Source organism: Amblyomma americanum, chromosome 1 (genome assembly GCF_052857255.1).
Source record: "Amblyomma americanum isolate KBUSLIRL-KWMA chromosome 1, ASM5285725v1, whole genome shotgun sequence".
In the NCBI taxonomy this organism is placed as follows: Eukaryota; Metazoa; Arthropoda; class Arachnida; order Ixodida; family Ixodidae; genus Amblyomma; species Amblyomma americanum.
This window is the reverse complement of record NC_135497.1, coordinates 220777331-220921509: the sequence shown is the minus strand read 5'-3', so window position 1 is coordinate 220921509 and position 144179 is coordinate 220777331. Positions and strand designations below refer to the sequence as shown.

At 47.9% G+C, this 144179-nt stretch overlaps 2 protein-coding genes across 11 annotated transcripts; one reads left to right on the top strand and one right to left on the bottom strand.

The window, feature by feature from the left end:
- Positions 1–31794: 31794 nt before the first annotated feature.
- LOC144114651 (group XIIA secretory phospholipase A2-like) lies at positions 31795–58021 on the bottom strand. 3 transcript variants are annotated; one of them, XM_077648529.1, is made up of 5 exons: positions 57905–58021; positions 57631–57689; positions 51832–51899; positions 50521–50695; positions 31795–33631 (listed from the first exon to the last, which is right to left on the bottom strand). In XM_077648529.1, exons 2-5 carry the CDS (start codon positions 57641–57643, stop codon positions 33519–33521), a joined length of 369 nt encoding a protein of 122 aa, XP_077504655.1. In that variant the 5' UTR covers positions 57644–57689; positions 57905–58021; the 3' UTR covers positions 31795–33518. The 3 variants fall into 3 exon arrangements, with proteins under 3 accessions (XP_077504655.1, XP_077504653.1, XP_077504654.1); XM_077648527.1 differs by lacking the exons at positions 57631–57689; positions 57905–58021 and adding an exon at positions 55366–55781; XM_077648528.1 differs by lacking the exons at positions 31795–33631; positions 57631–57689; positions 57905–58021 and adding exons at positions 44173–44914; positions 55366–55787.
- LOC144114650 (core histone macro-H2A.1-like) lies at positions 57670–124367 on the top strand. Of its 8 annotated transcripts, none has more exons than XM_077648526.1 (10): positions 57670–57965; positions 58733–58839; positions 63828–64109; positions 70288–70362; positions 72129–72219; positions 87205–87294; positions 93279–93453; positions 102538–102755; positions 121211–121380; positions 121667–124367. In XM_077648526.1, the coding sequence occupies exons 1-8, from the start codon at positions 57794–57796 to the stop codon at positions 102701–102703; spliced, it is 1158 nt and encodes a 385-aa protein (XP_077504652.1). In that variant the 5' UTR covers positions 57670–57793; the 3' UTR covers positions 102704–102755; positions 121211–121380; positions 121667–124367. The 8 variants fall into 8 exon arrangements, with proteins under 8 accessions (XP_077504652.1, XP_077504650.1, XP_077504649.1 ...); XM_077648524.1 differs by adding an exon at positions 116980–117101 and having other exon boundaries at positions 121211–124367; XM_077648523.1 differs by adding an exon at positions 116060–117101 and having other exon boundaries at positions 121211–124367.
- Positions 124368–144179: the final 19812 nt, after the last annotated feature.

Genomic DNA, 144179 nt, shown 5'->3' with positions numbered 1-144179 from the left:
TATTTCTAAGGGAGAGTCGATAGGAATAAGAGATGTATTAAAGTCTTTGTTAATCGCAATTAGCACTCCTCCTCCTCGTCGAGAATCAACCCTATCTTTCCTAAATAACACAAACGATGATGGAAGCGCGATGTCGTGACATGCAACGTCTTCGGTCAGCCACGTTTCCGTGCCCACGATGATATCAGCTGAGCAGGAATGTGCAATGGCTTTAAGTGCGTCTACTTTGTTATGTATGCTGCGGAAGTTTGCCAAGACCAAGGAGATTGGTTTGATTTTGTTACGGTTGGCTTTCTTTGCGGAACACTGTCAATTGTCGGGGGGCGTATGCCTGGAAGGAAGTTTTTTCACGCTGTCTGTTGCCGAATCATACCGGTAAACACCATTTTTCATGTGAAGCTTGTCAAATCTCACAGAATAGCGCTCGTTTTCTCTGATATTCGCTTTAGCGAAGTCGCGCAGCTTTTTCCGAGCATGTAGAACCTTCGGGGAGAAGTCTTCGTCTAGCCAAACTTTTGGTTCCGTAAGATCTTTTAGTTTATGTGCATTCTGAAATGCTTCGAGTTTAGATTTAAAGTTCAGAAATTTAACTATAATTGGTCGAGCTTGATCAGAACGTGGCTGGCCAAGGCGATGGGCACGTTCGATGTCACCGCACTGTATATTAAGACGATCGCTAAAGAAGTCCTTAACTATTTTTTCTGTTTCTGCATACCCTTCATGTTCTTCTTCAGCGAGCCCTTTAATAATCAAGTTGTTCCTTCTCATTCTGTTGTTCATGTCTTCGACTACACCTGTAAGTTCATCGTTTGTTTTGCGTATATTTGTCTTGACGTCTTCTACAGAAGAAGACACGGTGTCGAAGTTTTTCTTCATTGACATTGGCGCACGACGACGGCATGACCAGGCAAAAAAATACATTTTTTTGCCTGGTCATGTGGCTCGGCTCTGCCGTTGTTGTGCGCCAATGTCCTAAGCTGGCCTCGTCCAGGTGAATACTCACCGCCAGCCGAGCCGCTGCAGTCGCCCTCTTTCATCTTATCGCACTACCTTCTCCACCCGGCGCTCACCTTCTCCTCTTTGCCGCTCCCTTTATCCCATGCGTCAGCGCCCGGATCTTTCGCAAGAGGAAAACTAGATGCCGCAGTTTCTGAGGCGAGAACTGCGCCACGAGCGAAATGCCCAAGGCCTCATTTATCTCCCGCAAACCTGATCGCAGTTTCCGTACAGGGTGTATCTGCTCTGGCGCTCGTCGACAAGGGTGCTGCTGTTTCAGCCATGGCCGCCACCTTTTGCCGCTCCTTGCGAAAAGTGACGACCCCACTTTCTGGATTCTTGCGGCACACCGCAAGTGAGCAGGCTTCTGCGCCGTTAGCGACGTGGACGGCTCGCGTCGTTATTCAGGAGAATCTCTGCATCATTGAATTCGTAATTTTGCCAACTTGTTCTCATGAAATCATCTCGGCTTGGGAATTCCTAAAGCGCCATAACGCAGCCATCGATTGTGCTCGGGCTGAACTCGAGTTCTTTGCGCTCAGCGGTTCCTCGTCGATCGATTCCCCATCTGCTGCTGCTGCCAAAGCTGTCGTAGCCGAAGCCACTGACCAGCTGCCTGCGTGTTCTTCTGTTCTCGTGCCCATCAGTTGAGACCTTGTTCGCGACGCAACGTATTTTTTTAGGTCATCACCCTCTTTCTGCACCGCAATTACCTGCCCATACCTTACGCCGTACTCACTCTGTCAGCTAGCCTTACCGAGTTGTTCGTTATTAGTCCGTTTACACATGCTTCCGCTGTGCTTCGCGGTGTGTGCCTTGGTACCGTCCAGCTCACTGATTTCATTCTTTATCGCGATGAGAATGACGATTCGCCGCCCCTCGACGTAGATGCCCTCAGCCCGTCGGTTCCTGCATGCACTCCACACTTCACCTCCATACGTTTTCCTTACCTTCATCGACGCCTTGCCGCCATTGCTGCGCCTTTAATTCAGCTTCTCGGCAGCAACGCGGATTTCTCGAGTTGGTCGCCTGCATGCGACGATGTCTACAACACCTTGCGCAGTCTCCGCACGACACCACCCATCTTGCGCCACTTCTACCCGCAAGCCCCAACTGAAGTACACACGGACGACAGTGGCATTGGTCTCGCTCTGGATTCGATGAATATGTAGTTGCTTACGCCTGCCGCGCCCTCACGAAAGCCGAATCCAACTACTCCGTGACAGAAAGAGTGTTTTGCCATTGTCTTCAAAGCGCATTCAAAGCGAAAAAAGCCAGAAAAGCCACAAAGAAAGAATCAGGAGTGCGTGTTGTTGCGAGGTGACAGTTTTGTCCGCGCTCGGCCGTTTCTCTCCAAATTCGACTGGAGCTGAGGTAGCGCAGACACTGTGCGGTCTAAACTCTAACACTGATCCGGAGTTCCCGGGTTCGAACCCGACCGCGGCGGCTGCGTTTTTATGGAGGCAAAACGGTAAGGCGCCCGTGTGCTCTGCGATCTCAGTGCACGTTAAAGATCCCCTGATGGTAGAAATTATTCCGAAGCCCTCCACTACGACACCTCTTTCTTCCTTTCTTCTTTCACTCCCTCCTTTATCCCTTCCCTTACGGCGCGGTTCAGGTGTCAGCCGAGATGTGAGGCAGATACTGCGCCATTTCCTTTCCCTAATAACCAACTATAGAAGAAAGGGAGGGAATTAACAAGGAGAACAGGAGCTGCATTAGGATCCCCCTTTCCAAAAAAATTGGCAGTGGCTTAGCTCAGCTATGCCAGGATATACGTAACGAGAGCTGTAGTTCTCAGCTGGTTACGCATGTTGTCGAGTTTGTTGTGACTAAAATTTTAAGCAGAGAAGTATTAGGTGAGATACATTGTTTATTTATTTAATTGTCTTGACAGAGATAAACACTGCCCGATGATCGGTAAAGTAACACGCAGTTGTCTCAATGCTGCCTACACAGTATATATTTAAACTGGTTTCTCTCTCTCAGATAAACAAGGTGAATCCTTCCGGTCCAGGATCCGGAGTACCCAGGTTCGAACCCGACCGCGACGGCTGCGTTTTTGTGGAGGGAAAACGCTAAGGCACCCGTGTGCTGTGCGATGTCAGTGCACGTTAAAGATCCCCAGGTGGTCGAAATTATTCCGGAGCCCTCCACTACGGCTCCTCTTTCTTCTTTCACTCCCTCCTTTATCCCTTCCCTTACGGTGTGGTTCAGGTGTCCAACGATTTATGAGACAGATACTACGCAATTTCTTTTCCCCCAAAACCAATTATTATTATTATTATTATTATTATTATTATTATTATTATTATTATTATTATTATTATTATTATTATTATTATTGTCTGAGCCCTAGGCAAGTTTCGCCCTTATCTCTACCGCCGCCCTTTTGACATGGTCACCGACCACCATGCCCTATGTTGGCTTTCTTCGTTGAAAGATCCCTCCGGTCGCCTGACTCGATGGGCGCTCCGTCTACAAGAATATCACATGCGTGTCGTCTACCGGTCGGGCCGCAAGCATCAGGACGCTGATGCCCTACCCCGCTGCCGGCCGAGACTGCCAGCCTCTCCGCCCTCAAATTCGCTGCGCCTTCGCTCACCACCTGCGGCATGCCTTCCGAGCATCCGACCCATCTACGGCTACAGCGTCCCGCGCCCTCCGTCGCCAAGCTTCGCATTTTGCAATTCGTGATAATCTGCTTTATCGGCGTAATTATAACTCTGATGGACGGAAATGGCTTATCGTCATTCTTCGACATCTCCGGTCTCAAATCTGCACCTGTTTCCACGCTGACCCGCAATGCGCCCACGCGGGAGAATTCAAGACGTACACTCGCATCCGACTCCGGTACTACTGTCGCGGCATGTGTATCTTCGTTCTCAAGTACGTCCGCTCCTGCCCGTCCTGCCAGCGCCGTAAGCAACTGTCTCATCACGCTACTGGAGAGTTGCAGCCACTCCCATGTCCGCCTCGCCCCTTCGACCGTGTTGGCATATATTTTTATACGGTCCTCTGCCGTACTCCGCTGCTGGCAACCGTTGGGTCATTGTTCCCATTGACCACCTGACCCGGTATGCAGAAGCCGCCACGCTCCCGGCTGCTAAATCTCGTGAAGTGGCGCCTACTCCATTACCAACTGGAGTGCGTTCAGGCGGGCGGTCGACGAGGCGGCGGACACTGGCGCAGATTTCTTTTCAAGTCTAGTCCGAAGCGCTCTCGCAGCCACCCAACGAGCAGAGGTAAGGGCAGGGCAGCCCACACCTGATATGAAGCTGCTCAATCTGCGCAAGAAGAGAGATTGCGCAGAGCGACGGGCGCGACGGACTGACAGAGTCGCCGACGACTGTCTACAACCGCTTGGACGCGGCAGAGCGCCGCCACGCCAACAAGCTATACCGCCGGGAGTGGGCTTCACTATGCCAAAGGATGGAGGAAGATGTCAGCACGCGGAGGCTGTTTGACACCCTGCGGCGCATCACCGAACCACAGGCAAACCGTCAACCGCAGGCCGCCCTCGCAATCTCCAGCGGGCTCAGCTTTGAAGAGTTGGCACAGCGGTTTGCCGATCGGTTCGAGCCGCCCAGCAACGCAAACGCAGCTAACATAGCTGCTCCTGAGAGCCCCAGAACCGACGCCAGTCCCTCGCCCGTCGCCTCGGAAGGTCCATGTTGTGCTCGCGCTCCCTTCCTGCTGTTGAGTTCGGCGAATTTGGACATGGGGAGGATTCCCTGAAAACCACCGCGAAGGTGAATTAGCTCTGTGGAAGAAACGTGACTGCAGGAATGTCGGTAGCAGCGGCGATAATAGCGTCTCCACGTGTTCGAACATGCCATCGGTTCGACGAAGTACAAGATCAGTGTTGTCCTCTTCAGTCACGCTGGGGTTGAACAATTGCCCGAGAGCTGCGCCTTCAACAGAGGTTCCACGTTCCGGTCATCAGTACAAGATGTTTCAACCCCTGCTGGGAGACAGCCCGCATTCCTGTGTCACGCAGGCGCCTTCCTGTTCCACATGGGCGCAGTCCGGACCCACGTGAGCGCCCACCTGGAACCCGCGTGGACGACAACGTGACCGGGTCCTGTTCCCTTTCCATCGACCGAGCTGCGAGAGAACATCAGGACCGCCCTGCCGTGGGTGGTACCATCAGTGCCATCGTGTGATTGGACATCATTCTTCGAACTGTATTCCCCAGCTAGGGATCTGGGGAACACGAAGAGTATTTAACAAGCTGCTGGTTTGGGACCAGAGGAGAGCCCCCCTCTTGAGAGATACCCTTTGCTGGGAGAGACTCCCGACCGCTAAGAAGATCCTTTTACTGAGAGGCACTCTCAGTTGCCCTTACTTGTACATTATGTAAATAGTCTTTGTATAAACTTTTCCAAGTTTTCTTCCTCCGATCGTCCTCGTCTCTTCACCGGCCCAGTCACGCTACCTGAATCCCAACAACTGGATGGCAGCTGTGGGACGTCCACGTGAAGTTACCGGCTCCAACAGACCTCGGCAGCTACGGGACTGACAGGCGTCAGCTATACCTTGGCAGGGTGAGTGCCCAATGTTTTCCGTTCATTTCGGCAGACCGTACTAGCACAGGCAGATGCTAGGTGCGGATTCCTGTTGTCTGGGAAATTGATTTAGGGAAACTTTTGTCCACTTCAAGCTAGGGCTTTTGTTTTAGTGGGCTTGCTGACGCATGGTGGGACTCACAATGGAGAAGTTAACAGTGCAGGAGCTGCTCGAAATTTGCAAGGAGCTGGGGATTTCGCTACGTTCTGCGAAAAGAAAAAAAAATTCTCAAGGTTATGCGGCAGGAGGAGGTGACTACTGAGGAGGTCGACGAGGCTTGGGAAACGATTGTTGGACGCAAAGAAGAGCAGAAAAGACGGGAGTTGTGCGAGCAGAAAGAAAAAGAGCTTCGGTTGGCTCACTTATGATCACCTATTGTGGAATTGTAAAGAGAAGCCGCCCCCGAAATCTCTAATACAGGTTTCTACTCTCGAGCAGTGGGAGGCCGTGTTGGTCAGCTCGGACTTGGGAGTTCAAACCCGGGTCATTGAATGGGCTACCCAGGTCGCTGTCAGCCGTGTACTGATAGCCACCTAGCACGGATCGTCTGCATTCTGCCTTTTCTGACGAATTAAATGTTTTCCAATCCAATTCGGTTGGCTCAAGAAAGACGGGAGTTGTGCGAGCAGAAAGAAAAAGTAGAGCTTCGGTTGGCTCAAGAGAGACGGGTGTCGTTCGAGCAGAAAGAACAAGAAGAGCTTCGGTTGGCTCAAGAAAGATGGGTGTCGTTCGAGCAGAAAGAAAAAGAAGAGCTTCGGTTGGCTCAAGAAAGACGGGTGTCGTTCGAGCAGAAAGAAAAAGAAGAGCTTCGGTTGGCTCAAGAAAGACGGGAGTTGTGCGAGCAGAAAGAAAAAGAAGAGCTTCGGTTGGCTCAAGAGAGACGGGAGTTGTGCGAGCAGAAAGAAAATGAAGAGCTTCGGTTGGCTCAAGGAAGACGGGTGTCGTTCGAGCAGAAAGAAAAAGAAGAGCTTCGGGTGGCTCAAGAGAGACGGGAGTTGTGCGAGCAGAAAGAACAAGAAGAGCTTCGGTTGGCTCATGAAAGACGGGTGTCGTTCGAGCAGAAAGAAAAAGAAGAGCTTCGGTTGGCTCAAGAAAGACGGGAGTTGTGCGAGCAGAAAGAAAAAGAAGAGCTTCGGTTGGCTCAAAAGAGACGGGAGTTGTGCGAGCAGAAAGAAAAAGAAGAGCTTCGGTTGGCTCAAGAAAGAGGGGTGTCGTTCGAGCAGAAAGAAAAAGAAGAGCTTCGGGTGGCTCAAGAGAGACGGGAGTTGTGCGAGCAGAAAGAAAAAGAAGAGCATCGGTTGGCTCAAGAAAGACGGGGGTCGTTCGAGCAGAAAGAAAAAGAAGAGCTTCGGTTGGCTCAAGAAAGACGGGAGTTGTGCGAGCAGAAAGAACAAGAAGAGCTTCGGTTGGCTCAAGGAAGACGGGTGTCATTCGAGCAAAAAGAAAAAGAAGAGCTTCGGTTGGCTCAAGAAAGACGGAAGCTGTGCGAGCAGAAAGAAAAAGAAGAGCTTCGGTTGGCTCAAGAGAGACGGGAGTTGTGCGAGCAGAAAGAAAATGAAGAGCTTCGGTTGGCTCAAGGAAGACGGGTGTTGTTCGAGCAGAAAGAAAAAGAAGAGCTTCGGGTGGCTCAAGAGAGACGGGAGTTGTGCGAGCAGAAAGAACAAGAAGAGCTTCGGTTGGCTCAAGAAAGACGGGTGTCGTTCGAGCAGAAAGAAAAAGAAGAGCTTCGGTTGGCTCAAGAAAGACGGGAGTTGTGCGAGCAGAAAGAAAAAGAAGAGCTTCGGTTGGCTCAAGAGAGACGGGAGTTGTGCGAGCAGAAAGAAAAAGAAGAGCTTCGGTTGGTTCAAGAAAGAGGGGTGTCGTTCGAGCAGAAAGAAAAAGAAGAGCTTCGGGTGGCTCAAGAGAGACGGGAGTTGTGCGAGCAGAAAGAAAAAGAAGAGCATCGGTTGGCTCAAGAGAGACGGGAGTTGTGCGAGCAGAAAGAAAATGAAGAGCTTCGGTTGGCTCAAGGAAGACGGGTGTTGTTCGAGCAGAAAGAAAAAGAAGAGCTTCGGGTGGCTCAAGAGAGACGGGAGTTGTGCGAGCAGAAAGAACAAGAAGAGCTTCGGTTGGCTCATGAAAGACGGGTGTCGTTCGAGCAGAAAGAAAAAGAAGAGCTTCGGTTGGCTCAAGAAAGACGGGAGTTGTGCGAGCAGAAAGAAAAAGAAGAGCTTCGGTTGGCTCAAAAGAGACGGGAGTTGTGCGAGCAGAAAGAAAAAGAAGAGCTTCGGTTGGCTCAAGAAAGAGGGGTGTCGTTCGAGCAGAAAGAAAAAGAAGAGCTTCGGGTGGCTCAAGAGAGACGGGAGTTGTGCGAGCAGAAAGAAAAAGAAGAGCATCGGTTGGCTCATGAAAGACGGGGGTCGTTCGAGCAGAAAGAAAAAGAAGAGCTTCGGTTGGCTCAAGAAAGACGGGAGTTGTGCGAGCAGAAAGAACAAGAAGAGCTTCGGTTGGCTCAAGGAAGACGGGTGTCATTCGAGCAAAAAGAAAAAGAAGAGCTTCGGTTGGCTCAAGAAAGACGGAAGCTGTGCGAGCAGAAAGAAAAAGAAGAGCTTCGGTTGGCTCAAGAGAGACGGGAGTTGTGCGAGCAGAAAGAAAATGAAGAGCTTCGGTTGGCTCAAGGAAGACGGGTGTTGTTCGAGCAGAAAGAAAAAGAAGAGCTTCGGGTGGCTCAAGAGAGACGGGAGTTGTGCGAGCAGAAAGAACAAGAAGAGCTTCGGTTGGCTCAAGAAAGACGGGTGTCGTTCGAGCAGAAAGAAAAAGAAGAGCTTCGGTTGGCTCAAGAAAGACGGGAGTTGTGCGAGCAGAAAGAAAAAGAAGAGCTTCGGTTGGCTCAAGAGAGACGGGAGTTGTGCGAGCAGAAAGAAAAAGAAGAGCTTCGGTTGGTTCAAGAAAGAGGGGTGTCGTTCGAGCAGAAAGAAAAAGAAGAGCTTCGGGTGGCTCAAGAGAGACGGGAGTTGTGCGAGCAGAAAGAAAAAGAAGAGCATCGGTTGGCTCAAGAAAGACGGGGGTCGTTCGAGCAGAAAGAAAAAGAAGAGCTTCGGTTGGCTCAAGAAAGACGGGAGTTGTGCGAGCAGAAAGAAAAAGAAGAGCTTCGGTTGGCTCAAGAGAGACGGGAGTTGTGCGAGCAGAAAGAACAAGAAGAGCTTCGGTTGGCTCAAGAAAGATGGGTGTCGTTCGAGCAGAAAGAAAAAGAAGAGCTCCGGTTGGCTCAAGAAAGACGGGAGTTGTGCGAGCAGAAGGAAAAAGAAGAGCTTCGGTTGGCTCAAGAGAGACGGGAGTTGTGCGAGCAGAAAGAAAATGAAGAGCTTCGGTTGGCTCAAGAAAGACGGGTGTCGTTCGAGCAGAAAGAAAAAAAAGAGCTTCGGGTGGCTCAAGAGAGACGGGAGTTGTGCGAGCAGAAAGAACAAGAAGAGCTTCGGTTGGCTCAAGAGAGATGGGGGTCGTTCGAGCAGAAAGAAACAGAAGAGCTTCGGTTGGCTCAAGAAAGACGGGAGTTGTGCGAGCAGAAAGAAAAAGAAGAGCTTCGGGTGGCTCAAGAGAGACGGGAGTTGTGCGAGCAGAAAGAACAAGAAGAGCTTCGGTTGGCTCAAGAAAGACTGGTGTCATTCGAGCAAAAAGAAAAAGAAGAGCTTCGGTTGGCTCAAGAAAGACGGAAGTTGTGCGAGCAGAAAGAAAAAGAAGAGCTTCGGTTGGCTCAAGAGAGACGGGAGTTGTGCGAGCAGAAAGAAAATGAAGAGCTTCGGTTGGCTCAAGGAAGACGGGTGTTGTTCGAGCAGAAAGAAAAAGAAGAGCTTCGGGTGGCTCAAGAGAGACGGGAGTTGTGCGAGCAGAAAGAACAAGAAGAGCTTCGGTTGGCTCAAGAAAGACGGGTGTCGTTCGAGCAGAAAGAAAAAGAAGAGCTTCGGTTGGCTCAAGAAAGACGGGAGTTGTGCGAGCAGAAAGAAAAAGAAGAGCTTCGGTTGGCTCAAGAGAGACGGGTGTCGTTCGAGCAGAAAGAAAAAGAAGAGCTTCGGTTGGCTCAAGAAAGACGGGAGTTGTGCGAGCAGAAAGAAAAAGAAGAGCTTCGGTTGGCTCAAGAAAGAGGGGTGTCGTTCGAGCAGAAAGAAAAAGAAGAGCTTCGGGTGGCTCAAGAGAGACGGGAGTTGTGCGAGCAGAAAGAAAAAGAAGAGCATCGGTTGGCTCAAGAAAGACGGGGGTCGTTCGAGCAGAAAGAAAAAGAAGAGCTTCGGTTGGCTCAAGAGAGACGGGAGTTGTGCGAGCAGAAAGAAAAAGAAGAGCTTCGGTTGGCTCAAGAAAGAGGGGTGTCGTTCGAGCAGAAAGAAAAAGAAGAGCTTCGGTTGGCTCAAGAGAGACGGGAGGTCCGTGAGGCAGAGGAAAAAGCGAAAGAACATGCTCGAAAAATGAAGGAGCTCGAAATCGCGTCGAACGGAGGGAATATGGCGCGTCTTAGCCCTGTAGCTTAGGTAGAGGAGCGAGGGAGGCAGAGATTGCAGGATCTCGTCTCACCATACCGCGTGGGAGGTGATATTGCACTCTTTTTGGTAATTTTTTTCATCGTCATCATCATCATTTTATTTTATAAAACCAATGCATCAAAACTTAATTGGACCCATAGCCAGCTCGGCTAGTGAAAGGTCCAAATACATAATATTCACTAAAGAATGGCAGACATTCAAAATACATGTACATAAAGACGTGAGAGGCTACAATAGCGGCATTGAAAATGTTAAGCACATACATATTTTGAAAAGCAACAAAAATAGGTTTATGAATGTACAAAACTAAGCACAAACGCATTCAGTCCCAAAGTTCTGGCCAGACAAGAAAAATGTTTTTCAATAAGGCCGAAAAATTATGTTTGAGTTTGATGTCATCGGGAATCTCATTCCATATCTGGGCACCATTGTACTCTAATAACCTTTGACCGTAAGTGTTATGACAAGGCGGTAGATTAAATCTATTATTAGTGGCGGCTCTTGTTTGTCTCAGCGGCGATCTAAACAGTCTAAGAGGAATTGGATCATTAGTTCTTATTACTGTGTTTATTATTTGAGCTATCTTTGGTTTGTATGCAACTGATACCGGTAATATTCGCAGTTCTTGAAAGAGTGGTCGGCTAGGGTCAATTGTCTTTGCAAAGGTTATGGTACGAACAGCACGCTTTTTCAGGCGTAAGATTGATTCTAAATACGCTTTATAGGTACCGCCCCATGTCTCTAGGCAGTAACATAAGTGACTATGGACAAACGCGAAGTACAATATGCGTAAAATCGGTGCACGAAAACATTCTCTCGCCCTTAATAAAATATGACAGCCATAAGCTAATTTAGAGCAAAACATTTATAATTTGCTGCTTCCAATGCATGTCCGCTTCAAAAACTACACCCAAGTACTTGGTTTGGGAGACATTAAGCAAATACGTACCGTTTAAGGTTAGAAATAAGTTATCACAGCTAATGTTCTTTTTCCTTTTGAGTGAAATAAAGTATACTTTGTTTTCTCGGTGTTAAGTGTGAGCCGATTGTTTACGAACGAATTTCGAACGTGCATGCGGGAAGGTGCACATCGACAAGAGCGCTTGGTCGGAGAAGTTACTTCCTCTCCTTCCGTGCGAAGCGGCCGAAGTAGTCGCTCATTTCTCACGGGAAGAGTGTGATGACTACGAGAAGGTAAAGAGCGCACTGCTTAGAAAGTACCGGCTTTCGGCTGAAGCTTTTAGGCAGCGATTCAGGCAGGCAAAGAAAGGCGGAGAGTCGCATACTGACTTCGCGTACCGGCTTAAAGTCAACTTAAACGAGTGGCTTAAGACCGCTGAGGTGCACGGAAGTCATGACAAGGTACTGGAGTGCATCGCACTAGAGCAGTACTATAGCGCGATTCCAGAAGATCTGAGGATATGGCTGCAAGATAGGCTAACAGATATAGACCTAGACAAAGCGGCACAGCTCGCAGACGAGTATTACGTTCGCCGAAACCTCCAAAGCAAGGCAGGGTACGATAACAGGTTAGGAAAGGGAGAAACCTATTTAAAGAGAATCCCCGACCGAAGGGTGCCACCAGCACGCCGGGATCACCGAGCAGAGGATGCGGGATCAAGATGCGGAAGGAGGTAGCGAAAAAAGATTGAGTCACCCAAATCTGCCGATTCGCCGAAACAGCATGCAGCTGGAGCTCGCGCCTTTGAAGCGTGAAAGCCCATTGTCTGCTATAATTGCAACAAGGAGGGTCACATCTAATTGAACTGCAAACAGCAAAAGATGGCGTTCGCGTGCATGCGAGACTCGGAGGAAAACCTTAAATTGCTGGAGCCATACATGCGGGACGTGGTGATAAATGGCAAGAAATTCAGAGCACTGTGGGATTAAGCAGCTACCATGGATGTTGATCACCCGTCCTGTGTTTCCTCCACGGACTACACCGGCGAATGCGCCTGGATTAAGCAGGTCGCCGAAGAACAGAGTGCCTATAGCGAAGGTGACTCTAGAGGGGACTTTTGGCAGGCTAGACACAGAAGCGGCAGTTAGCGCAAACTTGCCTACACACTATTGCCCTACCTGTTTTCGAACAAATCCGAGCAGCTGCTGAAAGAGAAAGGTCTCTCTTTAAACTCGGGCTTGGCTTGCATGGCGCTAACACGTTCTCGAGCGCGAGAGCTCGCAAAGAAACTCGACTGCGCTCCGATAAATGAGCAGGCACCGAACCATTCTCCCGACCAACCAGGGAATCCTTGCAGGAAAACTGATCCGTCTAAACCACATGACCATGAAGGTGTTCCCGAACCAGCGGTAGATCATGAAATCCAAGAAACAAGCGATTCCGTAGAGAATAGGGCAACAGGAACCAACGCGAAGGATTCGACATTAACACCTGCTTCGACTTGTTGGGAGGAGTTGACTTTGATAGGAAAGCACTCATTGCAGAGCAGAAAAGCGACCCATCGTTAAGAGCTCTAAGCAATAATGTGTGAGAGGGAGTCGCCAGAAAGAACATCAGCTTTCATGAAAAATCAGGCCTTCAGTACCGGAAATACTGCGACTCAAAGGGACGCGCATATGAGCAACTCCTGGTGCTTGAGAAGTACCGGCGGCAGCTTCTAGAGCTCGCACACGGAAATGCATGGGTGGGCCACGTGGGCATAAAGAAAACAAAAGCTAGATTATCCCTAGAATATTACTGGCCTGGCTGCTGAAAAGGTGTGGAACAGCTTGTCAGATCTTACGACACCTGCCAGCGGGTCGGCAAGTCGACGGATAAATGGAAAGTGCCCATGACACCAGTTCCCATCATTATAGAGCCCTTTCGGCGTCTCGTAATAGATACTGTCGGCCCGCTGCCAGCGTCCAACTCTGGTTATCGCTACATTCTGACCTCACTGTGCGTGGCAACCAAATTTCCTGAGGCCATTCGCTTGAAGGAGCTAAGTTCCGCATGTGTTGTAGACGCCCTTTTGTCAATTTTCTCTCGCGTGGGGTTGCCTGCAGAGATACAAAGCAATAACGGGAGCGTGTTCACAAGCTGCTTGAGAACAACGTTCTTTGAACGGTGTGGGATTAAAATAATCCGCAGTTCCATTCACCACCCTCAGTCAAATCCAGTCGAGCGCATGCACTGAGTGCTAAAGCGGATACTTAGGTCTCTGTGTTTTGAGCATAAGGGAGACTGGGAAGGCTGCATTCCAGCAGCACTCTTTGCAATGAGATCCGTCCCCCACGAAAGCACAGGATTTAGCCCCGCTGAACTAGTCTACGGGCGTGACTTGAGGACCCCATTGCGCATGCTGAGGGAGTCATGGGAGGGTTACGAAGAGGGTCCCTGTGTAGTGGAATACGTTCTAAAGCTACTGGAAAGACTTGCGAAGACCAGAGACCTCGTGGAAGCAAATGTCAGAGCAGCGCAGTCACTGTCTAAAGTGTACTACGACAAATCTGCACGCAAGCGCACCTTTCAATCTGCCGACCAGGTGATGTTGCTGCGTCCGTCAAAAAGGAACAAGCTTGAGGTGCAAGGGAAAGGGCCAGCTAAGGTGGTGTCCAAGCTTTCGAACACCAATTATGAGGTAAAATTTAAGAACAAACATAATCGGATAATCCACTACAATTTGATGAAGCCTTATGTACAGCGTCAGGTCATGGTTAACATGGCGCTGAACATGCTAGAGGAAGAGATCTCAGACATACCTTATGTCCCTCATGAGGCCAAGCAAGCAGCGAATGAGCTGCTAAATTCAATCGACAGAGAGCCACGTTTGACGGAAAGTCAACGTGGAGACATGAAAAACGTCGTCCGCAACTTTGAGGCGGTGTTTTCAAACAAGCCAGGAAAAACAACCCTCATCGAACACGACATTCAACTGTTCAGCGAGCAGCCGATCAGGAGCAAACCATACCGTGTGTCTCTCCAAGACAAAAGGAAATCATTGAGACGGAGATCCGCCGTATATGCAAACTTAGCGTCATAGTTAATGGACCAAGTGCTGCGGGGACTTTCAGATTTCGCTCTCCCCTACCTTGACGACGTGGCCGTTTTCTCACAAAACTGGGAGGAGCACATTGAACACCTGTGTATTGCGTTGAGCCGACTGCTTCAGGCTGGTTTAACGGTAAGGGCGGGAAAATTCCACCTGGGGTGTGCCGAAGTGAACTATCTTGGGCACGTGGTTGGACGAGGCCAACGCAGACCTGCAGGACTTAAAGTGGATACCGGGTGGAGTACCGTCGCCCAACCACAAAATCGGAACTCAAGGGCTTTTCTTGGCCTAGCAGGCTATTATCAGCATTATGTAAAAGACTACTCTGATTTAGCCAGCCCCCTGACCGACGCGCTGAGAAAAAGTGAGCCTACCAATCTTTCTTGGGACCAAAAGAAAGAGAAGGCATATCAGAGTCTGAAAACGGCCCTAAGCGAGCGCCAAATACTGGCAGCGCCAGAATTCTCGAAACCCTTTATCATACAATGTGATGCCAGCGACCGCGGGTTAGGCGCTATTCCTTTCCAGGAAAGCGATGGCAGGCACACACGGCCTGTCCTAATTACTTGAGCCGTAAGCTCAGCACGCGGGAAGAGGCGTATAGCACGTCTGAAAAAGAATGCGCATGCCTCGTTTGGGCTATTAACAAACTGGCATGCTACGTCTCCGGTTCCCGTTTCACAGTAGAAACGGACCATTGCCCTTTGACTTGGCTGCAAAATATGTCGCCCAAAAAATGGTCGTCTACTAAGGTGGAGCCCAGCACTCCAGCACCACAGCTGCGAGGTTCGCTACAAGAAAGGCAAGCTCCACACAAATGCCGACGGGCTAAGCCGAGCCTTTTAGCTGCTAAAAATGTTACCAAAAGGGGATGTCCCCCAAATTTTTAGTTTTGGAGATTTATTTCATATTCTCTTCCTAATGGAGAGCGTATATCTTCCACTTTCTTTGCAGTAATGTTGTTCATAATCAGGTAACATACCTAGGAGTACGTTTTCCTTCTTACGGCCAAGGATAAGTAAGAGCGAGTGGTGTAACGTACCTTGACTCTGAGGTATTGGGGCGGGCAAAATTGAACGCCACGTCGGCCAAAAGCAGTCACCTATTCCCGCACCGCGTGCCCTCTAAGCACCAACCTGATTTCATTTAGCGAATTCTTTTCCTTCCGAGTGCACCTCGAGCGGGAGCACACGCCTTGGACAGGTGCCATGTCTAAACTCCTCGTCGGGGGACACCATGTGTTCATTCAGGCAGAACACTTGATCTCTTCAAGTTTTAGTTGAAGTATTTTGCTAAGTGCAGTTTTGGCTGAGTTTTGGTCTGGCGGGATGAGTTTGTTGTGAGGGCACTTGCTTTTGTCGGCTGTGGTTTGGCGTCTGTGATCCCTTTTGGCTAGCATTGCAGAAAATAAATTTCCCAAAACGGCCATCTGCCGAGGGGAAGCGATGCCGAGCTTCGGCACTGAAGGTCATCCGAAGACTCCCAGTGAGCATCTGGTTCCTGGCACACCCAGTCAGCCCAGCTACGTGCGAGCAGTTCATCTTCCGGGGACAATATCTGGCGGCGGGGGTGCTGTTGTGCTCGCGCTCCTTTCCTGCTGTTGAGTTCGGCGAATTTGGACATGGGGAAACAGATAGATAAAGAGGAGGAGGGAAAGACAGGGATGTTAACCAGAAAGGGGTTCCGGTTGGCTACCCTGCACTGGGGAAGAGGGATTAGGGGGCTAAAAGGAGGAAGAGAGAAGGGAAAAAAGGCATAACACACACACACGCACAACGTTGTCACAATTTGTCACTCAATACAGTCACTCTCAAGTAGGCAAAGAGTGCCTTGTATGCTTTGAGGGCAGTCGACTGCTGTGGCCACGGACCGAGGATCTTTTGCTCTGTTAATGGGCGAGGATCGAGGCGGTCCAGGGCACAACACAGTGTATGTCTTGCACTCGCAAATGCAGGGCACTCACAGAAAAGATGAGCGATGGTCTCCTCACAACCGCAGCTTTCACAGGCAGGACTGTCGGCCATCCCCATCCGGAAAGCATAGTGGTTGGTAAAACCAACGCCGATCCATAAACGGCATAACAATGTTGCGTCGCGACGTGCTAAGTTACGTGGAAGACGAAGGCGCAGTCTAGGGTCCAGTGCCTTGAGGCGGAGGTTGCAAAACTCTCCCGTGTTCCACGCTAAAAGTATGAGCTCCAGCGCCAAAGGGCGAAGCCCACACGCTGCGTCAGGTCTTGATATTGGGATCCTCACTGGAAGTCCGTCATTGTGAGCCGAACGCGCAGCCGCATCGGCGTGGTGATTACCGTTAATACCACAGCGTCCTGGCAGCCATTGAAAAATGATGTCATGACTTTTGGAAACGGTGCCGTGGTACAGTATACGGATCTCAGCAACAAGTTGCTCCTGCGACCCGCGGCGTAGCGCAGCTTGCTCGGTGAAAACCGTCCAGTCATGTGGAGGTTCTTGACTGATGAACTCTACCGCAGCCCGTAAGGCTGCGAGTTCCGCACCAGTTGAAGATGTTGGATAGGTCGTCTTCACTTTCATGAAGATGGATCTGGCCGGTATCATGTGCACCACCGACCCCGCAGAACTGGTCGAGTGAACTGATCCATCTGTGTAAACATGTATGCGGTGACTGTGGTAAGAATGCAGGTGATTCAATGCCAGTTGTTTGAGAGCGGGTAGTGATACACCAGCTTTCTTCGTAATTCTAGAAATATAGAGGTGAACCCGAGGTTCATGAAGACTCCATAAGGGTGAGCACGGTCTTGACGCAGGGGTGAACTCCGATGGAAGATATGCGCGATGAGCTTCAATGACTTTGGCGAATGCAGTACGCGGCCTAATTATTGGGAGTGTTGCGAGGTGATGACAGGGAACACGTGTGAGGTACCGAATATGTGTTCTCATGTTGTCAACAGCAATGTATGTAGTAACAGGATGTTTCCGGGCAACAAGAACAGTTGCTGCTGTTGATGCACATTTAGGCAGTCCAAGGCAGATACGGAGAGCTTGCGCTTGCACACTTTGTAAGAGTCTTGATATTTGTCTTTCTAATGGAACTGAATATCGGAAGACTGTACCGCATGTAGCCCAGAAATAGGGAACGGTACAGTTGCAGCATAGAGCGCACTGATGCGCCCCGGGACTTTCCCCGAGGAAGGAGAGGACGTGGACAACCGCAATTAGTCTCTCTCATGTCGTAGACATGTGGACTCCACGAGAGGTTCCTCTCGATGACAACACCAAGGAATCTGTGGCTTCTCTCATAGGGAATGGATTCACCATTAATGCGAATGGTGTAGCGTGACATTATTTTGCGTGTGAACGCTACAAGTGAACACTTTTCGGTCGAAATGTGCAGGCCCTGCAATCGAAGATAAGATGGCAATATCGATGCCGCCTTTTGAAGTCTTGCACGAACATGAGGACGGGTCACCCGTGATGCCCAAATACAGATATCATCTGCATATACAGAGATCTGAGCAGATTGAGGCAATACGTCGGCCAGGCCGATGAGAGCAAGGTTGAAGAGAACTGGGCTCAGCACTCCACCCTGAGGGACTCCGCACGAATTTCGGTGTAAGGACGTTGGTCCATCCGCAGTCAGGACAAAAACGACCTCTATGATAAATAGCTGCGTATCCAGCTGGACGTGCGACCTCCGATCTCAGCAGCTTCCATTGCGTCCAAAATGGCCTGATGCGTTACGTTGTCGTACGCGCCCTTGATATCCAAAAACAATGCCACGGTCAATCTTTCCAAACTTTTGCTGTGTTGCACCGACGTTACAAGGTCAACCACGTTGTCGATAGAAGAGCGGCCCCGTCGGAACCCAGACATGAAGGTTGGATAAATCTGATATCGCTCCAACTACCATCCCACGTGTGTGAGCAGCATTCTTTCCATGACTTTGCCGACGCAGCTGGCGAGTGCAGTTGGACGGTATGACGAAAGGTCGAGCGGTGATTTCCCCGGTTTAAGAAGTGGAACCAGACGACTGGTCTTCCAATCATGAGGAACTACGCCAGCAGTCCATGACTTGTTGTAAGTGTCCAAAAGAGCCCGTCGAGCTTCTTGGCCAAGGTTGGCAATTGCGGAGTACGTCACACCATCGGGCCCTGGTGATGATGACCTTCTACAACAAGCAAGCGCAGCATCAAGTTCTTCCATGGAGGATAGTGCATCCATCCGAGAATCCCTTGAGGTTGGAACATTGTTGCAGTGCAGCGTTGCTCCTGAATTCGGAGGGCCTGTTATTCTTGCGCAGAAATCTTCGGCTACCTCAACCACACTGCGCCTTTGGTGGAGCGCTACGGATTTGAACGGGTAGCGCTGTTGAGGGGACGTGCGAAAACCCCGAATTCCCTGAAAACCACCGCGAAGGTGAATGAGCCCTTTGGAAGAAACGTGGCTGCAGGAATGTCGCAAGCAGCGACGATAATAGCGTCCCTACGTGTTCGAACATGCCATCGGGTCGACGAAGTACAAGATCAGTGTTGTCCTCTTCAGTCACCCTGGGGTTGAACAATTGCCCGAGAGCTGCGCCTTCGACAAAGGTTCCACGTTCCGGTCTTCACTACAAGATCTTTCAACCCCTGCTGGGAGACAGCCCGCATTCCTGTGTCACGCAGGCGCCTTCCTGTTCCTCATGGGCGCAGTCCGGACCCACGTGCGCGCCCACCTGGAGGCCGCGTGGACGACAACGTGACCGGGTCCTGTTTCCTTTCCCTCGTGCGAGCTGCGAGAGAACATCAGGACCGCCCTGCCGTGGGTGGTACCATCAGTGCCATCGTGTGATTGGACATCATTATTCGAACTGTATTCCCCTGATCTGGGGAATACGAAGAGTATTAACGAGCTGCTGGTTTGGTACCGAGGGAGAGAACCCTCTTGAGAGATACCCTTTGCTGGGAGAGACTCCCGACCGCTAAGAAGCTCCCTTTACTTAGAGGCACTCTCAGTTGCCCTTACTTGTACATTATGTAAATAGTCTTTGTATGAAGTTTTCCAAATTTTCTTCCTCCGATCGTCCTCGTCTCTGAACAATGCGCTGCAGCACTGCCGCCGCCGCTCGGCGCCCGGACCGGACGGGGTGACATACCAGATGCTGCGAAACCCGAATCCGCAGCAACGACAGATCCTCCTGCAGCAGATCAACCTGGTGTGGGAACGCGGAGAGCTACCGGAGGATTGGCGAACTGCGGTCGTTTGTCACATCCGAAAGGCAGGGCGCTCACCTACGGAGCTGAGCGGATACCGGCCAGTGGCATTAACATCGGCGGCAGGTAAGCTCATGGAGCATATGGCGTTGCAGCGTCTGAACGAGCGGGCTGCGGAGGCTGATTTGTTTGACGAGCGGCAGACGGGTTTCCGTGGGATGCGGTGCACGGCTGATTCTATATCGGACGTTGTTACAGCGCTGGAGCATGCCAGGGCGGCAGGCCAGGTTGCGCTGCTGCTACTACTGGACGTCTCGGGCGCTTTTGACAACGTTCGCCGCGCACCAATTCTCGCGGTGCTTGAAGGGGCCGGTGTGAGCGGGCGCCTTTTGCGATACGTTCATGGCCTCCTGAGCGGGCGCACCATGCGCGTACGAGTAGGGGGTAAGCTCTCCAAGCCTCGCCCGGCGGACATGGGCGTGCCGCAGGGCTCTGTCTTATCACCATTTCTGTGATAAGACAGAGCCCTGGCCATGTCGGTGGTGCCGGTCTCCTTCCCAACGAGCGGCCGACACCATGTGTACATGTCCATAAATGCAGACGACATAGCTCTGTGGTGCCGGGGACCACCGGGCGAGGTGTTCCGCGTGCGGGGGTGCCTTCAGGGAGCCCTGACCGCAATCGATGCCAGCATGCGCGGCCTTTGTCGCTGAGCGCGGACAAATCGGTGGCCATGGCCTGCGTTTCACGCTCGCGCGCGCACCTTGCGCCACTGTCACTGGACGGCACTCCTATTCCTTGGCGTAAATCGGTGCGGCACCTTGGCCTGGACATCGACTGGCGCCTTTCCTTCCGCCCCGCGGCGACCAAGGCCTGTCTGGAGATGAAGAGGATCACCGCCGCCGTGCACAAGCTCACCGCTCGAGGCCAGGGCATCTGCCAGCAAGCCGCGCAAATGCCGCAGCTTTGGGGGCGGTGCTCTATGCGCTGCCGCTCGTCACAGTGCGCAAGCCGTGCTGGAAGAAACTCGAGCTCCAGCACCGCAAGTCCCTGCGCGTGTGCCTAGGCCTGCCCAAAAACTCGCAGTGCGCCGCGACGTTGGCCGAGGCAGGAGCGTGGCCACTTGAGCTCCAAGCAGCGCGCAGGGCACTGAATCACATCGACCGGCTTCACCGCGCACCGGACGGCGGCTCGCTGCTGCAGCGTATGCGCTCGCACCCGCGCTCACGAATGGGCGCGGCGCTGCTCCAGTATGAGTAATTGACACAAGGCCCACCTCCCCTACGGCTCCTGCGCGCCCTGGCCTGCTGCCTCGGAGGTACAGCGAGAGATCGTCGGCATTGCGGGAAAGCGGAGCACACCCCTCTGTGCTGTGCAGCAGCTGGCCAGAGCCGTCATACACGAGGAGCTCCAGGACCATCTCCTCGTGTACAATGACGGCTCAGTGGCCCGCGACAGCTGCTCCCTTGCAGCGGCGGCTACCATCCCCGCCCTGCGACTGCACAGCCAGCAACACGCAACCTTCCTGGGCTCCTCCACCACGGCGGAGTTGGGGATCCGGCTCTGGCTAGACCTGCTGCTCACCCTCGGCCCTTCGCCGCCCAGGAGTGCTCTGCTGTGCGGCTCCCGCGCCGCCCTCAGCCGCCTGCAATCTAACGGCCGCGGTACCCCACTAGTCAGGGAAATTCGCTCACGCATCGAGCGCCTCGCGCAGAGAGGATGTGCCGTGCGTGCACAGTGGGTGCCCAGTCACTGCGGCATCGCCAGCAACGAAGCTGATGACCTCGCGACCGCAGCATACCAACTACCTGCCAGCTATCTGCCCCTTGCGCTGGAGGACGTGCGTGCGGCCATCCACGACCATCTCCGAAAGCAGCACCCCGACCCACGCATCGCAGGAGGTGAGCGCATCGACAGTATCACCGGCTGTCGCGCACTTACACGGTCACAACGTGTAATGATCCTCCGCGCGCGCATTGGCTGCGTGTGGACCGGGGAACGACGGGAGCGTCACGGAATCGCGACGAGTGATGTGTGTGACGGATGCGGTGCAGTGGAAACACCACAGTACCTGCTCCTTCACTGTGCCGCGTTTGCCGATGCTCGTCGCGATATGCTTGCGGCCTATAGGGCGCAGGGCATACTACCAGACTCCATCAAGACGCTATTGTGGCCGCAGGGCAGTGCGCGCACTCGTGAGCGAACTTTGGTGAGCCTCTGTGCATTCCTCGAACACACGGGCTTGACGTCCTGTCTGTTCTCCGTCAGGTAGTTACACGCAGTGACCGAACGCCCCGTGGGCTCTACCTTGAACGATTAATAACTGGACGCCCCACTCCAGTTGTAGCCAACACAGTGCTGTGCGCGTGTTTTAATTCCTCTAAAATGAACTAATCACGCGCACAACCTGGACACATGTTATTGTGTAAATAGTTTGTATATATTACTTCCCCTCTATGCTCTCTTCCTGTCCCCTCACCTCTTTCATTTAATTTCTCCATTCTGCCTGCTATCCGTTATTTCCGCTGCCCCAGCTCAGGCGCTTCAGTATCGATGGCAGATGCCGGGGCTAGCAAAAATCTTTTCCTTCCTTTTTACTATTATTTTAATAAAAAACCACTACCATTTTGCAGCGCTTGATACTTCGCCACAGTGCTCCTCGTGAACTTCTCATGACAGAGGATGCGTCTTCTTGTCTGACGTCGTTAGCGCTCTACTCGCCGAGTGCAATATGATTAATCGGACTTGTACAGCCTACCATCCGCAAACCAGTGGTGTAACCACATGATTTAATCGCACTCCGGGCGACATACTGGCTATGTACGCTGCTGCCAACCACACGAACTGGGACCTCGTTCTACCCTGTATTACGTACGCCTACAACACTGCTACCCAATCCACTACCCGTTTCTCCCCATTTTTTCTGCTCTACGGCCGGCACCCATCAGCTCCCATCGCCACAGTTCTCCCATACCGCCCTGCCTAATCTCAGAGTAGAACTGTTTCTGAAGCTGCCCAGCACGCAGAAGACTGCCACCAAATTACACGGTGCACACGGCAGAAACTGAGGGGCGCCAAAAACACCGCCATGACGAAGGTAAGCTTGACACGCCTTTCCCACCCGGTTCACTCGTCTTGCTGTGGATCCCTTCCACTGCTCCCGGCCTCTCCGAGAAACTTCTTTCGAAATACCATGACCCCTACCGCGTCCTGGAGCTCATATGCATCCTCAGTCAACTACAGTATTGAGCCCCCCGCACCGTCTTCCGATCTCCGCCGACGTGGCCGCGAGACTGCGCATGTCCAACGACTCAAGCCGTACTACGAGCCGGTTGTGGTGTCGCAAGGTGGGCCCTTTTTCTCATTGGAGCCATTTTGAAGAAGACCGGCTCAGACTGAGAGCTGCTGACCCTGACAGACCGGAGACTGTGTTTCGCCGTCGTGTTTTCGCCGTCGCCTAAGCCCTGTTACAACTATTATTACTTTTTAATTAATTTATTTAACCATCACCTTTTTGTTTCCTCGATTTTCATTCAAATCTCCTCAAACTCTCTCAAAATTCATTATTCGTTTTTCCAGATTCCTCAGCATTTATTCATGAGCCACTTGAGAGAAGTCTGGATGAATTTTTCTCCTGTTTGGATCTGCACCAAACGACCAAACCCTGGCCAATCCCCCACCGTGCACAAATATGTGCCATCGCTTCAAAGGCAACAACACACAAAATTTTTTCCTCCAATGCAAAATAAATGCACGTTAATATCCTAAATGGTCTTCTTGCTTTCCACCTTGAGAACTTTCCCCATCAAATACGGGTATACTGTTCTCTTCACTGATGCCTCCAGGAGCTGTGAGAAGGCGGCGATTGGGATATATTCGCAAGATCTGACTAGGAGCTATTTCGTCCGCATCCCTGATTACCCTCGAATATTCTTTGCAGAGTATTTGGCTATTGGTTTGGGTCTTCTCAAAATTCCGAGTTATGTATCACAGGTTCTCATCCTTGCAGATTGCCTCTCAGTTTTAGTCTTTCTCGAAACTTCAGGAAAAGCTCTTTTGAATCGTTTCCGTTAGGCTTTTCCACGCACTGTGAGAGAGGTCCGTTTTCTCTGGGTACCTGGTTATTCGGATGTCTATATTAACGAGGCGGCTGATTTATTGAAAAGGTCGGCTCTCACTTCCCCTGTAATATATCTCGTCCCTCACTTCATTCTGTTGGATATTTCCCGTTTCCAGCATATATCGGCCAGCTTCCGTGATCCCTTGCTCAATTCCGCGGATTTTCTGCACTTAAAGTACCCTTGGAATGTCCCGTCATGTAAATCAAGGCTGTGTGAGGTGTCAATGACACTTCTGCGATGCAGAATCCCCCCACCTAAATTTATATTTATGCAAATGCGTTCTCGCTAAGACAAACTTCTGTGACTCACATGCGGGAAGCTGAATCAAAAGAATATTTTTTCCTCTCTTGCCGGCGGTAGACATTTTATAGAAAGACTTATCTGGAGGTCCCTCTTTCGAGATTAAGGCTCCTTAGTGTCTTTCACAGTTCTCGCGCTCGGTGCGAGCACCAAGGATTCGCGTTAAGTAGGGTTTGCGGATACCTTCACGACTACGTTATTGCAACCGGAAGGTTATACCTTTTTAACTGCATTCAAATTCCGCATGTCTTAAAAAATATCTATTTTCTCTATTTCTGGTACTTAAAAATTGTTTTATTTATTTTTATTTTCATCTTTTTTTTTCTAGTTTCAGTCATTTCGCTTCTCTACTTCTCCACCTCACGCCTTTCTTTTCCTCGAAATTACCTATGGGGTTTTTCTTGGCATATTCACCACCAAACCTTGGCCAATCCAACTGCATGAATTTGTGCCATATGTTTACTGAGGTTGAATAGAGTAAATTGCTGGGCTAGTTGGTTCATAATGCACAGATGGTGGAACCAGTGAAACTGACGCAGAACAAGACAACGACGCGCACACACAGCACCGCTGGATTTATAACCAGAGATGGGCATCCTCACTCTCACCCCATGAGGATTTCACTTGGTGAGGTGAGGGTGAGGGAAGATGGGCGCATGAAAATTAGTGAGGACGAGGGAGGGGGAGTAAAGACATATGGTGAGGTGAGGGCGAGGGAGGAAGACATTGTGATGTCAGGATGAGGGAAGGCAAGATGCACTGTCGTAGGGCAAGGGTGTTGGCCCGACCCGTACTAACGTTTTTGTCTGTGCAGCTCGTTATCAATTCCCGTTTTAAAGCGCTACTTCTTGGGGTGAAGATTCCCGGGGACGACATAGTTTCTGCAGTCTGGAGGTACACAAGACGGACAGGAAACGCGAGTGCCCCATACCGTCTCCGCCACCGCGATGAACTTCACCACTGACAATGCTATGCCGAAAAAAGCGCTCTTCTAACTCAAAAAGCAAGTTTTTAAAAATTGTGTGAAGTCTTTGGTGAAACGTCCTTTATAATGGGCTAACAAGGTTGCAATGGCCGGCCCGTGCGGGCGGCCCCGGTCCAGCGGGAACCGATGTACCCAGTCAACATTTTTATTATCAGCCCCGAGTCTGTCACATGATCAGTGTAGAGTAAAGCATGTAGAAATTAAACATAGTAAGACTGTTGAATTCCCAAGTTCTAAGCCTTGTTTCCGGGAACGAAGCCTGATTTCAGCTCAGAGAGAGTTCAAAGAACTGGGTGCAGTGCAAAAAAAGCTTCTACGAAATTCCACTGTCAAATCAACGCCTGTTGGCGGCGTGGGCGTCGAATTTTAACGCGACAGCGTAAAGGGCCCCGTGACGCAGAAAAGCCGGTGTTGTCGGCGGCGTCGCCGTGAGCGAAAAATCCCACAAGCATTAATAAATAAAACCGAGTAGTAAATTGGTCGAGTTGGGGAATCGAACCAGGGCCTCCGGAGTGCGAGACGAGCTCGCTAACCACACCATCACACCAGCTTTTTTTTTGTCTTTATTGCCTGTTTCGACAGTTTACAACAGATCCCAAACATGTTCTGCGCTACATTCTCAAACATCAAGAGCGGACATGCATTTCACTCATGTGAGAAAATCAAAACTGTTTCAAAGAACACAACTCTCCCATCAACTCGATAACTTCATCTCCAAAACATAGCTCCTTGTACACTTCATGCAGCTTAAATATGTTTTCTTTGAAGCAGTCTCGGACAGACCACGCATCTCCATCGCAGTGTCGTACAGCCATCCTGCTTCGCCAAATGCTGTGCAGGCCAAGAAGGAAAATACATCGTATTTATAAAGATCCGGCTCAACGTCCAGGAATCGTATCCCATACAGCGTCGAGGGTAAGTCTTTCTTTACTGTACGCTGGAGCACGTCCCAAAAGAGCAGCGCAATCAATAAAGACGTGTTCTACTGACTATGGTTTATGACATAACAAGCAGTCAGCACCCCATGGTAAAAAACAATACCTTCTCCTCCATCCATGCTTTAACCGGCAACGTACCAGTGCGCAACTTCACACCCGCTGGTACCACCATTTTCCTTACTCTTTTTAAAGCATTTCCTCATTGGCCTCCGCTATACAGATATCGATATATTTTCTCAGGGAAGACACAGTCAAGCAAATAATTAAGCAATTTCTTATGCGTGACATTTGAAAGGTATTCCAAACTGAACAGAGCATTTAGAAACCAGAAAGCAAAGACCACTTCTTTAAAAAATCTACTTGCACTGTATCGCATCCCGTCTGCAGTGGAAATAACATAGTTTGGCAAAGCCGAAGAAAGCCTCACTTGTATAAAAGTCCGTAGAAAAGGGTCGCGTTGATCTTGAAGAAACATAAATCTTGACATCACCTGCCTCAGGTACAAGTGTGGCAAAGAAAGACCCCCTTTTCTCAAACGCAGAAATAAATTATCACATTTAGTCCTCTCCCATGAGGACTGCCAAACAAAAACGGCGAAGAGACGATGAAACTTTTGAATGTTAAATCGAGAGCACGAAAGGACCTGCAACAAATAGCACAGTTTTGATACCAGGTACACACTACATATGTTTGCGCGTGCGAATATATACAGCTTTTTTCCCGACCATTTTTGTGTACGCGTGGACAGTTCTTGAATTTTCTCCTTCCAAAAGACATCGTTATCTCGATACTTGTCAAAAGGAACACCTAGGTACTTGGAAGGGACATGTGACTGTTTTACACTTGCATGAAACAAAGGCGCTGTTGTCCAGTTCCCATGCCAAAGGCCCGCACATTTGTCCAGATTAACAACGCTATTGGTTACATCACAAAACCTGCAAACAACCCACATCGCATGTTCTATGCTGCTGTGATCGCTACAAAAAATTGCCACATCGTCGGCATAAGCCACGACTTCTCAATTTTTAACCATCAATAAAGGCGCATCTAGTGAATGCACTCTTCCAGGCAGAAGTCTCCGCGCTTTCGCTATCCTGGTCTAACAGAGCTAGGCCATCAGCAATTTTTTATTAGTTTTTGCGTTTGGATGTTAGAATTAAAAGGCATATGCTTCCACCTACTAGAACAATCTCTCGCGGGATGTTCTCATGACGGTCGTCCTGCCTGGACCAAGCACTGGTGCGCCGAGGCTTCTTCACAATGCGCCGAAGTAATGCGGCGCAGCATCTTGGCTTCTAAGGGGCATCAGGCGCCCGTCGGCACCCACTTGTCTCCAGCCGTCGTCCGCTGCACGAGCCGCAGGAACCGTGGCTAGAAGCCCGATCATAACAGGACACCTACCAAAATTGTTTACTTTTGACCACATGGGCAGTAAACATGGGGATATGTGGCAGTGCAATTAGGCGATCGAACACAGCCATATTTATAAGTAACCAAGGTGGAGAGGATGAGGAACTATCGAAATAGAATATAAAGGCACATATATACACAGAACGCACGACCATACAGAAAATAAGGTTTTAATAAAGGGGCGGGAGGCCATGCTCCGGGATGTGCGTTGCTCGCTGTAACTTTTAAAGGTGAAGGGAGGGGTGTATAATCGCAGCGCTCTGCTCGACCTCGAGGAAGGCCACTCCTTATGGGATGAGGACCAGCTCGTCTACTTCCATTTCCTTTCTAGCCTCTCCTGTATACACCATAGAAAATTTTTGGGAATTCCTTTACAACAACATGCGTACATAGGGGATTGTGTGACTAAAGATCTGGGAGTGGTCAGAAGCAATTAGTGGAAGGGTCACTGCCACTATAGCTGGAAGAAATCCAAGGAAGCAGCACTCGAAGCCCAAATGAACCTGAATGGGCCAGAGCTCTGTATCCAAGGCTAGGCAGCAAATTAAAGGGATACTAGTCAGGCCGCCATGATAACAGCATTTTCCCTTCACCTCTGCACATTTTCCTGAGAAAGCACATTTAGAACACCGGTCTTTAGCGAAACCAAAATTTCCCACGTTTTCAATGGGTTATTAAACAAAGCTTTTTCCCTCAGTGGCTTGATTTTCCCACGATATGGGAAATTTCCAGCGATTAGGCAACACTGCTCCAGACCATCAGAGCCGGCGTTCGTACAGCACTGCGCATTCCCTCAACACCACCGGCTCAACCGACACACGCACCCCTCACCACACAAACACCTGACGCGGAATCGAGGAAGGTGGTGGTGAAAACTTTAATGGACACAGGGGAGTATAGGACACGCAGGTCCTTGGGCCCCCGCACGGCCCCACTTCACTAGATGAAGCGGTTGCATGGAAACTGCTCCACACCAAAGCCTACCGCTTTCTTAGGCTCCCCAGCTGACAGGAAAGGCCGTAGGAGTTCTGTAGTGAGGGTCCCTCCCCGCACAGGGGGAAAAAAAAAGTTCATCCCAGCTGCCATCCACTCCCTCCTCAAGGCATTCCCTGAAGGCGCGATTGAGGTGTCCTAGAGAGTAAGTCAGTTGGCGCTTTAAATCGGAATTAATTTTGCCTTAGCGCACACCAGCAAGAGGGGACGCTCTTTGACAGCTCGCGGTTATACAGTGTTGTGCGTTTTTATCGTGAACACTTAAAAAAATTTCCCCGCCTCAACCGCTGGCTCATTTGCCGTGAAACTGCACACAGAGCATGCGTATTATGGTAACTTTTGTATCGTAGCAAGTTTCACAACGGTGCTTACTTAGTTGAGCCGTGCATGATGCGAAAACGTAATCGTCTACGTAGAGATCGGCAACCAAAACCCGCAGACGACGCTTTTTCGCTGAAGGGCGGCAGTGGCGCCATCTGTTTTGGGCAGTGAAAACCGTCCCGACAAGGCCGCCGAGGCGAGCATTGCAAACAATATTCTTTAAAAGGTAAAGCCTCGTTAAATCATTTGTTCTGATATTTTTCCGCTTAATTAGTCGAAAATGTTGTAAGCGCTTCAGTAGAAGCAGACGAAACGACAGGAACGGCATATTCAATGGGCCCGCGCTCCTTGCAACGCTCTCCTCGACGGCCTTGTCGTGACGCTTTGCGCTACCGCAAACAGATGGCGCCACTGCCGCCCTTCAGCGAAAAAGCGTCGTCTGCGGGTTTTGGTTGCCGATCTCTACGTAATAATAATAATAATAATAATAATAATAATAATAATAATAATAATAATAATAATAATAATAATAATAATAATAATAATAATAATAATAATAATACTAATAATAATTGGTTTTTGGGGGAAAGGAAATGGCGCAGTATCTGTCTCATATATTGTTGGACACCTGAACCGCGCCGTAAGGGAAGGGATAAAGGACGGAGTGAAAGAAGAAAGGAAGAAGAGGTGCCGTAGTGGAGGGCTCCGGAATAATTTCGACCACCTGGGGATCTTTAACGTGCACTGACATCGCACAGCACACGGGCGCCTTAGCGTTTTTCCTCCATAAAAACGCAGCCGCCGCGGTCGGGTTCGAACCCGGGAACTCCGGATCAGTAGTCGAGCGCCCTAACCACTGAGCCACCGCGGCGGGGCCGCAACCAAAACCCGCAGACGACGCATTTTCGCTAAAGGGCGGCAGTGGCGCCATCTGTTTACGGCAGTGGAAAGCGTTACGACAAGGCCGCCGAGACGAGCGTTGCAAACAATATTCTTTGAAAGGTAAAGCCTCGTTAAATTAGCTGTTCTGATATTTTTTCCCCACTCAGTTAGCCGAAAATGTTGTAAGCGCTTCAGTTGAAGCAGACGAAACGACCGGAACCCTCGCTCCTTGCAACGCTCTCCTTGACGGTCTCGTCGTGACGCTTTCTGCTGCCGAAAACAGATGGCGTCACTGCCACCCTTCAGCCAAAAAGCGTCGTCTGCGGGTTTTGGTTGCCGATCTCTACGTAGACGATTATGTTTTCGCATCATGCACGGCTCAACTAAGTAAGTACCGTTGTCAAACTTGCTACGATACAAAAGTTACCATAATACGCAAACTTTGTGTGCAGCTTCACGGCAAATGAGCCAGCGGTTGAGGCGGGGAAATTTTTTAGTGTTCACGATAAAAACGCACAACACTGTATGTGTCGTTTTGTTGTTATTTTCGAGATGCATTGATAAATAAGATAATTTAATTAAAAGCTATACGCAAGTTAAGTAAGTCCATGTTACCTGTATGTAGTTGAGTCATTTTACGCGACTACACAGATGAATTTAGGAAGAGCTTATGAAACGGAGCAAGCCTCTGAAAGGTTGTTCAGAATGGCTTGAACTGCGAACAGTTTTAACAAGCCGGCTTTGGCAAAGGTGGACAGTATATGTCAGAGAGGCGACAGTGGTACACACGCTTCTTTGTTGTACAAGACGGTCGGCTGGCTATACCGGCGCTACGGTATTAGCCACGCTGGACCCCCTCCCCCTTTTCTTACGTACCGACCACCTTGTACCGACTATAGTTGTTTTCTTCAGGATGTGTTTATTTTTGTGAGGGAAACACCCTGAGAATGTTTCCCTCCCCCCAGAATGTCCCCCCCCCCCCACCCCCCGCCCTGCCTCGTTGGCCTCGGGAGGGCCGATTCTTCTTTTGCTTTTTTTGATTTTGGGGCACCAACTCTGTATGGTTTTTTGTGTTGCCCTCAGTCATGAGTGTATATGCATCGGTCGTTTTGTTTGTTTACACTGTGCAATAAACTTCCCTTTGTGTGCCCATGTTATATATTTAGAATAAACAACTCTTTGTGTCTGTCCATGGATGACAGTCCGTGCTATGGTGCGTGCGCGAATAGCGCATTTGCTTCAAAGGGGAAACTGTATTATAACAGAATTCAGGGCCGCAGGCCCCTGGGTCCCCGTGCGACCCAGATAGCGCTTAAGTGTTTGCTACCTAGCTGGTTCAGTCCGTCATGCTGGATGCCTTTGGTACCTTTGTCACATTGTAAAAACCGCCCCTTCGTGACATAACACGTGCGCTGACAAGAGATTTTACTGAAAATAAGAACGTGGATCCCGGAGATAGCAATACTGCTACAAAAATAACATGAGCAGTACTGCTATCTCCGGGAACCTTGCCAAACACTGCAAGAAATGTAAAAGCGGCACCTGCACCCCATGTGTACGATGGATGCGCGATTATCGGCAAAGGACGAGATCGTTTATCTAGGGAGATAATTGAAGCCATTGAAATCTGTCGTGTAAAGGACTACTGTGTTAGCACTCCATCTATCTGACTATCTGAGAATGACCTGATGTTTCTAAGGGCAGCTGGCCATGTGTTTAGAGCGATGGCTTGACCCTTGGTATTTGTTTTAGCAGCGAACCTTCCTCGTTTTTGGTTAAACAGAATTTTTAACCCTTTTGGCCACTTTTAAGCTTCAGATTTGTTGAATGTCTTTTCCTTTTTGTGTGTTTGGCCCTCTACAACCCAACATTTTTATCGTTCTTTCACTATCGTTTCCATCAGTTTCTAACATTAAAAACCCCTTTTTTGCGCCATACTTTCACATCTTGTTTAATCCTTCATCTGTTTCTTCTTAGTTTGTGTGACGGCCCTCTACACCGTGCACCTTTCATCGGTTTTATCACCTTCACCAATCCGTCATTCTCAGCTTCAGGTTCTTATTAATTTTATTATTTGACGTGACTATCCACTGTTTCCCTGTGACCGCGCATGCCTCAATGTACCCCCCCCCCCCCCTTACTGCCACCTGATATACGTTTGTGCTCCGAAATAAAGATTCAGTTGATAGTCGGCGCCTGTGTTTGTGCTTCCATGTTTGTCTCCTTGCTGTCCCGTACTTGGCGCTGTTCCTTCACCATTGCGATGCATGTTGTTTACTAGGAAGTGCAAAAAAAAGGACAAGGGACGGAGTAGGGGACACAAAAACATGTTGACGAGCTTCCTAGTAAACAACTTGCACAAAGTGTAGGTTAAAAAATAGCCCTACCGAGAGGGAAAGGCGCGAAGACGCAGAAGTTCACATGTTGGCTACAGATAACTCCGCTTCCACAAAACTCATTTAAAGAATTCTTGCTGGAGGATATTTCTGAAGCAGCGTCCTTTAACATCCTAGGCATACTGCAACTTTATTGAAGATCCCTTTCAGAGCCCCTTTCACTGCAGACCAACACTAACGCACAATCTGAGAACAAGGCAGTCTTTGCTCAATTCAAGATCTTTTTATTTATTTTTACACCTTTCAGGCCTGCACTGTAATCCCACCACATGCCAACATTTCTAATCAGAATGGCAAGCATGCATTGCCAAAAGTATAGGACAGTGGAGGCTGTATGTGCTGCTTCATCACACTGTAACACAAAACTCGGAAGATGGCACTGACCCAGAACGCCACCATGCTCTCTTCGGATCCACACGGTCCTTATGTGCACCTCTAAATTCACACATTTGACTCAAGCATGACTTTAGCTCCAGAGTTAAATGCAGTAAAAACAACTAATAACAGCATTTTAACTCTTTACTCACCGTGGGGAAAATGACTGTTTTCAAAGGTTTCAGTAGTTTTTTTTTCGTAAAAGCTATTGCACTTAAAATTTAATCCTATAGACGAAAACAAATCTAAATAAATGTGCTCTTTAGGCATATAAGACTGATTGACAAATTGCGCTTTGCAACTGATTATTTTATTTGCCAAGAACAAAATATACAAAAAAAATTAAACAAAACTTGAAAGGACACGCTTGTATCTGAAAAAAGAAAAAACCTTACGAATTTTCTAAAATATGCGAATTGTTTGATATTCTGTTGGCCACATTCCCTCAAGAAATCAAACTTCTATCTTGAATAGTATTCTTGCTACAAAACCATAAATGGAAACCCTATAGTTGAGCACCAGAGCACGGGCGCCTGTGTTCCAGTCAGGTTTCAGTCGTCACCGATGTCAGAACTGAATCCAGATGAAAAGGCAGTGTCTTCAGACTCGGTGCTGTTCGGGTTGCCGATAAGATCAATCACAGACAAAGCGGATCTGCTCCTGAGATATGCGATGCTTTACAGACTGTGTTGCGCATGCGGAGGCTGACAAGCGACTGACTGCACGATGCTGCCACACTTTCGCAACGCGTAAAAGAAAAAGCCGCCTTGCGGTATTAAAAGAACTACATAGAAAACGAAATTTTATTTGTCCATTTATAAGCCAGATGATGCAGCGTGCTCGTAAGCAATTGGCAATGAGTGCAGTACTGCATAAGTACTGCGTCTTTGCATTTAAAAAAATGATGCCTCGCGGGAAAAAAGAAAACTATATCGGAAACAAAACTCCGCTTCTTTAACTACAAGCCAGATGCGTAGCGTTCCCGTAAGCAATGCGGAACGTTCTGAAATCAGTGCACGAAAAACTTTATTTTAGTTATGATTATGGTCAATGGGCGCAGTAAGGGAAGAGTTAATGTGTTCAGAATATGTGATCTTAGTGCTCATTAAATAATAGTGTGGCATACCTCAGGCTACAGAAGCAGCTCCAGCGTTTGTTTTCTGTGCAGAGTCAATACTTAGGTACACAATAATAAATGCGTGTAATTCTACAACAAAAAACCAAGAAAAGGAAAGACAGGCAGAAATTGACACCTTAATAGCAGCACGATTCATTTGTGGAAGACAGCTACCAGGCAGAAAAGCAAAAAGAAGGAAACACAACCTGCCAAGTACAAGTCATTAAAGTTATTGCCAGTGTGGAGAATCAAATGCATGTACGTACATCACAGACTGATTTCACTTGGCCATTCAAGACTGCCTCACGGCTGAAAAAAAAATGCACCTCTGAGACACTTATTCACCCAATAAAGATTTTAAAAAATGCCAACATATCCTGCTAAGTAACAACTAGAACTGCCAAAAACTTTGGTACCCGGAGGTAGAAGCATTCACATATCACAGCTCATGCTTCTTGGGACAGTAGCAAGCCTGCTTTTGGGCATCCTTGTATGCCTTGCAGCCCAAGTAGTGGCTTCCAGTGTAGAACGCATGTGCTGCAGCTTTGCAACCTGTAAAGGAAGTGGCAGCTCACAAGAAATGCTGAAGTAATGCGCAGCACTGCCTTACTGCCCTGTTATGGAAAGAATTCAAATGTTCCAGGGGTAGCTGATCTTAAGCCAGCTAATAAATCAAAATAAAGTAGAAAACTACCTAGACAAAACTGCAAAAGTTTAGAAGTTGACATACCTGATAAAGCTCCCATGCAATACACTATGGTTGCAAAGTTATCTTTCTTAAGAAAGTGGCACATAGGTAAAAAGCATGACTGGCTAATAATTCAGTTCTACTTTTCTCTACATAATTTAAAATATGCTGTTCGCTGGCTGTGTACAAACATAGTGCAATGTTATAAATGATGTACAGTTGAGCAAATTTTTAGCTATCATGCGTGACACCGCCTTTTCTGCACTGCTGCGCCTTGTGGCCAAGTGAACTTGGAAAATATTAAATCTATGCACAGAAAAGGCGGCCAGTGCGCACAATAGCTAAAGATTTGGCTGGCTGTACACTACATGAACACACCCTGAGAAACAGCTTAGATTAAAAACAAACTACTTTTCTCAGGAAAGGGGATGGATCAAGCTGGTGCAAAGGGCTGTGTGTAGCACACTTAGTTAGCTGACTTAGATTGAACATCGAAACACATTTTCAGGGCACATGAATGAGTACAGCCTTCTTAATGTGAAACAGAAAAAGATGATCGCTAAAGAATACTACATCAGACTTCAAAATAAAAATTTCAGCTTACTGTTGATGAAGGTGTACAACTGTTTAGCCTTTCAACACGTGAGCACCAATCGGCCAGTATTTCAAAGCAGTACAACAAAGTGCAGCAACAAAATTGTTTAAGAGTACACTGGTGGCACAAAGCATACAATCCTGTTACCATAAGAAAACAGGCTGCCAGGCTGCTTGCTTCAATGCTTCACTTTTTACGCTGTTAAGGAGGTGCCACCATCCAGCACCAGGCAGAGACGAACAGCTAACACTGATTGAAGTGGAACAATTTAAATACCTAGGCACAACGATCAGCTCGAATCTCAGGTGGAACCCTCACATTAAAAACATAGTTTCAGTGGCATCCAAAAGACTGTGGCTAATAAGACACCGGCTAAGACATGCGTACACTAAAACAAAACTTGTAGCATATACTTCACTCGTGCGTCCCTAACTCGAATAAGCTGACGTGGTCTGGGACCCGCATATGAAAATGGATGTTAGGAGTAGAGGGGGGGTTCAAAGAAAAGCACTGCGATTCATATGCAATGTCTATGGTAGATAGGTATCAATATCCGACCTCCTCAGTCGGTCCAGTTTGCTCACTTTGGAATCACGTAGAAAGATGCACCGTTTAAAAATGTTATTCGCCACCATCAATAATCATACTAAAATAGACTTTCCTTCCTGCATGCAGTACAAGAGAACACAAAAAACTCGGCACAAACGTGACAAAACAATAGTATTACCTCAGTGTAGAACCAATGCATACAAGCTGTCGTTCTTTCCAAGAATGATGATTGGAACAAGTTATCCTACGATGTGTTAACCTCATCATCACCAGAAACATTTTTATCTGCAATCAGTTTCAGCTAGTAAGTTTGGTGTATCTTGTTTGATTCTTCAAATGCGAGCTTTCATTGCTTTCTGTGCTTGGATGTAAATGTAACGGGTTTGTCATTTATAAGCTGATTTGTTCCGCAGAAACTTTACTGTGCACATGTATATGCTTTCTTTTCTGTTGTTGAAGATGCTGCTATAAGTTGTGGACCAAGCATTGTACGCGTCTTGAGTCAACTCCTGCCTTGGCTACCAAAAGGCAGCCGGTAGTATTGAATAAATAAAAAATAAAATAAAATGGAAACAAAATGAACAGCAGACGGCAGTTGCAGTACAATTTTTGTGAGCTATGAACAGTGCCACACGCACCATTTTCACATCTCTACTTTCAATAATAGTAATAACAATAATAATGTTTATTAATAATAACTAACATACTAATCAATCAATCAGTGTTTGTTTAGAGTGCTCAGGAAAAGCGAGCGCCTTTCTGCTGGCACACTGGGAGGAGGAAAAAAATCACATGAAGGTTACAAGCGTGTAACGTGAATGTTTGAGTGTTAGCTGTGGTGTGACAGCAAAGAAAGAAGCTGGGTACCTTGCCGAGGGACACTTGTACCCATCCGTGTCCGGAGGTCGGTTGCAAGCCAACCACCTCCTACAGCCACTAAGCCACTCATCACCTCCCACCCTTTCCCTCATCTCCCCTAAAAGTAGAGAGGGGATGTCCGCCTCTCCACACTTTCATCCCTCTCCTCCTACCCTCTCCCCTAAAAGAGGGGGTTTCCCCTGTCCACTTTGCCACCTGCCAACCGAGGCATGTGGCAAATGGCATTGCGGACACCGACGCGGATGGCTCGAAAATGAGGAATGAGCTAATAAGAGCTAGCGCTCTAAAAAATGAGAGACAGAGTGCAAATGCAATACATACATGGTTTGGGACACAACTGCAGTGCAAAAATCCCTATCACATAAGGAAGGAACACCCACAGACACGGACAAAGATGTAACCAACTTGCACAAAAGCTCGTATTATACTGAAGCAGTACATACAGATACATTAAATACAAATAACATGCTTAATTACATAGAAGTGTGTGGAAATATGGCGGGGGACAAAGCCTTCTGCACTTCCACCCCGCGGATGCAGCGTTCCGCTCGCTAACCGCGGAGGGGTTCGTGCTCGAGGGAACAAAGGGAGGGGACGACGAAGCGTTAACACTCATATGCTATTTATTACATTTGCTATTAATACACAAAGCGGGCCAGCTAGCTACAAAACATCAACGAGGCATTCCTCGGAAATAGAAGGTTACGTAAGAAGGCCTTCCGACTTAACGGCTGAGGCAGGGGCGCGACTTCGGAGGTATCGGCGGCGAACGTTTGTGTGCGCCGATAATGGCGGCCGGGTTTTCCCGTGCGCACCGCATTCTTGGGCCAAAGCCATTCCCTAGCATTTGCAGGGGAAGGCGACAAGAGCGCGCGTCTGCTGCGCTCGCTTCACTGCCTGGAACCAGAAGTCCAGCGGCAAGGCACAACGGATCCCCGTGCGCCTGCCACGGAAGGTGACGAGAGCGTGCGGCTCCAACCGCTCGTGACGCTGGCCGGATCCCGAAGAGACTGTGCCTGGTCCCGCAGAATTCCGCGTAACCTACGAGGTGGCGCTCCCGTCGCCGTTCCCTTTCCCCCATGAGGGAGACTTCCCTCCTCGCCCAGCCGGGTGCTGTCCCGACACACACCGATGGAAATGGTCGGAGGTTTCCACAAGTGAGAGCATGCAACCATGAACTAAAGGGTGTGTGTTGCACTTCCCTGTGCAGCCTGCACATTACACTCCGTGCTGCCTGGCCGCACCTCTGGGCAGGGCAGAAATTAAACTTTTTCATGGTTTCAGTGTTACGAAAACTTTTGTGTACAGCTGTACAAGATGGCAGTTACATCTGACAAATAGGAACATTCAATTGCAGATCACAATATTAGGGTAAAGAAATTCAGACAACAGAATATAAGTGATATAGAAAAACAAAAAACAAAGCAGAAGAGCACAAAGGAAGTGTGACACAGTATATACAAGGACAGACAAAAACAAGGGTCACAGCAGCTGCAAACAAAAAAATTACATAGAACAATGGAGCTAGAAAACTAGGCTAAAAGAAACAACATATTCAAATAAAATCAGTAGGTACAGAGGCTGTGCAGTGAATGTAGGCAGACAACTAAGAAGCGCATTCTGAACTTCTGTCCGCAAAGAATACAGTGAGTGCTGAAATATATTGAGGTCAAATGAGTACATATTCTATGTCTGTTCTAGTCTGAAGGATGGACAGCGTCTGCTGCATGATGTCGATATGCGGGATGTGAAAGATTTTCTGGTGGTTCTTGGCGGTGTTCTGAGGAAGATTTCAGCCATCATGTCTGGACAAGATATAGAGCCATGCATACGAGTAAACAAAATGATGAGGCCAGCCTGTGCACATCTGGCTCTCAGGGAGGGAAGGGGATCAGGAGTGGGTGAGGGAGATGGAGGGTCATCAACGTTGTGGGGAAAAGCAATGCTTATAGATCGACAAAAATGTCCTTTGCACATTATCAATTATCTCTGTGTTCAATAGGCACATACCACTCCAAGCAACTGTTGCTTATTCAAGAGGATGGAAGATGGTCCTAATAATAATAATAATAATATTGCCTTTATTAGACATAAGGAAATACATAAATAAGCAGGTCAGCCCAGTCATGCAGCCTTGTTGGGCTGTACCCTGCAGTCAATGTTTATTCGACTCCTTTCTGTAATGGCCCCGGTGCTTCGAAGGTATTGTAATGAATGAATGAATGAATGAACCCGGATACTTGAGTAGCACCCTGTTTTAACTGAAAGCTTCCTTGCTTATGCGTGCGTGCAAGTACCATAGCAGTACATGCCGATCGCACACGGAGAGAGAGGAGAGCACACATCCGCTTCTGTGAATGCTTTCCGATGCCTCCACAATAGAAAGGGATACCTGTTCCACATGTACTAAACCATCCTTATTGAAGGCATCCAGGGCAAGTTGTGCTATCTAGTATCCATTTTGATCCAGCAGCGCTTAGCTATGTATAACTAGGGTCCATCATTTTCGGGTTTTATTTTTTCCAGATTTCGAGCGGTAAAAATCTGGTGACACTTTTTTAGTTCAAATACAGGTACAAATCGGGTTATTGAGCAAAAATTTCCTTCATTTGAGTTTTTTCAGGTCCCCTTTTTTTTGCAGAAAACAATTTACTACAAGCGCTTGCTCTTGTGCAGGACACAGAATGCTCTAAATGTTTCTCAATATTTAATAAACATGAAAATACTGGACAGCTTGCACAGAAAAAACTGCTCACCAACTTATATATTTTCTCATTTATAACAATTATTTTGTCACGTAACTCCCAAGCAGCACATCGCGTGCAAGCAAGAACTGCCTGCTTCCAAAACAGTCATTAAACACCACAGAAGCTATTTTAAACAGGCAAAAGCACTGGAGCAGGAGGCCGGTAGCGTGGATAACGCTCAGTGTTATAGGCGTGATCGAAAAAAGTAACTAAATACGTTACTCGTTATGCAAAAAAAGGAACACGTTACCGCCCTTAGCTACAAAAAAAAAAAGGTAACGTGTTACCGTTACCGAAAAAAAGTACTGCACGTTACTTTGCCGTTACTCCATGGCCATAAATTTTATTCAGTGCGTCTTCACTGCAAGAACTCACGATAACAATTTTATAAAGCTCATATTTCACATAAAACTTCTAGCCCAAGAAATGATTTTAGCCAAAATCCTGATTTAACGAGAATACTTAGCACAAATGTGCAGGAGCTTAGCAATTTTAAAGTGGCCTAAAGAAGTCGGATACAACTTAAGTCTGCAGTGAAGCTCCGCCCATTCAGCTGCCGCACACAGAATTCCTGCACGGCGAAAAAGTAGCCCGCTGCTTAAACATTCCTCGTTACCTAAACAAGAAGCTTATCACAAGAAGATAATTATGAGGTTTAGAATTTTGATACGTGAATTGTTTGATATAGACAAAAATTTAATGTTTGGCTAGCGAAGTAATACAGGACACAACGCACGGCGGCCCAGTGTTACGAACTGCTGTTTTTTTAGTTGTATACTACTTATAACTCTGGCACATGGTGAAGCCATTTTCGGAATGTGACATTATAAAGACAAAATGACATTTCATCATCAATTCTAAATTCACAAAGAAAACAGCACTAACTCTCAACAAACTTACAGTAGTTCTGAAAATTGTGATGTTCCAAAATGCTCGGCATGCTTTCACTCTTTAGAGAGAGGTGTGTGTGAGTGGTTTGCGAAGGGGAGGCTGGTGAAGGCAAGTGAGTGAATGCGTGCTCGTGCACAAGTTTCGTGCATTATGGATATTCTTTTTCTTTGAATTGGGCGCGTCATCAAGGGCAGGTGTTTTCTGGCATGCATGCGAGCCGCAACAAGGGTCGTCGAGAGCACCTGTACGTTTTGTTTATTTGCAACATCACTTTAGGTGCTCTGCACTTTATTTTTCTAAAAAATGGGGCGGATGGGGTAACATGACACCTCACATTACCGAAAAATGTTAACGGAAGTATATTACCCGTTACAGTGCCGAAATGGTAACGAGTATGTTACTAAGTTACCAATAAAAATAACACGTTGCCGGTAATGCCATTACTTGTAACGCGTTACCACCACCACTGATAACACTTGACACATGATGCCGAATAAATACCTGGTTACTACCCATGTTTTGGCCTCTCGCTTCTAAAGTTACTCTTTGAGCATATCCTCAAATTAAGCCACGACAAGAAAAACAAGGGTTAAAGATTGCCAGCTGAACGAACAATCCCAAAATAACTGCACAGGATATCCACTAATTTTCATGCGGTGTCTGCAGCTTTGTTCAGGAAAATGTATGTTCTCTATGCCCACTCATATATATTAATAAGCAACTCATTCCCTTGCCCTTGTGTGTTCTCTAGAAGGGGCATTTTTGGGAAGAAATCAGGTTTAACCTGATTTTTAAGAAATGTGTTCGGGGTGCAAGAATCAGGTAAAATTGAGTTTTACCTAAAAAGAAAGGACTTTACATAGGAGCACCCTTTAGCTGCACATTGTAGTCACATCGCTTTGAGCATCTTTTGCTCCAGTGGAATGTGTGCATGGAAAAATGGTAATAATTTGAAAAGGTTCTAGCGACTAGAGGCAAGCCCTTCAAATATGTGTCCCGCCAAAAACATTTGGAATTTTCTTCAGAAAATGATTGCTTGCTCGGAATAAAATAAAAAAATTGGAAAGGACACTTAAGCTCCGCCTTAAGGGTATGACATGATAGTTTAATGGGTTTATATCCATATATACTGAACTGATCATTCTCTACTTTACATTCATAGATCCCTAGAAGTCTTCATACCACTCCTGCTACAGTGGTTAAGCGCTACGGCATTGCCCGGTGAAGGCAGGTGCTGCCACCGATGGGCCTTGTGCGACCCGGGTAGCTCTTCCTGAGAGGCCAATCATTAATTTAACTGCCACTTCCCACGGTGGGCAGTTTGCTCACAATCCGGTGCGTAGGTTGTGATGACGCTGTAATGTCACGTGACCTAGGTGGCCCATCTGCCTCCTAGGTTGCTTCTCTGGGGATTTTTCGTAGATTTTTAACTCACATTCAATGACGCTGACGATGCCGACACTGGATTTTCTGTGACACGAACTCCTTAACGCTATCGCGTTAAAACAAGTTCTCAAAAGGAAAGCTCGTTGGTGGAAGTTGCATTGCCCGCAGCATTAAAAAGGCTGGAAGAATGTGAAGCTGTACATGGTATAGCTTAGCTTTCTGCTAGAGCCATGCTGACATGAATGCAAACATGAATACAAAAACTTGTTTCATATTTTTACTAATGCTGCCAGGTAAAGTATGTCTGAACGTTGGTCAGTTATTTGTGCTTTGTGAGTTGCAACATGCATCCAATTATTTCTCACTCAATACATTTATTGATCAAGCACTGCGCAGTTGCAAAGCTCCTTAGTGATAGAAGTTCTGTAATGGTATTTTACATACCTCTCCTGACTGCATTATCAGTTGGAACATTCAGATAAAGCCTAAAGTGCTTCATTTTTTTTTTTACATGGCAGCACTATCTGGATTAAATAAGATGCTAAGATACAAAGATCCATACCCAGGTAGCACGCAAGATCTTCAAGACGTTTATTTTAGAGATAAAACGGGTAAAAGAAATTTTTGACCAAAATAAACGATTTCAAGGATTCGATCAGGTCAGGATTTGATTTGTCCTAACAATACGCTTAAAAGTGGGCTTTAGAAGACGGGTCCTATCTCTGCCCTCTCAAAGATGTCTTAAAGGCGATTGAAGTTTTGGCGGGAAAGGCATCTTATTTTGGTGGGCCTTTTTGCCTCGGTATGGACTCCGGGCTGGTTCTTCTCAGAGGACATGCAGTTGCCTGTCTGGACGCTGGGGGGCGGCGGCTGCCCCACCATCTTTGTGGCCTCCACGGTGCACGCCTGAAACGTCGCGCGCTCGCGTCGAAATTCCTGCACCAAGCCTGATTTATATGATGTGAAGGTTCCTCACCATGGTGCTAACTTCGGGGGAACCTGTGTTCGCATGTAACCCTTACCGCAACTCTGCCGCATTTCCTAGCAGCGGATTCCTCTTCGTTCGTCCAGCTTCTCCGCTGCACGGTGGCCACTGCTTGTGCCTTCGTGGGCTTGCCCTGCTCTTCGTACCACCGCTATGCATGAGTACCCTGTGGACCTCCCATCGTCGACTGCCTGGTACTCGTCCTGCAGCCCTATCCGCGTCGCTGCCTATATATACTACAGCAAGGTTACACCGTTTGTTCCTTTGTCCTTCGTGCAGTTTCCTCGCTGCACGGTGGATATCGCGCACTCTTCCTTCCAACTCTTTGTCGCTGTTGGACCTCTTCCGGCATGCAGCTACCAATCGGGCGTGCACGGCTCTTCGCAGCATCATTGTGTAGTGGGTTCTCGGCGATCTTCCCCTGCTCACGCGGCGTTTCCACCGTGTTGTATCCACGTGCCTCTGAGTGTATACCATTTACCAGTGCTTCTGTCTGATCTCAAAAACTGACCACCTCTACATGCGCTTCGTCGCTCAAATGTCCTTCTCTGGAGCTGCTGCAGCTGCAGCGTCTCATCTGGGCTAAGAATGTCTGTGCTTTGCTGCTACCTTGGGCGAAGTTGGTGGTGGTGAGTGGTGGATTGTGCTTCCTGGATTGGTCGCAGCGACTCTATAATATCTTCGAGCTTTCGAGCGCTAGGGTCGCTGCAGCAGCTGAGGTGGCCAGCCAACTGCCACATACACCACCGGAAGTGGGCCTCGAGGCCCCTCTGCTCTTGCGGGTGTCATATGGACTTACCTGCCACAGGACATCCCACCGCTCACTGTCATTATCCTTTACCAGCTGGGGTGCGCAGTGTTAAGTGTGTAATTTGGCCCATCTCTCCCATGTGTCCTGGTTTAGAACTCAGGAACCACATTCCCTCATACTCGCTTTGCGTCCCCCTCTGCCTCTCTGTCTTTATACGCACCCAATCCCCCCACAATCCCGTTCTCCAATCTCGAGTTCCTAGCAGTGCTTGTTTTAAATGACAGCAGAACTGTAAGTCTTTATGCCTCAATATCGTCACAGTACTCCTCTTATCTTGATCGCATGCATGGGTATGGCTTGATTCGCTTTATCAAGTTAGTATACAAAATCTGCTTTCGCTTTTGCTAATTGATTCACTGTGCTCATGCACTCTCCTCGCCTTCGAAGATGAGAAGACTACATAAGCACAGTGAATCAAATCTGGACAGGCGAAGAATTCGCACACATATTATTTACGTTGGACTGGAGCTGTACTACTAAAAGCACCATTACCTTTTCCTCAGAGTAGAAGCTGCCATGCGCACGCTATGCAGAAGCCGCATTTAACAATTGAGTCAAAACAATATCGCCGCATTTCCTTGCGCGCGTTTTGCTTAACTGGCCTGTTTTTGAGTTGCAGCGTATTGGTCAATAACTTTGCTGCTTATGGAAACTATTGCGGGATGAGCGAACGATCGATATATGCCACATAGTCTGTGCAAGGAGGCATGAAAGTTCACGATCTGCTTGTGACTCATTATTTATTTTAAAACTGCTTTAAGTTGCTGTGCCATGGACGATGCAGTCAGGGTTATTTTTACTGTTTTTCTTGGTCTGCCCACCATATAACGAATGTTCTGCTACATAACAGGCGCGGTTATACATGTGCGTGTCACCACAACTAAGTAAAATAGCATGTCTCAAGATTTTGGATGGGATCTTAGCTGTTTATGTCGTAATGCTGTTTTTTTTTTTTTCTGATGCACCATTCATTTGCATCAGATACTGGTGATATGACTCCAGGTACGCTCTTTTCTCTCCGCTACCCTATTTAGTTCAGCTTGCTCAGATGCTGCTTAAACCGTTTGTTTTTGATAAGATTCTTCATTCATCGTAATTAAGAGCGTTGTTGATAATTTTCTATTCATTTACGCGGACTAGCAGCAGCTGACACCAGCATCAAGCTTGCAGCATGCAGCAGGATTTTTGTGCAGAGCACAGTGGAAGCTTGATGTGGGCCCACAGTGCTCTAGCTCCTCTTTTGCTGAACAAAATGAACAAAATTCACGGGAACAAAATGGGGGCTACAAATTGCATTTCCAACATCTAAACTACCTGCATTCGTATAGAAAAGGTCATCTTGTTCCTCATTCCTAGGCGGTTTTTTACGACGTTTGGAAGAGGTATTCTGTAGGTCACTTTTAGGAGTTTCTTGACCACGCCTAGAAGACGTATTCTCAAACGTCTTTTGACCTGGACATTAGACGAGCTATATGACTGATATAAGACGTTAACCAGCTGAAAACGGATTTTCCACACCATTTCCTAGCGGTTTGTTTTCGTTTCGGATAGTTGCTCTCAAGGCGTCTCATATCTCAGTTTGTGCTACCTGGGTAGCAGATGTGCATCCGCAACAATTAAGTGCTACTGAACTGTAGTCTGTACCCGGAAGGTATCCACCTTGCATCCTGTGCTGGCAATAGGTGCTGGCGGTCACCTTCAACTGCTTTTTGTACGAGTGGTGCAAGTGATGCTCACATTACCTCCTACCTTGATTTTGAAAGCCCTTTCTCAGTGTTGTAAACTATGCCACATATCATAATCTATGTGGCATATTAACTTGCACAGCCCACAGCACTCAAACAAGGTTTTCAGAAGCAAGGTGGAGGAAAGAAGGGTGGATCTGAATGGGCACCATCTAGAGCAAATGATGGAAGTTAGAGTGAACCTGCCATAGCCTTTGGCAGCACTTGCAATACAAATGAGTAGTACACAAAAGCATTATCTGTATGAAGTTCATCACAAGCCCTTGTTAAACTTCATGCATGTGAATTTAATGATCACCCCTGTAACACATTCTTGCAAACACATGACGATTAAGGTCAAGGGTTCGTGGGGGCAGGCTGCTCTCACACACCATAGTTTGTCTTTCCCAAGTGATGCAATGGCACAGTGTTGTTCATGGATATTTATGACAGCAGCAACTTGGCACCACCAGCACTGCATTTTTAGTGCCACTCACTGGTGTGGTGCTAGTCATACACTGATGTATCCAACATGTCCTCAGTCTTCACTGGCAGCACTCAGCCTTGCAGGAACATATTTCTGTAAGCATGCCCAGTGCAGCATCGAGCAGCCATCCATGTTCTCATGTGAGTGAACAGTTGCTCATATCCCAAGGTGACAAGCTGAATGCCCTCAATCTGTTATTTGCCAACTGATGCTGCACAGGTGCAACAATTTCCATTTGTGTAAACAAGTATCATGTTTCTGTTCTCAAGAACAGTTGGCTGTGATTGGTTTTCATCACACAGCACTTCTGATTGTAGTGGCTATACCTATAGCCCATGTTATCTGCAGATACAATTTCCCATTTAAACCTGAAAAGCCTGGTGGTGCATGTAGCAGCAAGCCAATTTGTACAGTCATAGACAAAAGTGTGGGATGAGAGTTTTCAGAAAAAACAATATTTCTGTGCGGTCAGACAAAGAAGGTCACTGCAACCCACAGAGGGGGGCACGTGTGCTCCATCTGCTGGAACAAATACAACTGACTGGCTACTAAGACAATGCAGGAATAAATTATTTTTCCATGAATCCACATCCAGCAAATATTTCTGTCCATGACTGTACCAGGGATTACCACAATCTCAAGAGAATAGCTCGGCTGGCGAGAGTTGCAGAGTTGCATACTTTGTGTGCACGCACACTTCCACTCCCATTCATCCTCCGGCTTTGCCATACTGTGCTAAGTGACTGCACTGTCAACGATTACCCCAATTATCATCTTTCAGGTATGCCACATGGTGCTAAGTGACTGCATCGTCGACGATTACCCTACATTATTAAAAGAGCAAAGAACTGTGCATCACAAGATGTAATAAACACTATGCAGGTTTGCTTAGACAAGAGTGCACCAAGTACAGTTCCTCATGCATAAAACTGCTGACCACACCTTGGCAAAATCACGAGTGCTCACTCAGGCTCACTCACATAAGTTTGGTCAACCTACGAGCTCACTCAAGCTCACACTCACAGAGGCCTAGGCTCACTCGAACTCAAACTCATTTATAATCACAAATCACTTGGGCTCACTCAGACTCACCACTCATCTGGGGTCAACCCCTCATAGCAACTCATGTCTCACTCAGACTCACGACTCATCTAGGCACACTCACTCATTTCAACTTACGACTCATTTGGGCTCACTCACTCATTTCGACTCGCAACTCATCTGGGCTCACTCATTTCGACTCACGACTCATCTAGGGTCATTCATTTCGTCTCACAACTCATCTTGACTCACGACTCATCTGCGCTTACTCATTCAGGCTCACTCGCCCATTTCAACTCATGACTCAGCCAGTCCCTCTTTGACTTACAACTCCTATAAGCTCACTCATCGGACAGATGAATATGCTTTACGCCCAACGGCCCATGTTATGCGCCTGAAAGAACATTTACATGTGCTTGTACTTTTTATGGTTTTGTGCTCTAGAATTCACTGACGATTTTGGACAACTTTTAGAACATTGATAAACACTGCTTTTGGTGTTTCAATATCTTTGCCTTTATTGTCTTTTTTGTTTCTATGCTGTGCTACCCTTTCTCCAGAATTAATGCTATTATCAAGCCTTTAAATCGGGCTGTTTCTGTGTTTGAACCATATTTTACGCCCCTCTGAAGAGCAGCAAGAGCCTCCCGTAAGGACTTCAGAACTGCTACGTTACTGTTATTTACGCTGCTGCTATATACAGTTGTTATTAACTAATTTTCCTATTATACAGCTTTTCTCCTCTGCGACACTTCTCCCTTATCCCTTAATGGATCCCATCTGGAGTATATTGTTTAGCCTCACTGTCAGGGTTGTATCCTCTGCCATTTTTTCTTATCCGCACTTCATGGACGTGAGAAAAAATTGTGCCTTCTAGGGTGTGATCAACCCACCAAACAACTTGGGTCCAAGCTTCATCGATTCACCACGGACACACAGACGCTTGTGCAGCCGTGCGGCTCGCACACATCTGCACGTAGGAGAGAGGCGAGGCTCGCTTCCAAAAACAGGCCCCCTAGCTCACAAAAATTATGCAGGCACCTAAGCAATTCTTATGATGCGTAAATGCAAGAGCACTGCTTGTCTCTTCGAGTTTTTGTCGGGGACTTTGGAGGTGAACGTTGTTTCACTGCAGCAGCTCACTTCACACGTTTCGCTGCGTTGGTCGCATACTTAATCGGCACCGAACTGCTGTCTCCGGCCACGCTTTGCTGCCCCACCTGATGGTGTAGAAGCAAGCAATTCAACTGAAGGCCAAATCACTGCGGCGGCGAGTACTTTCCCTTTTGTGTAATCTCTAGACATGTTTACATGAATACATGAATACGACAGGGGCACATTGTATTTCCTAGCATACCTCACGGAGGCAACACGCCACTGTTTACATGCATATCAAGTCATGCGGGACAGTGGTATCTTGCCCATGCGGAGGAGGGAATTCAGCCGCTTCCATCTTGAGCCAACGTCCTCTGGAGAACTTTGCTTGAGCTTGGTCTGCTTTGTTACCTGAGTGAGGGGATATTGTACACCAGGCAGGAGGAGGGGCGCCTCCAGACCTGTTTCCATTCATCGCAGAAATTGTCTTGCCCTTCTTGGACGGATAGAGTCGCAATAATGGTGATGATGTCACTCGCGTGCGGCGTCTGTGCCAAGCGCGCCTGCCACGGCTCTCTGGCTACGGCCCGGTTTTCGCCAAAGCCAAGTAATGCTCTAGCTTCAAAAGACACGTTTATTGCAGTCTTCCTCTAGCGAAACAGTCAATCACCCTGTTCTGGGGACGCGTAGCAAGCAAGGCGCCGCGAGCGCTCATGGTAACATAGACAGCGACGCTGCCCGCATGCCGCTGTGCTAGGAGGGCTACACGTGACAATGCTGTGATCTCTCTCGCAAGGCGCGGTAAATGTGATGAATATCACTGGACCCCGTAAAGCGATATTCACTGGAAAGCTTTTTCGGCTTCTCTCCTGTGTATTTTCAACAACTTCCTTTTCATACAGCTAAAGAGGCCGCTCCCTACTTTCTTTTCGAACAAGACTGTGAGCATTTCGTCTGTGAGCGAGGGTTTTCATTTGGAGCGCGCTCAATATTCTGCAACTTGTTCATGCGGCAACACGAAAACGACGTTCATGACTTCGCAAGTGGGCACAAACAGATAGCCAAACATTCCGGGGACTCACCATAGAGTCAACTTTGACAAAACCATCATCCTCGGGACCGTAGCAAATTACCAAAAAAAGGCTCTTACTCAAACCTTGGCACATTCTAACGATCCCTAACTATAATCGCTTTCCTTCTTTTGGCCACTTTGCGCCCTACCATGGAAATTTTAAAGATATGCCAGTCACTGAGGAACAGGAGAAGTGAGCCAATAAATGGTTTGCAAGAAATATTTGCCTGTGTTTGTCTTTATGTCGTCTTTCTCTGTTTGGTTCAGCGTTTGGTCTACTTCGTGCCGCGCTGTAAATGTAAGGCTAATTTGCGCGTTTCCATTACTACAGTATGGCGCAGAATAACTAAACAAAAAAGAAATCCGCATTTAGTTTAGACATTTGCATGCATGAATTCCTTCCTTCCAGATAAGGTCTAGCCTTCTGACCGCGCGTCCAGACGGAGTATGTTTTGGGGACATTGTATGCATAAAAAAGAAAGAACTAAAGGTCAAAAATATGGTCCTATGGGTAACAAAACTGGGTAGAGTTCAGACCTAATGACTTCCTAAAAGTTAAAATGCAAAAAAAAATGCCAACACTGTGATGCGATGAGCTCTTTAACTGCAGCTAGCCTGTAGGGAGGCCTGCCTGAGAGGCCTAGAGGCCTGGAGCTGCCCCTCAGGGGACGCAAAGATCTGAGGCCGCTGCATACTTTTTGCAGCTAATTAATATCCCTGTCACACGGCCAGTTTCAATGGGCATCGAGTCGAGGGCCTTCGAAATTCTCAATCGCCATTGAACTTGAAGGAGTTGTGTCGCTGCTACAAGGCAAATCTCAATGGCCATTGAAATCGTTCTTGTGTCTTATGCCAAGCTTGGCTTGGTTTAGTTTATGAGGTTTTAACGTCCCAAAGCGACTCAGGCTATGAGGGACGCTGTAGTGAAGGGCTCCGGAAATTTCGACCACCTGGAGTTCTTTAACGTGCACTGACATCGCACAGTACACAGGCCTCTGGAGTTTTGCCTCGATCAAAATTCGACCGCCACGGCCGGGATCGAACCCGCGTCTTTCGGGCCAGCAGCCGAACGCCATAACTACTCAGCCACTGTGGCGGCTATTTACGCCAAGCTTGTGTGGCGCCACAATCGCTACTTTGCATTTTGCAAAAATAAAAATATTTGATAAATGCATACTAAATGCTTAAATACACGCATACGCATATGTCGTTTAAAACCCTTTTAATTGCACATACGCGACAGACAGATGCAGACACTGCTGTAGCCACTCTAATACAAGACAAGCCAAAGCCAAGCCAGTCCAACTGCGTTGGAACGCTGTTTCATCAGGCTTAACACCTGGGAAATCACCTTGATATTTGAAAAACAAAAGCTCTTTGTCTCTTGAAACTTTATGCGAGGGTAAGAAGGGGCAAATCGAAGGCGAATACAACAGTTTAGAACCCGATATTGCTTTGAGGGATTAGCGACGAAGCTGCTATCACTGTGAAGCGGGCGGGCAGGAAGCCGCCATGTTGTCAACGCTAAGTACGCAAGCAACGCAAAGACCGCAACGCAGAATTAATGCCCTTTAATGTGCTTAAAACCAGTCTGACACAACTTTATAATTATTGCACAGACTGCTTGCATTAAAGTTTAGGAGAACAATGTTTGTTGATGCTTTTTTACCGTCAATGTATCGTGTACGAAAGTGCGCTTGGCGGCGCTCGAAGCAACGCTAGCAACCTTGGGCAGCGCTCGAAGGCCCTTGAAATCTCGATGGAGTTCCGCGATGCTCTGTTGACTCAAGAGACTATTGACTCGATGGCCATTGAAACTGTCCGTGTAGCAGCGCTCGATCGCCTTTGAGTCAATAGACTATCGGTTTGAGGGCCTTTGAAATGCCCGTGTGACAGGGGTACAAGAAACAGCAAAAGAAGAACTACAGCAAGCGCTTTACAGCCAGACACAGGTAAAAACCACCAAGACCAAGCGCGGCGGCCAATAAACATTTCTCGTGTTTTAATAACCTAAAGTGCAACAGCCACAGAAATTACGTATCAGGAAACAATGACATTGCTTTGCATTATCATCTGGATTAAAAGCTTAATAAATATTATGAGCGCACAGGAAACTCGACCGGACTGACCCCGACTGACAATGATCTGAATGTGACGCCGGACTCACCAAGACTCATATCAATGTGAGCCCAGGCTCATGACTCAGATCACGATCTGAATGAGTTTGGACTCACGACTCAGATCATGATCTCAAATGAGCGTGAGTGAGCCCGGGTGAGTCCACTCATTAGCGAGTTTGCCTACCTATGCTGCTGAAACTATTAACAAGGAGTTTCAGAGCTACAACTCGGGCAAGGCGCCTATTATACACACAGCACCGGCTCAGAGCGAAATGCATTCACAAAACTGAAGTAAACCGCTGAAACACACTCCTTCTTTCATGCAAAAAACCCAAGATTCTGTGACGTGTATAGGAGTGAAGACATCATACCCTGAGAGTTCTTCTCCTTGTGACTCCTGCTTGCTTTCTTTTCACACACAGAGTCGAGACAACTAAGAAACCTTGCATCACAATCATCCTTGTCAGAAAGGCAAGTGCCATAGCAGAGATCATGTTTGTGACAACATGAATTCATTTCCTTGAAGGGAAGTTCCTTGGCTTCCAGCTATAAAACACAAAGCAGTACAGCCAGCAAGCATCAATTAGCAGCACACTTGTGCAGAGTGAAAATGGCCTCTTTAACTAGATGGTAAGATCTGACATAGCAGCGCGCATGATAGATTATAAGTGGTACTTAATAAGAAGTGGGTCAGATTTGCTTGCAACTGTACTATATCTGGTGTAAATAAAACAACTGGTTAAAGAAGTACACTGTGTTCAACACACCAAAAAAAGATGACACAAGGACAATCTCAGAGAACCGAACACACATAAGCAGCGGGCAGACATTGGAAGAGGTGCTAAGGAATTGTGAGATTGCTGAAATGAATGTCTGCCTTGTGTAAATGCAAATGGCTCTGAAGCTCTAAAATTGCATGGTTAGAAAGAACTTGACAACAAAATTAAAAAGTTCTTCATAATGGGGCACACATGCCGTATACACTGATGCCAATATTCATTTAGGTGCAGTCCTCATTATAGGAGTTGTGCACCACATGCATTCCTATCCACATAAATGTACAAAAGTAGGTGCAACTGTATACATTGCATGTGCACTATCATGAGCAGTATAAAGTAGCTATCAAGAGCTTCTGATTTCCTAAATGGGGTCTCACAGTGGATGTTATGGCATGTTGCATTCTCATTTTGTGGCCTGGCCAGTGATAAGCTGCAAAACACAGTGCTTGCTACTTTGCTAAGGAAGGCAAAAGTTAATGCAAGTGTGTGCTCCTCAGCTGCAGCTGGTGCTGGAGCCTCTTTGCCAACTTTTCCATTACACACAAGCAGAGTTATTGAGGTTTCATACAATGTTATGCTGAGGAACTTGTGCTCAGGTTTCAAAAGAAGATACGCAGCCTTTGCTACTGCTGGTGGTTAGATACATCAGTGCAGGCTAAATGCTGTCATGGTACACATAGAACAACAGTTAAACTGTGAGCCTTGACTTATTTCTCGGTAAATAAACTGTTCACATAGTGTAACTGAGAGCATTAACATCTGACCAAGTGCATATGTATGGAGGTGCTTCTAAAACTATTTGAAAGCAAAAGACTGCTTGCTTGCTTGAAGCAGCTTTCCTTGCACCGTGCTACCAAAAATGGCAACTGTACCAAATAAAAATACCATAGGCAAAAACTTCACCTGGAAACCATAAGCACCACACCCATTGGAGTCAGCTTTGTAACCAATCTTGGGTTTTGGTGATGATCCTAGTGAAAGCAAAGAAAAAGTGAAGAAAACAATACATAAAAAATATAGATCAAGGGGCACTGAGAGATGGAAAGTTACCATTCCACATAATAAACCCTTCTGAAAAGAACCCCACAGTTTAGAAAACTCCCATGCTACTGTAGAAATGCTCAAGCAGTGATAAAAATCCTTTGCACATGAAACAGCACGAGATATAACCTTTCCAACCTGACTGCTGCCATATCGCTCAATGGAGTGCTTTTTTTCACCTGGCACAACCAAACACTCTCTGGGCACCGCCTTACTGTTCACTAAGCTGCTGCGCACCTCTGCCACAAGCACAGTGGATTGGTAGCGCCAGAAGCAAAAAGATGGTTTTATGGGGTTTAACGTCCCAAAGCAGCTCAGGCTATGAGGGACACTGTAGTGGAGGGCTCTGGGTAATTTCGACCACCTTGAGTTCTTTAACATGCACTGACATCGCACAGCACACGGGCCTCTAGCATTCTGCCCCCATCGAAATGTGACCACCGCGGCCGGGATCGAACCTGTGTCTTTCAGGTCAGCAGCTGAGCGCCATAACTGCCGAGCCACAGCAGCGGCTGGATGCAAGAAGTCCAGCCAGCAATGTGGTGGCAATCAGTTTGCAAAAATCTATACTATAACCCACCCATTTGATGGTGGATATACAAACCTGTCAAACCCCGGTGACCAGTCATTTTGATGTCCTTGTGACATGAACTGTGGCCTCTGCCACGTTCTTCATCGCAGTGACATGCAAGGAACTAGAACTAGTGCTCACATTATCAAAAACGTGGAAACAGGAATATGGCCAGCTATGGAGGCCAACACAGTTTTATGGCTACTAATAGTTGCTCAAGTTGATAAATTTGTTACATTTTCTTTTTAGACCCACCGCTTGCTGTGCAACATGACACTACTAGGTCTCACTGCATTTTTAGATAAATTCTTGAAGTAAGCACTTGGACTCTGAATCCTCCCAAAACACCAAGTGCTTTTTGTTTGCAACTGCAGTTTTGCTTTTATCACAGGAGGTGAAGTAACAGTTAACTGTTGGGCTAGTTGGTAGTCTGATATCGCATTCATCTCATTTAGCACAAAGAAAAGGGCAACAGAAAGGAAGACGCACTAGTTCTAGTTCCTTGCATGTTAATGAGGTGCCTATACAGCAGTGAATAGTATGACCCCAACCAGCAGTAACCTTTAGTTTTGTTTAACATCCTTCTTTAACAAACTTTAGTTTTTTTTTAGCATAAATGAGCCACACAATAGCCTAAACTCCACCATTCTTTTGCGCAAGCAAAGAGTTGAACCATTCACCAGTAAAGGACCCTCTCACATTGCATCACACTGCTGCTCTGTGCATCTAAGTTTAAATTTCAAGTTTCCATTGTTTCGCATCTTGGAACTATCTAGTAAGAGTTCTGCAAAAGCATACATTGTGCCTGGGACATCAGAAACCTTGCAGTGGGATTTGAATACTCACTATCACAAACTGAACAAAAAATTGACAGGACAATCACGAAACCTGATGCAAAAATGCTGTGATAGCCAGTGGATTTACCCTCAGTTACTTTGATGCTTTTGCTCTAATGAATGCTTTTACTCTAAGCTGAGGCTTCATACAAGCAACAGAATTTTTCTGGAGGGTGAGGTGGGGAGGTGGCTGGTCGGTGGTGCTTCTGGAGGGCAGCAGGCTCTCCCATTGTGGCTTTGAATTCAATTTCGTCGTCACTTTTTGTTCCACTGCTGCATGGGCTTTAAGTGGGTGGAGGCATTGTGGAGGGTGAAAGTGAGAAGGCGGATTGAGGGTGGTGATGGGTGGTTGGGCAGCCCCTAGCTAGGGAGGTGCAGTGGGCAGGTGGCTAGTGCTTCTGAAGGGTGGAGGCCTCACTCACTGAGGCTTCACATAGACAACACTGACATAAGGTAGTAATTACTTATTGGCATCCACCCAAGCGCAGCCATACGGCTACAAAGGGAAGCTATGCAGCTTTCTCAGAAACTTTACAGTTAAAATTCGCCCTGGTCCGGGGCAAATTACCCCAGACCAGGGCGAAGTTTCTGAGAAAGCTGTACAGCTTTCCTTTGTAGCCGTATGGCTGCACTTGGGTAGATGCCAATGAGTAATTACTCCCTTATTACAAATCTACTCCACCTTGGGGGATTCACCTAAACATGGGTCAGGGGACCCAGCCAGGTACAAGTTTTGTACCTTTTGTCCCCGGCCCTTAGTTTTCTGTACTGAGAACTAAAATGTTAATAAACAAACTCAAACATTTGACCAGATAACATTGGCATTTTCCCTAAGTTCTACAGGTACTGCTACCGCAGTAAAAATGCTGGAGTTCTCTTTCCAGAGCACTGCCAAAACGCAGTGAGTACTGCACCCATGCTACAGTTTCTATTTCATCTTACACTCTGTTCCAATCACACTTTGAAATTTCAGCTCGTAGCAAGATTTGTGGATTGAGGGGTTTTACCATACCGAAGCAACACATAGGCTACAAGGAATGAGTAGTAGTGGAATGCTCCGGATAAGTTTATACCACATAGTGTTCTCAAGCGTGCAGTGACATCGCATAGCACACAAGCGTTTTTATATTTCACCTCCATCAAAATGCGGCTGCCAAGGTTGGTCAGCTCGTAGCAAGTTTTTGGTTAAACCACAACATGGATGTACACTGTGGTACCTGGTAATTTTATTGCAAATGTAAGCATATTTAACACTGCTTACATTTGTGGGTGGACAGCAATTTTGAACACATCCTTGCTTGACATTCCGCATTTTCAATAGCAAATTAGGCATTCCACAATTCATAAATATTTACACCTGAGAACCACTAAAGTACCCCAATACTCATCACATTTATGCTCAGCCAGCACAAATGCGTTGAGTTAGTAGCAGAGGAGTGCAACAATGAGTCTATTTTCACAATAACACTCAACTGTTTTCAAGAAGGCAGTAGGTGCTAGAAGGCGGTAGGCTATGGACTGTAAAGGTCCATAGGTCAAGGATGGTGCTCACGATGAGCACTACCAAAAGTCTGCATGTCAGCTACATTATACTCTTGTGTATTTTTGTTTGTACCTATCAGCCCATTAATGGCATGTGCACAGAGTTTGAAACTACGTTATTCAGCGAGCCAGCACTGTCCGCAGAAAGGTTGGATAACAATCACTCTTGTTTACAAACAAACGAGTTTGGAGCAATCGACGGCGAGAGGCTCTATATAGGGAGTTCATTCAACGTGTTTATCACAACCGCAACAGGAAAGTTTCATGTTCCCTATCACATGCCAGTTTGCGTCCATTTGTTACAACACATATGACATCGTTGCCAAGAGGCCTGCATCTTTCGTACCTGTCTATATTATCGACGAAACCGCTATCTTATCGATTTTCCCCGCTTTTCTGCCTACAGCTCGGTGGCGCTATCAGCGCGGACCCTAGTCATGCACTTACCGTCAGAGCATTTGTATGTGCACTCGGGCTCCTTAGAGTCCTTCAGGACACCTTCAACGGTGTTCAGTCCGTTCCTAATCGCCTTTATCCCGAACTTCAAGTCATCCAGGTAGCGCTCAGCTTGGTGCGTCAGGTGCCGCGCGTAATCAAATATTGTTTGCCCGGATACAAGCCAAGCTATTATCGTCACGGCGACCGGGATGAGTCGATACCAACCATGGAATGACGGAAATATCATTGTTGCATCAGTTACGCAAAGGAGCTGAAACCTAGCGGCACATTTAAGAGGACAACAAACATCCCAAAGATCCCAACGCACGCAGCTGCGCGGAAGTGCGTAACGCCAGCATAGCTGCAGCAGGCGCTGTGGTGTAGCTGTGGTCCAGCTACTGTCCAGCATGGACGGCTCAACAGACGGCACGATACGGATCTAAGGGATCGATTGTTGTATCACCGGAGCCTGCGTTATTTCATTTTATTCTATTTTAACGTTAAAAATCATTTATCGAGATGCAAATAATTATTTGCAGATTTCGTAAAGTTATCCTCTCAAAAGTGCGTTTACCAGCTGCCAGACAGTTCATTCATTCAATCATTCAATGCTTTTTATCCACAGTGAGGAGGAATTATCTCGGTTTGAAAACCAGCTTCAACTTGTCTGTGCAATGACAAAAATGAAAATGAAAACTGGTTTTGAGGAAAGGAAAGGGTAGTAACTGCAGTAACTATCTCGCTTCGCGGTGGACACCTAGACCGCACCGTGAGGGAAGGACGAGAACTAGAAAACTAACAAGTGCTAAGGCGCCCGTGTGCTGTGCGATGTCAGTGCAGGTTAAAGATCCCCAGGTGGTCAAAATTATTCCGGAGCCCTCCACTATGGCACCTCTCTCTTCCTTCATTCCCTCCTTTATCCCTTCCCATACGGCGCGGTTCAGGTGTCCAACGATATACAGTTTTGTGCGTTTTTATCGTGAACACTTTAAAAATTTCCCCGCCTCAACCGCTGGCTCATTTGCCGTGAAACTGCACACAGAGCTTGCGTATTATGGTAACTTTTGTATCGTAGCAAGTTTGATAACGGTACTTACTTAGCTGAGCCGCGCATGATGCGAAAACATAACCGTCTACGTAGAGATCGGCAACCAAAACCCGCAGACGACGCTTTTTCGCTGAATGGCGGTAGTGGCGCTATCTGTTTTCGGCAGTAGAAAGCGTAACGACAAGGCCGCCGAGACGAGCGTTGCAAACAATATTCTTTAAAAGGTAAAGCCTCTTTAAGTCTGTTCTGATATTTTTCCGCTCAATTAGCCGAAAATGTTGTAAGCGCTTCAGTTGAAGCAGACGAAACGGCCGGAACGGCATATTCAAAGGGCCGCGCTTCTCAAAACGCTCACCTCGGCGGCCTTGTCGTGACGCTTTCAACTGCCAAAAACAGATGGCGCCACCGCCGCAACTCAGCGAAAAAACGTCTGCGGGGTTTGGTTCGCCGATCTCTACGTAGACGATTGCGTTTTCACATCATGCACGGCTCAACTAAGTAAGTACCGTTATCAAACTTGCTACGATACAAAAGTTACCATAATACGCAAGCTCTGTGTGCAGTTTCACGGCAAATGAGCCAGCGGTTGAGGCGGGGAAACTGTTTAAAGTCTTCACGATAAAAACGAACAACACTGTATGAGACAGATAATCCGCCATTTCCTTTCCCCAAAAAACTAATTATTATTATTATTAAGTAAAGAGAAACAGAGGGTGTGCAGTAGGAAAGTTCGATGACCAAGTGAAATCAGATGGCAATCGCTGTTTAGAATTGCTGTTCAGAGCAATATCAGTTTGCCTTTAGCGCAGTAAAAGATGTTATGACATGTGCAGACTGTGTCTGAAGAGACAAACATACTTCGTTAAAATGTCGCAGTATGCAACAGAATTTCGATGCTGTTATGATGGACATTATATCGTGGATAACCTTGGGAAAACGGGTAACGATCAGAGCTCTGGGCACTCAGAGTAATCGGTGCCAACGAAGTAACCAGAGTAACACAGGGCACGTAGGGAAACCAAGGGTAATGGGGAAGCGGCGTAAAAAGAGATGAACAAGTCAGACTCGCTACAGTTTTGTAGTCTAAAGGTTATTGGAATTTATGAATGAATATAGGGCGAATTTCTAAACAGCACTTGTTAGGGTAATGGTAAGAAAGCAGCGAAGCAAAGCTGCAAAGCCTCATGGCACCCGCTATTACCCAGTTTCAAAGAAGTTGCTCTTACCATTTGTCACCATTTGTCCACTCCCCACAACTTCCGGCCGCTTCCGGCGTTGTTGGTTCCTGTATGGACGGTGGTGAGTGTGGTGAGTTGCCGGTTGTTTTGGTGGATGCAGTTTAGCTAAATAACCAAAGACGCTGAATTTAACCTAACCAGAGCTCGCATCATGTCAGCACGAGGCGGAAAAAAACGATGCAAGGCAGTTTCGAAGTCAGCAAAAGCTGGTGTGCTCTTTCCTGTGGGTCGAATCGGCCGCTATCTGCGGAAAAGCACTCACCACTTCAGGATCGGTGCCGGCGCTCCGGTTTACATGGCTGCTGTGATCGAGTACCTCACAGGTGAGCACATAGCGAAAGTGTTAACAGCGCTGCTATGAAGAAAAATGCCGCTCACTTTATCTCTCTGTCGAGCATCAGACGAAGCTGCGAAACCCGCGTTTTCAACTTGCTTGGGTGAAACCTCAACGCCGTGCTTGGTGTTGGCTGCGTTTGTTGGTCTGTGGAGATCGTTGAACCGCTACAGGAGGAAAGCGGTGGTTTACAAAAAAAAAAAATACGTATAAATAAAAGAAAGAAACTGGTGGTTAACAAATTATCCATTGGTGTCGCCAGTCCTCGTATTTTACGGTATATTGACTTTATAAGAAATGGTCTCGATTTTTCGCAAGTGGCATTTGGTAGCGCTGATAGTTCTAAACTTTGTTAAGACTTTGTGCGTCTAGAAGTGATGCCAGTGTTGGAGTAAACTTTCTGCTATGCAATAAGGAGGTGCTGACTGCGCTTACATTCGCGCGTTCCGCATTTAAGCATTCGCGCAAACATCGAACACGTCTGCCGTGTGCTTTAATGCAGAACGCTTGCATTCTGCGTTAAAGCGTGGAGTTTACCGTGGAAAACGTATTCCACCTAAGCTTTAACGTAGAATGCGTATGCAGCTTTCGGATTTCCGCTGAACATCAACACATCAGGCTGTTCTGTAAGTAGCTAGTGACAGTAATAAAAAAAAAAAAGAGGTGTGCATGGGGAGGGGAGGGCGCAGTTTATGTGAAAGGAGGACGATTGTTTTGATTGCACTCTCTTTTTTTTTTCTACACCAACACTCGTAGCGGAAATATTAGAGCTGGCTGGGAACGCAGCACGCGACAACAAAAAAGGACGGGTCACGCCGCGGCACATCCTTCTGGCGATCGCCAACGACGATGAACTGCACCAGGTAAGCTGTCAAAACTCCACTCGCTTAGTTTTTTCACCTCTTACTGTAATGGCAGCGCAATTCCAATTATTATTTTGTGTGTGCTGGCGCGGTAGCTCTGGCAACTACATCTACGGTTGGAAATATTTGCATTATCTTCCTTTTTTGTGTGCATCATTTTGGGCTTCACTATAAAAAAATAGTAACAAACAACATATATATATATATATATATATATATATATATATATATATATATATATATATATATATATATATATATATATATATATATATATATGCCTCGTAAAAAATAGGAGCAATAATATGGCCCATATTGTTTCTCCTATTTATGGAAAATTTGCACAATGTGGAGCATGTTTTCAGGGCCCTTTGTTATTACTGTATATTCAGAGGTAACAATGATTACTATAATACTACTACAATTTAAGTACTTTGATCTATTGTTTTAATTTAGAAGATGTTTGATGCATGTTTTTATAAGGTTGCAGTGTTTGGGATGAGGTTAGCATGAGCCAGAAAACAGTGAGGCGATTTGTGTATGTTGTGGTAGAGTGCAAAATTCATTGCAGACATGTCATAAAAAGACTCTTCTCCTGGGTCTGGAAAAAGAAGTTCCAATATAGACACCAAATAAAATTCTGTACCAAATAAATTTCTTGCAGCCTTTTCTGGGTACTGCTAAGCAGCTTTGTAGAAAACTGTTAGAGGGTTCCACTGTGGAGTGTCTAGTCGCAGTGCTGCAGTCTAGACTGCTTAGCTTGAACATTTGAGCTGACAGGACCGTAGACATGTACTGCAAATGACCTAATTTTCATTAGGGCCCAATCTGTGTGATTTTCGCACACTGTCTGCAATTGAAAAATTGCGCTCATGAACTGTGTGCACTTCCACACGAATGGAATTTGGTATGTGCGAGGTGTGGGGTTTGATCCTTAGTTCCACTGAGTACCCACCGGTTGTGCGTTAAGTCCCCCCCCCCCCCCGCCGGCCTGGTGCTCGGCTTATCTGGGGGTGGGGAAAAAAGTCTTGGGAAATGGGTCTTCGACCGCAGTTTGTGTAGACAACGATACCTTGTGCCATGGCGCTCTTTGGCCATAGCTGGTTTTGCGCCATAGAAAATTATTGTCATCTTCACTTTCACACGAATAGAATTTGGATGGCTGAGAATTACTTTATTTGGCTTCATTCTGAGCCCTCTGACAGGTACACCTGGATGTCTGCACTTTATGGATATGTAGTTTTGTTATTGGCATGCCTGAAATAATAGCACCAGCAAGAATTGATGGTCATCATAAGGGTTGCAATGACGTACTTGTGAAGTGCCTGGCAGCCTGTTCTTACCTCATCTTTGAGGGCCTCTAGATCTGCGTACACTCAAATAAAGCATGCTTGCATGCTCATGATTCATTGCACTACTTTATAAGCCTTTTTTTAACATTGGCTGTGTACTCTCTCTTCTCCATGCCCTCTTGCGCACATGCAACATGCTAGTGAACAAAGCGGTTCATGGCGCTTTTTTTTTCATCATGACGTAGTGTGAGGTCCTATGGTTGCAAAGGAAGGAAAGTGATTTGGGAAAAGGAACAGCAGTTTAGAACCTGTAGTAACGTACTGGAGGCAGTGAAAGGTACGTCTACCTAGTTTAAGTGACGACTGCAGATCGAGACCGTATGAAATGAATTATTAGGAGGATAAGAAAAGGTTCGTGTGCATTTGGCAGGCACTGTAGTTAGGAGCAGCAGCTTGCTTATACGCCATGAAATGAAAGTGTGCAATAGTTATAGTCTGCAAATGTTCATCTATATCCTAGTAGAGATATGGAATACAAAATGTACTTGGTGGGACATATAATGGAGACAGCAGGTAAGTTATGAACTGTTGGGGTAGTAGGGTTAATTCCAAGGTTGATTCCAAGGTGCTTTTTGGTTTCGGTGTCATGAACTGAAAGATGTAATGTTAAAATGAAAGTTTGGAATGTCCTTTTTCCCAGGGGTGCACCATTTTTTGATTCAGTCTCCAGTGGTTGTGATACGCTTTCAACACCGGTGCACTAGTCTCTATATGGTGTAAAAGAATGAAGGCTGCTATTTACACTAGTGGCACACTGCATTGGTGATCTCTTCAAGACGATGCACATACCCTTCAGATGTTCCTTCACTTTGGGAAGCAGCCAGAAGTCCGATGGTACAAGGTTTGGACTCTGAGGTTGGTGAGGCAGAATAGTTGTCCTCATTCTTCTGCACATTGAAGAACCCCACGTCATGGCTGTGAAAGCTCCTATACCTCCCATCGGCCGCGTATTGCACAATAACAGCTTATTAATCTCCATGACAACGAATGACCAAAACACGCGGGCGCGGGGGATGTTCACATGGCATCTGCGTCACGCGTGGACTGGTCCAAAATCAGGCCCGCAAGTGGAAGTGGGCAGATGTATCGTCCGCCTGCTCTGTGCACAGTCACACACTGCGCTTTACTTCAAAACCTGTTGTACACCTTTTCTTTGCTGTTGTGGCTTGTTAACATTGATTTGTAATGCAACAGTGCAACGGCACGAGGCCAAAGGAAGAGAAGAGACGAGACACAGCACTAACAACAGATAGTTTATTTAGGAAGCCAAAGCTTATATAGGTGCAGCCAACACTGAAAAAGGCATCTGAGATTATGGAGTTAGGTCTGAGTTGTGTAAGTACTCCATCTGTTACTGTCTCTAAGAAAGAACTAGATTTTATAAATTGGCAGTTTTGTCTCATGGAGTAAAAAAATATGCATGCTCAGAGGGATTTCTGTTGCTGTTCTTGATGTTTTTCTGTTTTTTTCAGTATTGTCTGCGCCTATATAAGCTTTGGCTTCCTGAATAAACTATCTGTTGTTAGCCAGCGCTGTGTCTCGTCCTTTCTCTTCCTTTGGCTTCGTGCTGTTGCGCTGTTGCATTACAAATCATGTCTGACCAACGTATCCACCAGTTCATTTTGTTAAAATTGGTCGTGCTGCTGTCAACAATGGTAACCGCAGCAATGGGCCAATGTAGGGAGAGCAGAGAACATATTTTGCATGTTTTTATTGGCACATCCTTTCCGTTACTTTCAGTCAAAAAGAGATATTTCTTCTCAAAATACACTACATGTCTGTGCTACAGCATTCTGTAAGATAATGTTTGTCGACGCTCTGGAGGTGTTAAGTTTATGTCAAACAGCGCAGCTGACATTTTCAGTACAGCATTTCGTGCATAATTCATGCAAATACATGTATGATCATTCCGTGCATACCGAGCTCACACCATACAGAAGGATCATTCCGTGCACAGTGAGTGCTTTGCAAGGCCTAGCTATGTACAAAGCTCAATGACAGGTGGTCAAATGCCCAATGTGTTGTCGCAGGTTCGAGATCGTGCTCGGTTTCTGGCGCATTTCGAGGCTGTGGTGCAAACAGTTATCGTTATAGATGTGCACACAATTTAATGAATGCATAAGGTACCTTTACAATCATAGATGATTGTAAAAACTTGTTTAGTCTTTATGTAAACACATAAAAACAAACCACTATCATGAAATGGCTTTTTATGTCCATACTAATATGTGCGGCAGCAATAGAATTCAGTTACCACACAGTTGCATAATCGGTTCCCATGATGTGCCGACTCTTCTGCGGGCCAAACGTGATGTCTGCTTCGTCAACAGCAGTGATTAAATCATAGTTCATGATCGATGGTGCCGAAATGAGCAGTGGCTCTTGAGAAAGTATACTCAGGTAGCGGTTCCCGTCGTATTCGTGTGGGTCTTGCTGCACTCGTCACAATTTCAAAGGTCACGAGCGCAAAGCCAAACACTACTGCAGCTGTCGCTGCATCGACATCACTAACACATGAAGGAACACAATGCCAAAGTGAGTGTGACCGGCACCACAAAGCAGGCAATATTGCCCAAACATGCGAAACACGCGAAGGATGCATAGTGGTTACAGTGGCCACGCAGGTCAGGAATTCAAAAGGGATAGAGATAGAGAGAGATATTTCCTCCTTTCAGAATCTTCTTGTGTTTACATCTTATTTTGTACTACAGACTGTAGCACCAATGCCTCCTTCGTTTATGTTCCTAGCTGGTGAGGGTGGAATAACGGCGTCAGTGAAGGTTTCTCCAATTAGCCAGCACGGAAGTGGTTTGCGCTTTCCTCCCCTTGCTCAGGTGGTCAATACTGTTCTGGAGGCTTCCAAAATGGCCCGTCTTATAGCCTGCTGTGTTGCTTTGGCATGTAAAAACCAATCACTGGACCCTCATTCTTCTTCAACACCATGCCGACATTGGTGCACCAGTTACTGTAATATGTCATTCTTGGTGGTGACTGTATTGATAACTTTGATAACAGATGTGCTTGTGGAAAACAGGACATTTCGAACTTTCATTTGAACGTACATCTTTCAGGTCTTTTCAGTTCCATCACTTACCTATCAAAAGCTACCTGTCAGGAGGAAAAGTTTATTGAACACACATCATATTTTATTTGTAGCTACCTCTTTGCAGCAGTTGTGACTATTGTGTGAAATTCATGCTAGCCTTCCGAAGCCTAATCTTTGCAAATTATTCCAGAATTTCAGGATATGAAAAGCATGAAAAAACTGATCTTGCAAAAAAAATGTGGTTTCAAAATTTTTAATGAGGCAATGAATCACAACTGTTGCACGTGATTGAACAGGATGAGCTAAATATGGCTTGTGCCACATAAAGTTCAGTTTGGACAGCTTATTGAAAGCACGTAGCAGTAACATCTAGTGGTGCTATGCTGATTTTATTGAAGCCTTACATAGTACAGTTTTTACGTAGCTGGCACATCTAGGCTCACTTAAGTTGACCAATTAGAATCACTGTTTATTGCTTACTGCTTTGCATATACTAGCGGTTCATATTTCAAAACTTGCTGAGGTGATGTTCAATAATTTATTTTTTCAATGGCATAAATAATGCAGGCCTTTTCCTTGTTTGTGTCCAGCTTCTGCGTGGTGTGACAATTGCTTCGGGAGGTGTGCTGCCACGCATCTTGCCGGAACTGCTGGCTCGAAAGAAGGGCAACAAATTCATAATGCCCTCACCTAAGCACCAGAGTTCTGCGGTGAATGTCATAATTCCACCTCCCAAGGCTAAGCCAGCCAAGCCTGTCCCACCGCCACCACTGAAGAAAGCTGTTACTGCTGCGAGCAAGAAACAGACAGCACCACCGCCGCCATCAGCTCCAGCACTTTCGAAGGACAAGGGCAGAAGTGCTAAGGGAAAGGTGCGTGATTTATTACGTTGTCCATAGCTCTGATTAATATTCTCAACTTCTACTAGAAGTAAGTTGGTATTCACCGTAGAGTGCAGTCTTGTCAGTGACTGCTGAGTTGTGCATATTTTTTGTGTCACATAAAAAGAAGCAGATTACCCTCATATTATTTGTCATTCAAAGAACCTGGAGTTGACAGAGTTTGGATAAAAGTTTAAGCATGTGATTAGGTTAAATACAATGTACATTTGCTTTCTCACATCTAAGCTTTTGCTAAGTTTTTCTGAGAGCACATTTACCTCAATGGTTTTGCTGTGTGCTCTCTCTATTCTGTGTGCTGCATGCAAGGCATTTGCCTTATTTCACCTATAGCACATATTCATGGATTATGAGATGACCTGTCTACCTCTTTTTTATTCATATGTTTCTGCTCCCTGAGCATAGCAAAACTAGTGTGAGCTGAGGCTTGGGCAGCCTTCACTTTTTTTCTCAGCAGACAAGAATTTGTGTACAAAAAAATAGAATGCTTTGTTGATTTTACCTAGTTTATGATTTTGTTCATGGTTAGCCATGACATAAACCTTGTTGTGTCTTATCTGTAGACATGGCGGAAAATCTTCAAGCGGCGACCAATCGTTAAAAAGATGATATGCGCCGTGGAAACTGGGGTCAAGAATGTGCAGCCGTCCCGTCGCGACGAGGCACGCACCCGTGTTGTCAGCGTGCTGTCCAAGCTGAACCGGTGTCACGGACTTAATCCTCTTTTGCCCAAAGAAAGAAAGGCACTAAAAAGATTGCGCGGCAATGAGAACATCGTGATCCTGCCCGCGGACAAGGGAAATGCAACGGTCGTCTTGGACAAACGAGAGTATGTGAACAAGATGACGAGCATGCTGGAAGATGAGAGAACCTACTTGCCACTAAATCGGGACCCCACTTCAAAGGTGCAAAGGGACTTGCAGAAACTTTTGGCTGACGTCTTCTCCTTTGTCCCGCCACAGCACAAGTCCCTCTACTACGTTCTCCTCTGCCACAATGGTTCCGCTCCCACTCTGTATGGACTGCCAAAGATCCACAAAGAAGGCAACCCAATGCGCCCAATCGTCGATTTCACCTGCTCCCCGCTTCACAAGCTGTCGAACTGTTTGCATCTTGTTTTCTCCCCTTTGGTTGGTAAAAGCGAAACGCACGTGCACAACTCACACGACTTCATTGAAAAGGTTCGCAACATGGTTATAGAGGACGATGAAATTTTGGTGTCATTTGACGTGGAGTCGCTGTTTAAGAGCGTGCCCACTGACCTGGCCGTGAAGGTTTGCACAGATGCGCTCCAGGCGGATGCAACCCTACCGGAAAGAACACCCATTGAAGTTCCAGACCTCAGCAGACTTCTTCAGTTCTGTTTGTCAAACACCTATTTCACGTTCCAGGAGAACATAAACAGGTCCATGGTACGGCAATGGGAGCATCAATTTCTGTCACCGCTGCGAACTTGACAATGGAGTCACTGGAGTCCCGCGCCCTTTCATGCTTCACGCCGCGCCCGAAAGTCTTTCTTCGTTATGTGGACGACTGTTTCTGCATAATCAAGTAATCGGCTGTGAGTACATTCCTTTTGCACCTGAACATCATGGAACCGGCCATACAGTTTACTACGGAAGAGGAAGTAGATGGCTGTCTGCCTTTTTTGGATGTTCTGGTGAAATGCGACGGCCCTGGAATATTATTCAGTGTATTCCGGAAGGACACGCACACTGGCATGTGCCTCAACTGCAGTTCCGTACACCCGACCTGTCACAAGAAGTCTGTTGTCGTCTCACTTGTCCGCCGATCGGAGAACCTCTGCTCTACGCTGGAAGAGAAAGCGACAGATCTGGACACCGTTCGCCGCGACCTGATGGCTTCGGGCTATCCCAGTTCTTTTATACGAAAATCCGAGAACCGCCAGCTCACCCGCCGCCACAGCAACCCCAGCGAGATTGGAAGAAAAGGATTCCGATACCCTACGTCCTCGGAGTAAGTGAAAGTTTATCCCGCATATTCCAGTTGTACGAAGTCGACATCGCACATGTACCCACGCGGAAGCTGCGACACGCGTTGGTTACAGTGAAAGACAAGATAAAGAAGAAGTTCCCGGGCATCGTGTATAGGGTTCCCTGCGCTGATTGTGAGCATGTCTATACCGGTGAAACAGGTGATTTTCGGAAAAGATTGCAGCCGCACCACAATGATGTCAAGAACAAGCGCATGGCAACAAACGCACTGGCTGATCATGCTATCTCCGAGGGCCATGACAGCGACTGGGACGGCACGAAGATAATCGGAAAAGAAAAGAGCAAGACGACAAGGCTTTACCTAGAATCTTTTTATATTCAGACGACGGCAAACATGCTTAATCGCAACGAAGGCAATCTACACCCGATATACTCCCGTTGCTTGCGTCATATCGTATATAACTTATATACCTAACCTATATAACTTATATAACCTATATAACTTACCTTCACTCCTTTCTTTCTTTCATTGGGAACAAGGCCCCCGTAAGCCGGGGCTGAAACGTCATCTTTTTAATGATTGGTCGGCGCTTGAAGATTTTCCGCAATGAACATACCCGACCTGACGGGTTTCCGTCGAACCCTGGATTTCATCTGTAGACATGTCTTTGTGTCAGACCACTAGGATATTTTTCTGTGCACAAAATGACCTTAACATCTGAAGGACGGTGTACATAGATTAAACTTTGAAACAGGTGCTTCTGGCTTATGCTGAAATGCTGGCAAGTTGTGACCATGCACCCAATGACTATGAGACCTAATTTCAGTGCAGACCCAGTGTACTGTTTCCGGTACTGGTGAAGATCAGCATGTACCCATATGGGGTGGTAATCTTTATATGGCCTACAGACATCATTGCTGGACTCCACTTGTAGCTTCTTTCGTGGCATTACCATAGGAACTATGTTAAAATCACCTGATTCTAAATTTTATTACAAAATTTGTTTGCAGTACCTGAAGGTAGTATTTAAAAACCTGGATAATTAGTGTTGCCTAATAAGTCCATTGGAAGAAATTGCAGTTACTGCTTCATACAATGCCTGAAAGCAGTCTTCTGATTCCATTTGTTTAAAAAATGCAGTTGCTTATTATGAGATCTTGATGCATGTTAGCTGGGGCACTGTGTGGAAGATTAAAGGAACACACTGTCCTTCATTTAAGAGAAACAAAAAAAAAATGACGGATGATTTAGTGGGGTTAGGCCAAATGGGAATTGGGTGCGCTAGCACTTCGGTTTCAGTTTCAGGTCGAGGCTCGGTTTTCAAGGCCAAGCAAGCGTCAGACAAAGATCGGCGAAATCGTAGTGGGGGGCCTTCAGCTCCGCCTTAGGAGTATGAGGCGACAGCGTTAAAAGGTTAATGCCCATATATGCATAACTGGTTGCTCTACTTTACGTTCATAGATCGCTGGAACTCCACATGCCACTCCTGGTACAGTGGTTAAGCGATGCGCCACTGCCCTGCAATGGGAGGTACTGCCACCCATGGGGCTTGTGAGACCCAGGTTGCTCTTCCCAATCAACCTCTGACAACTAATTATTAATTTAACTGCCACCTGCCATGTTGGGCAGTTTGTTCACAGTCTGGTGGGCAGGTTGTGATGACATCACAAGGTCACGGGACCTAGGTGGTCCACATGCAACTCGGGCAGGTGGCACCCAGCTCTTCAAGGTTGCATAGGGACCATGCATACAATGGCTAAGCTAGTGCTAGTGCACTAATCATTGCAAAGGGGTAAATTTTGTAAAGCGAAGAAAACAGGTTAAATATGTATCCGTCCACTTACTTTTATGCCTCTATATCCCCTTCAGGCGCTGCGTCTGCTTTTGTACACATGAACTGAACACTGTTAAATCTTGTATAAAAGGCATAATATCCACAAATGTGGACACTATATAAGCAGGGTTTGGACTTTTTGGTTTTTATTTTCTGACAATTTGACAGGCTTTTTTGTATGTTTATTTCAGAACACAGTTTTCTTTTTCTTTTTTTCGGAAAATATTTTCTATGCACGATTTACCAGTTGGTTTCAGGGATATGGTACTCTTGGTAATATGGTACTCTTGTGCAGTCAAAAGGGACTTGTTTACCTTGGCCTATTTGGTAGCACCAGTAGTCAAGCTACCAGTAATTAACGTGCATACGGTTGTACTTACAATCTATGTTTGTGGAAGGAAATGCTGTTACCATTAAAAAAAACTATCAGAACTGAAATGATGGAACCGTGTGACAAAACTCATAGTGGAAGTTTACTTCTAAAAACTGGGTTGTTGCGTTATTGTTGGATTGTTGTGCTGCCTTGAGCAAAAGGAGGGGAGCATTTGGTCTGCTTATTGACAGCAGCGATGGAACTGCTGCGGAAGCACTGCAATAGCCAAAATATGACACTTCTTCGTGTCACATCTCGCTTATGCATGGCTTCACGTCAGTGTACCATTTTTGCCAAAAGTAACTGAGCAGTCGTGCTGGCGGCGAGAGTGGGCTTGCAGCTGAATGGCAGCGCTGCGGTCTTCGGCACTGCAGTCTCCGGCGCTGCGGTCTCCGGTGCTGCGGTCTTCGGCACTGCGGTCTCCCGCGCTGGCCGCTGCTCTCCAGCTGCGAGTGTAAACTGGCTGACATAAGCCTGTGCCCTCGCTCATTATGACCGCGCTCTGAAGGCGCTAAATTTTTTGCCGCACTAGCTGACCGCTTACTTCTTTTCATCCAAGGAAAGAGTGCGAAGGTGGAAGCTTATGTCATCCAGTTTACGCTCGCAGCCGGAGAGTAGGGGCCAGCGCTGGGTACCGCAGCGCTACTGCTCGGCCGTGAGGCCACTCCCGCTGCCGTCGCAGCTACTCAGTTACTTTTGGCAAAGACGGTACTTACTTGCAGTGGAGAAGCCTGCACAACCAATTAACTTTCCCAAGTGAGTGAATAGTGCTGCACTAGTAGACGGCTTATTGAGAGAAGATTGAGCTTTCCAGTTTACAGAGGCATGTAAGGTAACGGAACAACACCTCAAAACGCACAACTACACTTCTAAATTCAACGCTATCACAGTCTCGCCGCACCTCTGGCTTCATTGCTTGGTTACTTTCATCCTTTGACAGTGTACCTCCTGCTCAGTAGCTTAGCTGCGGTGTGAATGTTAAAGGTGTGTACTGACCTTGTTCAGTTAAAACGGAATTTCGAAAAATGAATTTGGCGTACTATTTTTTTTTCGGTTAAAATTGAAATGTCCAACCCCTAATTATTAAAAGCTCTTATATGTGTAAAATCTTCCGTAGAACCATTTCAAGTGATACGGCATTAATGAAAAAAAATCTTTTTTTAAAGATGAATACTGAATACCTCTGCATTTTACGGTAGCCCTGGTACGGATCCAGTCAGTACACATTTCCTTTTGTTCTGTTTTCCAAGCATGAATTCTTTAATATGCTTAGAATGTGTTTATTTGTTTACATTGCAACTTATGACAGGAATCAGTCAAAAGAAGTGTATTGAGACAATGGAACTAGAGTTCAGTCACGATGTGGAGATGTGAGGTCTGGTCAGAAATTTAATTTTTAGGCATCTGGAGAATGGAAGTATAGCTTCATGGAGAATTCTAACATTTTTCCTATTTTGGATTATTAATAATCATCACCTGAAGGGGTCATGGGGATAGATAAAGAATGTTTCGTATTGCACTTGTTTTTGCGTTGTTGGCAATAGCATGCATGTGCTACCCTCAGTGCACATCAGGAGCCCTCCATGTATGCTCACTTGTATAGCGCTCAGCACTTCTTTCAGCCAACTTGGGGAGGTGATATAGGAAAGTGTGCTGGGGTGCTGTGGTCACATGTCCTGTGGGCAGTCACATGTGGTGTGTGCAGAGCAGCATGGAAGACAGCGAGTTAGTGTCTCATTGAATTGAACATCAAGACGAAGGATTAACCGATGGAAGCAAGAGTTGTTGGCTGTACAGAGTTGAATCCTTGGCATTAGTAGTCATTCTAAAGGTTTTTCAAACATACAAAGAGAATTATGTGTTTTATTGAAAACATCAGACTGCAGTGCTGCAGCAGCAGCTTTCAAAAATTGCAGTTGCCTGTCTCTTCTAACACATCATAACACAAAAAATTGCAACCCGTTGAAACTTTTTTTTTTTTTTTTCAGGATGCAGCTGGTGGAGAACTGTCACACTCCTCTGTCACTGTGCTGTCAGAAAAGAAGTTGTTTCTTGGCCAGAAGGTTGTCTCCTTACCTTTTTATTTTATAGCTGATAGTTCTTGCAGGCATGACTGTTGTGGTTGGTTTCCAGCCGCCGTCATCTGATACATACGCAATGGCTGTGGTGCTCATTGATTCTAGTGATGGTGTTCATATGGGCTATAGGGTATGAATGATTTTTCAGTTTACCATCTAACACGGGGTAGTAATTTCATATCATTTTACCTACCACAAATATTAAGCTTTTGGTATTGTGTGCTGTGTTTTATTTCTGTATTTACAAAAGCAGGCTCTGTGTTTCTGCCTCTTGTGGGTGTCTACTTAAACATTTCTGCGCCCAGTATCAGTACACAGCCCAAGAGTGGGCTTCCTTGCATGCCCCGGTGACTTGAGAAGGGAGAAACCCATTGCGGGATTCTAGAACCAAGCTGAAAGAGGTTTGGTGCTCGTGGGGATTACTTCAAATAAGTAATGGAGCTAAAGAATCCTTAATCACTAGGAGAACTTGCCTGCTGCAGTGTTACATGTTGATTTTATTGCTTATAGTATGATGGAAGTAGATCAACGTCCATTGATTTTATAAGTGTGCACCGTAAAGTTAAATAAAGTGTACTTATGTGTGCCAAAAAAAAATGCATTGTAGCTAACATGAGCCTTTCTTAACCTGTGTGGCACAGAGAGCCTTTCATAAGGGCTAAAACTGAAATATGTAAATTCCTGCTTGCTGAATGGAGCATTTAAAGAGAGTGCGGCACGTTTTTGGGCTCATTATGTACAGGAGGGGTTGAAAAACACAAACACAAATTATTTAAAGCTTTTTGAAAGTGCTCACAATCTGCAAAAACATGAAAGCTGTTCTTGTTGCTTTGCCACTGTTGTGTATCTGCTGTGAGATCTGTGTACAATGCCTAATTGTGGCAGCCTTATTGTAGCCTTTTGTTGCCTCTTACTCTTGCTTAGTGTTATTTAAATGTCCTATAAACTCAGCTTTAGGACTGGTCATTTCCGTAGTGCAGTCAAGTAATTGCGTTCTTTACAGTTATTCCTGTGCAGCACAGAGAGCGTTTTTTTTATGGATTTGTATTTTTCGCTTTAGCAGTCGAACTTGTAACGAAGCATGACATCATGGAACAACACTGCTGTTGGGCCAGTGCTTTTTATGTTTAGCACTCAGTTATTCATACACCACTCTGCAAGTTTTGCTGCGAGCCTCAAAGTATATTGTGTAATCATGCTCCTAGTATGATTTCTGAGAAGTAACTTGCTGATTTCAAGATTTTAATCATGTGTAGCAGGGAAGAGCATACAAAGTCATCATGGCTACTCGGAAGTTATACTGTCCTTTCTTGGAAGTGCTGTGTAGTTTGAAACCGTGAGATTAAACCATGAGCACATTTGAAATTTTTGCAAGTTTATTTCTCAGTTTAGGCTCACTTTATATGTATGTGGGTTTTACTGTCTTTCTGAAAGGATCCTGAAAGAGTAATATGAAAGGAGAGGGTGATGAGATGAAAGCTGTTATGCAGAAGGCTTGCTTGCTATGCCAGAAGTTAAAAAACACTTTTGAAACTTCCAGCTTTTGTTGGCAATTTTATCTGGTTATGTGGCTTCGAGGTGAATAAGAGTGAGTTCAGCATTGGAAGGCAGGCAGGCACAGGTGTTTTACTTGTACTCCTTTCATCACCAGCTGCTTCTGTGTCAGTACCTTTCCATACTACAATTTACAAGATGAGACGCGTTGTATGCTTTATGCTTGTAACAGCAATATGCTTCTTGTACCATTGCAGCTCACTGTGATCCAAGGGGATGTAGCAAGTGTGACAGCTGATGCAGCTATTCACCCAACCAATGCAAATTTTGCTCTCTCTGGGGAAGTGGGTGAGTGGTATTAAGTCTTGCTCATTTTGTTGTGTTATTTTACTGTATATCTACTTGTTTGGAGCGTTTGAATTTTTATAGTTATGTTTAATTTTTAAAGAATTTTGTCCTTCGGATTAATGTCGGTCTGTTCCATGCAAATCATGATCAATGAGTTAGACAGGCAGAGCAGATCGATGGGTCTAAAATTAACATGCAGAAAACCAAGGTAATGTTCAACAGCCTAGCAAGGGAACAACAGTTTACAATTGGCAGCGAGAGCCTAGAAATAGTGACGGAATACGTCTACTTAGGGCAGGTAGTGACAGCTGATCCGGATGATGAGAGGGAGATAACTAGAAGGATAAGAATGGGGTGGAGCGCATATGGCAAATTGTCGCAGATCATTAGTGGCAGTTTACCAATTTCCCTCAAGAGGAAAGTGTACAACAGCATAATCTTACCAGTACTCACCTACGGGGCAGAAACGTGGAGGCTAACGAAAAGAGTTCAGCTTAAGTTAAGGACAACGCAGCAAGCCATGGAAAGAAAAATGATAGGTGTACGTTAAGAGATCGGAAGCGGGCAGAGTGGGTGAGGGAACAAACACGGGTTAATGACATCCTAGTCGAAATCAAGAGAAAGAAATGGGCTTGGGCAGGGCATGTAATGCGAAGGCAAGATAACCGCTGGTACTTAAGGGTAACGGAGTGGATTCCAAGAGAAAGTAAGCGTAGCAGGGGGCGGCAGAAGGTTAGGTGGGCGGATGAGATTAAGAAGTTTGCAGGCAAAGGTTGGATGCAGCTGGCAAAGGATAGGGTTAATTGGAGAGACATGGGAGAGGCCTTTGCCCTGCAGTGGGTGTAGTAAGGCTGATGATGATGATGATGTTCCATGCTTTACATAACAACGTCACTAACTTTAGGAAGCTACAGAGGCCATAGGTCCTTTTTTTAATTATTTCAGCAGTGTGTAAGGTGAGCTGTAAAATTACAGTGTAAAAATTTATAAATGCAAGGCAAGCTGTAATGCATACTTACCTGTCACAATGAGCATACAAGAGACTGGAAAAGAGGAGCTCAATATGATGATGATGACGATGAATCAACATTTATTATGCCCGAAATAAATCGGTGGTGCACGCAGGCACCAGACGAGGTGGTTCCCTATTTACGGGACCCATATGTTTCCAGCAGCTCCTGGCCCCTGTCCGTTAGTGTGAGCTGAATAGGTAGGGCGGAGCTGGATAACAAGGTCTCCCATCGCTCAAGGGGTTGGGGATTGGGGGTGTTGGCGGGAAGAGGAGGAGTGGGGGTCTTGAGTTTTGTGCACTCTGCCAAGTCGTGTGGCTGGGTGCTCTTTTCTCGTCTGCAAAATGGACAGAGCATGTTCCGCAGGGTACATGAGGTTCATCAGTACGGGATGCGCAAGCGATCCCGCCTGCGCTCGATGCAGGATCGTCTGTTGTTGCCTAGTGAGTTTGGGGTGTGGTTCTGGCAGTCTGCACCTTTCCTCGCGGTACAACTGGGTAATGTCCCGAAAGCCGGTGACCGGGTGCGGTAGCTCTTCCGGCTCGTGCTCGGCCCGGATTGACATTTCTCGGGCATGGTAGTCGGCGATGATGTTGCCTGCTACGTGCGAGTGAGCCGGGACCCACACGAGCTCTATGGCTCTTCCCGGAGGCTTGCACTTGGATAGAATGGCTCGGGCCGCGGAGGAGATTACCTCCCTGCGGGAGCTTCCATAGGCTGTCTTTTGAGTCAGTGACCATGGTGTCCACGATGGGCTGTGCGAGTGTGAGGGCCACGGCCGCTTCTTCAGCAACTGCGGGGTCTGTTGTCTTCAGGGACGCGCTAACGATCAGCCTGTCTTTTGATGTAACCCGCCACCGCTGCATGGTCACTGTGTTTTCGGAGCGAGGCGTCCGTGTAGAGGACCCTGGGGTTCTCTTCCAGCTTCTGGGCTGTGGGTTTGGCCCGCGCGGTGCGCCTCTCGTCGTCCTTGCCCGGCGTCATGTTCCGGGGAAGGGGTTTGGTCTGAATGGTCGTCTTCCAGTCCTTCGGAAGGGCCGCCTTGATGGGTACTGGCTCGATCTGCCATCTTATCTTGCGTAGGATGGCTTGTCCGTGTTCCGTGTGACTGAGCCGGATTCTCTGATTAGGGAGGTGGGTTTCGATGAGCTCCTCCACCGTGTTGTGGGCGCCCATGTCTAGCAGTCTTTGCATGGACGAGTGTATGGGCGTGCCCAGTGCTTGCTTCGTTGCCTTACGAAGCATCGTGTTTAGGGTGTCCCTATTCACCTTCGTCAGCTGAAGATACGGGGTGGAGTAGGTAACCCGCGACTTGACGAACGCGCGTACCAGGTGCATGGCATCGTCCTCTTTAAGGCCTCGGTTTCTGTTAGATACCCTCCGAAGCATACTAAGTATCTGTTCGGTTGTAGCCTTGATCTTCGTGATGTCGACGTGTGCCTTCCCGTCGCTCTAAAGTAGTAGGCCGAGAATCCTAATCTGCTGTGTTGGCTTGATGACCGTTCCGTCGATGGTGATGATCACGTTCGGCGGCAGCTCCTTCTTGGATTTTCCTGGTTGGATCATGAGCAGCTCTGATTTCTGGGGAGCACAGTTCAGTCCGCACGAGTTTGCGTACTTGTGCACGGTCATTGCCGCCCGCTGCAAGGCCTCCTCCATCCAGGCATCGGATCCGGCTCGGGTCGTCCACACTGTATTATCGTCGGCGTAGAACGCGTGTTCCACGTCTTCGATTTGCTTGAGTAGATCGGATAGAGGCAGGAGGGCCAGATTGAAGAGCAGGGGCGACAAGACCAATCCGTGAGGGGTGCCCCTATCGCCGAGCTCGACAGGGTCCGACTTCTCCTCCCCTATCCTGATGGTCGCCGTTCGGTTTGACAGAAAATCTTTTATGTAGCCGAATGTCTTTCGGCCATACCTGGTCTTGTTCAGACTTTGCAACACGCTCGCGTGGGACACGTTGTCAAACGCTCCCTTCAGGTCGAGGGCGAGTATCTCGCGCGGCGCATGCCTCGTTGTGGGCTTGACGACCAGTTCGTGGAGTTGGACCAATACGTCTTTGGTGCTGAGATGTTCCCTGAAGCCGTACATTGTCTCCAGCATCTGATCCGTTTCTTTGAGGTGCTTCTGCAGCCGGCGAAGGACCATGCGCTCCATCACCGTCCCCACGCAGGACGTGAGGGAGATGGGCCGCATGTTGTCTATCATGAGGGCCTTGCTGGGCTTTGGAATGAAGCGAACCTCGCCGTCCTTCCATTCCTTCGGCAACCGTGAGCTCTCCCAGGCTTCGTTGATGTGCTCTAGGAGGCCGCGGGCCGCTGTACCGCTAATGTTACCGAGTAGGTTGTAGGTTATGGCGTCCCTGCCGGGTGCACTTCTCTTGTTACCGTCATCTATCGCTGTCCACAGTTCCATCATGGTAAACGGCCGGTCCAGCTCTTCATTGTCGGGTCCTTCGTACCTCTCTGGCGCCGGGTACTGGCCTTTCTCTGTCTTTGGGTACTTCACCTTACTTTGGTGACGTTGCGATTGGTCGCAGTTTTGCTCCTCAGCGGTTGATCAGATGCCTCAAGAGACACCACGTCTTCACCGTCGAGAGCTTGCCCTGCAGGCCGTCGCAAGTCTTCAGCCAATTTTTCCTATATAGTTTGGCCGCATACTCGGCGATCTTTTTGTTCAAGACTACTATACGCTTGGCCAGCTTTCTGTTGTGTCTTTGACGTTTCCACCGCCGCGTTAACGAGTGCCGGGCCGCCCACATGTGGGCCAGTCTGACGTCCATGTACGGTGTCTGCGATGTCGCGATTTCTTGGGTAAATTTTTCGAGGGCCTTCTTCTGGTCCCTCTTCTATTCGGTGTAGGTCTGTTGTGTTTCAGCTTGTCCCGATTCTTCCTCGGACACCTCTTCTTGTTCTTGGGTAAACTTTCTCATCTTGTCCCAATCCGTGATCCGTGCCGTCCCTAGCACAGCCCGATATCGGGAGCCTCGGATCGTGATGCCGATCACGCTGTGGTCAGACTTCAGGTCCACTTCTTCGCTTCTCCAGGAGACGTCTAGCGTGCCCGATAACCACGACAAGTCTGGCGTGGTGTCCATCGCGACACTGTTGCCTCTTCTGGTGGTTACGTCTGGCTCGTTCAGGAGGGCCATCTCGTGATCCTTCATTGCTTTGGCCAGTGCTTTTCCTCTCTTGGACTGGAATAGATAACCCACGTTGTGTGAGAATGAAAGTCACTGTCGTGCGCGGCTGGCTTGGGCACATCCGGAGCCCCAAGTAATCACGTACGGAACGCCGCCTGTGTGTGTACAAGAGTGCGTACGCTGTGATCCATTTCCTTTCGACTCCAAATGGAACTAATGAGTCAAGCGGACGGCGACGGAGGGGAATTCGGGGTGCGCAGGCGACCCAGCTTGGCCGGGCCCCATTGTTTGCAGCCCCGCTCCGAGAAGCAGCAACGAAGACGCGCGACGCCTTTCATCCCTACCGCGGCGACGCTGCCCAAGGCCATTACCCGGGCGGCGGTCGTTCAGTGTGTGGCTAGGAGGCAATTTGTGGGACGCGTTCCTCATGTTCACTGTGAGCGCTTATCAGCTCCATATGACTGCTAGGCACTTCCTGTGCACGTGTGGGCATCAAGGAGAATTGGGGAGCGGTGGCGCCTTAAGTGGCCCCTCGGGGACGGCTTTCGACAATCTGTGCGGTCCTCGCATGCTCTTTAAGCGAATAAACATGCCGCCCCGCGGGGGAGGATGGAGTGATCCGAGAGGGGAATTGTTAGTATTCGTGACAATGACCTGTCCCCTCTCCCCAATCTTTGATTGGGCGTGTTTTACTCTCCTCTGTCTCTTTTTCACTGTGTTTTCCTTTCCCATGTGTTTTATTGGATGTGTTTTCCTTTCCCCGGTCCTTGATTGGATGCGCGCTTGTGTTTTGACCTAATTGGTTGGTGTCCCCACTGAGGGCGGTAACTCAGGGAATAAAATAAGACGTTTTGGTGGGACCGGGGGTTGATTTCGTCTGGTCACTCTGCGGATCAATCACTATGTACATAGTTGTTCTCCTTGTTGTACCTTCCGTTCTGTCTTAACTATTTTATTTGTGATTAAACAGTTTACTTCCTGAAGTTCCACGAGTAATGTGACTGAGCAAGTTTAGAACCTCAAGACGTCGGCATCCAACAACTTCTATCTTTCCCCTTCGGGCTGACATCAAAGAAGAGAAAGGGGTAAAAGGAACACAACTGGCGCAGTTGACTGGATTGCGATGTCTTCCTACTCGAGGCAACTGAAGGAGGGCGGAAGTACAAGGCGGCGGACGAGCTATAGCGTGGCACGTCCAGAGGAGAAGATTTCAAGAGTGACAGCTGGTCAACGCCGACGTGACGCTGAAGGTTCAAGTCAGCAGGCAGCTGAAGGAACCAGGTGACCAGAGTCAAGGAGGGCGCTGTTGATCAGGAGGAGCCGACGACGACGCGGATCAAGGAGACGAGTTCCAACCGGGACCGTGCGGCGCAGCGACCAACTTCCGGGCCAGTCTTCCATGCTGGGGCACCGGCAGCCTCGTAAAGCGGAGCTTCGGTAGCCAGGCGAGTACCTTTCTGTTTCTGTCGGGCTTGTGCTTATGCCAAAGCCTTGGGTTTTGAGAAGTGACAGTGTTAAACAGAAAGAGATGGAGAACGGGGCAGGAAACGGAGAGCTGGCAGCCGCGAGTCAGGCAAATGAGGGTACGACGTACCCTCTGACAGTTAGCGCGCCGGTGCAACAAATGACCGAGTTGCAAGTGCAATTACGAATTGCTGAACTAGCGGTGGAAAAGGAGCGGTTGGCTTTAGAAAATACAAGGCTGAATCTTAAGCAGAGCGGAACAGCGGGTGGGCTTGGTGAGAGCCCGGGAGCGAGCGGAAGAATGGACGAGGACAGAAGGTTGAAATTTGCTAACCTTATGAAAGGCGTCCTCACGCCGATGCCGCTTCAAGAAGCCCTGGTGCCGGGGTGGTTCGAGGACGTAGAGGCCACGTTGGGGTCATACGAAGCTCCAACCCAGTGGTGGGCTGGACTAGTTTTGCCACACCTATGCGAGAGGGCACGCATGCTACTCACGCGGTTGTCCGCCGAGGAAAGGAGTGAGTACGCACTCCTGAAAGCTAAAATGTTAGACGGCTTGAGGCTCACTGCCGCCGAATACAAGCGTCTTTACTCATCCGCGAGCAAAAACCCAAATGAGACGTGGGAGCAGTTTGCGGTACGCCTGCAGAACTACCTGGAATACTATTTAAACAGCTGTCAGGTAACTTCGCTAGAGGAGTTCAAAACTGCTAGCTGTCGCGGACCGACTAAGGGGAGCCCTCAGTGCAGAGGCGAGAGCGCACGTTGCTCTAAATGATAAGCCAGGGTTCCTAAAACCTAGTGAGATTGTCACGCTGGCAGAAAACTACGACGAAAGCCGAAGATATAAGGTCGGGAAAGCAGCGAGCGCGGCGATGGCGACGAACGAGGCAGTCGAGGTAACACAGCGCGACGGAACCCAGTCCCGACCAAACAACACGCGGCCCCTGGGACGTGGACAGTGTTTTCATTGCCACGGGCATGGGCACATTGCAAGATTTTGCCCCAAAAGGCAAACCGCGGAAAAGCCAGACATGGGGGGCGGACGCGCAGACCAGAAGTCGGTAATCGCCCGAATATCGGTCCCCCTGCATGACAGGGAGACAGTGCACGGCTCAGTAGAAAGGCAGCCCGCGGAGGAGAAGGTCAGCGCCGGAGAGGTGACATTGTTGAGTAGTGGGAACGCTATAATTGCGCGCATTGACTCAGGGGCCGACATCACGGTCATCCGCAGGTCGCTCGTGCCGCGATATGAATGCGCGGGGGCAACAATAAAACTCACCGGGGCTTTCGGAAAGCAGGTTGTCGCGGAGCTGGCGTACGTTCCCCTAGTAACAACTCAGGGAGCACCGCAAGTATCATTTGACCCGTCGGAGCGGGGCATACTGTGTGCAGTCACAGACGAACTTATAACTGGGATAAGCGCGTTAATCACTCCCGTAGACTATGAGCAGCTTCTGAGCGATCGTGTCCATACGCAAGAACAGGGAGAAGCCGAGGTTTCTGACGAAGAAATCGAAGAGAGGGAGAAGCGGGTTGACGAGGTTCTAGCGGGCGCGGTAGCAGGAGATTGCAGCGAAGGGGAAACCGCGGTGGCACAGACGACGCGGCAACGGTTTCGCGAGGCGCAGATTGGAGACGAATCACTCCAGGAAGCGTGGGCTCAGGCTAGAGAGGGAACACACGGCATGACGGTCCGGGACGAGCTTTTGTTCCACCAAGAGCCTGTTGCTGGGCATCCGTGTACTCAGCTTGTCCTCCCAACCGAACGACGCGCAGAGGTGTTAAAAATGGCGCACGACTCAGTGTGGGCAGGTCATCTCGGCGAGCGGAAAACGCTTCAGCGGATAAAGGCTTCATTCTTCTGGCCCGGGGTCACACGCGATGTGAAGCAGTACTGCCGCTCATGCCACTCATGTCAGGTGAAGTCGCGTGCACGCACAGCAGATTGAGTGCCGATCGCGCCGATCGCTAGACCAGAGGCCGCATTCCAAGTGGTGAACATCGACTGCATAGGACCGATAGAACCACCGTCAGCTCGAGGGCACCGCTATGCACTTTGTGTAGTGGACATGAACACGCGTTGGCCCGAAGTCGTGTGTTTAAAAGCGCTGACCGCTAAGGCCACGTGTGACGCTCTTTTGCAAATATTCGCGCGCCTGGGAGTCCCTGAAACAGTGTGCTGTGACCAGGGCACAAATTTTACCGCAAAGCTTACACAAGAGCTTCTCAGGAAATTGGGTGCCTCTCCGAGGTTCTCCACGCCGGACCACCCTCAAAGCAACGGTCTGGTCGAGCGCTGGAATGGAACATTCATATCCATGCTTTTCCAGATTATTCAGGAGCACGGACGTGACTGGGATAGGCTTGTGCCATTCTTGCTCTGGGCTTACAGAGAGGTCCCTAATGAGACGACCGGGCAGTCGCCGTTTGAGTTAATGTATGGCAGAATACCGACCGGACCGCTATCCATTCTCCAAAAAACTTGGACGGGAGACTGGGCGGTACCAGATTCTTTGGCAACGCCGGCGGCAGAGTACCTGTCAGCTTTGCGCGAGAAGCTGGCCGAGGCAAACGCAAAGGCTAGTAACAACAGCACGGTAGCGCAACGCAGGTACACTGGACAATACAACTTGCGCGCTGTCGATAAACACTTCACAGATGGGCAGCAGGTGTTGTTGCTTGAAAGGGATAGCGAGGGAAAGTTGATGTCCAAGTGGACGGGGCCTGTGCCGGTAATGCGGAAGACGCGCCCGTACAGTTATCTGATCAAACTCGACAATGGCGCATGTCGGACCGTCCACGCAAACAAGCTCAGAGCATACCACGCACGGGTGAATGTAGTAGGGGTGATATTCGAGGGCGACGCGGAGTTCGGCGACGTGCCCACGTTCCCCATGCGCTCAGTGCCAGGCGACGCGCTGCCACCGGGTGCTCTCGAACATTTGAACGAAGCGCAGCGCCGAGAACTAGAGACACTGATCGAGGAGAATGGCCAGGTTTTCAGCAGTAGGCCCGGCAAATGCACGCTAGGAGTGCACAAAATCGTGCTAAAGGAGGGTGCTCAGCCACGGGCTGGCCATGCGTACAAGGTCCCGATGGCGTATCGGAAGGAAGTGGAGAGGCAAGTAGATGAGCTCCTGGAGTGGGGACTAATATATCCCGTTGAGAGTCCTCATGCTCACCCAGTGGTTTGCGTCGCTAAAAAGGATGGGGGGCTGCGCCTGTGCTGCGATTATCGGAAGTTGAATGCGATAACCGAGCAGGACGCCTTCCCGATGAGCCTACCGTCCGAGCTGCTGTTCCGAGTAGCGAAGGCCAACTTCATCAGCCTAATAGACATGCTGAGAGGCTATTGGCAAATATCCCTTGACGAGCAGGCACAGGCGGCATTCGTCACTCTCCGGTGGGGCAGTACGCATGGAAGGTCATGCCCTTCGGCCTTCGGAATGCGAGTTCGACATTTCAGAGGGTCATAAACCAGGTACTAGCACCACACCGCGAGTACGCATGTGCCTACATAGATGACCTCGCGATTTATTCAGACACCTGGGAGGAGCATTTGAGGCACGTTCGGGCGGTGCTCGCTTCGATCTCAGCCGCCGGGTTCACCGTGAACGCAGGCAAATGTCATTTCGCGAGACAAGAAGTCGAATTTTTGGGCCATGTGGTTGGGTCGGGGAAACACATCGCTAATCCAGGAAAGGTCAAGGCAATAGACTAGATGCCGAGGCCCCAAACAAAGAAGGAGCTCAGAAGCTTTCTGGGCTTAGCTAACTATTACCGACAATATGTCCCCGACTATTCCCGCGTCGTGCTCCCACTGACGAGCTTAACTAACAGGCGGACACCGCAGCGGCTCCCATGGGATGACGAGGCGCAGAAAGCTTTTGATGAGGTGAAAGCTTGCTTGAAGAGCGCATCCTCACTTCATGCGCCTGACCCAAGTCGGGAGTTCGTGCTCGCAACCGATGCTTCGGACTACGCGGTGGGTGCCTGCCTTGCCCAGTGCGATGACGAGGGCCGCAAGCAGCCTATCGCTTTTCTGAGCAAAAAGCTAAGCCCGGCTCAGACCCGCTGGGCGACTATCGAGAAGGAGGCTTATGCCATCATTTGGGCATTAGGGCGACTTGAAGTCTGGTTGTGTGGCGCACAAATTCGGGTCATAACGGACCATAACCCGGTCAAATATTTGACTCTGAGTAGTCCGCACAGCGCCAAGCTAACACGCTGGGCACTCGCTCTGCAGAGATTCGATATACGGGTCGAGCACAAAAAGGGGGAGCAAAACGCCAATGCCGATGCAATGTCGCGACTCGTAGCTGCCAACTAGAGGCGTGGGGAATCCGGGGCCTGGAGTTATGTCATTTATGGAGGTGTACCCTGAGGCTTTGGCAACGCATATGGTTCGGCAGCGGCAGGTGGTGCTTCTTCGGCTCCGGGCCCGTGGCACGTTGGTCTGTTCGGTTTTCTGTGTGTGCTTCATTCCAAGATGTTATGCAGCACACTTGGTAGGGAGGTGTCGTGCGCGGCTGGCTTGGGCACATCCGGAGCCCCAAGTAATCACGTACGGAACGCCGCCTGTGTGTGTACAAGAGTGCGTACGCTGTGATCCATTTCCTTTCGACTCCACATGGAACTAATGAGTCAAGCGGACGGCGACAGAGGGGAGTTCGGGGTGCGCAGGCGACCCAGCTTGGCCGGGCCCCATTGTTCGCAGCCCCGCTCCGAGAAGCAGCAACGAAGGTGCGCGACGCCTTTCATCCCTACCGTGGCGACGCTGCCCAAGGCCATTACCCAGGCGGCGGTCGTTCAGTGTGTGGCTAGGAGGCAATTTGGGAGACGCGTTCCTCATGTTCACTGTGAGTGCTTATCAGCTCCATATGACTGCCAGGCACTTCCTGTGCACGTGTGGGCATCAAGGAGAATTGGGGAGCGGTGGCGCCTTAAGTGGCCCCTCGGGGACGGCTTTCAACAATCTGTGCGGTCCTCGCATGCTCTTTAAGCGAATAAACATGCCGCCCCGCGGGGGAGGATGGAGTGATCCGAGAGGGGAATTGTTAGTATTCGTGACAATGACCTGTCCCCTCTCCCCAATCTTTGATTGGGCGTGTTTTACTCTCCTCTGTCTCTTTTTCAATGTGTTTTCCTTTCCCATGTGTATTATTGGATGTGTTTTCGTTTCCCCGGTCCTTGATTGGATGCGTGCTTGTGTTTTGACCTAATTGGTTGGTGTCCCCACTGAGGGCGGGGACTTAGGGATTAAAAGAAGACGTTTTGGTGGGACCGGGGGTTGATTTCGTCTGGTCACTCTGCGGATCAATCACTATGTACATATTTGTTCTCCTTGTTGTACCTTCCGTTCTGTCTTAACTATTTTATTTGTGATTAAACAGTTTACTTCCTGAAGTTCCACGAGTAATGTGACTGAGCAAGTTTAGAACCTCAAGACGTCGGCATCCAACAACTTCTACCTTTCCCCTTCGGGCTGACATCAAAGAAGAGAAAGGGGTAAAAGGAACACAACTGTCACCGAGAATCAGGAGCGGCCTGGCCCCCACGAACCTTTTCGCCTGGCTCACGATGCGGTCAAATTCGTACTGTCGTTGGGACGGCCGGCAGTACACGCTCATTACAAATAAATTGCCCGAGCTGGCATATTCTCTCGCATGAATTTCGACCAGCGTGTGCTCGCATCCGGCCTGCGCCGTGACATGTTGAGTTGCCGCCACGTTGCTGCAGACGAGCACCACTGTTTCGTTCTTCGTGGGGTCCGTGTGAGTGACGTACCCCGGGGGTCTTGATTTCCTGTAGAGCAATTACATCGGGCTTGTTTTCTTGCCCGTCAATGTGTAACATTAGTTCCGCTTCTTAGTTGCGAATCCCGCGGCAGTTCCATTGGTAAATTATGGTGGTCCCCCCCCCCCCCCCCCTCCCCCTCGGTCTTCTTCTTGTGCTTCTTACTTGGCTTCTGCATCATCCTTTCCAAACGTCTTGAGTCGACTGCGCCTTTCCGCTATCGCGTCTCTGATTTTTTCGGCCCGCTCCTTTTTCAAGAATGCGAAGCGGTTCCTCACCGATGTTGAGAGTACTTTTGGCCCTAGGCGCTTGTGCCTCACTGATGGCGTGTGAGGCTGACTCTCGACAGTTTCGAGGCGGGCGTCCATTTTGCCTAGCCTTTCATTAATTTGGGAAATTGCGGCTAAAATGGCCATCAGCTCTCCTTCTCGTGGGATCTGTGCCGTTGTCGAAGTCACGGTCTGTGTGGTCGCCGCTGCCTCTTCGCTCGCGGGGCTCTCTTCGGCGTCCATCGCCTCTTGATTACTTGATGCACGTTGCATGGCCCCAGTCTCTCTCTCTGCCCGCCCTATGTGGGGTGAGGGGAGGTCCCTCCGCGGCACCCTGCGCAAGCCTGCGGCGTTGTTTGCCGCTGTGCTGTTGTTTTGGGGTCTTTCATTTGCCGAGCTGCCGTTACTCGCCAGCGTTTCAATCTTATTCATAAGCGCCCGTATTTGGGCAGTCTGCTCCTGGATCTGAGCGTTTTGGCGTTCTATGATCCTCTTAAGCTCTATCACTTCGCTACTGTTCTTTTGCGAATTCGCTTGTGAGTTAAGGGGTTGGGAGGGGGTGAAGGGTGGGAATTCAGTGTCGCTGGTTGGAGCGACGGGAGCCCTGTTGGTCCAGCCCACCTTTTTCTCGGCATTCGGTTGACTCGCTCCGGGACCTCGAACTGTCCCCAGGTCTCGAACTGGCCCGGAAGCGCGAGCGGCGGTTGCCGCCACCGTAGCCGTCCCCGGATGGTGTCTTCGATCAGGAGTGACTCTGGCAGCTGTTTCCTCCGCCTCTGTTGTTGCTGCTCCAGCCTGGCATGTGTGACCGGCCCCGTTGTTTGGAGTCGCTACGGCAGGGTCCGCCTGCAGGACCTCTCTTGTCTCGGTTCCTTCTCTCGGCGCCTTCTTCCTCCGCTTGGCGCCGTTCCCAGCGTCGCCGGCAGACGACGTAGGGCGTCTTGAAGCGGGCTTTGCAGGCCTTGTCCGCGGTCAGGTGTTTGCCTCCACACAGGCCACACTTTAGGATACATCCGTGGTCTTCGGCGGGTTTGGAGATTCCGCACCCTCGGCAGATCATGTTCGAAGGATCCGGGCACACGTCCATTCTGTGGCCCACACTTCAGCACGCATAGCATACGTCGATTTGTTTTCTGTGCAACGTGCACTCCGTGAGCAGGTTACCGTATCTCACGTAATTGGGTACTTTGTGCCCTTCGAAGGCAATGACGACTGATCGGGCCTTACCAATTCGGTTTGCCTGTAGGGCCGTGGGGTTATTCTTGTGCGCAACATTGTCCTGAATCTCCTGGGCCGTATCCTCGAGCGGGATGCCCCTTATGACACCCTTCACCGTGCCGTGAGGGGCCGCTTCGTAGGTACTTACTTCGTGCACCGTGCCGCGTATGTCGATCTTTCCTACTGCAGCGTATCGGTCGGCGTGCTCTCTCTTGGAGGTGCTCACCACGACGATATTCTGCTGGAGGTTGGGGCACACGACGTCCTCACTTGCTTCATTGGTGGGGATTTGTGCCGCTGCCGCAATTGTACGGCTTAGTTTAATGCGTGTCACATCACTCAGGTGGAGCCCGCCTCGTGGGCGTAACACGATCTTTATGTCGCCGCATGGCAAGTCTGGCATGCGCGCGCCCTTCAACAATTTGCCCTTGTTTACACGTTTCGCCCTTGAGTGACATGTATGTATCGCTGCCAGTGGCGCCACCGCCGAGGTTGCTGCTTCGGCTGTTGACATCAGCCGTGGCCTTCTCGCCATCTTGGCTCGTTTGAAGTACGGGATTTAGGCCTAGCTTGCCCATGCCTTTGTGCCTCACTCTCTCACTGGCAGTTTTCCAGCCTTGCAATTTTGTGCACTGGTCCGTTGAAATTTCGATGCCGTCCACCTCTACACGCATAGCGGTAGTCATCTTAGGTCAGTGCTCACTTGCGTAATCACCGATGGTTCTATGTTCTGTTGGCGGCTTCACCGAGGCTCGGGCTAGGCCTACCGCTCCCCCAGCCAAGGCCGAGGTCGACGTTAGGCCCAGCGGTGGACGCTCCTCTCGGCACACAAAAGTCCTCTAAATTCAGAAAAAGTGGTCCCCTACCTCGGAATTTGGGTTACCGGTGGTCCACATAACTTCATGCATCCGGTCGATGCACTTTCATTAAGGTGCGACTCAAAAAAACCGGCAGTTGAAAGAAAAAACGCGGAGCCCAGGTGAGATGCTCAATATGACATACATGACAGAAGCCAACAGTCACTGCAACCAAGGAGCATAGGAGATGTGTTTTTATATATAAATAATTTATGATTCTCATCAATGGGAGATTAATAGGGTAATTATTGTAACGATAACTGATAAGAAAGCAGAAGAAACCACATGCCGCTGGTGGGATCTGAACCCACGACCTCCGAATTATTTCTTCTGCTTTCGGTTCAGTTATCTTCAAAATTATTTCCCTATTAATCTCCAGTTGATGAACACGACAAATTATACATATATAAGTCCCCCATGTTCCTCAGTTTCATTGAGTTACCTGTCGTAATATTGGTTCTTTTCTTCATTATTGGTACCTTTCATTTTGCTTTCTTTTATTTTGACACAGAATTTGTTAATTTTGTTGTGTGTTTCACAGTTCAAGTGCATTATGTATTTTTCATTTCATGCTTTTTGCACAGCATTTGACTTTCCAAGCCAGCAAGCTTAATTATCAAACATATTGCTTATGCTCTTCACAGTCTATTGTAACAGGAGTGGTGGATTATCTGGAGAGCGTCAATTATACTCCTAACAATGTTTCCACAGACCTAGAACAACTGCATTGTATATGGCTATTTCAGTTGTGACATTCCTTTACCACATTTATTTTTGCACTTTTCGTGCATGCTTTTCTGAATGAAGTCAGTCTTGAGTTTGTGGAAATATTTTAGTGCCTTTTGTTTTGCCGCACTGTTTACTGTGTAATATGTTTGACCGCCTAATAGATACCGTCTCTAGTGATGATTATGCTTTGGAATGGTGCCAGAGAGTAGAACTGTGATCACAGGTTTGTATTGGATAAAGAACACCTTGCTAACAAACTGGGCTGAGAAACTTATTTTTACCGAGGTAAATACTTGTGAGGTTTTATGCTTCGTGTCTTGTCTTTCACACCACTGGCCAAGTTCCATTTAATACTATATTTGTTGCATCAGTTTGTGTTCTGGCATTGTGCTCAGTTTTATGAATCTCATGGTTTAATCCTTCAGTTTGTTGCTTTCTCTGTTAAATTTTGTTTATATTCATGGCATGTGCTGCATTGTGGCATTTTCTCTGTGCAGGTCAAGTCTTGGATAAAGTTGGTGGCAAGGAGTTTCAGCAGGAAGTCAAGGAGTTGCTGGCTTCTCATGGGCCCTTAGAGAGCGCTGGAGGCAAGACTTCCTTTCTGTCCTAGGACCTTCTGGTGTGCTACTGCAGCTTGGTGTTAACGGCCCTGCAGTTTCTTCTGCTCTTCTTTGTTTGTTCGCTTTTTTGTATGTGATGTTGTAAAAAAGCTTAAAGCAAGTTTTGCAAAGAATGAGGCAGAATAGTTGTAGAAAAGTGCAAAACTATTCAAATATTTGATGTCATACTGGTAGCAAGCGCACTGTATGCAGTGTTGTGAGTTCGATGCCATCGTAAAGATGAACGTTAATCCACTGCGTGTTTTTTGCACAATGCCAGCTTCTGTGTGCTGCGTTTTTATGTCACATCACCCACTTTTATGTTCCTGCCATTAATCCTCTTGTTCACTTTAAAGATGAATGCAACACAAAGGGCTTTGACTTAACGCAGCTTCTTGGTCACTGTTTCTTACATTTTGTATTCTGGAGCATTAGCCCTTAGCTTGTTCTTCAATTTCACACCGTTGGCATCCGGTGTCGGCGGCTGCAGTGCACCTGCCTCAGTTGGCAGGTGACTAAGTGCAGAGAGGGAATTCCCCCACTCCACTTTCAGGGGACAGGGAAAGTGGGAGAGGGAGGAAGGCGACAGTGATGAGAAGTACACTGCAGTCACCAATCAGAGTAGAGGGGTGAGGAGAGTGTAGAGGTAGTGCGGTGTGCCACACTGCGATTGCTGGACTTGATCAGGATAGTGGAGTGGTGGTACAGCATGTCCTGTGACATGACATACCACTGCTCCACTGGCAGTGACGCTGGCTAGCTGTGCAAACTTAACAGTGAGCCAGGACGCTGCTGCAGCGGTTGCGGCACAGTATACCGTGTATACCGTATTTACTCGAATGTAACGCGACCATGATTGTAATGCGAGGGTCGACTTTTAGGGTGTGAAAAGGGGGAAAAGAAAACAACTACGATTGTAATGCGAGGGTAGACTTCGGGCGTGCGACAGAAAAACCGAAAGAACATGAATGTGAAGCGAGGAACCGACATCGTACAGTTCTGAGGGTCAAAGAGAACTTTATTGAAATACAAGACAAACAGGCATTCCTATACACCCTCATCCTCGCGGCAGTTGTCACCGTCACTGTCATCATCACAGCTTGACTCTTCTTTGTCACTAGCTGCCTCCCACAGCAGGTCATCCTCGCTTCCGTCTAGAGCATTTGAAATTGAGCATTTCTTAAATGCGCGGTAGCCCAAATCATGAGGCAGCCCGTACCAGGCTGCTGAAACCCAGTGGGCAACGGTAGACTCGCTTGGGCATTTCAGCCTTCCTGCAGGTGTTGTTGTTCATCCGCTTTCAATCCACTCCCAGTATAATTGTCGCAAGCGATCCTTGAAGGGCTTGTTCATGCAGACGTCCAGAGGCTGGAAAATGGAGGTCATGCCACCCGGTATAGCAACGAGATGCGTTTGGTCACGCTGTAGCTTTTGTTTGACGCCGGGTGTCAGGTGACCTCGGAAAGAGTCCAGAACCAATATTGCTTCCGGATGCAGCAATGCGCCTAGCCTTTGGTCCCACACGCTTTGAATCCAATCTATGACAAGATTCGATTCCATCCAACCTTTTTTGTGACAGCGCACGATAACGTCTTTCGGGAAAGTTTCCTTCAGGATCATCTTCCGGCGAAAAATGATGAATGGAGGGAGCTTGTGGCCGTCAGCCAAACATGCCAGCATAACGGTAGTCTGATTTTTTTCGTTGCCTGTGCTTCTAAGGCGAACTTCATGCTCACCAGACTTGCGCACTGTTCTGAACATAGGCATGTCCAGATACACGGGGGTCTGGTCGGCATTGCCAATATGTCCAAGTAACATGTTGGTAGAGCGACGAAGATCGATGACGTAGCGCTGGAACTCTCGAAGTTTTGATTCGAAGTCCCCGGGCAGCTTCTGGCAAATAGAAGTCGTGCGTCGAAGGGAGAACCCGGCCCTTCGCATAAACTTCTGCACCCAGCCTCGTGATGCCTTAAATTGGTTTTGGGTCGAACCCATGTCCCGCGCAAGCTCCTGTGCTTTGCACTGAAGCATTTCAGTGCTTACTCCAAGTAGTCGGAAACGTTTCTCGCTAATGAACTCTGCAAGGCGACGCTCCAACTCCGGGAAGTGGCCTTTCTTGGGCCCCCGAAAGCCTTTTCGCAGGCTGTTGCAGTTAAACAATTCCTCGCGATGTTTCCTCCATCCCCTGATCGTCGATTCGTTGACGTCCAGACGTCTTGCAGCCGCTGAATTTCCCACTTTCTCAGCAAGCAGAATAGCGTTGCACTTGAAGCCAGCTGTATACTGAGCGTGTGAGCACACCATTCCGCTTGAAGACAACTCGACCGTTTGATGGGGATAGGCCTAAGACTTGAAGCACGCAACACACAACTACACACTGGCACCAAACACGAGAAAGAGTGAACAAAGCGCGCTGCTCCATGCCCTGCTGCCTGTTAGTCACCTGGCCATGTTTTTGCATCAGTTGCAAGGATTAACAGATAGATGGCGGTGGGATTGCTCGCTCTTTTGCTGGCGTCTTGGCGGCGATTGCGGGCGCTCGGTGCCTCCGAGATGGCTGTTTCAATTTGCGGTCACGGAGGCCGCACAACCTCACTACGAGCATTCGTCAAGAGGTGGCGCCTTCTCATCGCTTCAGTGACTCTAGCTGGCGTCGACTCTTGTTGGCTTGTTCTCACTGGCGTCTTTTTTTTTTGCGTTTGCGATTAGGTTGCCGCTTTGTCCTAGTAGTTGTGACCTGTGGTTCGCGTACTGGTTGACCGGCGAGTTGGAGTGCGCGATTTCGAATGACCAGTAAGATCAACGCACACGTTTGACACATGAAATGATTTTAATAGTGTGTGTTTGGTGCTCTTCATAGCGTTTTTAAACCTAGTATTCGATTGTAATGTGGGGGGTGACATTTCCTTTCTACTTTCGGTAAAAATCTCGCGTTACATTCAAGTAAATACGGTATGCGGGTAAGGGCCACACTCGTGTATGGGCCGCTCCCTCCAACTTGGCAGCCGATAATATGAGAAATATATATATTTCAACTGAAATCAACTGCTCCACACGTGTGCATGCGTTCCTCGACAAGCCGTCGGATGACGGCGGCTGCCTGCTTCCATCATTATCATTTCCCAGCATGCACCACTGTGCAGGTCGGTGCAATATGTGACGGTCTTACAGCTTCGCCCATGTAGCTCGGCATCATTTTCATTTGTGCTGCATCTTGAGCCAACAGTTTTGCCAGTCTGCCATTTTGCCAGTTTTGCCAGCTGAACGACTGAATTTCAGCTCGTGTGCTTCTTGAGTTTGAATGCGCAGTGTACTGTGTCGCCGGACATTGTAGTTTAAAAGCTTTAATGTTATGGGCATTATGAATTCAGATGGATGGAGCCGAAGATGACTACATTTATGAGGTTGATTACAATGATGGCCCAAGCAACAGCGACAACGATAAAGTACCTTGAAGCTATTTGGAACTAGGCGCTAGATATAGCGTCAAACTGTAATGGACAATAAATTAGTTACCCCAGAATATCACTTGAAAATTGAACTGAAAAATGGTGCTTTTGTGTAAGGGCTGTGCCCTCCCACAATTAAAAAAAGAAGTGCAGCCCCGACCTGCATATATACGGTATATCATAAACGTGGCGATATTGTGTGGGAGGGGTATGGTGGACAAGGTGACACGTGTTGCAGTATGTGCGCTCCAGCATTGGAGTGGAGCCTAGTAGTTCAGGGGAGAATAATTACAATTCTTTACTCTTACACCTCAGGTAATGCTCAAAAATTCGCATTAAACACTTGTAACCGTTCTGTGAATTTTTTTTTTTCATGTACATATTTTGTTTTGTTAATGTAGCACAGCCATCTTGTGCCATGTTTTAGTGTAAAGAAGTCTTTGCGTGCTGCGGCTGCCTGCTTCCATCATTATCATTTCCCAGCATGCACCACTGTGCAGGTCGGTGCAATATGTGACGGTCTTACAGCTTCACCCATGTAGCTCGGCATCATTTTCATTTGTGCTGCATCATTTGTGCGGCCTGACGGCCGACGATGAAGATGGGCCGCTTCGAAATGGAGGGGGAAACAGGTTTCCACATCCCTCCCTCCTTAAATGTTGGCCTATGGTTGAACTCATCCATGGAGGCCAACGACAAAGTTGCCACAAGCGTTGCGGTGACGACAGCAAGACAGCTCGTACAGGCGGGGTGCCGGAGTCATCTGACGAGCAGCAAGGTCACCGGGCACCCTTCCTTGTCCCGCCGGCAGGCATCCAAAATTAGCGTGCCGGGAGGGTGTTGTTCGCGCCAACGTGCCTTTGTTGGAAGGTAAAGGGGCTGCCCCCCCCCCCCCCCCCCCCCCCCCGCTCTCGTAGCCGCTGCAAACTGCTCGCGGAGACTCCGCAGCTCGATGACTCACGGCCGCAAGGCATGCAGGGAGTCATACAAAGGACAGCAGGCCGGGGCATCTTCTCTTGAACTCTGCATATCGCTCCTATGATCTCCAAAAGTTTGAATCAAAGGCAATGGAGACCTCACAAACTGACCATTCGGCAAAATGCGGAGCAATGCGAGTGCCAAACAATTCTATCCAGCACTGCCCATACGCTCGGCTCATTTGAACGCAGCTGGCTGTCTTCGGTCGAAGCACATCCGCGGTTCGCTTTCGACATTGTGGTGTTAAGCTCATTTGAACTGCATTAGCATCTCTGGTTCCACAAAATTATGAATTCGCTTCGCAGCCCTCCCAAAAATACCAAGTTCGTTCGAACAGTCAGCTCTCTGTAGTTGAGCGAGACCTCTCGGCTCTAGCGAGGTTAAATATAAAACAAGCAAACCCGTTTGCGCGTGCTTGTGCCACGGTACCACTATGTCCTCCCAAAAGCGACAGGCAGCTCCCAAAGAGCCTTAGGCCTACTCGCTATGACACTTGCCAGTGCCAACAAAGGGCCAAGGACAATAGCTAGAACACAACGCCACAAGGAGATACGTGTCTGCCAAGGTGACCCTAACACGAACGGCGCCTACTGCTTATCACGGTGTAGCAGCGCCCCGGTGCTTTTCCTGCATTCACGACTGCAATCCAAATCAGCTGATTATGGCACCCGGCTCCCAGAGCCAAAACAGAGAATATTTACAACTATGTACAAGAAAAATCTGGCTACCCTGCCGCGGAAGGTGACGAGAGCGTGCGGCTGCAACCGCTCGTGACGCTGGCCGGATCTCGAAGAAACTCTGTCCGGTCCCGCAGAATTCCACGTAACCTGCAAGGTGGCGCTCTTGTCGCTGTTCCCTTTCTCCCATGAGGGAGACTTCCCTCCTCGCCCAACCGGTGCTGTCCTGACGGCCGACGATGAAGATGGGCTGCATCGAAATGGAGGGGGGAAACAGGTTTCCACAAACTCAGAGCCTTTGTTTCATAAGACTCATGTGAAAAATGCTGTGCAGAGACTAATAACCATAGGATGTCATAAAGCCTTTTTTTGATTGTTTGGCTGGCTGTTGGGCAAGGTGATGGCAGGATTAATTTTTAAAGCAGTGATTATGTGCACAGTTAGTGCACGCTGATGACGTAGATGAGATGCTATGCGGTTTCCGGAGTGATCTTGTGTGGCGCTGGTGTTTTGGGTTGTGTGTCCAGCATTTTATCCTTGCTACAGTGCTGTCCATTATATAACAATTGTTTGGGCATTGAGTAAAATGGAGAAGCTAGCCCCCCCTCCCCAAAAAAATGCACGTTGGGGAATATAGTTGTCTGTAAAATTAACAATATGTAAACGCTGTGCCCATTGTCATGCCACAGTCATGCTACTCTATGCCTGCAGCACACCTGCTGTGCTGTTGTGCCCGCATGTAAGCATGGAAGTGACCATTTGAAAGTGATTTTGTAAAATTTGTAAAATATTCCAGCAGTCAGATCTGTGCTCTTTTAATGTTCAGCACTTCAATGTCTTCAAAGCATTTTGTTTGTGTGTCACGCAGTGGCCATCTGCCCGGGCCACCACTTTCCAGCCAAGCATGTGCTGCACTGCCATGTGCCCCCAGCAAGTGGTGCTAATGCAGCTGAACTCCTGGAGAAGTGTGTGCGCAACTGTCTCTCACTGGCTGATGAGAAGAACATCCGGGTCCTCGCCATTCCCCCTATGGTGTCTCACAGGTGTGTGCTGCTGACATTTTTCAAGCAATGCATTACCCTCAGGGGGAGGGGGGGGGGGGGAGGGTTCTGGACACGATCGAAGGATTTTAGTGTGTTTTGTTTCTGAGACTTTAAAAAAGCCCAACATGCACACATGGCATTCATAGAGTGGGATCAGTTACAGTAAAACCACAAGTAATTCAAACTTTATTAATATGAAGAATTTCAGCGGTCCTGTAACTTCTGATGTAAATTTCACCGTACAATTCGAACTGTTGGCTTGCACCAACTCAGTTAATTTGAAGCTCAGGGCGCTTTGTGGGAATGCCTGATCCCTATTTCACTGCAAACCTGGTGAAGTGGTGGTCCTTCGAAGCCGCAAAACTTCGGAGCCACGAAATTTTTGGCGACTTGCTCAAAACCTGGGTCATATACGACCCATGACCCATGGCATATGGTGCAGTAAGGAAAGAATTAAGTTGCCGCCTGGTTTTTTGAACTCCAAAAATTCGGACTTGCACAATATTTCGGACCATGCTGAGGAAATGTCACGCACCACATAGGAACGTGCACATTTTCACGGCCTATATTTCGGACTCTATGGAGTCCAAAAGTTCGATTTTTCGAGCTAAAATTTTTTAGATGCCAGAAACACTGCGGAAATTTTTTTTCAACTGAAATTAGTTTTTTTGAAAGTTAGTTTTGGCATGTGTCTGTCTGGGATGTTAAACCCTGCAGTTTACATTTTTCTTTACATTTCTAGTTTTGAATAGTGCCTAGAATCCATTCTGAGGGCATCCTCTTGTTGCTGTATTGGGCTGACCAAGAGCCAAAGTGAGCAGTAGGCAGATGCCAAACTTTTGTAGGCCACATCTCGCTGACGGGCACAGTCACCATAGCTGGTCAATGATTGGGCACCATGCATCACCATAGAGATCATTCGGTTACTATGAGGTGTTGTTCCAGACATGCACCATTCTTTTTAAGTCAACTGAGAGTAATGCCAGGCACTATCTGATGCTGAATTGCAACAACTGTGTACCTTCCATTTCAATGAAGGTAGAGTCGGAGTATGCAAGGTATGTTTTAGAAATAAACATACTGCAGCGAACCATGACGGCCGCGCCTGATGCCGCATAGGCAGATCATTGACTAAGCGCCGATGAAGACGAGGCGCCGGTGAAGGACGAAGTTTCGCACTGCACGAGATCGCTTGGTTTTTAGACTGGCCGTCGGCGCTGCCCGCTGTACTGCTCGCCGTTTTGTGTCGCCCTCCGTGAACTCTTTCCCCTGACCTATTTGTGTACAAACCCCCTTTCACTTGGTGGAGGTTCGGATTTGCTGACGCCCTGCAGCTTCGAATTCGTACGCTTCCGGTCATCACCATGCCCAAAGATTCCAGCCCCACTTCTGCTGCACTGCCGCCGACCGTCGTCTGCGCTGGAGCTTTGCGCCAGCGCGATCCTGCTGTATTCAGTGGAACCGGGGACCATGACGTCGAGGATTGGTTAGCCTCGTATGAGCGGGTAAGCACCCATAACAAATGGAATGATGCCCTCAAACTGAACAACGTCATCTTCTGTCTTACGGACGTTGCGAATCTGTGGTACTGCAACCACGAGGCTGACATCACATCGTGGTCCGCCTTCAAGCAGAATTTCTCCGATGTCTTCGGCCGGCCTGCGGTGCGCAAGTTGCGCGCCGAGCAACGCCTACATGCTCGTGCTCAGCTGCCTGGTGAAAATTTCACCAGCTACATTGAGGATATGGTGGACCTGTGTAGGCGTGTGGATTCTTCGATGCCGGAGTGCGCCAAGATCGATCACATCCTGAAGGGCATTGACGACGACGCGTTTCCAGATGCTTCTGGCCAAAAATCCAGCAAACATCATCGATGTCCTTGCCCAATGCCAAAGCTACGACAAACTACGCAAGCGCCGTCTTCGCACTCGCTCTCCACTCTCGCACCCGGAGCCTCTGGGGCCTTTGACGTCTGACTTCGACCACTCGCCACTGTTACCCCAGATAAAGCAGTTTGTTCGCGAAGAACTTGCTCGTCAGCTCTCTCTCGTCCACCCGAGTCCTGACGTTCCCTCTCCTCTTGTGCCTTCGCTTCAGCGCGTCATCCGAGAACAAGTCGCCGAGGCTCTTCCTACCCTGCCTGAAGTTCCTTCCGTCCCTCCTTTGGCGTACGCTGAAGCCGCGGCACATTACAGCGCCTCCACTCCTGTGGCGGCGCCCTTGACGTACGCTGCCGTGGCTGCGCGCCCTCGGCCTGTGGCGTTTTCACCCAGTCCGCCTGTCCTGCGTCCGGCACCAGTCCCACCAGCGGCCCCGCTTCATCCTCCCTCTTCGCCACATTACAACCCTTGGCGCACACCGGACAATCGTCCTATATGCTTTTTGTACAGTTTCCCTGGCCACTTGGCCCGCCACTGTCGTCGCCGCATGGTCGCCCCTTCAGCATTTGTGCCTTCTGCCAGCTCACCCCAGCTGCTTCGGGCTGCTACAGCTCCAGAAGCGTACGCCAGCGACCAGCTTCCGTATACGACCCGTCGATTCCCGTCCCCACGTCGCCATTCACTGTCGCCTATGCGCCGTCTCCCTACGTCCGCTGACGAGGGAAACTAAGTTCCGCAGTTCCAGAGGCAAGAACTGCGTACTCTTCGAACAGTTCAAGGCCTCATCGTTCTCCCACGGACATTCTAGTGGTGTCTGTCGACGGTCTGTCTGTCTGTGTCCGCGCTTGTCGACACGGGTGCTGCTCTGTCAGTGATTGATGAGAGACTGTGCCGTCGTCTACGGAAAGTGACGACGCCATTTTCTGGTTTGTCGCTTCGCACTGCAACCGAAGAGAGGATCGCACCTTTGGCCACATGCGCAGCGCGGGTTGTCATCGCTGACATTTTGTACAGTGTCGAATTCTTGGTCTTGCCGTCTTGTTCCCACGACGTGATTCTCGGGTGGGACTTCCTGTCAAAAAATAACGCCGTGATCGATTGCGCCTGCGCTGAGGTAGAATTGTCTGCATTGTGCGACGAACTGGCCGACGACCTCCATTTCGTGCATCCGCAGAAGCTCACCATCACTGAAGACGTCCATATCGCTCCGGAGGCTTCAGCGCTTGCATCCCTCTCGTGCCCTGCCAGGCCGGCTGTCACCGTTTTATTTGCACCATCTTCTTCCTTTGTCCATCGCAAAAACCTGCCGCTGCCGTCTGCTCTTCTCACAAGGTCTCACGAAGATGCTTATCAACAATCCATCTTCTTGCCCGCTTACCCTGCTACTTGGCGAATCTCCTGGTTCAATTCAACCTGCCCACATTCTCTCTGACTGGGATGCCCCCGTTACCTCCCGCCGTTCCTCCATCAACGCTCTTCATTCCGATTCGGCACCTGATCCATTGCTTGACGCCGCTTTCCAAGCCGCCATCGACGACGCTCTTCCTTCTGCCCACCGAACGGAGCTCTCAGCCCTTCTGCACACGTTTCGCTCCGCTTTTGACGTCGGCCACACTCCTCTAGGCCGGACTTCCACTGTCACTCATCGCATAGAGACCGGTTCTCACCCGCCTTTTCGACAGCGGCCATATCGTGTGTTGGCAGCAGAGCGCCGCATGATTAGTGAACAAGTTGAGGACATGCTACACCGTGGTGTAATCCGTCCGTCTCACAGCCCTTGGTCTTCGCCTGTGGTACTTGTAAAGAAGAAAGATGGCTCAATCCGATTTTGTGTCGACTACCGCCGCCTCAACAAAATTACCTACAAGGACAATTACCCTCTTCCCCGCATCGACGACGCTCTTGATAGCTTTCAAGGCGCTGAGTACTTTTCTTTCCTTGACCTACGTTCCGGCTACTGGCAAGTACTGATGGCTGTACCTGACAGAGAAAAGACAGCATTTGTTACACCGGACAGCTTCTACGAGTTCTATGTGATGCCGTTCGGTCTGTGCAACGCATCAGCCACATTCGAAAGGATGATGGATAACATCTTGCGGAAGTTCAAGTGGCAGATATGCCTCTGCTACTTGGACGACATTGTTGTCTTTTCCGTTGATTTCACCACGCACCTCGCACACTTACGACAGGTTTTGACTTGCCTGACTGAGGCCGGCCTGCAGCTGAATCTCAAAAAGTGCCATTTCGCTGCTCGGAAGTTGATCATCTTGGGGCACATCGTCTCCAAGGAAGGCACTCTTTCTGACCCGGCCAAGCTCCGTGCTGTGGCACAATTTTCAAAACCTCTGTCGCTCAAGCAACTTCGAAGCTTCATAGGTTTGTGTTCCTATTTCCGGCGCTTCATACGCAATTTCGCGTCGATCATTGCACCACTGACAAAGCTACTTGGCGGAAACGATGACATGTCTGCCTGGTCGGCCGAGTGCGACGAAGCGTTGACTACCTTGCGCCATCTTTTGACTTCGCCGCCAATACTCCGACACTATGACCAAACAGCACCTACCGAGGTCCATACGGATGCGAGTGGCATTGGCCTCGCAGCTGTCTTGGCTCAGCGAAAAGATGGGTTTGAAGAATACGTAGTTGCGTATGCGAGTCGCGTGCTTACCAAAGCTGAATCCAACTATTCCATCACGGAGAAGGAATGTTTAGTTACTGTATGGGCACTAACGAAATTCCGGCCCTTTCTGTACGGTTGCCGGTTTGACGTCGTCACGGACCACCATGCGCTCTGCTGGTTATCGTCTATTAAAGATCCATCTGGTCGCCTTGCTTGATGGGCTCTTCGCCTTCAAGAGTATGACATTCGTGTCATCTACCGTTACGGCCGTAAGCACATGGACGCCGATGCTTTGTCTCGGTCTCCCATTCCCAGCGACGCTGCCTGCTCCTCGGCGACAGATCCCGTGCTTTCGTCTCTTACCATCGCTGATATGCCTGCGGAGCAGCGGAAAGACCCGTGGCTTGCTTCCCTATTAGATGCTGTGTCTTCGTCACAAAGCGTTGCGCCTTCAAGAACATTAAGGCGTCAAGCTCTGCACTTTGCCCTCCGGGACGGCCTTCTATACCGCCACAACTACATGCCTGATGGTTGGCGGTGGCTTCTCGCGATTCCCCGCCATTTACGATCTCAAATTTGCGCCTCTTACCACACCGACCCTCAGTGTGAGCACACTGGTGTGGTGAAAACATTCAAAAGACTTTTTCAGCGCTACTATTGGCGCGGCATGTACGCCTATGTTCGGAAATACGTCCGATCGTGCATCGCCTGTCAGCGGCGAAAGACCTCCGCTCCTCGTGTGACCGGCCCATTGCAACCACTCCCTTGCCCAGCATGTCCCTTCGATCGTGTTGGCGTTGACCTTTACGGCCCGCTTCCCTGTACGGTCTCTGGGAACCGCTGGATTATCGTCGGCGTCGACCACCTCACCCGCTATGCAGAGACAGCCCGCCCTTCCTGCTGCTACTGCCCGCGAAGTTGCGATGTTTCTGCTGCATCATTTTGTTCTTCGCCATGGCGCGCCGCGCGAGATCCTAAGTGACAGAGGCCCGCGTCTTCCTTTCCCACGTCATTGAAGCTCTGCTTACCGAATGTCGCATCGTACATCGGACCACCACTGCCTACCATCCCCAAACTAACGGGCTAATTGAGCACTTCAATGGTACTCTCGGAGACATGCTCACGATGTACGTCGCAGCGAATCAGACCAACTGGGACACTGTCCTTCCTTACGTGACGTACGCGTACAACACTGCCACGCAGTCAACCACCGGTTTTACCCCTTTCTTCCTGCTGTATGGGCGTGAGCCGTCGTCCACGATGGATACCATCTTGCCATATACTCCTGATGCCTCCGAGTGGACGCCCCTCTCCGAAGTCGCAAAGCATGCGGAGGAATACCGCCAGTTGGCGCGCTCTTTTACCTCGGCATCCCAAGGCCGCCAAAAGCATCGTCACGATCACGATAGTAGGCAACACGTTTTTCCGATAGGATCCCTAGTTTGGCTCTGGGTTCCAGGCACACCACCAGGATTGTCGTCGAAATTCCGTACAGAATATCACGGCCCTTATCGGGTCGTCCAGTAAATGTCGCCTGTGAATTACATCGTGGAGCCGCTCAACCCCTCTTCGGACTTGCGCCATCGCGGCCGAGAAACCATCCATGTCAGCTGCCTGAAGACCTACTACGACCCTCTCCTCTTGTCCTCGCTATAGATCGCCAGGGTGGCTCCTCTTCGTTCCCGGGGCAGTTGTAGCGAACCATGACAGCCGCGCCTGATGCCGCATAGGCAGATCATTGACAAAGTGCCGATGAAGACAAGGTGTCGGTGAAAGACGAAGTTTCGTCGCGCTGCACGAGATCTCTTGGTTTTTGGACTGGCCGTCGGCGCTGCCTGCTGTCCTGCTCGCCGTTTTGTGTCGCCCACCGTGAACTCTTTCCCCTGACCTCTTTGTGTATTAACCCCCTTTCAATATGTTTATTTATATGTGTTATGTTTTTTGCAGTATATTGATTTTTTGTTCTCGATTCACAGAATTTAAATTTTCCACCGCAGAAAATTAGGGGTCTTATTTATACAAGCATGGGAACTAGTGTTTGACAGCAATGTACAAAGTTATATGACCTGTCCTAGCTCCAGTGTGAGATCTCACACAAGTGCCAACAGCGAGTTGCAGCAGACAGTTGCTATGCTGGGTGTGCAGCAGGAAAAAAAACAGCAAGGAAAATTGTGCCTATCATCACATCTTGACGTCACAGAGAAAAACCTCACTCCTCCCCGTGTTGTGATTTGGTGTCGTGGTGTTCCGCCAGTATGCAGTATTGTGTGCATGACCTTTTCATGTTGGAATGCACATTGTTGGTGCACATGCATCTTTCTTAAAGGTGCACAAAGAGGATTCTGAGCTCATCTCTTTACCGCAGGAACTCTATCTACACGCTCCAAGTATTCTTAGAAACTTTGAATTACTGTCCCGTGCAGCCGATTTCCCTATTAAATCGGATTAATTGTTCTGGCTCCTGCCTTTTTTTTTAATTCACCTCCGAGAGTAGGAGGAGTCAACCAACGCGGGGTGTGCTTTTCAGCCAGTCGCGTGGTGGCTTGCCACTACGCCATCGCTGGAGTGATCCGTAGCAATACATGGAGTGATCTGCGAAAGCAAAGAGTCCATGTGTATCTTTATTTCCGTGGGCCTAATTTGCGGCTATGTTGTCTGGGACTGAAAATTCATGGCAACCTAAAAAACAAAATAAAAGCGAAAGCAAAGCCGGCACGTGACTAGCTGAAAGGCGCTGTATGCCTAGGTTGGCTCCTCCCACTCTAGGAGGCCAGTTTAAAAGAAAAGGCGGGAACTGGGATGTTTAATCCAATTTAATAGGGAAACCGGCCTCACAGAACAATAATTTGAGGTTTCTAAGAATGCTCGGAGCACGTATATCGAGTTCCCGAGGTAAAAAGATGAGATCAGAATTCTGTTTAGAGCACCTTTAATTTGAATTGTCACTAAATACGTGCAGTAGGTCCCTAAGCAAAGTTTTTTAGGTTCAAATTCTGAAGTGTTCAGTGACAGTGCTACTGCACCTAGTGTGTGCCATTTCTGTCATTTTGGCTGCAGTCTAGACTTTGCTCCATCCCCCATGTTGTTGTCATTGTGAATGTGGGATGCGTATACTGAGTCCCACAGTTTGGCACTACCTGGACTGATGCAGAAAGTGCATCATACTAAAGATGGCTTTGCTATGGTAACTACTTGCTGCACACCTCACGTTACGAAGGTAGCCAGCGTATGCTTTGGCTGGGAAGGATGTTCTCTCTGTCACTTCGACTTCTTCTACAGTCGTATATGCCCATTATGTACCGTATTTACTCGTGTAATGAACCAACTTGCATAATGAACCTGCTGCCCACTTTTGTCAGTGAGAATTTACTTTTTTTTGAAACGTTAGCTTTTCTTAACATGTTTCTCAGTTTCACGCCGTCCACAGCACAGACCTTGGCAGCACGCCAAGACGCTACGCAGCAATAACAGATAACATCGCAGCGTGTTTATCCTGTGATGAAAGCTCCTGCGGGGGTGGTGTGCACAGCGAACTTGGGTGAGTGCCAAGATGCTGTGCGCCCTTGACAGGAGCACCGGTGGCGGTGGTTGGCTGGGCGTGCTACTGCACCCAGCTGCATCAGTGTATGCTTAGAAAGCCAGCAAGCACTGGAGCATCAGAGAGGAGGTAACAGTTTAAACCAAAATGCCATAAAACATTTTCTACACTGAAATACTATGGAGGAAGCAGGGCCTTCAAACCCCCAAGCGATTTGGAGAGCTTGAGAACGGGAGCAAGAATGCCTGACACCTCTCATGCCACAGCTAACGCTTAAACAGTTGCATTATAGCCTTAGTCGCTTATGCGCCATTAAATTAAACTCAACAACAGCATTATACACTCATAGCCGTCCTATGAGTTTTATTAACCTCGCATAAAAAATGCGCACCTGACCCTCAGAGCCGGTGTTAGCATGTTCACTTTATCTGGGCCTGATTGGCTGGTGCGGTTGCATGTCAGAAAATCGCCAAATCGTGCTGTGGTGCAGCAAACACCTTTTGATGCAAATGATGCTAAACACCGGTGACACAAACTTTTCTGGAAAAGCAGTGGATTCATTATGCGAGTAAATATGATAGTTCAACTTGTTGATAGGCATTGCATGCGTTAAAGGAACACTGAGGACAACTCTATCCTGTTATTGTACTGAAAATTATTGTTCTCAAAAAACCAATTTATGGCCGAAAAAATTGAATTTAAAAGTTTTCCCATCACTTGCTTCAAACTTGTTACGTCTGCACCGTGAAGGACTGGCTGCCACCATTTTGCAGTAAATGGCAGTCTAGCATAGCCTCTGGAATTTGTGCCGTAAACTCAGTGTCGATAAACTCAGCTTTCTTGTGAAATTGGCCAGTGATTTCATTTGTTGGTCTAATAAAAGCTCCGTTTTCGGTGAGGTTGGTCTCTTGGATACAGATCAACTTTAGTTTGTCCTCGGTGTCCGTTTAAGGTCATACAGTGCAGACATTGGGGTATAGACATGAGCACCTGCTGCTTGCTTTCAAGGCCCGCTCTCATCACAGTGCATATTCTTTTGTTTGCAGCACCTCACCGTCGCAGAAGCAGCAGGCAGCGCAAACAGTGCTGCGAGCTATTTCCAACTACTTCGTCAATGTTATGTCAAGCTCACTCAAGCAGATCTACTTTGTCCTGTCTGACATGGAGAGCATTGGTGTCTACACCAGTGAACTGGCAAAACTCGACTCCTAGACCTCTCAGTTGCTGTCGTGGCTCCTCGGGTCGTCACCACGCAGTCACTGGGGTATGTCTGCAGCAGTCCAAAATTGTGGGAGCTGAAAAACTCAAATTCTAAAGAAACACATCACATCGCGATCATTTTTGTAAGCTCAGTGCATGCTTGCCTTCTGCAGGCTCTCGTTGCTAATTAGAAAGTGACAAAGGGAAGGCATCATCTGCTTTTTAGAAATGGCTGAGTGTTGATGTTTCATGACAGTGTGTTAGTCTACGCAGTAAGCATTGTGTTGTTATTGTGACCACCTGCACTTTGGGATCTCTCTCAGGAGTGCACCAAGCACCTTCTTTTTTAGCTTAGTGTGTGTGTCAGTCGCTTTTCGCCTGTGGCGTAGTTACCTCCACTGCCAACCAGCTGAAGCCATGCTACCAATAATTGGCAGTCTTTCATATGGTGAGCTGAATCATTCAACTGTGTACACTTTTACATCGAGACTGTGTTCCTACAATTTCATCTGCTCTGTCTTTGTCAATGGTTAGCATTTCTATGCTGCCATTATGCAGTTCGTGCGTAAGAGCTTTCTGTAACTGTACTGATTTTTCTCCACTTTCACTGCTTACTGGTGCAAAGCGTGTGACGCCCACGGTTCTCATTCTTCGAGGTTTAACCTTGGCTGTACCGTTGAGTGATAAGGACCCAAGTTTTTTTTCAGCACTGGCACAGACAGATTAGGAAGCTGAGTGAGCTAACACAAACTTCTAGCTAGAAATGCACAGACAGGCAGGTAACTGAAGGGGAAAGACAGCACCAGCTGTAATATGCTCTCTTTCAAGCCTTCCCCTCTGTTTGCCCATTTACCATATTTGCTTACATAACGAATGCACTTTGTTCCCAATAAACCAACAAAAATTTGGAAGCGGTGTTCATTACTCGGGGTCATATCTGAGTGAACGTTTGAAGTCGTGAAAATGGGACTGCAGAATAGAACCAATTGTTTCTGGTACAACTCACCACGGAAATAGATAATTGGAATTGGGGTTAAGGTGGGGGTTAAGCTTCAGAAGTGCTAATATTAAAACATGCTGTAGCAGTAGTACTACATTTGAACCCCGCTGCAAAGAATTTAGGGGACCCACAAAAAATTTCGCTGAAGAAGAAACTTTGTTGACATTAAATCAGACTGGAACAACGACAGGCTGGATTGGACAGTTTTATTTCCAGAAATCTGTCAACTACTAAGCCGGAGTTCCTGGGTCCGAACCCGGCCACAGCGCAGCAGCCTCGTTTCTATGGAGGATAAATGCAAGGGCGCCCGTGTGCTCTGTGATGCCAGTGCACCGCAGGTGGTCAAAATTATTCGGGAGTCCTCCACTACACCTCTGTTCCTCTTTTTTTTTTCACTCCTATGTTCCACCCTTCCCTTAGAGCTCGGTTTGGGTGTCCACCAAAATATGAGAAAATGACTGTGCAGTTTCCTTTCCTCAAAAACCAGTTTTCATGTTGTCCATTTTACTCAGGCGTTTTGCTGTTTCCAAATCAATGCCGTGGCGCAATTGTCATCATACAGTAAAACCTCGTTGATACGTTTTTTTTAAATGCGAGAAAAAAACGTATTATCCGGGAAAACGTATGATCCAAACTCACCTTGATTTCCGAAAATCAAGACTCGAGAACGATGTGCAAGGGCATTTATTTCCATTTTCACTGCTTAAAGTAGTCGACCAGCGTTCGCTGATGAAGGGTGCGACCATTAGAAAGGTAGAGCTGCTTTTCTAGCTCACGAATGTTCTTATCTGCAGCGCTGTTCTCTTTGTCGCGGAAAAAACTCCGCAGCGCATCTAGTCCGGCGGCGGCCTGGGCGAAAGTAGTCGGGATGTCCTCTTCGTCGTCTTCGTCGCTATCAGACGCTTCGCCGCCTCGTACCTCAGCCACTATTTCGGCTACGCTTTGCGGCTCACAGGTCAGCACGTTGTCGTCGACGGCAACAAACTCTGAAAACAAGCCATCGGCACCGGTTGACCGAAACTCTTCGTCGATCTCTGCATAGTTATCGCTGGGCTCCTGGGTCTCCTCGGCCCCTGGCACGCGCCGAAAACCGCACTTGTGAAAACAGTTACGCACAGTATCGCTCGTAACGCTTTCCCACGAACTGACCAAGTAGTGCATTGCGTCTAGCAACGACAACTTCCCCGGGTCCTGCTGTCGTGAGACACGAGCCAGGAATCGTCGCACAATGCACTTTCTGTACAAGTGCTTCACGTTTTTTATAATCCCAGCGTCTAAGGGCTGTAGATGACTCGTTGTGTTGCTCGGAAGAAAAATGACGCGGGCGTTTCGAAGAAAAGAAGTGTCCTTCGGGTGGGCCGCGCAATTGTCTAGAAACAGCAGCCCGTTCCGTCCTCTCGATCCGAGTCGTCCGTCGAGGTACCGAAGGAACATTTCAAAAATGCTGCAGGTCATCCACGCCTTTGTGTTATTTTTATAAACACAAGGCAAATGTGCAATATTGTGCAAACAGCGCGGGTTCTTTGCTTTCCCAATTACCCAAGGCTTGAGCATATCGCTCCCATCTTCATTGCAGCATAAAAGGACCGTCACGCGGTCTTTGCTTACTTTGCCGCCGTGACAATCGTCGCCTTTCAGGCACAGCGTTTTGTTCGGTTGTACCTTGAAGAACAGTCCCAGTTCATCGGCGTTGTACACGTCTCGTGGATCGTGTGCATTCAAAATTCCGGGCAGCAACGAAATCCAGTTTTCGATGTCAGCTGGATTGACGCTTGCAGCTTCGCCGTTCACTTGCCGATACGCGATGGCATGCCGAGCTCGAAATCGGCTAATCCAGCCATTCGAGGCGGTGAAGTCATCAATCCCAAGCACATCTGCAATTTCCATTGCTTTCTCGCGAAGAATACTTCCGTCAAAGTTGACACCGGACGCTCTCGCTTGTTTGAACCACTTCAGAAGTGCTTCTTCCAGCTCCCCATGCCTGGCTCCACGGGCCTGCTTTGTCCCTGCGCCGAACACCAAAGCGTTGCCTTTGATCTCCTTCCGCTTCGACACGATCGTGTTGACAGTTGATGCTGGCAGTCCGAGGTCATTTGCAATGTCGATTCGCTTCTTTTTGGGATTTGCGTCGACGACTGCCAAGATGTTCAACTTCTCCTTCAAGGACAACGGCTTACGCTTACGAGACGCCATGGCAGCCAGCAAACGACGCAGGAAGAAGGTGGAAATGAGAATCGGTAGCTATTCGTCCGACCGCAGGGTGGTGGGAACTGATGATGATGGTGTCTGGGAGCTTTAAAAGTAGGCAATCATCAAAATAAACCCGCGTCGACCAAAACAAAGTTGCATAGTCAAATCTGCGGTAGATTAGGAGATAAAAATTTTGACGGGCTTGTGCGTCCCGATTACGCAACCAGAGAGCAGAACCACCCTGTTTACCGGCTATAAAGCAACCAGAGTGGCGCTCGCTTGACTGGCGGAAACCAAGCGATATCGCGAGCGCTTCCTGTTTGCTGCATATAGTGAACGTACTAACCCTGCTAGGAATCGGAGAGACTGGAGGAGTAGGTGGGGCAGCGCCGTTGACATGCCACCGCGCCGAGCGGAGAAACCGCCGCGGCGGCGATTTACGCCATGCTCACGCAAGCATGGAGGAAGAAGTCGCGTGTGCCTGCTCTCAGCCAACTCTTCTTCTTTTCGTCGCAAAACGTATTGTTTCGCTAAAGTCTGAACGTATTTACCGGGAAATCGTGTGATCCGGGAACGTATAAACCGGGAAACAAATACCCGTAACTCTATGGGGCATTTTTTCTTGCCCTCGATTTTGATCGTATGAACCGGGAAATCGTACGAACCGGGAACGTATCAACGAGGTTCTACTGTACTCTGGAAATTGGAAATTTCGAACAATGGATGTACAGTGCAAGCCACATATAGCGATACCAGATATAACGACATATCGCTTGTAACGATAAAATTCTTGAGATTTATCAATTTTCCCATAGCCCTTGTGTAAAAATAAACCATATGTAACGATACAATTATCGGTGAAATAACGGATACAACAATAGGATTCTGGCTGCCCGGAAGGTGTTCATTAGCAAAATTTCTCTGAAAGTTTGATAAAAATAAAAACTCCGAAAACGGCCCGGCATGGCTATGGCTAGGCTAATTCCGTGAGGGAGCATAGCTTATGGCGTTGGGAACCAAGTCCTATGGCTGTAGCAATCGCATGAGGGAGGAGCTTGCTTGGCTGCAGCTACGCAACCCTGTCTCCCACAAACATTGTTTCCACCTGTTTATGAGTTCGTGAACTGGGTAAAAAGTGACGCCAGCTAAGTGCAAGGCCATATCTCTGAATCCCCCCTCTTCCGCACTTTTGTCCTTGATATGGTTGAGAATTTATTTATTTTTTTTAAGCGTTATCTTTTCTTGTTGGGTTCCCTGTTTCGCGCTGTCTGCAGCACAGACCTTGGCAGCGAGCCAAAATGCTGTGCCCTCGAACTTGGCAGAGCGCCAAGACGCTGTGTGCCCTTGACAGGAGCACGGGTGGCAGTGGCTACATGTACGGGGTAATACCTGCATGCGTAGGGGATTATGTAGGTGTGTTCTTTTTGCTTTTTTTTTGCCAGTCCAGATATAATGATAATCGGTTATAACGATCGGATTTTTTGGTTTTCTCAATATCGTTATAAGTGGGTTTCACTGCAGGCATAAAACAAACTCACCCACTACACCAGCTGCCAAAATTATTATATTTTTCCACGTGCGTTATAAGCCCCTGTTTTTGTCCTGGGAAAGTTTGTACTGAGACTGTGCTGCCTAAAGGCATACCAGTGATGACAAGGCGTGCAAGCCTCACATCACTGTACGTCAACTGGGTATCACATGCACAAGCGCTAACTTCCACTACAGCTTTATTTGGTGCACACAGAATTTATACAAGAAGTAAAGAATGATACCAGTCAGATTAGACAAGATACTTTGTGAACAAAGCTTAAAAATCACTTGCAATACATTTCATCGGTTGGCATACTGCTCCGAGGCTAAAAATGCCATATCTTTCTTTGTCAGCGACAATGACGGACTGCTGACGCAGCTTTCAGGTCCAGCTCTTTCGATTCCGGCAGCCTCGATAATTTCCCTTGTTAATCTATCCGCATTTCTGCCAATCACCTCGCATTCTTTAAAACCAGACTTGCATTTACGAGCACGACAGTGCCGTGCCAAATTGCTGGAACCGCCATCCCTAACTTCCCTATGGTGCTCGCTTAACCGCTCATTAAGACATCTGCCTGACTGCCCAATGTACTCCTTGCCGCATGAAAGCGGGATACTGTAGACTATTTCTTCAGTACACTGCACGAAAGGGTTTCTATGCCGAATCGTGCAACTATTCTGAAGCCTGCTGTCGGGACAGGTGGCCTTGCAAATGCGGGACAATTTTTCTGGTGCAGACATATACACCTTCACTCCCACTTTTAGTGCTACCTTCTTGAGGGAGTGTGACAGCTTGTGGATATATGGCACCACCACTACCTTGTTGCCCCCTTCGCCATCAGTTCCAGTCTTCTTGGCCTTTTCGTGCTGATGCAAGCTCTCAGCAACCGACACTAATAAGTGTCTGGGGAATCCTGCTGCTCGGAGGCGGTCCACCTGCTTATAAAAACTACTTTTCATCAAGCATGCGCAGGACTTGCTAACTGCATTTGAAAAGCACGTCTTCACGACCCCTCGCTTGACCAGCCTCGTATGCGCAGACGAAAAGGGTAATAGGGGCTTCTCAGCTCTGGGCTCATACATCCAACATACCTGCTGTCCAGTAACCAATATTAGGTCAAGAAACCGAATAGTGCCCTCAACCGGAAGCTCATGGGTGATCTTCAGAGGGTGCAGACACTCAGAGAAGGTAGAAATAGCGGTTGCGGCTGTTACAGAAACATCTCTATGGCTCTTACAAAGGACCACTAGGTAGTCATCAACATACCTAAACGTCCGAATGAAAACAGCAACATCCAGTTTATTTTGCAGTCGCCTGTCTAGACTAGCAAGGTAGAGGTCACTGAGCGCTGGAGCAATGCACGAGCCGATACATACTCCATCCTTTTGCAGAATCAGGAGAGATATTGCTGTTTTCATTCGGACGTTTAGGTATGTTGATGACTACCTAGTGGTCCTTTGTAAGAGCCATAGAGATGTTTCTGTAACAGCCGCAACCGCTATTTCTACCTTCTCTGAGTGTCTGCACCCTCTGAAGATCACCCATGAGCTTCCGGTTGAGGGCACTATTCGGTTTCTTGACCTAATATTGGTTACTGGACAGCAGGTATGTTGGATGTATGAGCCCAGAGCTGAGAAGCCCCTATTACCCTTTTCGTCTGCGCATACGAGGCTGGTCAAGCGAGGGGTCGTGAAGACGTGCTTTTCAAATGCAGTTAGCAAGTCCTGCGCATGCTTGATGAAAAGTAGTTTTTATAAGCAGGTGGACCGCCTCCGAGCAGCAGGATTCCCCAGACACTTATTAGTGTCGGTTGCTGAGAGCTTGCATCAGCACGAAAAGGCCAAGAAGACTGGAACTGATGGCGAAGGGGGCAACAAGGTAGTGGTGGTGCCATATATCCACAAGCTGTCACACTCCCTCAAGAAGGTAGCACTAAAAGTGGGAGTGAAGGTGTATATGTCTGCACCAGAAAAATTGTCCCGCATTTGCAAGGCCACCTGTCCCGACAGCAGGCTTCAGAATAGTTGCACGATTCGGCATAGAAACCCTTTCGTGCAGTGTACTGAAGAAATAGTCTACAGTATCCCGCTTTCATGCGGCAAGGAGTACATTGGGCAGTCAGGCAGATGTCTTAATGAGCGGTTAAGCGAGCACCATAGGGAAGTTAGGGATGGCGGTTCCAGCAATTTGGCACGGCACTGTCGTGCTCGTAAATGCAAGTCTGGTTTTAAAGAATGCGAGGTGATTGGCAGAAATGCGGATAGATTAACAAGGGAAATTATCGAGGCTGCCGGAATCGAAAGAGCTGGACCTGAAAGCTGCGTCAGCAGTCCGTCATTGTCGCTGACAAAGAAAGATATGGCATTTTTAGCCTCGGAGCAGTATGCCAACCGATGAAATGTATTGCATGTGATTTTTAAGCTTTGTTCACAAAGTATCTTGTCTAATCTGACTGGTATCATTCTTTACTTCTTGTATAAATTCTGTGTGCACCAAATAAAGCTGTAGTGGAAGTTAGCGCTTGTGCTTGTCCCCTGTTTTGTTGCTGCGCTATGGATCATAACGCATACCCACTAGCCCGAACCATCACCTTGTTAAGTTATATCACATGCACTTCGAAATCGATGCTTTGGACGATCCAGCAAAAATGCAGTTGCTCCGATTCTTCGAAGACATTTTGTGACACGCGATACGAACATATACCAGCGAAGTGTCATTCTGTTGAGACTTCTCCAGACAGGGACTCCGAAACAGGGGGCAATGGGGGCAGTTGCCCCCCAACATTTTTCCAGAGGGGACAGTGCCCTCCCAGTCTCCAATTGCTTGCACTTGGATAAGATTTCTGTCAATTGAAACACTTCAGTTCTAGGACTCTTTTAATGCAAAGTACAGTGAGGCTGAGCTACTTGGCTTCGTAGCCAGTTGTAAAGAATTTCATATATGAGTAACCTAAACCAGTCATGTCCCAACAGAAGCAGGCTGTCTGACCCGTGTACATGATCATGATTAGCAGAATTTAAACAAACCATGCAGAAACTTTTTAAATGCAATTGATCACTCCTTGTGCATAAAGCTTCCCATACAATTCGTTTTATATTGCCGTGAATCTTGCACCGTTTGTTCGTTTTCACTCAAAACCGCCGGCACGAGGCTTTATTATTTTGTTTTGTAATGCGAGATGCGACGAGACTTATCTCCGTTGATCGTGGCCACGTGCAAATGCTTCCACATTTTCCCAGATTGTTGTAGTTGCTTTTGGTTCTTTATCGCAAAAGTTTCTTGCCAGCTTTAAATTGAGAACGGCCAAGAACTGCAGGCATTCACTTTGATGACCGCTGAACACATTTGTGGCTAATGCCACCACCGGGCCATTCAGTTCTTAGTGGGCGCGAGTCAGCCCTTTAAACAGTTTCTTTTGGAAGCTTTTTTGTTGTCGTCCTGACAGCTGGAGTGTCGTCACCCGAATGTGAGTTTAGATCACCCTTTGAACATTGAAAAATAAAAAATAAAACAAAGAAAATTTATTATGTAAGTGAGCATTAAATAAATAACAAAAAAGCTCGAAGTCTTGCCTCCCCCCCACTAAAAAAAAAAGTTCCTGAGTCCCTGTCGCCAGAACCTTGTCGTCACTCTGCCATTTAGATGACACTCACCATACTAGGAATTTGCATCATAAAGGGAAAAAAGAAAATGACAGATGATCAGTGCAACTGTTGCAGAAGGGTATGTGTTAGCAGCCAGCAGCACTGGTGAAAAAGACCTGTAACGGCATCGAGTCAGGTATGGTGAGATGGTGAATGACCTTGCAAATGATTTCGTATTGACCATCATTTGTCATGTGTCCTCCCTGCGCCATGCATGCAGTGGTGCAACTGGTTATGATTCAGCACTGATGTTTTGCGAAGCCCACTCACCTGTTGTTGTTGCAACTGAAGGAAGAATGAAAAGGGAACTGCACAGGCCTGTCAGCTGGTTCCAGCTGGGCCACAATCACTGCCACGTGCAGACTGAATAGAGTTGAAAGAGATGTGTGAGAAAAGATTGAAAGAAAAGACGTGTGTCGCAGTAACTGAGTCCACTGAAGCGGTGATGATGGCTGCTTCACCAACAGATACTCCCTCGAACCCATGCACCTGGCGGTGGTGTCACTGTCCTTTTCACATTCTCGCCACTTCCTCTCCACCCCCACACTCTGGCTGCACTTCCGTTCTTGCCATTAACCTCTCCGCTCACCCTCATTTACTCTCCTCCTCCTCAGGTGGCTATGATTAGCTGTCGGGTTTTCTTGTCTTCATGCTCCTCCAATCCTGCGGAATGTCTGGCTGCTGTGACCGTCTCTCCTCCACGACACTCCTGCCACTACACCCTCTTCTCTACATTCCAATCCTCAAATATTTCCTCCTCTCCGCTCTGACCCCGAGGTACCGCGATGGCTCGCTCAGTGGTTATGGCACTCGGCTGCTGACCCAAAAAACGCGGGTTCAATCCCGGCTGCTGCGGTTGAATTTCGATGGAGGCGAAATTCTAGAGGCCCGCATACTGTGCGATGTCAATGCACATTAAAGAACCCCAGGTGTCGAAATTTCCTGAGCCCTTCACTACGGCGTCCCTCATAGCCTGAGTCACTTTGGGACGTTAAACCCTCATCAACCAACTAACCAACTCTGACCCTGAGGCTTCACACAGGGCACTTGGCTACTGAGCCATAGGGCCCGGGTACAGTCCTGACCTGGGCGGCCGCGTTTCGAAGGAGGTGAAATGAAAAGGTACCAGTGTGCTGTGCGATGTCAGTGCACATTAAAACATTCCTGGGTGGTCGATATTATTCTGGAGCCCTCCACTACGACACCTCTTTCTGTCTTCATCTTTCACTCCCTCCTTCACCCCTTCCCTCACAGCACGGTTGAGGTGTTCATGAGTGTGCTATTTCCTTTCCTCGAAACTAAATTTCATTTCAGTGCACGGTGACCACTTTTTGCGAAGATGGCGATACTAATGCTAATGCATTAAAAAGTTATTACGATGGTCGCCTGCAGTGTGAAAGCGAGACAGGTGCAACCATATCAGCGGATACGCACTTCCTGCAACAGCGTGCTGCCCCGGCACACCTGGTGACAGCGGATTTGTTAAGCACCGTTTGCTTGCTGTCGCTAGTCCTAACATGCTGCTCATTGAAGCTGCAGTGAAAGCGCTTTCGAACAAATCACCGTGTAGCATAAAAAGCAACGTTGTTACCTGCTACTGCCTACACATTAATTTTGCATTGAAATGAACATGCAACTGATTTCCGTCACGTGTTCGTCAGCGAAGCGAGTGAAAAAGTGGGCCAGTACCAGCTGAAAGGTGCCTTGTACCAATGGTCGCAGGTTTCACGCGCGAAGTCTGAGCCACCGTCAAAACCGTCGTAGGCAGTCATGTGCCAAACCACATCATTATGTGCATGTGTGCGCATTATTTGCGATTCCGCTATGAATGTCAGCAGCGCCATTGACAGTGCAAACTGACTTTGGCAGCCGTTTTTGGTGAAACGTAACGAGATGCTGAACTGTGTTGGTATATTTGGATGCACACATACACACAAAAAAATCGGCTGCTTACTCACAAAAACTTCTTTGAAACGGAACCTACGACAAAAATTGTTTGTCGTGAAGGGAAATAATTGCATTGCCTTGTATGGCTTGATAATGGGAGATCTGAAATACTTCATTGTAGTGGGGTTGTACTGTATAATCAAAGCTACAGTTATAAAAGTTTGCACAAATCCTCTCTAGAAGCAGTAGTTGATGTAAGGACCCTCACACGAGGGTTTACAGTATTGTTAAATAAACTAATAGATAAATAATAAAAAGCCAGAAATTAAAAAAAAAATGAAAATTATTGATCTTACTTAATTGTGCCTTCCTGTCTAAAATGGCTGATCGTACAGCTCTGAAGTTAGGGCAGGAACCTTGTCGTAGAAAAAAAGATTCTATTGATGAAGTCACATAAGAAAACATCAGGGAATATGCATGTTTGTGTGCTAATTCTAAAGATGTAATTTAATTTTATGCAAAAGGTTTCTTATGCACTTATATAATATATTATGTAACTTTTTGCCGCAAGCTTTAAAGAAATTTTGCTTCAGGGAACTTGCTAGAATCCATGCCATTGGCTTCTCTTGGCATCAAACTGTGCAGTAAGGGTAAAATTATTATCCTGCCTATCATAGAAGTTGAGTTGCAAAGTTTCGAAGTTGTCATTTCACGGACAAGATGAACAGTTTGTATTCCTGTTCCTTAAGTAAAAACTTCAAATTCCTATAACTCAGCTTCTATGACAGGCAGGATGATAATTTTATCCTTATTGCATAGCTTGATGTCAAGAGAAGCCAATGGCATGGAATGTAGCAAGCTCCCTGCAGCAAAATTTCTTTAAAGCTCTTGGCAAAAAGTTACAGTACATATTGCATAAGCGCACAAGGCCTTGTTGTACACAAAATTAAATGACATATTTGAAATCAACACACAAAAGTACATGTTCCCTGAAGGTCTCATAATTGTGACTTTATCAGTAAAAATTTTTTTCTAAGACCCTTTTTCTCCCTTAGGTGTGCATGAAGGTCTGTTGGTCTTACACGAAACTGGAATTATGAGCCTACAATGTTTTATAGGTTTACAGTCGACGACCGAATTTTTGGACTCTCTAGGGACTGCGAAAACGAAAAATCGGGTAGTCCGGTAAATCATATTTCACCGAAAAATGACGAACTTATTGCCAGTATGTCGGAGGAAGGGATCACTTGTATTGCACACAGGCTGAAGCTCCTCATGACTAAATTTTGCCGTGCGTCATGTGCACAGACGACGGGCGGCGACTGCTTTCATGACCTCGGCCTGGCTGTGCTGCCCTCAGCATGTCGCCAATGAACCCACTGGTTGGGACAAAGTCTAAATGGGGAAGTGAATACGCTGTTGCAGGAACTGCACAGGAATTGCGGGCACGCAATACTGTGAGCCCAGAACAAGAACACGAAGATGGCGAAACAATAAGAACCGCTAAACGGCCGAAGCAAGCACTCTGTCGGCGTTGGCCTTCGTCATTAGGCCTAGCATCTAGAGCCAAAATTGGCATCTGCGTTGTCCTTTTAAGTTTTCATGTGAAAACTGCATGTAATGAAAACTTTGATGTGGAGTGGTCGAGGTCTTAGTGGAAGGATGCATCAGGTCTCCTCGATTTGGCTGCACTTTCTGCACTAGTTCACAAAATTGGCGTGCTAGTGCAGTGCCAGTTCTTGCAGCACGAGTGTAGTCTGACACTAGTTGCTCTCGGTGCAGCGGCCAAATCGAGTGCAAAAGTGCAGAAACGTTCGTCTGCTGCAGCCGTGAGATTGAACGCTGTGCATTTGTTCGAAGTGGCACATCTTGTGGAGTGGCTGTGAATTTTGTTAGTTCCAAAAGTTATGAAGAATTTGGCACCATCCTTTTCGTTGCACTGTGCAAAGTGGCCCAGGCCTGTCGACCGTCACCGAGTCAACGGGCTTTTTGAAAGGGCGACCAACTTTTGAATCCAAGAGGTTATTCAGACTTCTGCTTGAGACAACCTTTGACAGTTTATACGCATGATTCAGAATGTTGCTGTTCTATTCAAAAAGTGAACAACCGTCAATTGCAGAAGGAAAGAGTTGCCTGATAACTTGGATTTGGACTATATTTGAACTCAACAACTCGTGTTCACTGTCGGCGGACGGTGATGGCAGAGCGACTATCAGAGACTAATTGGCAGGCGAAGGCGTGGGCTGATGGCGACCGCAAGGCCAGTCGCTGCTGTAAGCTCGGAGCGAGTCATCACAAACGTTGTGATCATCCACGTATTAAAGAAACAGCTTACCGTGCGCCTCTTATAGAAACGCTGCATTGTGCTGCATGCAATAATCATATTTGCACACAAAAAAGAAATCATGTAAAGCAACATACGTGTGAGGCTGGACAGAAAGATGAGAATCCATACGCAGTGCGCCATGCCAGCCAGCCGCTTACGCAAGTAATCAGACATGCAAACACATGTGCGCATGCACACACACACACGCACTGTCATTTCAGCTGATTGATGAGGGCACGGCGCAGATGCCGTGTCTATCACGGGTATGCGGCCGTCTGAACCATGGTCTCAGCGTTGCTCACTAACATGCATGGCCGTGGAGCCATCTGCTATGGAGCACGTCAAGCACCTTGCACTACTTGCACGAGAAGAGAACTCGCCGGGAGGCTAGTGCAGAAGTGCAGAAGAACTCGTGCAGCACGAAGTCAAATCGAGTGCCGAAGTGCAGGTGACACTAGCTGCACTGTCAAATCGAGTGCGAGAGGGCTGCACCTTCCTAACTGGTGTAGAAAGTGCAGCCAAATTGAGGATTCCTATCAGTGGCATAGTTCTACCGTGTACAATCATAAAATGTCACCAACAACATAAAGCTGCCTTATTTCTGGCCTGCTGTGCAAAGCACTAAATGATTTTGAAACTATGGCTCCTGCCTAATGGAGGGTGTCATATGTGAGTGTATGCACACCTTGTTGGCATCAAATTGCCTTCTGGCTTGTGGTTTCTGCGCGAATGTTAGCAGTAGAAAAATAGTGGTTTGTTTATTTGCTAAGAAAAAAAATTGTTTTGACAGGCAGAACAGCAGACACGTTCATTATGTAAGTGCATTCATTATGCAAGTAAATATATTAGTTATGATTTTCGGAATCTTTTTTCTTTTCAAACTGGTTGAGCTTGGGCACACGAAGAAATATTTAATAAATTCATCATTCATGCCAGTAAATAGAATTGCTGAATAGTGTGAAGATGGGATGTGAGGGACCATGCCTTTTGTTAAAAGTAATGCTGGTGGCACCTGGCGTCTTTGAATGCTGTACACTTCAAGAAATGCTTGGGAAATGGTTGAGTCTGGTGGCATCTGATGCTCGCATTCTTTGCATGACCCTACACACTGTGCTGACACATGGTAGTGCCATAGTGCTGCAGTGTTACCTCATTGTTTAACACAATTCTACTGCCGTCATGTATCACTGGTGCTAAAGTGCCACTTTGACTGCCACATGGTAATATTCATATGGGATCATTCCAGTGCTAAGCTCATGAATGTGACAGATCATAGACTGAAAGATTGCCGTCATTTTACCTCAAAGGATTTTTGCACTGGTGTCTGTGGTGTAATAGTTACCACATGTTGAAAATCAAGGTAAAAAAAATCTTTCCTTGAATTGTGAAAACCAAATTAATGTCATATTTTGCCATTTAGCTAGATTTGCATCAAGAAGTTGATACTCTAGTTTGATACATTTATGATGACCTTGGGGAAAAAAAAAATGTGGACTGGATGACAGTGATGCAGTTTGGAGTTTTAAGGGTGTTCACTTTTGTTAGTTGCTTGCTTTGGAAGTGTGACAGGAACGAAAAGTATTGGGTATGCCTTCTTTTTCCTGCATTGCATTAGTGACAAAAGACATATTGTATTTTGGTGTATAGTCGCTGACTGATTTTTCAAACATTGAAATTTGGTGTGTGCTTGGTTTTCGGACTTCTGCACAGCATTTCACACATACAACAGGGTTCACGTGTCTATAATCATAATTGAGATTTTGGACGTGTGGCATCTGCTTTCTGGATTTTCCTGGCCTCATTTGTGCCAACTGAAGCATTGCCACCAACAGGCAAGTCACCATTTTATTCGTACAGGGAACATTCATTATTAATTCCAAGAACTTCAAGGGGGACTGAAACTTGTTTCAAGTGAAGAGGAGTTCAAATTAAAGAAGCCACTTTAAATAGTGGGGCTGACGTCCTTGGGTTGGTGTGTGGTGGCCACAGCCGTACCCTTCCTCCTAATAGTACGGAAGGAACTATTAAAATACCAAACGCTATACAAGAACACTCAAGCAGATATTCAGGAGTCAGAGGGACCTGCATCAAATGGTCCACAGAATGATGGAAACAATGGAACTGCCATTGAACCGTCGCGGAAACCAGGACATGCCACTTTTTAATGATGTCGGTACATGGTTTTGCATTTATGATGGCTTTTTGTGGTTACTGACATTGTCAGCATCGTTACGTGCAATGGAAAAACCCACTTAACCAATTAATGCTCCTAAATGGGTGACAACTGCCTGTGAGCAGACAGCGCTATGCTAGCAGATGACACTTCGTGAGAAGGTAGAGCTTCCAGGTTGTCTGCACTGGAATGTGTCTGAGGTCATGGAGTAATGCCTTGAAATGCACAACTGCACTACTTAATCAAACAGTCCCATTGTCTCACCACTTTCCTGGCTTCTGCATTTTGTTTACTTTCTCTTCTACTTGAATATAGCTTGCAGTGGCCAGCTAGCATGTCTAAGATAGCAACCATTTTTGATTAAAACCAAATTTTAAGAAAGGATTCCAGCTTACGTTTATTGGCCTTTTTTTTTTTGTTTAAACCAAAGATTGCAACCTCTACACACAAGGGCTCCCTCTCCAACAGCTTTGCCGAACTTCCTGGAGTCCCCAGGAAGCCACTTGAAATAGTGGGGCTGACGTCCTTGGGTTGGTATGTGGTGGCCACATAGGACATTGGACTCTGTGTCCCGGTTGTCTTCACACCGTGGACAGGAAACACTACATCTGCTGTACACCTCCCAACTCTTCCTTCACCAAGAGTATTGTTTCTCAGTATGGAGCCCCCACCAATTGTCTGTAGTAAAATTACCCGTGGAACAATTTGACCAGTTGTATATAGAGAAGAGAGGAAATGAAAGGAGCTGGGAAGGGAATAAAATGCTAAAAGATCATATGCATGGACCCTCCTTTAGAGTGTTCCAATATATTTGTGCTGTTGTGCAGAATACACATTTAATGCACAAGTTCCTGTGTACACAATGCATGCAAATCCTCATCTCATTTCTTTCTGAACATTAATGCATGATATTAAAGATCACTTTACCAGCTGTGCCAACCTTTTAAGTTAACCACAGCAATAATGGCGCTGTGAATGTAGAGAGATATAGTGCCATGAAGGGGCTTGTTAAAGTACAGGACAGGCGAGCTGCGTGCACACCTAGAAGCGAGCCAATCCCTTGCAATGCTGTCTGGCCACTGGGTGGAGGGGAGGTGCTGCAGGAGGGAGGTTAGGCTTCATTTTTCTACTCTCTAAAGGGAGGTTCCACTCATTTACCAATGAGAGCCTAAGAACTTCCCTCTGCTATTTGTGTAGAGCATCCTGCATGCAAGTTAGGGGATCTTTAAGTTTATTTCCTTCCTGTTTTCTATATGGTGAAGGCTGTCCATAGCACCTATTGAAGACCATACATAGCACTTGCCCATTGCTTTCATAGAGAAAACGGGTCAGCAAAACTTGCCTTGCATGACAATTTCTACAGCACAGAAGGTGGTACAGAGTGTGTTGCTAGTTGAAACTTCACACTTGCAGCTGTTTCTTAGGTGGTGTGTCGGCATTTTATTTCACATTGTTTCAACAAGCACCGCTGCCCGCAGTCTGCGAATTTGAAAGTGTGTATGTGAGCTTTTACAAAACTTTCTCGAGTATTCATTTTTTCTTCATGGAAGTGTAACCTAGGAAGCAAAAAAAAGAGCACCTGTGAAGAAATTTTCCATTCCTCATTAGAACGACAAACTTGTGAAATTAAGGGACTGACTTAGAGTAGCCACGGTGGCTCAGTGGTTATGGCGCTCGGGTGCTGACCCGTAAGTCGCGGGTTCGATACTGGCGGCGACGGTCGAATTTCGATGGAGGCAAAATTCTAGAGGCACATGTACAGTGCAATGTCAGTGCACGTTAAAGAATACCAGGTGGTCGAAATTTCCAGAGACCTTCACTATGGCGTCCCTCATAGCCTGAGTTGCTTTGGGACGTTTAACCGCCATAAGCCATTAAGGGACTGACTCTTTAGATTGGTGGCTAATATGCCATATTCACTGCTGCTCTACTTGTCAGCTGTTTCTTTGTAAATACTCCCTGACATCCCGAACAACCACCAGGAATTGATGCGTAAAGAATATCTACATGACATAGGACGTGCTACGGTGGCTTAGTGGCTCCGGCGTTGAGCTGTTGATTCTAAGGTTGGGGTTCAGTACCAGCTGTGGCAGCCTTATTTTGATGGGCGTGAAATGGTAAAACGCCCATGTGTTGTGTGACGTCAGCACATGTTAAAAAACCCCAGGTGGTCTGAATTACTCTGGAGTCCTCCACTTTGGCATCCCTCATAACCCATGTGTCACTTCAAGAGATTAAACCCCACAATTTACTATTTACATAACATAGCATGAATTCATTTTTCTATTTTATGCAGTTGCTGAGCATCACGAGTCGCACTAAATAATTGCTACGTGCTGTCACCTTTTCAAAACGTACTGAAGTGAGCAGCTCATATTTTAGGTAAAACCAAATAATCAAGGAGAGAGCAGGATAAAGTTTAGAGGAAGGGGTTGCATGCAACATGGTCTTCAGCGATGCAGATTGCGTGTCTTTGCCTGCTTCTTACACAGGCATTTGAAAATTAGGTGTGGTTTTGTTTATGGCAATTTAACATCCCAAAGCGACTCACGCTATGAGGGATGTCGTAGTGAAGGTCTCCGGAAATTTCGACCACCTGAGGTTCTTTAATGTGAGGTGACATCGCACAGTGCACGGACCTCTAGCATATCGCCTCCATCGAAATGCGACCGCGGCGGCCGGGATCGAACCTGCATCTTTCAAACCAGCAGCCGAGCACCATAACCACTGAGCCACCGCGGCGGCTGGAAAATAAGGAACAGAAAGTACAAGCTGTTCAGAGTGAATTAGAATAGGTGTTCTGCTTCACTCGTAACATAAAGAAGATAGGCAATAATGGGTGGCAGAGTTACGGCCTGCAAACAATGGACATGAGATTTCTGCAAATCTATTTTGCGGAGCTGAGTAGCATCTGTGGGATCACATTTATTGCACCCAACTGTGGGGAGCCAGGCAGCTTGTTGGAGTCTGCTTTTCTTCTAGAGATAGTCAAAAGGGCTTTCCTAGCCCCAGCCAAAATCTGCATCCAAAAGCACTCTCTTTGGGCAGCTGCTCTTGTAATAGACTACCTGCAGAGTGGACAGGGACTTCCTAACACAGTGTCAAAGTGCATGAAGTAAATGAAAAGTGCAGTGCACTCACACACAGCTCATACTACACCAGATGCAGATGCATGGGTCAGTATGGATGATCTACGATGAAAAGCGACCATCATCATCACGTGACAAAGACATTGGTGTCTAAGTTGTTCTCCTGTGTGAGTGCCGTACAGACCTTTTCTGCCAGCAAAGCACTTGTTTCATGGTCTTTGCCCTGGCCATTCACCCATTTCTCTCTAGATTGAGTGATTGACTGACTGATCAATCTATCTATTGATTGATTGATTGATTGATTGATTGGTCAGTCAACCAATTGGGACCAGCATGTATGCATGATGAAAAATTAGCATTAGTATCGCGGGATGTCTTCTGCTACTCATACTTGGAAGGAAAAGTAGTCACAGTTTTGTGGAACCATTCTGAACTAAGTCCCCTCGTCCTAAACATGTGAAAAGGAGAGAGCAAAGCTTGTGGGAGGCATATGGCTGTGCTGAGAAAATGAATGGAGGATAATAGCAATCTCTTCAAAGTGAAAATTGTGCACCCATAACAGAATGCTTAACAATCATGACTTCTTCATTGCGATACTTACAATAACCGGAATTTTATCCCTCATCTTACGTGAGCCATTGCAAACTGCAAACAATAATATATCACTGGTTGTTTTCAGGATGGCTTTGAACGAGGGGGGTGGAGTGCGGTTCTGCCGTCTTATCTGCACTACCTGTATGTGTACTGCACACTGTGCTGAGACCCAGCAGCGGTATCACATGGAAGCATCAGAACATGTGAAAGAATATTAGCCACCTCCTGTAACCACTAGATAATTCGGATGCTGAGGTGGGTTTTTTTCTCTGGCTTGTTATGGTTTTTTCATGCTGCATATTATTTTGAGTGTCAGAATGATCCTTGTCAAGTCTGAAAAATCAGTTGGCGACATTACTGTAAAAGTTAAACCAGCCTCTTTTGCCAGTTTGTGTGGAATATTGTTTTATCTTGCATGTAGCTTTGCTTTATTCATTTATTCATGCTTTCAGTGTCCATCTCAGGTGCTGTTTGTGACTGCTTTGCCATTTATACCAAAATGGAGTTTATTATAACTGTACTTTCTACTGTGGCCTGTTAGGAGCAGGAAGTTGGGCCTGATGAGATGACATGAAAAATGAAAGCTGTCTGATGTGTGCCCCTGATGTTCTGGACTTTTGAGAATGATGAGAATTCAGAGCAACAGCATGGACAAAACACAAGTGAACATGCTTGTTCTTCACCTTGGGTTCGGCAATTTCCTTGATGCTTCCTTTATGTGTTGTGAACATTACGGTTCAGCACTGTTTTCACCAAGCATACACCAGATTACTCAGCTGCATTTTCAAGATTTCTGTGAGTGGGCATGTACAAAAGAAATGCGTAGACGGACAACTTGAGCTTATTTTGACAGAAAAACTTTCTTTCCGAATGCTCTGATTATAACCAAAAATGTTTTCAGAACCCCATTGATGGTTTCATTACATCGGATTGGCTTTTTTTGCGGTGGATATGTTTTTAGTCATGCTGTTCTACTTACTACAGCTGTAAGAACACTTTATAAATTGTTAAATGTGCAGGATCATTCAAAATATTTGGGCTTTGCATGATCAGCTCAGTGGTTAGGGCGCTCGACTACTGATCCGGAGTTCCCGGGTTCGAACCCGACCGCGGCGGCTGCGTTTTTATGGAGGAAAAACGCTAAGGCGCCCGTGTGCTGTGCGATGTCAGTGCACGTTAAAGATCCCCAGGTGGTCGAAATTATTCCGGAGCCCTCCACTACGGCACCTCTCTCTTCCTTTCTCCTTTCACTCCCTCCTTTACCCTTCCCTTATGGCGCGGTTCAGGTGTCCAATGATATATGAGACAGATACTGCACCATTTCCTTTCCCCAAAAACCAATTATTATTATTATGTTCAGGCTTGACTGTACGGTTGTTTCGTGTTTGCTTTTGTTATTGGAAGTGCTATTGTGAAAGCGCATGTAAGGAAATATTCTGTGTGTGAAGCGTAGTGTGTGCTACTCTGCTTGGAGTTATTTTTCGAGTGTACCTCCATTTCATCTTGGTTGGTGCAGGTCACCCTTATGAGTTTAACTTTGCTGCCTAAGCTTATAGACAGACCAGCATGTTTATCCCATTTTTGAGAGACCATGCACAGGGAAACCATCTTTGCCAGAAAAGCTACCAAAAACGAAGGGTCTATTTACTCGAGAGGAAGCATTTCTACAGAGTTGGATTATATTCTTTTTATGGTGTGTCGACAGAAATAATCTATTTTACTTTGTGTCTCAATACCTCAAGTTAATAGCAGATGCGTGATATAGAGGCTTTATTTATTTTAATGGTATACATACTACTGTGGTGGCAGCTGCTCTCAAATAACCTTCCTAATTAGTAGGCTCCAGTATTGATAGTCATTTTCATAGTCATCTTCATCATAGTCGTAGTCTCCCATAGTACTTTCTATCCTGCATTTCATGCATGTGATGATGTCCATCTGTGATTAGACTGAGAAGTTGCATGTGACAACCTTTTGGGGCATAGTTTTCAAGATTTTTTCTTTTTTTGTGGCTATGGCTAGTTTTGGTGTAAGAGGGTGATTCACATGGTAGCGTTCATGCAGTTACTATCACTTTTAGTTTATTCTTTTGTTTAATCAACCAGTATTCTTTTCCAGGTTCTTGTGAAGCATCTTATTAACAGGTCATAAGTTACAGCATAAGTGGTTAGTAACACCCATATGCACATTAAATCTATATATTGGTTTGTGCTTAGTTAATTCTTAGGTACCAGAAATCATGAAATATGAGGAAGCAGAGAGCCTGTGGCTTTGCAACATAGTTCAAAGAAGGTAATGGGAAATGAGGGGTAAGCTAAGATGAAATACATCTCCAAGTTTAAGGGTAGCTCACAACTTTTTGTTTTGTTACAAGTTGTTAGAAAACGGGCTGTGCAAAAACAGTAATGTTGGAAAAAAAAAATATTTTGGTGTCTAAAGAATGGTCAATTAATAGTGCTGGTGTTGCTTGGCAGATTCTTTTAGTTTTTTGTTGTGTTCTCACTGCCTAAAGCACCATTCCATTTATATAAACACTTGCAGAAATACCACGCACACTTTGCTTTTGTCTTGCTCAATGTGCGTAGATGGCTCCCACTTTTTTTGTCTTTACATGAAGGTAAAATTGCTTTCTACGCACCTTGCTCTCATATGTTTACACTTGTTTTGTCGCTGCTATTTAAATACAAGATTTTTTTTTAACTTCGTATTGTTGCTGTTTCAGCTTTACAAAAATTTTCTCGTGGTTATGAATTGTCTGAGTGTTACAAAATTTTTCACCACCCTTTGCAGTGTTAGTATTTGTGATGTGCAATACTATAAATTCTTGCCCTTTGATTCATTTCATGAATAGGGCAAGTGTGTAACTTGAGGTTCGTGATGGTCTTTATGCCATATTTCATTAATTGCAATGTATTGCAGCTTGTAATGAGGCATGTGTCATGAGTAATAGTAGTTGCTTGTGTTTTTAAAGTGAATCACTGTGTAAAAGCTGTCTGACTCAGGCTAGAAAGGATGCATCATTGGGAAGTGCTTGTGTATCACAAAGAAGAATCATGTGAAATAGGTCTTGAAGTTTGCATCGCTTCGAAGCATTTGTGGCATTTTGTATTGTTCAATCATGTCGTGGTAAGTTGTTTCTATCACTGCCAGCTAGAACGAAAGTCTGGAATTGCATGTGCCGTGATTGCAGTATCTGTGGGAATGTGGTGGATTGATGTATTAAAAGCACAGTGGTGGTGTAATTTTGCCAAATTATTCTAGCACTAATTTTAAAAAAAGACAGTGAACATATACATATTTTGAGAACAACATTCATGTGTTGCTTTGATGCCAATTTACTTTAGTGCCTTTTTGCTGTAGTGTAGGAAGCTTTCATCTAGCATATGAGCTAAAATGGAAGAGGTAATTAAAGCTGAGATGAAACTGCTACTAACAGTGCAAAATGACAGTGTAAAAAAAAAAGATGGTCGCAGGACTAGCATTGAACTGCAGTTGAATGTTTCATTGCAAATTGGAGGGTTGTCAAGGACAGTGTGCAAGTTATCGTGCATGCATTAGCCAGAACTGCCTCCAAATGCATTGCAACCCTTCTCCCCCCCCTCTGCATCCCTACACTTTCCAAAACAGGTCACTTTACAGCATAAGCCAACACATGTGCAACTTGAACAGACGGGCTATATATTCAAAGGCAAAGATCTTACTCGAATAGGCTAATCCTCTTTGTGTTAGTAAAACACGTGCCTGGCAGTGGCCTTGACAATGAAAAAAACACCTCTATCAACTCACAATCAGTCTACTCTGTTTACCAGAAAAGAATTTTCGTTCCACTGTAGGGCATAAATTTGCAAGGTGCTACTGGGAGGTGCCATTCAATGAGTGGGCATGTTCTCCTAGACGAATATTGATGTGCAGGCCTATTTGGCCCATGTACACGGGCTGACAGAACGGACAACCACTAAAATGTACAGCATATCTTGCGAGATGGTGTAGCTACTTAAGAGCCCATCTTAAAAATTGTTTCCTTTTTGAACATCTGAATTTGCGCAGTAGTACAGGCGAAGTCCATTTAGTATTCTGTCACCATGCTAGCGACAGGGTACAAAGCCAGCATGAAGCCATGAGTTCGTCGTCAGGTGACTAAGAAAAAAATGGTGCAGAGCTGCAGTCATGCCTTGCAACACAAGCAGCAAGGGAGATTAAAAATACAGTTCATTGCATCTCAGTTCAGGGCGTCCTGGAATATTCTGGGAAGCTTTGTGTACCTGTAGAAATCGGGGAAGTTTCAGGGATAGAATTAAAAAGGTGGCTAAGTCCGCAAAGAGAACGAACTGAGATTAACATGATAGTTTCCAGTGATTTGCGATGGTGCTGTGAGTGCCCAGAATGCCGTCAGTGCACGTATGCATGACAGCTTTCTGCTTCACACACATTCAAGGTGTGACGTCTTGTCTGCATAGCTTGATTTTATGTGTCTGTTTCTGGCTGTTGACAAAGCAGGTGCGGTATATGTTGGTTTGTTCTATGCTGGGCGCTGTACTCCTCACTAAGTTCTTGAAACAAAGCTCATAAATGGTACACAGGAGAGAAGAACAGACAAGGATGCGGCACCTCTGTCCTGTGTGCTTTGTTTCAAGTAGTTATTCACCAGCTCGTTCACCAGCCAATTCCTCACTAAGTTTTGGCTCGTGCTAATCAAGCATTAAAAAATATTTTCTGCAAGAAACCGGAAGCAGTAGTGAGCAGCATTAACTTTAGGTTTTACATCCTTACTGCAAACACCAGATGCTTGGAAGAAAAAGAAGGCAGCCACCCTTATTAAAGGGGCACTCAGAACAAGAGTATTGAATTTTTGTTCTGTATAAAATTGATTCTATGACTCTTTCCGGCTCCAGGGGCACTCAGAACAAGAGTATCGAATTTTTGTTCTGCGTAAAATTGATTCTATGACTCTTTCCGGCTCCAGGGGCACTCAGAACAAGAGTGTCGAATTTTTGTTCTGCGTAAAATTGATTCTATGACTTTCCGGCTCCTTTGATGTTTTTTTCTCGCAGCGAAAGGTTCAGTTATTGCAGAGAAAAAAAAGTTTAGTCATGGAACATTTTGCTCCACTTGACTCAGACATGTGACGTTGAGACCAAAAAGGACTCCATTAAAGCAATTTGGAAGGGAATGGAGGTGTAGCCCAGCCCCAAGGATACGTGTGGAAAAACTGTCTTGATGCACTGCAGCTTGCAAGAGGGGCTGCTGGGGATGTTAATTCTATTGAATTTTTTCCTAGCTTTTAAAAGCTTCATTTTCAATGCAAGCAACGTCTTTGTCATTAAAACGTGGTTATTTATCGATACAGGCCAGTTACAATTTGTTCTGAGTGACCCTATAAAGAGCTGGCAGAGGTGAGCAGTGATGGCTTCATAAGTCAATAGCTGGACTTCCTTCAAGAAAAAAATAAGCTCTGTAAAATAGGTAGATCTGTTTTCAATGCAGTGTTTACAGTTTAGTTTTTTTGTGAATGGTTCATGTATAGCGTCCATTATCATCAGCCACCATGTTCTTCCGCCTTTTCAGTGGTTAACTCTTTCACTACCGCGGAAATATGGCGATTTGGAGTGCACTGAAAGAAAATCTGAATGAAACAAACAGCAGAGTCGTGTGTGCAAAAGTGCTTGAACATATATAAGTCAAACGTGGCAAAAGCATGGAAAAGGTATAAAGAAAAAACAAATTACCAGCTGCACTAAGCGTGAACTTGATTAGATGAAAATTGGACTATACAAACTGGTTCATATGTTTATAGCTGTTATTCCTCCAAGTTTCACCTAAGAAAAAATTATTGCACATTCCACAGCTGGTCAAGTCGGGGGTCATCACTGTGGTACCACTGTGAAACGCAATCACGTGAAGATGTGAATCAGAGATAGACTTGACAGGTGCTGCACATAACGTCTGATCTTTGTTCATGTTTTGTTCTCTGAAAGCAGAGCTTGCAGTTCCATCTTTTTTCCATTTTTTTTTTCCGGTTGGTGACAAATGGATTCTATGGGAGTATTGGGGCCGTGGACTTTACTTCATCCATACTCTAAGATTTGTTGAATGAGCTGCTTCCTGAAAGCCAGCTGACCAAACCTGCCGTTTTAGGCTAGCTCTGGAACATCAGGATCGATGAACTTTCATTGATGTGATTCAAAAGCCAGGACACTTTCTAAGTCTTGCCAATAGATTCAGCCGCCATTGAATCCTCCGTGTCCGCTACGTGCAGAAAAATAAGCAAAGCGAAAAACTAATTTCGGAAAATGTTATTTGATGGCTGAATTCCAGAATAGACGATTCCTGTATTCCAATAGAGATACAGTCGCGGCAGGTCAACAATTCCCTTATCTATGATGATTCTAATGAACTTGTCCAATGGATTCACCTTTTCCCATGAGTCGTCACGCCTAGCGTATGTTTGCCTGTTCAAAAACTTCATCCAAGCATACTTATTAGTGTTTTCGTACAGTCTTCATCACCTCCGCCGTGAAGAACATCAAAAGAAACCAAGAGGTCGAGCGAATCTCCGAATGCCGCTCCGCAGCGATGCGGCGACATGGACACATGGCCGTCGTCTCGGTTGAAAAAATGCGACTCGACTTTGAGCATTTGGCAAACTGTCTTGGCCATATGTTATAAAGGCCCTCAGGCACAAAAATAAACCACTCTCATCAGTTACAAACCGCATGCACTGCAGAAAACACACAGCGAACGAAGACAAAACTTACGTGCGAATACACGCTGACGTTCTATGCCCCTGAGACGAAGTCTCGCTGTTGGAACCGATATCCGACGTTTGTAGATCGTTGTCTGACTTATCACCGCTGCTTTCATCGCAGAAACCGGAACCGACACCAGCCGAAGCGCTCGGTGTCGGATTTCGATTTCAAGGAGTGGTTGGCGACGCAGACGCCGTTAGATGGATGGATGGACGGACGGACAGGCGGGCGGGTGGGCTGGCGGGTCGTACCTTTTGAAACAGGGTGATGGCAGTTGCCACCATTCTCAGTTTTTTTCCTTCATTTTCATTTTTCACGGCGCCCCCTAACATTGTAAACTGCAAACAAAAGCTGCAATTATGAACTTGGTCCCATCAAAACAACCTAGATGGTTGCCGAAATGAATTTTTGGCAGCTTTTTCAAAGCGTCAGTCATATATGCCCAGTCGCCTATGGTGCGGTAGCGAAAGAGTTAAGGAACTTTGCCTGAAGTTGTCAGGGAATTTGAAAAGAGTAGCTCAGTAGATACCTTGCAGTTGTGAATTAGTCGCTCGGATATGTTCGAGAAACGTCATTGCCAATCTGGCTCCTTTCTCTGAAAAACATTTGGGTACGCTCCCTACTATAGTTCACCCCATGGCCTAGGTATTGAAGCTTCATCCACATTCGGGAATGCCACAGAGAATCAGAGGTGGGAAAATGCCCTCATTTTTACTTTTCCTCCCTCACCCTCACTTTTGAATCCATGGTCCTCCTTCACCCCATTTCGCAAAATTTGCTTGCTCTCCCTCGCCTTCACATCGCCGATTCACCCTCACTGATAGTTGTTTTAAAACAAGTTATTTTTTCTAGTCGGCAACTTCTGGCGATATTACTTAGTAATAAACATATAAGACAAGCCCTCAAGGCACTAAACCGGCTAACATGAAATTGTAGGTCTAGCGAGGCCTCACAGACTGAAAAAAACGAAACCCGAGATGGGGTTAATGCAAACTTTAACGCACGACAACTTTGGATGTGTATCTTTTCACACGGAAAATGTGGTCAACAAAGAACACTCCTCTGGAATTCGGAAAACGGGAACATGGCATTGCTCCTCCAAGGCAACAGGCAAGCGCAGTAGCCAATGCGGTTAGGATGGTGCTATTTACTTAACTTATTTTTGCCATGGAATAACGGGAGAACTCTCATGCCGCATCATCATTAAATTTCACAGTGCAATATGTACCTACCTTTTCAGAACAATTGAGCCTGGATATATCAATCCCTGATATTTCAAATTATTCGCAATATCGAGCACACACATTGTTTCCTTGAAAATTCTATGTAAATGCATAGAGAAGTTGAGTAGTACATAGACCTGCAGTTTCAGGAATCACAGGTCATTCTATATAGGTATATGAAAAGGGGCGCACCACCCCTCCCAGGGCCACATCTAACGACGCTGTTTCATCACTTTATTGGGCACAGAGCCGGGCCGCTGTGCGGCTTTGGCCACATTATGGCACCTCTAGTACTGAGAAACTGCATTAAGAGGTAAACATGGGGTGTGTTTAAGGGGGTCTCGGGTCTTAGAGACGCAAAAAAGAGTAGCGAAAAAGTCTGTTTTCCAAATTTACATTTTCGGTGTGCTTACACATTCAGCCTCTGTTCAAAAAACATCAACTGATATTAAATGACGGAAGCCAACAGTCACCGAAACCAAGGAGCATAGGGAGGTTTTTAATTTTGTAGTTTTTATCAATGTGAGATTACTAAAAGCAGAAAAAACAACAACCATATGCCACCGGTGGGATTCGAACTACACATAAATACCCCCGAAAGCTGATTGGACAGCTGCTGCTAGGTTGGTAGAGCACCGATCGCAAAATTCGGCGGTCGTGCGTTCGGATCGCACCGGCAGTGTGTGGTTGTTGTTTTTCTTCTGCTTTTATTAATCTTCCCTTGGTAAAAACTACAAAATTCATAAAAATTGGAGGACGCTTAACCCTTTAAGAGTGGAACGCGACAGCATGCTACAGCGCTGCGAGGGAGTCCACGGAACGCCATCGCCCGTTCGGGGCGACGTCTTTATATATATATATATATATATATATATATATATATATATATATATGGTTTATGGGGGTTTAACGTCCCAAAGCGACTCGGGCTATGAGAGACGCCGTAGTAATGGGCTCCGGAAATTTCAACCACCTGGGGTTATTTAACGTGCACTGACATCGCACAGTACACGGGCCTCTAGAATCTCGCCTTCATCGAAATTCGATCGCCGCGGCCGGGATCGATATATATATATATATATATATATATATATATATATATATATATATATATATATATATATATATATATATATATATATATATATATATATATATATATATATATATATATACACACACACACAACTGTGCTACGGCGACGGCTGTCCGATCTGCTTTCGTGGGTATTATAGAGTTATATCGTTAGCGTGTTTACGTTACCGGACGCCGGACTTTCCGGTTAGCGCGGCGCACGCCAGAAGACGTTTTAGCGTACCGTCTCTCCCGTAACAAGTCACCGTAAGGCTAAAACAAGTGATGATGGCAGATGCCCAGCTTTTAATTAAAAAAATTACGGATGCATTGCAATCATTTCTATGAAGTGACACGCTACATGCACTTTAATAATCTTTTTTTTTCTGCATATAAAGACGTACCGACTGCACTGCAGCTAACAGCCGACTCAGCGGCTTTTCAAATGTGCCCGTGAAGTTTCACACCTTTGCCTGCCCTGGCCAGTTGACAATTTCACTACGTAGACCTCAGTAACCTTGCATACGCAGCGCACGTGCGTTGCGAGGGCTGTCAAAAAGCGCAACTCGACACCTGTTTGCCGTGCCACATCGTCGCTTTGTGTTTGGATGTGAACACTGTGGCGCCATCTAGTGACAGTTAAAGCGCGCCTACTCCGGGCTGGAGAAACTTTTTATTTTCTGCAATTACTGATGAATATATCAATGGAATTACCAGACTTTTTTCTGTATAAAAATAAAGAACGTTAAATCGGGCACAAAACTGAAGAGCTGCATTGTAGTCGTTGCTATTTGGCTATGTACACGACATATTAGGCTTAACTGCTCAAAAATCGGCAAATTATCTCAAAAATATGGCCTAGTTGTTACTCAAACCTCGACGTATGGGTGAAAGTCTGCAAATTAAAAGCGAATTCCTTCATTTGTAGCGAGAAATGGCGGCGAAGAACGCGGCGGCGGTGCTGTATTTGGTCCGAAGCGGCCGTGCAGGGCGCCGCCATGTTTGTTTACGAGCGAACGCTAACTCTCCGCAACGCTAAAAGAGATTCTGTAAAGTGCTAGCGGACCGGTAAGTGGCGACGCATGCGCAGATGTCGCTAGCCGGGCCCGGTAAATGGTAACGTAGACACGGTAACGATATGCTATAACTATATTTTGCGTCTAAGCTAACCTTGAGAGTGTTCACCAGCGCCACCCTCGCCCATAGCGGTGGACGTAGCACATCCTGTAATACCGTGAGTGTGACGTAGAACGTCATCTAACGGCGAGGGCGGAAACTGCGAGAACCCTCTTATGCTACCTATGGCGTCAAGACTGCCAGAACCGAGACCCTCGTTAAGCTATTAGCAGGCAAGGCAAATGAAATGAGGGGCTCGTTTGACAAACATTGCCGCGAATATTTGCAGTGTTTGTTCGTTTTTCAAGTCTGCCGCCACATAACTTAATCGCTTTGTTTGCGACGCAAGACGCGACTAGATTTATCTCGATTGATCGCAGCCAGGCAGAGCTGATTCTACGTTGTTCCGGAATGTTCTAGTAACTTTGCGCTCTTTATCTCGAAAGTTCGCTATCAGCTTTAAATTGAGCACGGCCGACAGCGGCCGGCATTCTGTTCGACGACCGCCGAGCACGCTTGTCGCTTCGCCGCCGCCGAGTGATTCAGTCCATTTTGGGTGCCCAATAAACAGTTCTTTTAGAAGACCCTTTCGTCCGTCTCCATCGCTGTTTCGACTGCCGTCACCACTACGTGACATCTGGTAGAGGTGCTGGGTAGCCTTCCATGTTCCGGACGCCCCCTTCAAGTCGTGAAGCCAGCCCTGAGCGCTTCGCACCCAAGTACGAGCCAGCAGCTCAGCGAACCAGCCGACGTCTCCAGGGAGAGGAGCCTGAGTTCGGGAAACTGGCGGACCGCACAAGACAGCGAAAAGACGCGGCTACGAGCACCGCAACCTCGCCGAAGATGTCGACACCGATCATACTGCAGCAGCCGCGGGTGCCGTCAACTTTCAATGGATCCCTAGGCGAAGGCCCTGAAGAATGGTTGGATCAATTTGAGCGCGTGGCGTCATTCAACAAGTGGGATGATGCGGCAAAAATTGGACACGTGTTGTTCTCATTGGATGGCTCCGCACGCACGTGGCACGAAAACTACGAGTCGTCCCTTACGACATGGGAGCTATTCAAGAGAACTATTGAAGGTATTCACCAGTGTCGTGAGGAAAGAAAGAGCCGAACGACAACTCGAGTGCAGGATCCAGCTTCCGAATGAGCCCGTCCGCGGTTACGTCGAGGAGATGAAGCGCCTATTTCGCCGCGCCGACCCCGGGATGACCGAGGAAAAGAAAGTTCAGTTTTTAATGCGCGGCGTAAAAGAACAACACTTTGCAAGCCTCGTCCGCCAGCCGCCAAAAACAGTCGAGGAATTCATGCAAGAAGCCTGCACGATTGAGAAGACCCTCGACGTCCGAGCTCGGCAGTACAACCGCCCTTCCTCTGCCTGTGCAATCCGTTCGGACACGCCGGCCACCACCAGCGACAGCTTGCGGGAAGTTATCCGCAAAATCGTCCGAGAGGAGCTACGCCGATTACTGCCATCCTCCCCACAGCCACAAGCAGCGACTCTGATGGACGTGGTACGGGAAGAAGTGCAACAGGCACTTGGCACCCCGACGGCCACAGAACCCCAGGCCATGACCTACGCCGCTGCAGTAAGGACTGCCCAGCCCCAACGACAACCCCCACGTCCTCCCCGAGATGAGCCACTTGTTCCACAACGCCGCCTCCCAGCCCCCGCCCGCCCAGGCTATGACCGACGCTCAAGCCCCAGGAAATGCGACGCCTGGAGGACTTCCGACAACCGGCCGTTGTGCTTCCACTGCGGTGAGGCCGGCCATATTCTTCGTCACTGCCCGTACCGACGTATCGGTCTTCGAGGATTTGCCATTAACGCCCCACGACCACGCTTCGGGCAACGTCCGCAGGAAATCGACGAGTATACCTGCGTCGAGAAGAGTACACGCCGAACCGCTTTTCGCGCTCACCATCGCCGTCAACCTCGCGCTTTGCGTCGCCAAGCCGCAGCTACGCAGCCGCGGTACGAGGAAGGTCTCCCAGCCCCCGTAGGGGAAACTGAAGGCAACAACCTCTGCAGGTGAGATTGCTCACGAGCGAAACGCCGAAGATCCTCCCTCGACCACGCCCCATGAAGACGCCGCACCCGCGACGCCGCATGAAGAACCGGCACTCACTGCATCGACGCCGCACACAATGAGAACCCCGACCACGACGCGGGCTGCCTTGAAAACGACGCCGCCACCCAGAAGAGCTTCGACCACACGCCCCACCCGCGACTCGCATACGCGACGAAGCCGTGACCCGGCGCCAAGAGCGACGTTCAATGCAAGAGCCAGGACCTCTGACTTAGAAGTGACTATCGACGGCCGGAAAGTTACCGCTCTAGTCGACACAGGAGCCGATCACTCGGTGATGAATGGAACATTCGCTGCGCAGCTGAGAAAAGTCACAACGGCTTGGGACGGCCCACAAATTCGCACCGCAGGGGGCCACCTCATTACGCCATCAGGACGATGCACAGCGCGAGTGACTGTCAAAGGACATACCTATCGTGCGACCTTTGTTGTGCTACCGCAATGCTCCCGCGAAGTGATCTTGGGTATGGATTTCCTTAATGAGCATCAGGCGATCATCGACCTGCGATCCAAGCTGATCACGCTTTCGACGGACGAAGCCATCGCTTCGATGAAAACTCGGGAAAATCACGTTGCCCTGAGTGTCCTGGAGGAAGAAGTGAGCGTCCCACCCCGATCAATCGTTATCCTGACCGTAGGCGCCACGAAAGCCATTAACGCTGAAGCCATCATCGAGGGCAACATGCAGTTGTTCCTCCTAGACCGAGGAATCAGCATCGCAAGAGGCATCGCACATTTGCGCAATGGCCAGGCCGAAGTACTGCTGACTAACTTCAGCGAAGAATACCGGCACATTAACAGAGGAACGACGATTGCTTTCTTCGACGAAATATCTGACGTACGGACTCCTTCGCCCTCTCCGATCCCTCCGCAGAAGATTCGCCTGAACAAGAGAACTCGCCCACTTTCGACATCAACCCAGCCCTGCACCGGAACAGACAAGACCAGATCCGCAATCTGCTTCAAAGCTACAGTGAGTGTTTTTCGACATCGCCTAAGGTGCGACAGACGCCAATTGCCAAGCATCGCATTATAACGGATCAACACGTCCGACCTCTCCGTCAAAGCCCCTACCGTGTGTCACCGCGAGAACGACAAGCCATCCGGGACCAAGTCGAAGAAATGCTTCGCGACGACGTCATCCAGCCTTCAAACAGCCCATGGGCGGCACCGGTGGTTCTAGTGAGAAAGAAAGACGGCGCACTTCGATTCTGTGTGGATTACCGCCGCTTGAACAACATAACAAAGAAGGACGTCTACCCCCTCCCCCGCATCGACGACACACTGGACCGCCTCTGCAACACCAAATATTTCTCATCGATGGACCTCAAGAGAGGCTACTGACAAATTGAGGTCGACGAAAGAGATCGCGAGAAGACAGCATTCATCACTCCAGATGGGCTGTTTGAGTTCAAGGTGATGCCATTTGGTCTCTGTTCCGCACCAGCGACGTTTCAGCGAGTAATGGATACAGTGCTGGCAGGCCTGAAGTGGCAAATTTGTCTGGTATATTTAGATGACGTCGTTGTCTTCGCCTCGAACTTTGAAGAGCACCTCAAAAGACTTCGAAGAGTACTAGACGCAATCAAGTCGTCTGGCCTAACCTTGAAAGCAGAGAAATGCCACTTTGCCTACGAAGAGCTGCTGTTTCTAGGCCACATCGTTAGCAAGGAAGGAGTACGCCCAGACCCGCAGAAAACAGCTGCTATTGAACAGTTTCAACCGCCGGCCGATAAGAAAGCAGTGCGCAGATTTCTCGGACTATGCGCATATTACCGACGATTTGTGAAAAACTTTTCGCGCATCGCCGAGCCCCTGACCCAACTGACGAAGGCAGACGTGCCGTTTAAATGGGAAGCGCCGCAAGCAGAAGCCTTCAAGGAACTTAGCGTCGTTTACAGTCCCCACCGATCCTTGCGCATTTTTATGAAAACGCCGATACTGAAGTTCATACCGACGCAAGCAGCGTGGGACTAGGCGCCGTCCTCGTTCAAAAAAGTGACAGGCTGGAGAAAGTCATCGCATACGCTAGCCGTTCCCTTTCCAAGGCCGAGGCTAACTATTCGACAACTGAGGAGTGCCTTGCCATCATCTGGGCTACGTCGAAATTCCGCCCCTACCTTTACGGACGACCGTTCAAGGTGGTCAGCGACCACCACGCGCTCTGCTGGCTTGTCAATTTGAAGGACCCCTCTGGCCGACTCGCTCGATGGAGTCTGCGTCTCCAGGAGTTTGACGCCACCGTCGTTTACAAGTCCGGACGCAAGCACTCTGACGCCGATTGCCTCTCACGAGCCCCTGTAGATGCACCGCCGCCGGACGACGATGAGGACGCCTTCCTGGGACCCATCAGCCCCAGCTCTTTTGCTCAGCAGCAACGCTCGGACCCCGACCTAAAAGGCCTCATAGAGTACCTGGAAGGCAAGGTTTCTTCACCCCCCGCTTCATTCAAGCGAGGACTGTCTTCCTTCTGTGTGCAGAATGAGGTCCTTGTGAAGAACTTTACAGCGAACAAAACAGCCTACCTCCTTGTACCTATACTTGTCTCCGCGAAGAAGTTCTACAGGCTTCACACGACGAGCCGACAGCTGGACATCTCGGGTTTACTCGCACCCTCCGCCGCATTCAAGACAAGTATTACTGGCCCCGACTGTCTGCCGATGTCGCACACTATGTGAAAACCTGCCGAGATTGTCAGCGACGAAAGACCCCTCCCACACGACCAGCAGGATTTCTGAACCCCATTGAACCTCCTTCAAGGCCCTTTCAGCAGATCGGCATGGACTTGCTTGGCCATTTTTCAACGTCAACATCTGGAAATAAGTGGATCATCATAGCGACCGGCTACCTGACCCGCTACGCCGAGGCGAAAGCGCTACCGAACGGAACAGCAGCAGAAGCCGCCATTTTTAGTGGAGTGCATTCTTCTTCGACACGGCGCCCCTGATGTGCTCATCACAGACGGGAACAGCATTCACGGCGGAACTAACGCAAGCCATCCTTCGTTACAGCCAAACCAGCCACCGGAGGAAAACTCTATACCATCCGCAGACCAACGGACTGACCGAGCGCCCGATATGCTCGCTATGTATGTCGATGCCGAACACAAAACCTGGGATGTCATCCTGCCTTACGTCGTCTTCGCCTACAACACCGCAGTGCAGGAGACCACCCAGATGACGCCTTTTAGGCTCCTCCATGGCAGAGAGGCCACGACCACGCTAGACGCCATGCTGCCCAACGTTACAGAAGAAGAGAACGTCGACGTTGCCGCCTACCTTCAACGCGCAGAAGCTCGAAGGCTTGCCCGATTACGGATCAAAGATCAGCAGCGGTCCGACGCCAGACGCTACAACCTACGAAGACGCAACGCGGAATACAAGCCAGGAGACCAAGTCTGGGTGTGGACGCCCATTCGCCGCCGTGGATTGAGTGAAAAGCTTTTGCGCCGCTATTTCGGCCCGTACAAGGTTCTTCGTCGGCTGGGTGAACTGGATTATGAAGTCATCCCTGACGCAATGACTGCATCCCAGCGACGCCGCGTACGACCAGAAGTTGTCCATGTAGTCCGTCTGAAGCCGTATTATGCGCGCTAAAGGCCGCTGCATTTCCATGCTCTATTTTCGCAAGATCCGTTTTTTTTCCCTTACTAGTCGCATTATTTGTTTTAATGCATCGGGTCGATGCTTCTTTGAGAGGGGAGTAATGCCGCGAATATTTGCAGTGTTTATTCGTTTTTCAAATCTGCCGCGACACCACCTTATCGCTTTGTTTGCGACGCAAGACGCGACTAGATTTATCTCGATTGATCGCAGCCAGGCAGAGCTGATTCTACGTTGTTCCGGAATGTTCTAGTAACTTTGCGCTCTTTCTCTCGAAAGTTCGCTATCAGCTTTAAATTGAGCACGGCCGTCAGCGGCCGCGGCATTCTGTTCGACGACCGCCGAGCACGCTTGTCGCTTCGCCGCCGCCGAGTGATTCAGTCAATTTTGGGTGCAAGTCAGCCCAATAAACAGTTCTTTTAGAAGACCCTTTCGTCCGTCTTCATCGCTGCTTCGACTGCCGTCACCACTACGTGACAATATGGAGGAAGCCAACAGTCACGAAACCAAGGTGCACAGGGGAATGTTTCTATTTTTTAATTAGTAGTGCTTATCAATGGGAGACTAATACTTCGATTAATCTGCGCTGGTGAACACTCTCAAGGTTTGCTTACACGCGAAACAAATACCCACGAGAGCAGCAGATTGGACCGCCGTAGCTGAGTTGGTAGAGCACCGGACGCGATATTCGGTGGTCGTGGGTTCGGATCCCACAGGGGGCATGGTTGCTTTTCTGCTGCCTTGTGAGAAATTTTTTTAAGCCGCATATTAATCGAAGTATTAGTCTCCCATTTATCAGCACTACTAATTAAAAAAAAGAATAGAAACATTCCCTTGTGCATGTTGGTTTCGGTGACTGTTGGCATCCTTCCCTTATATATATATATATATATATATATATATATATATATATATATATATATATATATATATATATATATATATATATATATATATATATATATATATCCCTGCCGTGAGCTAGGCTCGAACTTAACCAATAAGTTTATGCTACACGGAACGCTGAATTGTATGACACCATCCGGAACATTCTGCGGCAAGCGGTTCGCACACAAATTTTACACTTATGTCGGGACTAAGTGGCCCGACTTTGACGCCTGCCAGATAGGGATATATATACCGGGTCGACACATACCTTAGTTACGAGTTGTGGTGCTCGCACATCACGCTGTTATTTTCTTCCATTATGTTACCACTTCGATTGCAACGGAAACTACTCTGTTCAGATTTACGCTGAGACCCGAAACGAGAGAAGTAGAGCTGAACGCTACATCACGTCCGATGTAGTGTGACACTCTGCACATATTTCCGCGCAACGCCCACCTGGATATGATCGGGCCCTTTCCCCCAGCTGGGACCGTGTTGCTACTGCTTCACCGGCATCTATCGGTATACTCGATGGCCTGGGGCATGGCCCCTCGAGGGAATCACCGCGGAAGACGTCGTCTCGGCCTTCTTCACCGACTGGATTGCTCGCTTCGAGCCTTCTCGCCGCGTCACCACTGACCAAGGACGACAGTTCGAATCGCACCTTTTCAGGCTCCTCGGGCTGACCATCGGGATCGAGCGCTCGAGGACCGCCAGCTACCACCCCTGCGCCAACGGGATGATCGAGCGTTTCCACCGACAATTCAAAGCAGCCAAGGGCGTCCGCAGAATTTTTTGCAGGGGAAAAGGGGGGCCCCGTTGGTTGTTGGCGTCTGGGGGGAGGGGGGGGCAGCGGTATGTTCGCAGCAAAAACGCACTATTTGCGGAATAAATTTATTTATGAATAAATAAGTAAAATACGCACATTAAAGAAAAATTATTGCGTGGCTTGGAGAGGTACATTGGAGTTTGTTAACGAACAAACAATTAAAGTTAATAAAAAATGCATAAAGGTTCTATCACTTCGTGGAGAAGAGTGCTCAGTCTTGCTGCATGCGGGTTCTCGACTCACCCGCTCATGATCTTCGAAAATCGCGGAGCTAGCCCATGCGACGCATGCGGAAGCTCCCGTCGCAGATCTTGAGCGGAAAAAGACATCGGACCACCGAAATTTTCGGCTGAATCGACGTCGGAAGTTGGTAGGATCAAGTGGAGATCAACACCGAACCGGTAGGCCCATTTTTTGGACTACTATCGGGATCCGAAGTTTCCACGCGGTCCGGCGCGACTAGGCCTAATCTAGGCCTAGCGCCAACAAGGCCTCGGCGGGCGCTCCGCGACACGACTGGGCCACGGCACGGTCGCGATGGAGATCCAAGGCACTCAAGACGTTACTCCAAGCACTCGGAACACCGATTTAGTCCGAAGTTGGGCGGAAAATGGAGGCAGAGCCGGCCACCACGTGGCGAGCACCCGAGGAGCGGGAACGCCAGGTCATGGCCGAGGCGATGGAAGAGAACGACAGAGACCCGGACGGATGGCAGACGGTGGGACCGAGACGAAAGAAAGGCAAGAAAGCCGCGGCGAGGAACGAATTCAAGGAATCCCAACATCGAGGGGAACATAACAGTGACCGACAAGAAGACATACGGGCGGACGGATGAGTGGAAGAGGCAGAAGATGCCGTCGCTGCCCAAGGACGACTACAAGATAATACTACGGCCCAGGGCAGGACTAAGGGTCAGTGAACTAGAACCGTTTTAAGTCACGAGAGCAATCGTACAAGAATGCAAAGTAAAAATAAAGGCGGAGGACTTCATAACAAGGATCAGTCCAGGATTCAACATCGTATTTGCAAGCGTTCCGGACGAAGAGAAGGCCAAGACAATCGCAAAAATCCAGAAGCTGCAATTTGGAGAAAAGGGGCTACGAAGTACTCCCGTACGCAGCCACAGGAGGAGACTACAAAAGAGCCGTGATCCACGGAATTCCGGCCGTAATAACGATGGAAGAGTTGCAAGCGAACCTACGAGTAAGAACACAAAGGGCAACCATCATGTCGGCACGAGCCCTGAGGAAGTCAGACGGCGCTCTTAGTCTTTGACGGACATATCGGGCCAAAATGGGTGATATATGAAGGCGTCGAGCTCAGGACGCACCCATACAGACCAAACAGGCAGGTCTGCTGCAACTGTGGGGAACTTGGGCACCGCTCTGACGTATGTCCCACGCCCGAGGCCAAGGCCTGCAGAACCTGCGGACAGAACCCGGAGGAGCAGCACGAATGCACAGCCAACTGCCTGACCTGCGGCGGGGACCACGTCACAGGAGCGAGAGAGTGCGCTATGAAACTTAAGAAGCTGGAAGAGCTGCGAGGCCGCAGCGAAGAAAGGAGCGTGGAACAGATGCCGAAGTCTAGGCCGAGGACGACCGGGGTAAGGGCAAGGCGATTCCGGAGGAGATCAAGGCAAACCGCCTGGGGGTCAGCGCGGTAGAAGCAAGTCCAGGACCAGGGGCCAGAGCAGGCGCATGGACGAGTCCTTCCCACCACTGGAGTCCAAAGCACCGGAGGCGCAGGCGGGCCAGGCAAAAACGAAGAACAGCAACGAAAAAGTGAGCTGGGAAGCGGGACCTCCAAAAACACTGCAGCCCGACACGGCTAAAATTAGAGATAAAGGAGAAATTCGAGAAAGAGAATAGGCGGCTCAGGGAGCAAATTAAGCAAGCCAATGAGCAAAACAGGCTGCTCCAAGAGAAGCTAGTTAGGGTCGTGAAAATGTTGGAGCAGCAAAGGAAGGGAACGGCCCAGGCCCCAGCAATGGGGCAAGGGCCATCCCAAGATAAAGAGGGGGGCGCTGCGAGCGCGCGAAGCGACCAGACGAGCGCCGTATCGGCTCCTGTTATTTGCCCCAGGAACCGCGGAACTTTTCGTGTGACCCCACCGAAACCGTCGCTATCACCTCCCTAACATCGAGAGGAACCTGCTGGTCCTGGTCCTGAGAAGGTAGGCCCGAAACTGGCTGTTCTATGACAATTTTTCATCATTGCCACGCCGCGGAACGCTATGGCGACCACTACTCAACGCGGCTACGATCCCACTGCAATGGCGTGGGCTGAAATCGACATTCAACAACCCGAAGACAGGTCTCCACCCATTGAGGATGAAGGACTCTACGCTGATTTCCATGCGTAAGCGGACCCAGCGTTCCAAGACATCCAAGGACGGTACCACGATGGCGTCGCTCAAGCAAACACAGGCAGCTGGGCTCAACGGCCGCCTCTTCTCCGGCAGCGATCGCGCTGCGCTGCCGCTGAATAACAAGGCTGCTTTATGGTGCCCGAAAGAGACGCCAAAAATGAGCTCAGAAGATATAATCGTGGTTCTCAAGCCAAGGCAAACCATGAACCTGAAGGAAATTTTCCAGCACGGCGAGCTGGGAGCGGCTATTGCCCAGTACGTGGGAGGAGACGCTGGCGCCGCGCTCAGCATATGGCCAGTCTGGACCCAGAACCTCGTCGTTTGTGGGACCCAACACATCGAAGCAGCCAATAAGCTGACTAAAGACTTTGACCTCAAGACCGGAGCGGACTCCCATCCATTTCGGGGCCACGTAAAGCTTAATGGTGAGGTGTGCCGAGGTGTGATCAGGGTGCGGGCTGATGAGACGACGGCTTCCCTCAAGAACAAGGTGAAGTGGCGCGAAGGTGAGATAGCCTTTGTGCGCAAACCGGGAAAATCAAATATAGCGGTGCTCACCTTTGTGGGCCGCAAGGTGCCGCGCTACGTGCACTACAATTGTGAACGCACGCTTGTGCGAGAATACAAACGGACGATCCCTGCATGCTTCCGCTGCGGGACCATCGGCCACCGGGTTGACAACTGCCCACACCCGGACATCGGAAGATGTGGATTTTGCGGGCAACATGTGGGTGCCTCCGAGCAGGCTCTTAACGAACATGACTGTACCCCATGCTGCATGATCTGCGGGCAAGCCCACCTGACTGGCTCCGCTGACTGCAAGGGCAAGTTTCGGCGTCTCCAGCGATCGAGACCGCTAGCCCAGCAGCACCAAGGGGAGCAACCAAACAAGTCAAGCAAGTCCCCTAGTAACAAGACGGGCAAGTCCGGCCAAGCGGCTGGGAAACAACCACCTCATGCTTCCAAAAAGGCGAAATCCGGTACCGGTGACAAGCCGCCAGCTTTCCAAGCCGGGGATTTTCCCCCCCTTGGCAACAGCCCAACTTCAACATCAAATGTAAGCAGCTGGGCGGGCGTCGCCTCTATTTCCTCTCCCTCCCCTTCCCCCTCGAGCTTGAGCTGAGAAAAGAGCTAGCGTTTCTCAAAAACTGGAACGCGCAGTTAGAATCCAAATTGAACGCACTAAAAAACGCTAGGGCAGAGCCACCTCCATCGGAAACAGTGGAGGACGCTGATGAATCGGCGTCTGAGTGCTCGAGCGTCGCTCCGTTGTCAGGTGTTCCGCTCACTGCAAATCTGGAAAGCCGCATGACGGCTATTGAGCAAAATGTGGCTGATCACTTGACCCAACTGCCAGCGATTATTACAGAAGTCATCCAAACACAAATGCAGCAGCTGGTAACAACCATTACTCAGCAACTGACTGTGTCCGTTACGCAGCAAGTCACACAAAACATTACAGCCTGGATACAGGCTAACCCAAAATTGATTAGGCGGGCAGGACCCGTAAGGGAAGTAGGCCGTCCATCCAAAATTTGCTGCGAAACTATTGAGGAAGAAAATCGGGATAACCCCCTCGCTACCATGCAGGGCACCAGAGCAGTGGGTGGGGTGAGCCAGCCAGCCTCTAGCCTTCATCATTGCTCAGGGCACTAAAAGGACACCTCGTAAAATAAAACAGGAACCTTTGGGCATAATACAATGGAATTGTAGAGGATTTCGCGACCGCGCGAAACGAGCACACCTACGCCTTTACCTTGAAACATTGGACTTTCATGCCGCCATTGTCGCGCTTCAAGAACCTGGGGCAATAATAATAATAATTGGTTTTGGGGGGGAAAGGAAATGGCGCAGTATCTGTCTCATATATCGTTGGACACCTGAACCGCGCCGTAAGGGAAGGGTAAAGGAGGGAGTGAAAGAAGAAAGGAAGAGAGGTGCCGTAGTGGAGGGCTCCGGAATAATTTCGACCACCTGGGGATCTTTAACGTGCACTGACATCGCACAGCACACGGGCGCCTTAGCGTTTTTCCTCCATAAAAACGCAGCCGCCGCGGTCGGGTTCGAACCCGGGAACTCCGGATCAGTAGTCGAGCGCCCTAACCACTGAGCCACCGCGGCGGGGCGGAGAAGGTGGGGCATTGGCCAAAATTTCTGGATACGACACTTTTCAGCGGGACCCATCCACCTGTATTCTTGTACATAAGTCGTACACAGCACAGGAGGTAGACCTCGACATAGAGATAACATACTCTTACACTATGGTCACCGTGTTACCTCTGCGACGCTGTGACCCCCCTGTACACATATTGAACATATACTGTCCGCCCAAGCTCAAACATATTACTTTCTCAGATATCTTCAGCCGGGCACTGAAGATAGCGGGTCGGGACCCATTTTTGATTGTGGGAGATTTCAATGCCCTCAGCCAGTTATGGGGCTACAAAAAGGAGGAGGCGCGAGGTAGAAAGCTAGCGGAGCTTATCTCTACGCTAGGCATCACCCTCCAGACCGACCCAGCGCATCCCACACGAATGGGAAACTCTGTGACTCGGGACACGTGTCCTGATCTCACACTTTCCAAACACATCCAACACGTGGAATGGAACAACACGGAAGAGACACTAGGCAGTGACCACTGCATCATTAACACACTTATTCACACGCGGCCCCTCAAAAAGCCCCTCACACAAGCTTGACTCCCAGACTGGCAGGCTTTCAGAAAGTCCCTGCCCTCAGCCAACCTGATTAAAGATGGATACGATCAGTTGGCCCAAACACTTTTGACAACACTCAAGCAACACGAAACACAGATACAGACCACGGAAGACTGTCCGGCAGTGGAAAACCATCTATTACATATCTGGGAAGCCCGCCGCAGCCTAACCAAACGTTGGAAAAGACAGAAACATAACAGAATACTCAAGAAGCGCATCCTAGATCTCACTCACAAAGCAGCTCAGTATGCCTCACAGCTTGCTGACGCCAACTGGATAGATCGCTGTAATACGGCTGCCAGACAGATGTCCGGCGAGAACACTTGGAGGCTTTTCTGCAGCCTTATAGACCCCGCGCAGACCCGGGGCGAAACACAGCGCCAATTACAACGAGCAC

Excerpts from the sequence above, each read along its gene's own strand:
- LOC144114651 (XM_077648527.1), bottom strand. The coding sequence starts at position 55,765 with ATGCTGGACAGTAGCTGGACCACAGCTACACCACAGCGCCTGCTGCAG. Across the intron at positions 51,900-55,365 it reads CACATACAAATGCTCTGACG|GATCATCACCAAAACCCAAG; the intron begins GTAAGTGCATGA and ends TGCTTTCACTAG. Across the intron at positions 50,696-51,831 it reads GTGGTGCTTATGGTTTCCAG|CTGGAAGCCAAGGAACTTCC; the intron begins GTGAAGTTTTTG and ends TGTGTTTTATAG.
- LOC144114650 (XM_077648526.1), top strand. The coding sequence starts at position 57,794 with ATGTCAGCACGAGGCGGAAAAAAACGATGCAAGGCAGTTTCGAAGTCA. Across the intron at positions 70,363-72,128 it reads AGTTGTTTCTTGGCCAGAAG|CTCACTGTGATCCAAGGGGA; the intron begins GTTGTCTCCTTA and ends GTACCATTGCAG. Across the intron at positions 72,220-87,204 it reads TGCTCTCTCTGGGGAAGTGG|GTCAAGTCTTGGATAAAGTT; the intron begins GTGAGTGGTATT and ends TTCTCTGTGCAG.